General features: G+C 38.7%; 3 protein-coding genes and 2 long non-coding RNA genes across 5 annotated transcripts; 3 read left to right on the plus strand and 2 right to left on the minus strand.

Annotated features, from left to right (window-relative positions):
* Nucleotides 1-25,676: 25,676 nt before the first annotated feature.
* LOC134223957 (zinc finger protein 558-like) lies at nt 25,677-28,718 on the minus strand. Its single transcript, XM_062703178.1, has 4 exons — nt 28,423-28,718; nt 26,573-27,466; nt 25,952-26,097; nt 25,677-25,891 (listed from the first exon to the last, which is right to left on the minus strand). Exons 1-4 carry the CDS (start codon nt 28,552-28,554, stop codon nt 25,702-25,704), a joined length of 1,362 nt encoding a protein of 453 aa, XP_062559162.1. The 5' UTR covers nt 28,555-28,718; the 3' UTR covers nt 25,677-25,701.
* A 4,604-nt stretch (nt 28,719-33,322) lies between these two features.
* Nucleotides 33,323-33,948, minus strand: LOC134219377 (uncharacterized). Its single transcript, XR_009981551.1, has 3 exons — nt 33,714-33,948; nt 33,572-33,645; nt 33,323-33,516 (listed from the first exon to the last, which is right to left on the minus strand). It is a non-coding gene; the product is annotated as an uncharacterized LOC134219377 (long non-coding RNA).
* Nucleotides 33,949-56,955: 23,007 nt separating this feature from the next.
* LOC134223967 (lysine-specific demethylase 4A-like) lies at nt 56,956-105,657 on the plus strand. Its single transcript, XM_062703185.1, is given in 10 exon segments — nt 56,956-57,126; nt 72,197-72,525; nt 87,913-88,094; nt 88,162-88,285; nt 88,357-89,794; nt 103,207-103,661; nt 103,726-103,927; nt 104,005-104,189; nt 105,284-105,497; nt 105,500-105,657. Coding segments are annotated over 9 exon segments (3,057 nt in total). The 5' UTR covers nt 56,956-57,126; nt 72,197-72,411; the 3' UTR covers nt 105,643-105,657.
* Nucleotides 98,058-102,726, plus strand: LOC134223968 (uncharacterized). The gene is made up of 2 exons (XR_009982795.1): nt 98,058-101,304; nt 102,242-102,726. It is a non-coding gene; the product is annotated as an uncharacterized LOC134223968 (long non-coding RNA).
* A 20,120-nt stretch (nt 105,658-125,777) lies between the features above and the next one.
* LOC134219391 (neuropeptide FF receptor 2-like) lies at nt 125,778-139,361 on the plus strand. The gene is made up of 6 exons (XM_062698115.1): nt 125,778-126,003; nt 137,442-137,540; nt 137,615-137,918; nt 137,981-138,480; nt 138,758-139,014; nt 139,143-139,361. The coding sequence occupies exons 2-6, from the start codon at nt 137,454-137,456 to the stop codon at nt 139,279-139,281; spliced, it is 1,287 nt and encodes a 428-aa protein (XP_062554099.1). The 5' UTR covers nt 125,778-126,003; nt 137,442-137,453; the 3' UTR covers nt 139,282-139,361.
* The last annotated feature ends 4,818 nt before the right edge of the window (nt 139,362-144,179 follow it).

Genomic DNA, 144,179 nt, shown 5'->3' on the forward strand with positions numbered 1-144,179 from the left:
AACTTACGGAGGAATCCCTGGTGGAGCTTCCGCTGCAATCCCGGGGAAAACTTTCGGGAAAAGGAGTTCTGCAGGATCTTCCAAATGAATTCCTAAATTATTCCTAATTAGAGAAAGAATACCAGGACGATTTTTTGAAGAAATTCATAGAGGAATTCGCAGAGAAAACACTGGAAGAATGTTCAAAGATATTTCTAGAAGAATAATCAAAGGAATTAAAGGAAGAACTTAACGAAAGTGTGTAACAAGTTTCCTCTGAATTTCTTTTAGGGAGATTTTCCTGCAGAAATTTACCTTGAAAATTATGAGAAATATTTATTTAACAACAGCACAATTTCAATTTCTTATCGACATTCGTAAGAATTTTCTATGAAAATTAATTGAGACAATTTTCTTGTGAAAATTAAAAAGATTTATTGTGGGACTTGTGGAAATCAAGATGAATTTTCCGTTTAAATTTTGGAGGATTTCGTTTATAACTTTTTTACGGAAATTATTAAATGTAAATTTTATACTGAATTTCCAATTTCAATTCTCTTAAATAAAGACAAGAAATTCCTCATAATTTTTATCGGAAATTCTTCTTATTTTACACGAACAATTCTTTGAAATTTTCACAGAAAATTCTTTTAAAAATTCACGGAAAATTCAAAGAGTTTTCCGTCGGATATTTAGAGGAAAGTCACATGGAAATACCGAAACAATCAAATGAATTCAGAAGGAAGAGACAAAGACTATTATAACCTTTGTATTTTTTTTTTTGTATAATTTACATAATATAGAAGTCGCAGAATTATAAGTAAGGGTCTGTCTCAATTGGATAATTAAACTGAAATTAAACTTAAAAGTGTTATTTCAATAATTATCGAATAACCCTGCTCGCAGAGCAAGATTATTTTTGACAGATATCGAATCATTTTCCATCGATGTCCTATTGGAATTGTTGGGTTGCACCAGCCATTCTTATAACGGGGTAATTTTTTAATTTTCGAACTGTCACTTTTAAGTTTAATTCTCCAAATGAGACAGACCCTAAGAAATAGAATTATATTTTCTCTCGCTGGCTTATTGATTGTCTTCAAGTATGTTTCTACAAATAAGTAGATAAGTCTTCAAATATTTTGAAAAGTCTTCAAAATGTCTTCACGAAATAAATGTCTTCACAGAGATTCTAATGTCTTCAAATTGAAGACATGTCTTCAAATCTGGCATCTCTGGCTGCATCTGACAGCTCGTGACAGCAGTTGACTGGCAGCATGTGAACAGAGTGTATGTAATTAAGAGTGGCGACATGTGCCGCATTTGACAGGTCTCCTGCTCGTTTGGAATACGATTTTGTATGGGAATGACAGATGAATTTTGTTCCAATTCTGACAGTGTCGCCACTCTTAATTACATACACTCTGCATGTGAAGTTACATTTTTTCCTCTTCCCACACAGAAAAAATAAAGAACCTAAAAAAAAGTTTAAAGAACTCAACTTTGAGTACGAAGTTCTCAACTCAATATTAAGTAGTTTTCTCACTCCCTTTCATGAATGATATTATAAACAAAGAGAGCTGAATCGACCAGAGGACCGACATCCAATTTTTTTACTATAGATTTTGACAGGTTAGCCTGTTCGTTCTTTTTTGGGGGATAAATTTATCCCCCAGTGTCAAATTACCCCTATACCTATTTATTTTACATTAGTATGTGCGCGAATTTTGAATGTTTTTGTTTTTACAGGAGAATATGATGCAAAACGCCCATACCACTTAATAATCCAACATGATACAATCATGAGAAAATAGAGAAAAAATTAACGAACTATAAATTAAAACTATTTTACCCTCGATTCCATGTTTTAAACATAAGAATGTTCAACTTATTTGCTAAATTCTTCAGAATACTACTTGCACAAGGTACTGTCTATGCCTTTGTTCGTTTTATATCATTTTCACCCTCGGAATTGTTTATGTTGCATTCGCAGTGCACTCGTATTGGTGACTCAGAAAAGATGTGACAAAGATGGCGTAGCTTGTCATCCCCGTGGAATCGACCCAACGTGTGCTGTTCCGTGGAAGAAGCCAAATTTGAGTTGTTTTCGCCATAGTCTCGAGTGAGTGAAAATAACATAAATTTGAGTTGGTGAAACTTCATAGTGGGTGAAAATTAAACACGGGAGTAAAGGCAAAGAACTCACTGGATTTTTTAGCATTTTACGTATTTTTGGCTTCTTCCACGCAAGGGCGGATTTGAGTGAAAGGAACCGTCAAGTGAGTTGTTTCGCGGTTCCGTGCAGGTTCCGACCAAGCCACTGCACTGTAGAGTTGGATTTTTATTCATCCAAGTAGGTCTAATGGCAATTCCGAAGATCAATCAATCCTCTCCAAAGTAGGGGTTTTCTTGATTCGACAACGTCCGGTAGCAATTCGACCAACGACCGACAAATTTCAGATTTCAAATTTATTTATTGTTGGGGCGTAGAACCACTGCGTCCATTGAGTTGAACGTTTGTGCTACATATACCCCTGATTAATATTAAATACACAACCTAAGATGTGTCTTTTCCCAGTCCGGCAAAATTGAAATAAAAACCCATATCAATCCACCTAGCGTTGGTGGTGCCTTTCTCGTGCATTGAAAATATATCAAAACCGTATAAGAGATGTCGAAATAGCACTTTAGGGGGATAAAGGAGGACTCTTGGCAAATACAATGTTTTTTGAATAAGTCTGGAACGCAATGACCGATCGGGCCAATTTTCAATAGGAAACACTTAGACCGCATAATGCTAAATAACAAAAAAGTGTGGCTCACATTTTGATACACATACACACACTAACAGACATCACCTCAATTCATCGAGCTGAGTCGATTGGTATATACAGTCGCCTCTCCACATCTCGATATTGAAGGGACCATCGAGATAAAGAGAGATCAAGGAATGGAAGGAAAATTGAAATGGGTACTAGATTGAAAAAAGCTCGTTGCTATGAAAAACGCCAACAAAACAAATGTTATCTCCTGTTGTTCATGTGTTTGTTATTTTCCAAAAATGGTCTAGTAGCCTAGAAATATGAATATATCGACATAGGGAGAGAGAATCAAGAACAAAGTATGCCCAGAACATATCGAGATAAAGGGATATCGAGATAGGGAGGTTATCGAGATGTAGAATGCCCAAATGTATGTAGCTTGAAGCGTCCGAGAAAACCATCGAGATAGGGAGAGATATCGAGATATAGAACATCGAGATGTGGAGAGTCGACTGTAACACTATGGGTTTCCGAGCCTTCTATCAAAAGTTAGGTTTTCTCAGAGTGATCCTATAGGCTTTACGTATACTTTTTATACGAGAAAGGCAAAAACCACTACCTTTCAGGATTTTCGAAATTTCTCCTGGTTGCATGACGCCATTATTTAGAAGATCAAATCTACACTTGTACAATGCCTCACAACTGCAAAGCAGATGTTCCGGTGTTTCACGTACTATGGTTACAGAAACGACAGATATCATTCTGAACCAGGCCAATATTGGTCAAATGATATATACTCGGGCAGTGTCCGGTAAATACCAGTAAAGATGCCAAGAGCTGTTTTATTGAGCTCCAAGAGCTTTTCGGTTACTGAAACATTGGGAATTTATTTTCAACAATTTCTTTAAAAATTTTGAAGATTTTCCATCGATAATTCTAAAGAATTTGCAATAGAACTCCCGAAGAAACTTCCGTGAAATTTACGAAGAATTTCCCATGGACATTTCGAAGAATTTCGCTTATATGTCCAAGGAATTCTTTGCGAAAATTCCAAAGAATTTCCAAAATTAAGTAAAATTTCCCGGAGACTTCCCAGAAAATCTCCAGTGGAAATTATTAAGGGTTTCTCGCGAGAATTTCGGAGAATTCCCCTTACAAGTTCCAAAAACTGTCCTCTGGAAATTCCAAAGACTTTTTCTTTGATATTCCAGAATGCTTCCTTTGTAAATATTAAAGAATTTTCCGTTGGAGTACGACATAACTTCCCGTGAAAATTCTAAGGAATCACTTGTAATTTCCAAAGAAGTTCCTGCCAAAAATCCAAAAATATTCTAGTAGAATCTGCAATCAAATCCAAGTGGAAATTTTGAGAAATTTTTGACAGTTCTTATAGAATATTTTGAGGAATTTTCCTGCTCAACACAGAAGAATTTTCTGTTGAAATCCATTTTAAGCCGTAGTTCAGACTATTTCTCCGGTGAAATTCATTAGTTTTTTCTGGAAAAATTCAGAAGATTCCTCGGTAAAGCCTTGCCAAAAAAAATCAGAAAAAAAATTGATTTTAAACACTTTTTGGGACAAAACGATTTTTTGGGAAGTGAGTGAAATAATCCGTTTTAGCATGAAAAACTCCGACGTAATGCATTCCTTTAAACTCGCAAACGAGTTAGTTCGCGCGGGAGAGCTCAATGATTGAGTTTTATGAATGATTTTACCAACACTGCGGTGGGATAGTGACACGTACAATAGCAGTACTGAATACAGAATATCTCATTGCGTTACGTCTTTTCTTCAGAGATATAGCATGTGGCATGCAAAACTACCGTCATAATATTGACTTCTTCAGAAGCCTAACTTATGTTGACTCATTTATCTTTTCAATGTCGTGAATGAGACTCCTTCCGTTGACCCTGATCTCGCCTCAGCATGTCAAAAAGTCTGTATAGGGTTACGACATGTATTTTCTGCAGAAGTCCAATTTCGGGCATAGGTTTGATAACTAATGATAGCGATCGTTTGACCATAACATCACCGTAGCCCTTTGAGATAACTCGAGAATTCACGGTGCATCTCACTTTTACGGCGAGGTTGCCTTTTTAGAGGTGTATGCCAATGCGCAATATGTAATCACTTCAAAGAAAGTGCAGTCGGAAATAAAAATATGTGCTGAACAAGTACACAACATTATATTTTTAAGTCTTCAGTAAGCCTTGTGAGCAAAGGCGTAGGTGCCAATCCGGAGGTGACGAGTTCGATTGTCGGACCAATCTAGGACTATTTCGGGTGGAAAACATTCTCGACTCCCTGGACATAGAATATCAATGCCACACAAGACACATATTCATGTAATGACTGGTATAGGAAAGCTTCCAAATAATAAATAAATATTAATGAAATTCAAAATTAAAAAGCAGGCCAAGTTCCATTTGGAATGTTGAGCCATTAAAGAAGAAGAACAATACTTAACACCTCTGAAAAAATAAACGTTAAATTGTTTGCGCTTCATAAAGAGCCTGATTTGCGTATTGACAATTCAAGGTGTCGAATTATTGCCGTACTGCATTACCATCAGCTTATCTGAGTTTTTTTTTTTTTTGCTCACAAAGCGCAGCACTATGCTTGTTTCCCAACATGAATATCTCTCTATATAGGCAGGGAAGGAGGAAGGTCAAAGCCATTGCAAAATTAGCCATCAATCCATCAGCGAAAAGCGTGCGTGATATGGGTGCGCTTGTTTGTTCGCTTCCGGCCACCCACATAGGTTAGCGGTTTGTGCGGCTTTGCCAAATAAATCACTCGCAGAACGAATACTGCCGCTAACCGCAAGTCGGGCACATCTGTATATGGAGGCCCATATACAGATGTGCTCGACTTGCGGTTAGCGGCAGAATAGTCTGTGCTTGATAAATATTGGAGATTTATTTAGTTATTCTCAATTCAAAAAACCCAACTTAATTCTCCGAGTAGTGATACTGCCTTTCTCGTATTTAGTCAAGACACCAATATTATATGGCGCTTATATGGCTCGGTTTGATGTACCATTTTCTTTATAACTTTGAAACGCAACGGTCAATCGTCATCAAATTGATTTTTTTAACTAATTTTATTTGCTAATCATCTTATACATGCATTGTACCCTTGGACAAAAATATAGCCCTACTCAAGCGTTATGATTACATCTAAAATTATGAAGTAAATTTGGCTTTTGAAAAAAGTTATGAACAAATAGTATAGTCAAATGACATGCAGAAAACAAAACTTTGTCTTAAGAACAAACTTTTGATTTACAAACAATTTTTTAAACCTGCCATGTTGTATGCTGTACCAATATGGACTAGTTGCTGCAATACCAGAAAGAAGGCACTCCAGAGGATTCAAAATAAAATTTTGAAAATGATTCTGAAGTTTCCTCCGTGGTATAGTACCAACGAACTTCATAGAATTTCTAATATTGAGACATTACAACAAATGTTCAACAAAATAGTTTCCAATTTTAGACAAAAATCGTTGCAATCTTCTATTGCAACGATTAGCTCCTTGTACCTTTCCTTAGTATAAATTAGGTTAAGTTTAGTTTACAGGGTGTTCAATAAGTTCGAATACACTTTCAAAAAATGTTTAAAAATTGAGATTAAATTATTTCTTTTCCCGGTTCCATTTCATTTAAAGTATTGTTTATAAGGAACGTTTGTAACAATTCTTTTGGAATGGCCTCTATTTTGTACTTCTTCACGAGCTTCAAACCTTTCTAAAACCCATCGCAAGCGGCACGCACGGTCTGCATGGGCATTTCGTTCCAGATTTTGAGAATTACGTCTTGAACTGGTCCAAGTTACTGACCTCGTATTCGTACAGCTTTAACATAACAAAGGACCAAACAAGAAAGTTAAGAGAGTTCAAATCCGGGAAGCTGGGAGGTCGCAAAGTTTTGTCCGAAAAGTCGATGAAATTGTCCCCATATAAGGCTTAAATCGCATTTTTCGGGTATAAAAGGTTATCGTCCTATTGGAACACGTAGGCCTGATCTCCGTCTTATCACCGGGACACTGGGAGTATTAATCAAAAGATATTTTAGTTACCAGATAAAGATTGTTGCTGTCGTCACTGTCCGGAACATCTTTTGCTGGCGAGGATAGGGGATCTAAATGTCAATGAAGGAAAAATACATACGATTTGACAGTTAGGTACCACACATGTTCCGGACAGCAGAACAAAGGGAACCGAAGCGACAATCTTTATCTGGTAACTAAAATATCTTTTCATTAACCTCAGTTTTGTAGTACGCCGCAATGATTTCGACCTTCAAAAACGGCTATTTACGATGCCCCAATCTATTTTCAACGCGCGTAATAAACAAACAACAAGAGACAGAATGTCAACACCACACACATTTGTTAGCGTATATATACCGCTAACGCTGACGCCAATACTAATAAGGTACACTGGGGGAAGTGGAAAAAGGGGGTAAGTGTAAAAATCGACTCGAAAAATTGGAATTGTACATACTTTACAGTTTTTACCACATCATAACATTCTGCAAGAATATACTTTGATGCTCACACTAATACTATGTTGAAATTTGTATAATTCATACACTAATAACGCTTGAACTGTTATTTTAAGTTTCGCGAAAAGTTGATTTTTGGATTCAAAAAATCAATTCTTATTTGCACCAATTGTTCTTTTTTCAAGTGAATTTACATCACAGGTGACCATTCTAATACAATTAAACTAATCCCATTAAATTGGTAGTGGTTTGTGCCAAGAAAGCAAATAATTCAAAGATTTTACACTTACCCCTAATATCAAACACTGCGGGGGAAGTGGATAATGTTCTAATTACGCAATTTTTTTCTTCCCTCCAGGGTTTATTTCGATAGCTGTAAATCTTAATATGTTCCTTCTTTGTTATCATTGTGATTTCAGTAGTGGTTGGACTCATATAAATGAGAAAATGCCTGATAAATCCACCTATCGGTATTGATGCCTTTCACATGTTTTACATATGAAAAAAAATGTATAAGAAAGGTAAAAATAGCACTTATAGGTAAACATATTGTATAATTCACATTAATTTTTTTTCATAACAAGTTTCGCCGTTGAATTCATTTTTTTGCGAACAAATTGGTTAAGGACAAGTGCTTAAGAATAGCTGATAATTTTGTATGTGCTTTGCGCACACACATACATACAAATACGCACATACAGACATCTTCTCAATTCGTTAAACCAAGTTGATTAGTTTATAACCCTGTAAGGCCCATTTTTTCTTTTAAAAGTTCATCTTTGGGGCGAACATATAGACTTTACGTACATTAAGTGTTCGAGAAGGCAAAACCAGCCCTCCCCTAGCTATTACGAGAATTCCTTAAGGATCTATGCCGTTAAGGTAATGAAATTATTCCACAAAAGATACTCAGTGCAATTATCGTATTGAGTTTAGTTATATGTAACTACTCATCACTATTGAAGGTCAAGGTAACATGGGTTTTCCACTTACCCCATCCCACTAGGGTAAGTGGAAAAACAACTCCTAATTTTAAAAACTATTTCCATAAATTTCAAGTGACCAAAATGGTATGAATTACCGCACAGTTGGTGCAAAATTGACTGTTTTTGATAGTCCATTTTGATTGAACGCATTTAGATCATTTAAACGGGTTTTACACTAATTCAAACATGCACTATCGATTTTTCCTTTTCCACTTCCCCCAGTGTACCTTACAGAATATATACATTGGGCTTACAAACACAATGATCAAACATTTGTATTCGAACTTATTGAACACCCTGTAGTTGAAGGCATTGCACTGATAAAAATATACACGTTCGATTCATGTTTTTCGGAATATGGATGATTTCAATCGGCTTACACCATCAACTCTAGTGGATTTCACATCGCTGAGATGTTCTTCTCACACGCAACTCAAATGTCAATGTTTATGCCGTATTCCATACTTGTTTCACCACGATTTGATGTGCATAACAACGGATACTCATAACAAATACAAATTTGACCCATGTGTTTCAAAATGTACAAATTTCAATCAGCTTACACCATAGAATCTAATGCATTTCATATCACTGAGATGTTCTTCACAAACTCAGTTCAAATGACAATGTTTATAGCAAATTCCATACTTGATACACCGCGATCTCATATATTTATCTAACTTTTGTATCTAACCTTTGATTCCATCTGGTGGATATTTCGGTGAGCAGAAAACACGTCTAACTCAGGGCTAGATTGATACGAAACTGACTGATCAGAGATCACTTTATTTCCGATTATAACAATTGTTATACAAATTTATCATTCTAAGCCACAGTATATTTACAGTACGAACTCACTAGAGCGTACACTACAGCTCTTCCCCCTTATGTTAATTAACTATCGAATTTAGTTATTAATCATTGTCAAACTTTAATTCGAACTGACTTTCATTCAAAGAATACATTTCTAATTCAATATATAATATTCGATATCAGATCAACTGAAGAAATACAAAAGAAAATTTCACGACCATAACTTAATCATAAATATACTCATTGTTTCGATTTTGCTTCCGAACTCGTTTCGATCTACGCAGTTGTTCATCCGCTAGGCCTGCTACCTGAGCACCACGTTTCTTTCGTCTGCTATTTCGATGGATTTCTACAGGGAGTTCCCCGTGTACTACCTCCTCACGCAGTTCACCCATTGGCAATCCGTTCGTATATTGTGGCGAGATGAACACATTGGAGCGCTTTGGCGAGGATGATCCTTTAACTGGTTTCAGCTGGTCGCGGTGTGCCATGATTCGAGCGTTTCCAATCATAATCTGCAACATCACCACCGTCGTCCTCCTCACTATCCGAGTCACGCGTCCTCATACGGTTCATCATTTCGTTTAAATGTCTATCAGCGCTAGGGCCTGGTTTGTAGGATTCCACAAGATTCACCGCATCACGCCTGAGGTTCTTGAGCCTAAAGCACTTTCTTTTTATATGCCCCTTGGCACCACAAAAGTCACAGGTAAATCCGGAATAATCTGGGCGCTTTCTAAATTGGTTTCCCTTGAATTCTGCTATTCGAGAGTTTTCTCCCCACCTGTTACCCGAATGGTTATAAGTAGCTTGACCAGTTTCGGCCTTGTCATATGGCTTTCGTCCCAATCTACTTTTTACGGGTCCCCTTAATGATGCTATCTGCTCTGCATTTTGATTAGCTACCGCGTATGTATTGATTAGTCTATTTAAAACAATTCCTGGAGTTGGTGTGCTACTAGTAGCCACACCTAAACTTCTAGCATTCGCACCCGCCATTTCCCAAGTGGTTATGATCTTTTCTGTAGTCGACAAGGTCAAGTTTTGTTCATTGAGTAGCCTTTGTTGTAAGGCTACTTCCCTGACTCCCGCCACTATACGGTCCCTAATTGCCATTTCTTTAAAATTACCAAAAGAGCAGAATTCTGCCTGCAGCTTAATGGATAAAACAAAATCTTCCAGTGATTCATCTGGTTGCTGCACACGATTATTAAACTTGAAGCGCTGAATTAAATCAGATTCCGTTTTATCTAGTCTAGTTTTTAACCTGGCAATTAGATCCGCATAGGAAATCTCGGTTACATTTGTGTTGGGGTATAACAGCTTTATTTCCTTGTATACTACTGGCCCTCCGAGTGTAATGAAGTGTGGTTTCTTTAAATTATCAGCAATACCGTTTGCTTCAAAAAAATATTCCAAGCGGTCAACCCAATCCGCAAAAGAAGCTCCTTTACGGAATGGTTCTATTACGGTAGCCATGCCTGATTGGGCCATTGTAAAAGAAAAATCAATGTCAAGACAATAAGGTGACTGGACAATAATCCGTGCTCAATAAAAGAATAGCGATGTATAATGTACAAAAGAGAAACAATGTAAGACTCACCCAATCTCCTAATTCGACCCTGGCCGACTTGGGATAATCAACCAGACAACTCCGGGCAATGCTTTCGTGGAAATTTCACACCAATGGCCTCTTGGATAACCCGACGCCGGAATTCCAATGCGATTCCTGCCAAGCGATATACACGTGGATGACACTGCCAAGCTCAGAGCACAATCCTGCTATCGGCAGATACCGCAGTGATCCAGAACGGCGCGTGAATTTCCCGATGAATGAAAAAAACTGAATTTCAAAAGAAAAGAAAAGAAATCACTTAGCACTTGTATAGAATATCAATTCTTGTCTTCAAGTTAGTCGTTTTAGTTTATTTAATAATCTTATGTAATAAATTTGCTCCCATTATTGCACGCTTTTGAATTCGAGGAACAAAGGCAACACGTGTTCCACTGCAATTGCGGGAATATGAAAGCACTAAGTAGCAACGCAATATACTGTCTATCGAAGCAGCTAACTTATTGTCTACAATAACTTTTTCAACAGCCAAATGTTCGTTTTCACTTTTTCAACAGTCAAATCACTTTTTTTTTCTCGTCGCCAACTTTTGTATCTAACCTTTGATACTATCTGGTGGATATTTCGGTGAGCAGAAAACACGTCTAACTCAGGGCTAGGTTGATACGAAACTGACTGATCAGAGATCACTTTATTTCCGATTATAACAATTGTTATACAAATTTATCATTCTAAGCCACAGTATATTTACAGTACGAACTCACTAGAGCGTACACTACACTAACAAATGTTATGAATTGATTCAAACAAACTTGAGTAGGCATTCGAGCACATCTAATTGTGTCACTCTTCCGAAAAGAAAGCACATGTTTCGTACAAACTAACTTTTTTCAGCTAATATTTTGCAGTAATTTATTTTTTTTTCAAAAAATCTGATTAAAAACAAGAAAACTAATTGAATTAATTCGAGACACTGCAGTAGACAACATGTAGATAACGAAATACACAGGTGATTGAATTTGATAGCACTAAATTATGTTATGACAATAAGTAAAGCCATTTAACTAAAAAGCTCCAAATTACTTTCTTATGAAGAAAAATCTATTTGAATATTCATTCTTATATTTAGCATTTGTCTATCTTAGTCGAGATCTTAGTCCATAGAGAGAAACATCGGATTAGAAAATGTGTTCATGTTGACAGAGGTAAGCTGATTTTTTAAAAATATTATATATTTTATAATAAAATAAATTTTAAAAATATCTAAAAATATTATATATTTTTAGATATTTTTAAAAACGTGCTCATGAAAAATATTCTCCTTTTCGTATAAACAGCCGGAGTTTGGCATAGTCGAGTACACCAATATCACAGAAAGAGTATTTCTTAGGAACCCTTGTGGCAGCAGTTCCCTAAGTTCTTGGAACATCGAACCATTCAATCAGATTCCATCAGAAGCTAACCAATACAATAAACATAATAAATACCAGGTAAGTTTTTCAGGAAACATGACTTTACAAAATGCCATACTCTATTATGTCAATAACATAAATATTTTCCTTCCCTTTAACATTCGTGTAACAGAATGCCTCATCAAAACGTTTAATTCCTTCGAAGAGACATGCATACCGACAAGCTGGAATCAACACGTCATGGCCAGCAGATACTTCTTGGCATTGTGGATGACAATTAAAGACTGCTTTTTGAATCGGTCGTAGGACAGAAGTGAAGGTTGTTTGATCCACTGACGATGGAGACAGCCAGAGTCTATTATATATAGAGTTACGCAAAGAGTGAAGCCAAATCTACCTATTGAACTGTCAAACCGTCTACCTATCGAGCAAAGTAAACAAATGATTGTTGGTAAGGCGGAAGTATTGTTATCGCCTGATGATTATTATGGCGAATTAAAACTCATGAATTGAAATGTATTAGATTTGTTCTAGAAACAGCTTCAAAAAACTTCAATACACCCCCCCAATAAAGTTGCAACAAGAAACTCACGTGTTTGCACTCTGTAGGTGACTTTGGTTATCGAATTAAAAAGCTTTAGAAGTGATCACTCCCGTGAAGTCACTTGAAGGGTTGAACAAAAATGAAAGTTTTCAACATAATAACAAGAGCATCATTCAGAATAAGAGTAAGAAGATCCTCTTTGCGCAACTCTATATAATAGACTCTGGAGACAGCAAGGATCGGTTCGAGTGTCCGTTGTAAATATTCCAACGACAATGACACCTGCGAAGACATTTTACACATTTGTACAAAATTTGTTTTTATTTCATTTCATCCGTCCGGAATTCGATTTACGTTAGAGAATTGAAAACCAATGAAAGATTGTTTTTTATACACCTCCACCATTGATTCGTTGGAAGTTTTAGCAAAACAAGGCTTTTTAAATTTGGTTTCGATCCGGTGACGGAAATCGGACTCCGGGCGGAAATTGCATTCTTGTAGCTTGTATCATTGTAAATATATGAAATATATGTAATATATGAAAGAAAACAAGAAAATTATTAATTAGCAAATCAAATTCAACACGATTATACATCAAAGTCATTAAGAAAACAAGCGAACATGCCAAGCCATTCAATCGAAATCGATTTGTTTTACACGTTAATACCGTGTGGATGTTTCATGAACGGATGATGAGTTCCGATTGAGCGAAGTCGTAAGTTTTACACATGACATTGATTTGCTTTGACAATTTGCGCAAATGTATGTGTAAAACACACGGTCCTCTTGTGTATTTTTTTATAGTGTGTAATTCCTACATGGTTCAATTCAACCAGAGAAAAAATCCTAACTGCCAGAGGCAATTTAAATGTATTAATAATAACTAAAAATGTAACATAGCAAATAAGGATGATAGTGTTAAGAAAACAAGGAACACCTAGTTTAAGAGATGAATGCATGTATTAGATCACCATCACCATCACCAATTCGATTAATTTGTACTTTGATCAAAATTCACCTCGAGTTGTAGCAGAGCTGCGTGCACTGATGGTAGTCAATCGGTAGGACTTTGGACAAGAAAATTTAATCTGAGCGCTTCTGATGCTGACGACGCACGACCCACACCATCGTACGATGGGTAGCTAGAACAAATGGCCGGCCAAAACCCCATTTTTGATTTTCGAGCTTTTGCATGGAATAACATTTTTAGAATATTCTCTAATATATTCTTGATTATGTGTCTTTGAAATTTTCACGTTTATTGCTTATTAGTATTAATGACATCCTATCAAAAATTATGTGAATTTAATCTTTTTTGGCGTGCCGTAAGACTTAGAGCAGTTACGACTGCTGCCAGATCTAAACAACACAAATAATGCTAGATTTACAGTACATAAAATATTATTTATGCACCATGCTTTGACCTCTATAAGTTGAAATGGATGAAACTTAACATTAAGTTATTTTTTCATAAACATAAACGACATGGAGATTTTAACATTTTTTGACAAACTTCATTAATTAAAAAGTAGAAGTACTCCCTCGTATTCCGCTACGAGATTGAATACACATAAAAATATAGGCTTTCATCTTTCTATTGCAGGCTAAAGATCATCCACACTCGTCCGCAAACAAATTTGCGAGTAATTTCAAAATATGTTGTTTTCATACTTTCCGCCATTGTTTTGAACTGTATAGGCCAGATGTACCAGTTGTGGCTATAGCACCAGTTGTCGCACTAGTGCTTTATATGCCAAATGTCCAATCAAATCACCGTAAACCAAGTTCAAATCGATAAAGCATATTCATATGACACGATAACACCGTTGTTTTCGTCCAAAACAAGCAAAGCATAATTGTAAAAATTGATTTTGCTTAAGTTTTGACGTCCTTTGCACCAGTTGTCGCACTAGTGGTCCCAATTTGGCCAGTCCCATAAGAAAACAATGGGATTTGCCAAATAAGGAACCAAAATTAAGAATAGTGCCACAACTGGTGCATGCGTTCCTATTATGGATTAATTAATTTTGAGGATAATAACAAATTTTATTGTGGTTTTCACTGCTGTTCTAAGGAGCAGGAAGTAAAACCTTTCGCTTGATATATAAAGTCCACCCACATGCCTTTTACTTATTATTTTAAAAATAGTTGTTCTTATATATGGCGACAATTGGTACACCCACCCATAGGCTGAAAATTTTAACAGATATCTTTTTTAGTTTCTCTAGGCATGTGTAACATATACGGGACTAAATAAGCTAGAATTTTATGTGAATAAGACTATTTTTTGCCAAATACACGCTTTATTCGCTTCCGATGTTTGTTGGGTTGTGACTGAATCCGGTCACTTCAAGTTACAGTAACCTATGTGGAACATGTGTGCTGCTAGGGACCGGACCGAGAATCAAACTCGTCATATTTGGATTGGCAGTCTTACGCCTTTGTACGCAAGGCTAACCAAAACTTAAACATATTATAGTTCATATTATATAGACACAGATATAATAGGGGGTAGAGGATTAAATGGACATGTGCCATATTCAGCTAAATAGTAACAATTCCAATAAGCATTTTATTTGATCTTAAGTAAATTTACCACATTAAGCAATCTTGTAATCTAAATATCAGGGCCGAAACAGGAAATTTTCTGAATTGTGAACGCCTTGATCCCACAGAAAGGAACTTTTTCTCTTCATTTTTTGGCAGAAATTGTAAACAGTGAAGGTGTTATGGCTTTTGTTTATTACGTTTATTATTACAAAATTTTACGCTTATTACATTATATAATGTTCACACTCAGTTTAAGCAAAATAAAAAACTGATATTTCAGCAAAAATGGCGTTTGTTAGCTGATTTTCAGCAAAATATTTGCTGTTTCTCAGCAATTTTGACAGAAATCTCGGCAAAAAACATGTTTGCTGGGGCACGGCTGTGCGAATCTCGGTAAAAGTTCAACATTTTGCTGAGATCCCGGTAAAAAAAATTAAGTGTATACGATTTTCAAACATCTCTGTAACACATTTATTCAAATCAATTGTAGATTTGGGATGAGGCATAATTTTCTAAAATCATACCAAGCGCCATTGGTCAAAGTAAAAAAACGAGCTTCTTGGTTACATCCAAACTTCATATTTTTGAGTTACAAACACTGATTATGTCCAACACTACTTCCAACACAGCCTTCCGTATCGGTACACCTGGAGATCACCACGGCAGACAGAATCACAAATCGACCACGTTCTGATTGATGGACGGCACTTCTCCGACATTATCGACGTCAAGACTCTGACCAGCGGAGAACAACGTCGGATATGTGGGACGAAGTCGACGGAACAATTGGTTCGACGAAGAGTGCAGACAAATTCTTGAGGAGAAGGACGCAACGCGGGTGGTCGCGCTGCAGTAAGGTACCCGGCAGAACGTGGAACGTTATAGACTGAAGCGCAGACAGTAGACCCGCCTTTTTCATGAGAAGAAACGCCGCCTGGAAGAAGCGGAGTGCGAGGAGATGGAACAACTGTGCCGTTCTCAAGAAGCACGCAAGTTCTATCAGAAGCTCAACGCATCCCGCAAAGGCTTCGTGCCGCGAGCCGAAATGAGCAGGGATAAGGATGGGAGCATCTTGACGGACGGACGGATGTGGTGATCGAAAGTTGGAAGCAGCACTACGACGAACAATTAAATGGCGCTGAGAGTACAGGCAGTGAAAGTCAAGGCAACGGAAGTTCAGGGCTGATAGCGGACAATGCCGCTCAAAATAGTGACTTTAGTGACCAACACTGGTGAAAAAAGGGACCAAATAGTGACTTTCAGTTGCAGAAATAGTGACTTTTAATTTCATTTGCAGTGACAAAAACTTTTATATGAAGTTAATAAGGCCGATACAAATGGTTTTCAAAAATGATGTCTCCCTCTAATATCTTTTGGCCGAAAATTTCAAATTGAAGGAGCAATAATTTCCACAAAAATAATTGATTGCCAAAACATTATTCAACAAAACCGATGAAAAGATTGTGTTCTTATATAGTGGAATGTCTTCACTTGTCCTGAATTATTTAATTCCATTACTTTGCAATCTTTACAAGTATACGTACTTCGACCTCAACAGTAATGACGGTAATGACGTCTTTAGTCTTTTAAGTCGAGTCAATTATGAGACACTAATCAAAGTTTACAAAGTGATGGAATTAAATGGAATAGTTCGTCTTATAACAATTGTGACTTAAGTGAAATCTGATGAGTTGGTTTTATTTCATTCTTTGTAATATTTATGTTTGTATTTTCCGCTTCAGGCAAGCCATACAAAATAAGGTACAATAATGTTTAATATGGGTTCGAACTTACTCGGAAAATTCGGAAGTGTGAAAATGGCACTTTTTATGACAGAAATTCATTTAAATAATTTTTCGACATAGATTCAATTTGGCTCATAAAGTTTATAAATCTGAAACCCAAGATTTCGAAACCTGAAAAAATTGTTAAGGATTTCAAAAAGCTTAAACAAGCCGAAAGTCTTGTTAATAATGACAATAATTAAAGTTTGAGCAAACAATCGGTTAGTCAGTCAAACTCAAAATAATAAAAATCTTTATAAATTAACGATTTTTCTTGATGCAATATCCAAAGTTTATGCAGTTTCGGATGTCTTAATTGTCTGGAAATGTATCTAAAATTGTGTAGGATTCAGATGAAAATATCAGATATTTATTGAAAAGATGCATCTGAGTACTCAACAGTTCAATTGATAAGGTGTAGAGTTTAATAGTTTTTCAAAAAGGTTTTAAAATAAGCAGGATCTGCTATTAGCCTTGTGAATATTTATAGATTCTCCATCATAAGCTGTGACACAAAACCCCTTCAATCAAACGCTGTTAGATTTACAATAAGGGAACATCCATAAATTACGTAACGCTTAGAGGGGGGGTGAGTGAAGTGTGATGACCGATACAAAATTTTGAGAAGCTTCATACAAAAAGTGTGACATAGGCACATTGGCAATTCGTACACCGTTTTTCGACAAGACCGCTCGCCTAACAATAGCAGGAAACAATCTGGTGGGCCCTCCTTAGCCGTGCGGTAAGACGCGCGGCTACAAAGCAAGACCATGCTGAGGGTGGCTGTGTTCGATTCCCGGTGCCGGTCTAGACAATTTTCGAATTGGAAATAGTCTCGACTTCCCTGGGCATAAAAGTATCATCGTGTTAGCCTCATGATATACGAATGCAAAAATGGTAACCTGGCTTAGAAACCTCGCAGTTAATAACTGTGGAAGTGCTTAATGAACACTAAGCTGCGAGGCGGCTCTGTTCCAGTGTAGGGATGTAATGCCAAGAAGAAGAAGAAGAAGAATCTGGTGGCGGCGTTCTCTTAGCTGCGCGATCCCAATACAAGGCGCATTTTCTTTCTCCACCTAACTGTTCTGGCGTTGAGCAATTGTGGATTTCACTTGCCTTCCGCAATTACAAGCTTTTCATCTGTGTCATATACATTCCGCCCGACCGCCTGAACGATGCATCCCTCTTCGATCAACACATCGACTCACTTGACTGGATAATATCGCAAATGGCGCTTTGTGACAAGATTCTGATAATCGGGGACTTCAACTTCAACGGCATCAACTGGATTCCTAGCAACGCATCATTTCTATTTGCTGATCCATCACATTCATCGTTAAGTTTTTCAATCACGCGGTTGCTGGACTGTTATAGTACTGCTGGTTTAGTCCAAATGTGTGGTATAAAAAATGAAAATAACCGTATGTTAGATCTCTGCTTTATCAGCGAAGATATAGCGGAACGCAGTCTTGTTATTCGTGCTCCTGCTCCTCTTGTTAAGATAAGTCGTCATCAACCAGCGCTTAATGTTCTGCTCAGCGAATGTCAACCATATGTTTACGAAAAAATCACTGAAAACCTAACCTACATATATTGGAAGATTGATTTCGATGGAATGAATCATTTCTTATCTCATGTTAAATGGAGCGAAATACACTGGATTTTGTTTTTACACAATTTACATTTTCTCAATTTTCCACTCATTCTAAATGTTTAACGTATATTAATTATCATGTGATTTTTCTTTGATTTATTCTGGATTTTTTGAAACATGTTGCTAAGAGTTTGGTGGCAAATCGAAGTCACACGATCAAAAATACGAGCGAAAAAAATCGTGTAAAAACAAAATCCTGTGTACTCGACGATTCGGATGCCAATGCTGCCGCAATGACTGTGTCAAATGTGTTGGTTTATGCCATTGATCAGTTCACTCCCAAAAGAGTACATCGTGCCCCGACTTTCCCTCCATGGTCTACGCGACACCTCAAACGTCTAAAAGCTGCGAAACGATCTGCTCTGAAGAAGTACTCGAAGTACCGAACAAATCTGCTAAAATCCCATTACATCTCTCTAAATAATCGCTACAAACAGCTGAACGAATCGCTTTTTAGTTCTTATCGGCATCGCATCCATCGCAGTCTTAAAAACAACCCAAAACAGTTCTGGAATTACGTTAACGAGCAAAACCGCGAATCTGGTTTGCCCTCGTCTATGTCGCTCGGTGATGCTGAGGCTTCTTCTACGAAGGACATCTGTGAACTTTTCCGCAGGCAGTTCAGCAGTGTTTTTACTAACGAGATTCTTGATGAACAACAAGTATCTGCTGCAGCACTACTTTTGGATCTCACCCTTTCATTGATGCCGAGACTGTTATGAATGCTTGTACGAAACTGAAACGCTCGACAAATCCTGGACCAGACGGAGTGCCTTCGCTGATCATTAAGAAGTGCTCAACTGCCCTATCTTCACCATTGGCTGCCATTTTCAACACATCTCTACGCTCTGGAGTTTTTCCAGATGTTTGGAAAACATCCTACATCTTTCCAGTCTATAAAAAAGGAGATAAACGCGAAGTTTTACCGTGGGATCGCTTCTCTCTGCGCAATAGCGAAACTGCTCGAGGTTATTGTTCTAGCATTTTTAACACACAGCTGCAGTAATTATATTACTGAATCTCAACATGGATTCATCCCTAAGAGGTCCACATCCACAAACCTCGTATCGTACGTATCGTTTATAGCTCGCTCGCTACAGATTCGTCGTCAGGTTGACGCAGTATACACTGATCTATCAGCTGCCTTTGATAAAATTAATCATCGGATTGCGGTGTTCAAACTGCAGCGACTTGGTTTTCAGGGAAAAATCTTAGATTGGCTCAGTTCCTATCTAGTTGGTCGTAAAATGTCTGTCAAAATCGGAAATAATATATCAACATCTTTCAACGTTACATCAGGCGTACCCCAAGGAAGCCATCTCGGACCATACCTTTTCTTATTATATCTAAACGATGTAAACTTCTCCATCGACTGCTTCAAAGTTTCGTATGCAGATGATTTCAAACTCTATTGTGTAATTCGTACCGTAACCGATGCTTTATACCTGCAATCTCAGTTGAACGCATTCGCCGAATGGTATGTTGCCAACCGGATGGTTTTGAATGCCTCTAAATGTTCTGTTATAAGTTTTGCTCGCAAGCATTCAATCATAAATTTTGACTACACAATCTTTGACATAACTTTAAGGAAGGATACAACCGTGAAAGACTTAGGGGTTATGCTTGACTGTAAGCTCTCATTCAAGGACCACATAGCGTACATTTCTTCAAAAGCGTCGAAAAGTCTTGGATTTCTATTTCGAGTTTCAAAAAATTTCACAAGTGTGTACTGTCTAAAAGCGCTATACTGCTCCTTAGTTAGACCAATATTGGAATACGCAGCTGTAGTGTGGTCCCCGTATTACCAAAATGGCACCCAACGCATTGAGTCTATCCAGCGCAAGTTTGTGCGTTTTGCGCTTCGTCTCTTGCCTTGGAACGATCCTCAAAATCCCCCAAGATACGAGGATCGTTGCCAACTCATTGGACTTGAACCGCTGTATTTACGACGTGATGTCGCTAAAGCTTCATTTATATCTGACCTTCTGCTCTCAAACATTGTGGTTGTTTAGTTCGTCTTATAGATATTGATATTCGTCGTCGTCATAGGCGTACCTAGAGTCTCGGTCTAGGGGGGGCCATGGCACCAGCTGGTGGGATGTAATTTTCAAAGGCGATTTAAAGCACTGTGCGCATGGATTGCAATAAAAATTGTTTGACTAAGTTTATCGCTCATTCGTCCTAGGACTAACATAAAAAAAATCGCGAATAATAGGACACTGCACGGAACCATCTCTTTCTCTTTCGTTCCTCATAAATTTTGACGTTTACTGGCCTTGTTGTTTTCTAATTTCTTTGCAGCGAGAAAGAGACAAAGCAGCCCGTGCAGTGCCCTATACAATTGATTTCCAATGATGCTGTGATTGCTTCAAAACGCTGTGTCTGTGTCAACTTGTCTTCTCCATGTTACTGGATAAGTGTGGATAAGTGTGTAATCTAAGATTCAAGAATCTTCTTCGAATTATCTATAAATGAAATTCGATATGAGTATATTTCTGAAAGTTTTCAAGCATTTCCATTATTACTTAAGGCATAAAGATCTCGATTTTTTTGAAACTTGAAATTTTTGAAACTCTTTAGATGTGGAATAAATTCCACGAAATTTTGTCATAATCAATATAAGTATTCATGCAATTCCAAAATGTATGCTATGTGCTGAAATAGTTAAGTACCGATGAACACCAATTTGGAATCCTAAAGTGTTTTTTATGAGTCATAAATTCCATGAGTCAAAATTATGAATCATAAATCAAATTCCAGAATAACATAGTGTTTTTGTAGTTACTGACGTTAGGAAGAGGCTTTATTATGGTTTTCTGAATAGGTGAGAGATTTCTCTGCAAAAATCAAAGAGACTTGAGAAGCAACCAAATCGATCTGAATTGTGCTGCAAAAGAAATGTTTTCTGATACGAACTGGTTTCTTAATATAATTTTTTTTATCCTAAAAAACAAATTCTAACTAAAGCAGGCACAAAAGAGTTTTCCGATGATCCTTATGAAATCGCCAAAAAATTAAATGGAACAAGATCTTTTGAGGATTATAAAAATATTTCTTTAATGCAATCTCTATTGTGAGTGCGAAGTTGCCTAAGTTTTGTCCTAATACTTTCAATGGAATGCGTTGTTGATTTTTCTGTCATTGTAACAAAGATTCTTAAGTTTTATAATTTTATATCTTTCTGTGCCAGAATTATATAGCGAGAGCAAACAGCTCCATAGGAATTTGATCAACTGTTTTGCGGCATACCTACCTTGCGACTCAAAGATTTTCGGAAGAATGGTCGTTCGAAATTTCATTGACCGGATTTGTGTACATGTGCTCATTTTGATGTAGTTGCTTCAGTCTTTTTTGAAGCGGATGGTAGTTTAATAGAACAGAAATATTTATATCTTAATACAATTATGTTTTTATGTTTCTGCAACCAGGATACTAGTCAAACACATGCAGAACAAATTTATTATTTTAAGCTAGCAATGAATTAGAAGCGGCATTGATTTTAGCTTAAAAATCGAGAAAATGTTCCCGGGGGTCCAACTTAAATATTCCGATGCTTTGCTGAACAAATGGTCATAGATGTTGTTCTGGCAGCGCTGACGATGACGATTTGCAGAATCCAAATGTGTTAGAGGATGAACGTAGCCACTATATCCAACACGCTGAAACGTTGAAACGCTGAGAAGAGAACGATATATATTACCTATGCTTTAGTTACGCGAACAGGTTCTATTGTATACAGATTACCCAGACAATGAGTCTCTTTCTATTTGTTAAAAATGAATTACAAATTTAATATTTTTCTACACCGGTAAGAATTTGATAGCAACAATTAGCTAAATTGAATTAGTAAACTATTGTAATTGTTTTACTGAACGACAGGTGAAAGGACGTTCTACCCGTACCCGATTCTTGGTCGGCGAAATTTGTGGCTGATATTATAATGCGGTTGGGTACAGTTTCTTAGTTTGTCTCTCGAAGATTAGTTCCAATAATCCATTTTGTTCCAACATGCAGATAAAAGCGACAGAAGTGATCTCTGGCGTCTTTGAGTAGGGCTTTGAATCGGTAGGCGAAACTAATTGTACGATAGAAGAATACCTTTCCTTGTTCTTAACTAGAATTTAATAAAAATGTCCATTTTAGCTTTGAGCTGCCCATACCATAAGCTGCTGTAAGACGTTTTTTCTACTGCCCAACAGATGTGATAACGCAACAAAAAATATATTTATAGAATTCATAATCAAAATTAAGAAATATGTAAATGAAATAAAAACTGACTAAGTTGGAAATACTTTTCAAAATTTTCTGGGGAGGGGGGGCACAAGTAGGTCTGGAGGGGGCCAGGCCCTCCCTTATTTACGCCAATGGTCGTCGTGATCTTCGTTCCCACAATTTTATTCGTCTTCCTATGTCCCGTACAAATTATGGCCCAAATGAACCGATTAGTAGTATGTGTAGAATTTTTAATCAATGTTATAATGTATTCGATTTTTATTTGTCGCGTTCTGCATTGAAAAAAAAAATATCGTTATTTGTCAAACACTATGTAAGTCAAGTTTTTTGTTATGTTAGTCGTAGTGAAAATGTTCCAATATTGTATCGTTAAAGTTAAGTTAGTTTAAAAAAAACACCAAGTATGTATCATTTGGTTTGTAAACTGTTGATATGAAAAAACAAGAGGTTTTATGCCTACGGGAGAAGGAGTGAAATTCATTCTTAACTCCACACCCTCTCAATAAAAGATAAAAGATAAAAGACATAGAAGGAGGGGGTTTTGAAAAGTTTCAATTTATGCGTTACGTAATTAATGGATCATCCCTCAGAACACCGTTATTCGTATCAAATTTGCAATCACTAAGAAGTTGCGAACAGATTTTAAGCCAAAAAGTACTACCTAAGTGGTATATTTTTCTAAATCCGTCATTTCATATCTGTCATGAATAAAGTATCTTCCGACGGATAAAACATAAAATTTTTAATTTTTTTTTTATTTCGCGGAGATGCTCTTAACGAAACCTAGTCAATAGTTTCAAAATAGTTGAAAATAGTGACTTTTTCCGAGAAAAAGTGACTTTAGTGACTTGAGGTCGAAAAAAGAGACTTTTTAGTGACTGACTCGAAAAAAGTGACCAAGTCACTAAAAAGTGACCCGCTACCAGGCCTGAGAGATGACTACGTCAGTTCAGCGGACGATGGAAGCCAACCGCCACCTTGAGAAAAGTTAAGAATGTCTAAAGACCAATAAAGCAGCTGGTAAGAATGGTATCGGAGCTGAGCTCATCAAGATGGGCCCGGAAAAGCTGGCTACTTGCCTGCACAAACTGATAGTCATCAGTCAATAGATAGAATCTGAGAAACTGAGCACCTACCGGAGGAGTGGAAGGAAGGGGTTATATGCCCCATATACAAGAAAGGCGACAAGCTGGAGTGTGAGAACTTTCGAGCGATCACCATCCTTAATGCCGCCTACAAAGTGATATCTCAGATCATCTTCCGTCGTCTGTCACCATTAACGAATGAGCTCGTGGGAAGTTATCAAGCCGGTTTCGTTGACGGCCGCTCGATAACGGACGAGATATTTACCGTGCGGCAAATCCTTAAAAAATGCCGTGAATACCAGGTCCCAACGCACCATCTGTTCGTTGATTTCAAGGCGGCATACTACAGTATAGACCAAGATGAATACACCACTAGGTGTTCCAATCTGCCAAATTCACTATTCAGCCATCTTGGATTTTAGTATGGGAGAGCCAGCCGGTTTGTTTTCGTTTTGCACTGAAAATAAATTTTTCACCCCGCCCTCTTCTCTTCCACAAACTTAAAAGATTGGAGCACCTAGTACTGTATTCATCTTGGTATAGACCGCGTAAAGCTATGGGAAATTATGGACGAGAACAGTGTGTGGCCTCAAATGACCGGAGCAAATTGTTATGACAGCAGCTCTCCATAGCTTGCTGCGCACTGATCGACACGCTGAGGTGTTAATGTATAATCGCACGCTGATTGTAACTTACTCAAACCCCACACCTGGGAAGCTTACCAGATTGATCAAAGCAACGGTGGATGGTGTGCAAAACTGTGTGAAGATTTCGGCGAACATTCCCGTTCGTTCGAATCGCACTGAGGACTAAGACGAGGTGATGGAATCTCGTGCCTGTTGTTCAACATTGCGCTTGAAGGTGTCATACGGAGAGCCGGGTGTAACAGCCGGGATACGATTTTCAACAGATCCAGTCAATTTATTTGTTTCGCGGATGACATGGACATTGTCGGCCGAACATTTGCAAAGGTGGCAGAACTGTACACCCGCCTGAAACGTGAAGCAACAAAAGTTGACTGGTGGTGAGTGCATCGAAGACAAAGTACATGCTTGTGGGCGGAACCGAGCGCGACAGGGCCCACCTGGGAAGCAGTGTTACGATAGACGGGGATACCTTTGAGGTGGTCGAGGAAATCGTCTACCTTGGTTCCTTGCTAACGGCTGATAACAATGTCAGTCGTGAAATACGAAGGCGCATCATCTGTGGAAGTCGGGCCTACTACGGGCTCCAGAAGAAACTGCGGTCAAAAAAGATTCACCACCGCACCAAATGTGTCATTTACAAGACGCTTATAAGACCGGTTGTCCTCTACGGACATGAAACATGGACAATGCGAGGAGGACTTGCAAGCACTCAGAGTATTCGAGAGACGGGTGCTTAGGACCATCTTTGGCGGTGTGCAAGAAGACGGTGTGTGGCGGCGAAGAATTAACCATGAGCTCGCCCAACTCTACGGCGAACCCAGTATCCAGAAGGTAGCTAAAGCAGGAAGGGTACGATGGGCAGGACATGTTGCAAGAATGCCGGACAGCAACCCTGCAAAGATGGTGTTCGCTTCCGATCCGGCAGGTACGAGACGGCGTGGAGCGCAGCAAGCGAGATGGGCTGACCAGATGCAAAACGACTTGGCGAGCGTGGGGCGTATTCGAGGATGGAGAGATGCGGCTTCGAACCGTGTATTGTGGCGTCAAATAGTTGATTCAGTGTTATCTGTTTAGATGTAGACTAAATAAATGAAATTAAAATGAGACAGGATTGTGAGATTATCACAGACAAAAAAAAGTTACACTGTTTATACCGTTGCTATAACAGTTTTTTACTGCTTAGCATTTTTTGGAGGCGAAGCAGATTTTTTATCCTTTTTTAATTTGCTCGAACCACGATTGCAACGAGTATTTCTCTTGTGATAAAGTAAATTTCCCGCACTGGTAAACGCTTTCGAACAATTAGAACACGGATATGGACGCTCTCCGGTGTGTGTACGAATGTGCTTTTTCAAGCCAGAGCTGAAGGTAAAATTTCATTTTTATTAGAAAACAATCAATGGGGACTAATTCCTAGCATACCTTGTCACAAAAGCCATATCACAATAAGTGCAAGCGTGCCTTCGCTCGTTCCGGTGGCTGAGCATATGAGTTTGGAGGGAATGTTTGTATTTTAATGTTTTCTTGCACAAATCGCATTCATACTTCAGTACATCTGAATGTTTTATCTGTAATTATAAATATGTACAGCGTTATACGTTATTCATTCAACGATATGTATATTACAGGGTCCGGCAATAGAAGTGCTACATTATTGATCAAAACAAAAATATTTTATTTAAATTTTCTTTAATTTCACAAGAAAACACATCACTTTTTGAAAGTTGAATGGTCAAGTTAATCTTTTTCGGCTTTGAGCTTAACCACTCGTCGTAGACGATCGAGGAACGCATCGTATTTTTACTCACTTAATTTCTTAGATCGGACCGGGAAACGAACCCGACTACCTTCAACATGGTCTTGATTCGTAATCGTATGGCTGAGGAAGACCCCAGGGAAGGCACACAATTACGTCCCAGAAACATGGCCAACATAATAATACATTTCTAAAAAATCAAAAAGCCAAGGTTCGGTTGCAATGGGTCAAAGAAAACAAAAGTTGAAAAAAAAGACTGCTCAAATGATTCTTTCCTCGTCACTTACCTTGTGCATTTTGAGTCCAGTAGGATCACCGAATGCTTCATCGCATTGATCACATTTATGTGGCTTCTCCTTGGTGTGGATATTGAGATGGCACGTTAAGTTGCCTTTCTGGGAGAATGCTTTACTACAGACCGGACAGATATATTTTTTGGCACCAGTATGAACATGCATGTGCTGATTCATATTACGTTGTAGTACTCCACAGATGGGACACGGTTTTTGATATTTCTTGAGACCTCGTGTTTTAGTTACGGTAGATGATTTTATCTTAGAGGCAATGGGCTTATCACTATTACAACTTTTAATAGTTGGATCAGATTCTGTCATCGATTTGACCGTTGAAGCTTCTGCAAGTTTTTCAACATTTGGAGTGATAACTACATCAGGTTCTGTTTCTGATTTGTCCGTTGAAACTTCTGTAAGTTTTTCAATAGTGAGCGTAACGTTCGGAGGGATAACTGCATCAGATTCTGTTCTTGATTTATCCGTTGAAACCTCTGCAACTTTTTCAACAGTGAGTGTAACGTTAGGGGTGATGCCAGCATCCGTAACTAGATTTTCATTGCTAACAGAAGCAATTTCATGTGCTTGCTTCAAAATGAGTTGCGATTCCTGGTTTGTGGAATCGATTATTTCAAAATATATAACTTGCCCATTAGTATCTACCTCCTCTGCCACTTCCGTTCCAACCAGTTCATATTCTTCACAAGCAATAATTTCGATTTCATTTGTCTCATTACATTTCTCATGGTTTTGGAGATCGAAGTATTTTTTGTAAATTTCACGAACTTTTCCGTCTGTTTTCTGGCATTGTTTTATAAATTGTGAGCAAATGACCAGTTTTGATTTACAGATTTCGCATATACTGGATGGTACTCCTTCAACTTCATCAATCTGAAATATTGGATAAGATTGATTTCTTTTGACCTGACTACTATAAAGTGTACACATCTCGGGCTTGGAATCATTAACGCGTAACTGCATTGATCGATAATCAATAATCATTATTCTCCATAGATTTTATATTTCGGTAATTACTCAACTGTTTCAACAGCTACCACCGCGATTGTTGCTATTGATGCGAGATGTAATCGGCCTTTATCATACCAAATCATTCATTCACAGGCAAACAACCACAATTCGTTACATTGATAAAAAGAAAACATCGGCGAAGAGAAATCGATCAATGCAATTAAGCCTCTATGATTCTAAGTATAAAAAATGTAACAAACAGGGCATCGTATACAAGTAAAGCACAATAATTACTTTGTACTTGACTTAAAAATCACAAATCATCAAAAGCTACAAAAAAAGTAATTGTGTGTAATTGTTACGTGAGAATTGTGCTATAACAATAATTGTAATTATTACAATAAATACTAAATTATTAGAATTGAAATCATGAAAAACAGGGTCATTGGCGAATAAAGGTATGCACGAAAAAATATATTTTTGACAAAAAATGCACAGGGAAGCTTACGGATAGTTTTTAAAACACTAAACATAAAAACAGTTAGCAGTTAGGGTTGGACTTTTCATAAATTGTATAAAAAAAAAACATCATTTCGAATTTCAAATTTATTTTAATATTGCACTCTATACACAGTATAGGAAAAGTCCAGCCTGTACTGCTAATCGTTTTTAAACACATAACATATAAAAATTTTAAGAATTGATTTAAAAAATTCTCCGTATGCTTTCCTGTGCATTGTTTTTAAATATCTTTCGGCTTCTTCTTCATCATGCAACCTTTATTCGCCAATATAGAATAAACCGTTTATTCCTTCCATTTTTTTCCTGTGGTATTTAGGTATTAACTTGATATTCTTGGTTTCAGTGATTATATTTACCTTCAAAGCGGTACATTGAAGTATCTGATCATGTAGATTGGATCCATCTGCAAAAATGGGACAAGAAACGCTTTCATCCGAAAGGCACAATCGGCACAATTCGTTTTCTAACTGTCCACTTTGACTATTCATGGTACCACGGATTCTAACAATTGTGTTTTACTTACTGATGAACAACAAATGTAAAAATAAACTTCAGTTCATTTTTAAATTAAAATTAAATTGATTTCTTTTAAAAACTGCATTGTTTCGTCAGAGAAATTTATTTACGTTTTGTTTTTTTTATCAAAACATCGCAAGCATGACAACTATGGGATCAATATTTCTTACATGTAGAGGTTTGCTTAATTTTGTTGCTTTTATGTGCTTGGAGCTCAAAAAGTGTATACTTACCTGATCTTCTTTTACTGAGGGAGAAAAGGCCTTTTCACGAGACGTTTTAAGCTGGGTGTTGCGGATAGAGCCGCTTTTTTACTCTCAAACCAGGGTACAGTCAAACAAAATACTGAAAACCAGTCAGCAATTTTATTTCCGCTGTCATTCACTTGAATTTACTGAAAACCAGCAATCAATATATATGCATACCAAAAATCAGTAAAATGATTTACTGAAACCAAACCAGCATTTAGATCATTACTGGAAACCAGCACTCCGATCATCCTGTCAAACTGAATTCAAAACGATTTTATTAGTAACCCTAAGGTGTTTTTTTTTCTCGTGATTAGTTGCTTGAAATTGAGCTGGACACCTCGCAGAACGAAGAGCATCTTAAACAAAACACATTTTACATCGGCTGTGCTTGAAGTTATGGTAAATTGAGGTGTGTTTTAAAATTTAAAAGTTTGAGTAAAATTTTATACATAGTGTTCGACTATTTTGATACAGTGTTGACCCGATTTTGTCACTCCCCGATTTTATCACGTCTCGATTTTGTCACGTTTTCGACCCGATTTTGTCACCCCAAAAACTTGTGTCATTTATTTTATTTTCGTAAATAATACCAAAAACAGCATTGATTTTCATGAAATAACTTTCACCGTCTGTAGTTTATTACGAAAGACTTCTGAGTACCTGGGAAATATAATGTAAGCAATTTCAACCAGAAATAACGGGTACCGTTCACGCATTTGGCCTTTCCAATGCATAAAATGATAAAATGATAATTGTGGAATGAATTAAAAAAAATGAAAATATTTTTTTTCCAATTTTGTCACATACCCTGTTTTATCACCCCAAAATTCACCAGGAGGGTGATAAAATCGGGATATTACTGTATTTTTTTTTCTATCATTCCCAGGTGGTGTTTCAAAACCAAATTCGCTGGAATGGGGCCAAAGGATAAATTTCCTGTATATCAAAGGAAGTTATGGCCATATTTGCAAAAAAAAACTCTGGCTGTGCCATATAAAAACCTGTCCTGTCCTAAATGTGAAGTAAAAAGCATAATGTCGGATAAAGTGTCTCGAAATAAAATAAAAATGCCAACATTTTTGTAATAGCAAGTTCTGTATATTGATAGAAAAAAAATATTTTGAATACTGGAATAATGGAAAATATGAACTGCTGGTGTGGTATAAATCGGGTGGCCCAAACGGCCGAGTTTTGCGAGTGTTGGTGAGTGTTTTGCCGTTGTAACGGAAAAAATCATCGAAAATTTGCCATAAAAAAACCGAATCAGCTGTTCTTTACTTTTTTGAAGTAACAAATTTGAGCAAAATGTTGAAAATTTTCAATGAAGGGATGTGTTGTCAGCATAAATACGACGGAATCTTAGTACTGCATGAGAAAAATCTTGCGCAATACTTAAATTTCGACGGACATTTTTTCTTTGTTTTGGTTAGTTGCCATAAGGAAACCGAAAAGTTCACTGGATGAGTACAAAATTCACCAAGCTCGGATTACCAACACAACTACACATCTTCCCACCCGTAATGTAGAGCCCTGCTCTCAAGCGAGTAGAGGGATATTTTGAAATCAATCCCATAAGCAAAATTATTTTGCAGTTGCTTGGCTGTCAAAAATTTACCGCTCTTAGAATTTCTCTTTCCACCCGCATAATAAAAAACAACATGTTATATGGTCAGAATCATTATTACGATGTAAGATATAGCTTCACAGTTTACGTTGCGGTTATCGAATACTTTTCGATCGATTCAACCATAACTGCTCGACATCATCACTAAATGTCAACATATAACATGCTGTCTCTAAAATGTTCTTTATTTCCTGCATTATATGTCAACATTTTATCATACTGTTGAGCGAAAATTTTGCACGCGAAAACAGACGATTTTTTATGGTGACATAACTTAACAACCCATTCAACATATTGTTATTTGTCAAATAACCGTACCACAAACTGTTAAAACTTTATATGAGATTGTTCATTTACAGTTGTCAACAGTAAAGGATACTGTTGTCGACCGCACGGGAAAATATCCATGTACAGTTTGTAATTTTGCGGGCATGCTGCATGAGGGCGCAAAATGCGCGAGACTCTACATGACTTGGTTTACATACATTCCTGCTCCAATCAGCTGTTGTATCTCGTGAAATTTCGTAATGAGTGCTTTTTAATTGCATTCCAACTAATTTTCCACTCGAAATATAATGTGAAAATATTTGTTACAAAGAATACAAAACTCAATCTAAGTTTATTTTTATTTTTTCCCAAATAATAACAATAATTCTCAATATAGGATCTGAAACGAACATAACCACAATCTTCAATGTTTGGCTCCGGCACAATGGAGAAGTTTGGCTTCAGTTTGACATCCAAATCGATTCTATTCGCACCACCCAGGTTTTAAGAAAGCCTCACACCTCGGGAATTGACCTTTCCCGTTAAAAAATTTTATTCGCTTAATCGATTTTTTGGCTTATTAAGGCTGTGAACCATTCCACCGATTCGTTTAACTTTTAGTTAAAATATGACACTTCGATGGTTATTTTCCCATCGTGGTTAAAATTTTACTCCGGAGCCAACCCATTTGAGTTTTGATAGATTGATAGTTATTCGGAACGAAATGGATTTGGCGCCAATTTTCTCGCGAACAAAGTTTAACCATCGAACTGTCAAATCTAACCATGCTCCGGAGCAGGGTTATTTTTAACCACGGCGAAATAACCATCGAACTGTCAAATTTTAACTAAAAGTTAAACGAATCGGTGGAATGGTTCACAGCCTAAATTAATGCATACCCGAGGGGCGATCAACTGTATAAATCAGTTGAATTGTAAATACTTGCATCTAAAAATACATTAAAAAATACTTTAAAAATACAAAAATTCTTTTTAATACTTCAATTCGGAATAATACATTAATACGCCGATATTCCTTCAATACATCTCAAAATTCAATTTTAATACTCGATTAATACACCAACTCACCAAAAATACGTTAATACCTGTCAATACCAATCAGTTATTTTATTTTGACAGCTATAGAATTATTGTTTTGAAAACAAAAATCCGGGAGCAAATAACTCGTGGAATCATGTTATTTCAATTTTAATGTTATCTCCTCGATTATATCGGTATCTGTACCAAGAAGAATGAACATAACCGAGCTAAATATATCGATTGTTCGTTTTCAAATATTGTGGAGGAAGCTCGTGTGAAACATCTATTTCTATTTTAAAAAATATGAGAGGGATTAACTCGCTTCAACGCATCAATCATAATTTCCGAAGAATTTATTGTAGAGCTGGAAACATTTGTACATAGTATAAATATATTATTATATTAATAAGGCGTCTCAACAATTAACAATGCTTAAAAAACCATCCAAAAACTTTTACATCTTTCATCGCAATTTACAAGATTTTCGGATTGTCTCAGTACACTGGAACCTATTGCGTGAGCGGTCAAAATTAAGATACGAGATAATAAGCAAAAAAGAATAAAAATATGTACTGTTTTTTATAGTTATTTATGTTGCTAAATAACCACACAGTTTCAGCACAAGATGGCCCGAGATGGCCGAACCTCTCTGAAGGTGGCTCTTCAACAAATTCATACTTTGAAGCCGATGAAAAATGAAACTGGAAAGAAAGCCACGAGCACTGCCGGGGATGAATCAAGCATGGTGAAAATATAAAATTAACAATGCAATTCTACTCCTCATCTCTATTGAAAATTCTAATTTGTAATAATTTTAGTAAAATATGGCCACCTTTTCCTCCTCTCTGTTTTTTACCCCATTGAAGAGCTGTCATTGGTTGTATGAAAATTTTTGCTTCGGCTTCGCGATTAGTCGAAATGGATAACAAAATTTCCCTCAATAATACGCGAAAAATACAATTCATGGTGAAAAATACACTGAAAATACAATTTATGATGAATTTAATACACTACAATACAAAAATACACAGAAATACTTCAATACGCCAAAAAATACAGAAATACAAAATAATTCCTCAATACGCCTTCTCAATTCAGGCAGATGAATCGTAAATACGTGAGTTGACAGCCCCTCGTGCATACCCGCATAACTACGAACCATTAATAAACTGCATATCATAATATTTCGAACCATCTTGTGTTGTATCATAACCGTTTCACATAAATTTCCATAACTGTAAGCCGACAGTCTCATGAATAGTTTTGACCATGTGGAAAATGGTTATTGGTCATTTAACCTTATGGCGAAAGGGTTGTTAAGTTAGGTCACCATTAAAAAACGGCCGTTTTCTCAAACAAAATTTTCTGGGGATTCTACATCATATGGTCGATATACATTCGATATCTGCAATACAGAACATTATAATTTAAGGTTGAGTTGTAATTGGAAGGTACTAAATAAGTATGGAATCACTCCAATCTGTAATGTTGAGATATGATTGCATTTTATTGAATTCAAATACGTTTTTTTTTCGGAAGAAAACAACAAAAATTAAAATTGATTTTTTTTTCTGGTTTATTCAATGAACATAAAACATGCATTCATAATTCCACTTATCCTATCAATTAAGTTTTAACACGGAATACCAAACCAATGCTAATGCATGCCATAATGTAGCTTCTTCTACAATTCGTCCACCTGAGCCGTTTATCGCCCCAAAAGTGCTGCTGCATCGTCTCCTTGTGAATGGCCTAAGAGAACGGAATGTTATATTTACAATTTTAATCACAATTATCAATAGCTTACCACTTTTTTAAACATTTTGCCCAATTAGTGTGCAGTTCAGTAGAGTTTATTGGCTGGCCGGGAAACTCTCGAACCTAGAATGAACAGTTTTCATAAGGCGCTAGAAAAAAAAATCATTCGGAACTTCGGGAAAAACACTCACCAGCTCACCACAGTATTCGCCAAAAACGCCCAAAGCTGAGGAGCACCATAAACTTTTTCGTACCACCGCAACTTGCGAAGCAGACAATTTTATTATTACAATCTATATTAAGTTGTAGCTGAAAGACCTTCCAGAAAAAACTCAACCAATGAAGTAAATAAACATGGCCTCTTCGAAGTTAAATTAAATTGATCCGGAATAACATACACATATTCGGCATAACAATAACACTTAAAATCCATTTAGAATTAAAAAATAAGACTTATCAACGTGTTTGTGACATCTGCGGTTTATGTTGAACTCGAGGTTGAACTTTGATTGAAACATATAATGTAATGTCACTAAGGCTCTGTCTCATTTGGAGAATTAAACTGAAATTAAACTTAAAAGTGACATTTCAATAATTATCGAATAACCCTGCTCGCAGAGCATGATTACTTTTGACAGATATCGAATCATTTTGTATCGATATCTTATTGGAATTGCTGGGTAGCACCAGCCATTCTTATAACCGGGTTATTTGTTAATTTTAGAACTGTCACTTTTAAGTTTAATTCTCCAAATGAGACAGACCCTAAATGTGATTGAATCCATCTAAGTGTTTTTAAAGTCTGTACTCATTATGAAGTAAATGTGAAGTATAAGTCATTATTAAATGACATCATGACAAAGAGTCACATCAAGAGATGGTGTAGATTCACAATGACTTAAAATTCGTTGATGGAAAATAATTAATGTGCAACTGTTCAATAACTTTATCACGAACGGTGAATATATTTCATAAATCATTTTTGAAGTTGTGACAATATTGTATGCTGTTTTTGATTATGCGGGTATGCATACATTTCAAAACTTATACTTTTCATTAATTTATGCTAATAACTAATGCTGGCGAGGATAGGTCACTAAACGTCAACGAAGGAAAAATCAGTACATTTTGTCAGATAGGTACCCAACATGTTTGAGAACGATAACAAAGGGAACCGCTATACTGCCGTAATCTGAAAAAGTGACGTATTCGCCATTTTCCAAAAATGGTGTTAACTACACGTAAAAAAATTTAATGTTATATATTATTAAGATTTCTAATACTTTTTTACCGAAGCAGGCGCTTAATGATATGTATAAGAAAAAACTTATACATCGCATTAGTCACATACAATCCGAAACTTATACTTTTCATTAACTTAAGAATGTTATTAGCTTTTTGATATGGGATCATTCATAAGGTGGCATAATGAAGAGTATAAGGGTATAAGTATTTTCGAATGGTTTTTTGCCATAACATATAAGGTTATTTTTTTACGTGTAGTACTACTCATCGAGCTCTTTAACAGAAAAATGGAAAACATGCATGTTGTAAAATGCGTGATACGTCACTTTTCCAGATTACGGCAGTATAGTCAAATTTTATGTGTGCCACACATAATGGATATGATTGGATTTTTGTTAGTGTATAAAGCCCCAAGCACAATGTCAGTGGAACGGCAACAGAAACGGCAAATTTGACAGTTAGCCCATAATATTTTTTGTCAAATTTGCCGTTTTCTTAAGCTTAAGCTTAAGCTTAAGTATTTTCGAATGGTTTTATGCCATATAAAGTTATTTTTTACGTAAAGATTTTTTTATCCAGGTTTTTACGCTATGTTGCCATAATGCTATAAATAACCCCTTTTGACACTAGGCGCGTCCACTATAATTTTTTATGTTTAAAACATATTTACTATACTGGAACATTACCATTATAAATTATTTTACCACCGCGGGTGATAGGGTCCAGTGGGATGGCAGGGTCCAATAAGAGTACCACGATAAAGCGCGTAGAAAGGTATCTGGTGGTATGCTACACACCAGGATGTCGATTAATTCGACGGCAATTTCACGACGATATTGATGCCCGTAACAGGGCGTCGAATCACACGATGCTGGGGGTATGTTACTGAGGGTGCGAACTAAGCTAATCAAAGAGAACTGAGTTACTGTTCAATTGCGTTCGGGGCTTTATTCGGTGATTATTGACCTGCCCCCTTTCAAATTTAATCCCGGTAATGAGACGCAGTCCAATTTACTTCTCATTAAACTACCCATCTTATCAGATGCTCTTTGTCGATTCTACCAACATGAATCTGACGGGAATACCGGAAATAACCCTACATATATGTTTTATTTAAAAACGTATTATCCAAGCCGCACCGAAATTTCGTTGACATTCTCTACTCTCCCAATTCACCGTTATATTACGGATCCCTGCAAGCGACATATGTACAATGTACCAGTAAAAAACCTGGTAGAAATCACATAGCTATCGTCCGATAGATTTTCCGTTGTTCTTCATAGAACCTACACTAATAAAAATCCACACATTTTTATTGGCGAAAATCTAAAGAAATTTACAAATAAATTTTATGTGTGCGTTAATAACCACCCGCTATGGGAAAATCCACATAAAGGTTATTAGTTAATAACGGTTATGTGTGTTTCCACATATATGCTATGCGAATTCACATAGCCGTTATGTGGGAAATGCTATAGTCGAAATTTATGTGTGCCACACATAAAGGATATGATTGGATTTTTGTCAGTGTAGAATTTAGAATTAATTATTTAAGTAATTTATCGCTGTTGAAAACATGAAAATTTTTGACACGTAGAAAAACAAATTCATGTTTCAAGGCTACTTTGATGTTTATGTGAATTAAGTTCACAGCACCTGTCATTGTTGAATCACCCCTTATCGGGTTTATGGCTTTAGCGTAAAAAGCTGGATTTTTTTGTAAGCCTCGCGTTTTATTTGCGTTACGTAATAGTTAAACAGACCCTTTTAGGTTCAGCTTTGTTAACACTAACCAATCTGTCAGAGGCGTTTCTTTCAATGCGATGTTTCGATGAAAATCAGTGAGTGCGGTTTTGTGCTGAATTTGAGGTGGTGTTTATTTTTAATTTCCTGTAAATTAATAAAAAAAAAGAAATAGCTTTTAAAAATATGGTAAATATTTAAAATTTTTAGCTTGGTTCATCGTTTAATTATGTGCCAATAAGTAGTGGTATATTACTAATAAATTAAAGAAACAAAGTGTATTCACGTTTTTTACAAGGATTGAACGTAGGTACATTACTATACATAATTTTAATGATACTAGTCACTGTATTCTGTATTCAATGCAACTTCGACTATCTAGTGCTGAAGACAACAACCTCTACAAACACGAAAGTTTAAAAAGAGTTGAAAAGCATTTCCACAAGTTAAATATGTCAGCCTAGAGATTCTCGTACGGGTAAAGAATGCATAGAAAATTGCGCGTTGCAACTTACCAAAGTACAATGTACATAGGGGCAGGAGGGGCAATATGAACCACCCTAAATTTGATCTTATTGACAAGTTTTATCAAAAGATATTTTTCGCGTGATTTTTGAAAACGTCGAGAAGTCCAAAAGAGAGGCTCTCTTCTTACGATTATTACGAAGCCATACTAATATTTACATCAAGGTGAACCCTGAACCCTGATTTACATCGGATGTTGGTAATTGGTGCTTTATTAAAAACAGAGATCTAACACCTTAAAGAAGACTAAAAAACATATCTGAAGAAAATGGCTTTGTCTAGCCTGCCGTAATCTGGAAAAGTGACGTAACAGCCATTTTACAACATGCATGTTTTCCATTTTTCTGTTAATGAGCTCGTCACTTTTTCAGATTACGGCAGTAGCGAGGTCTAGCGTGCTGAGGTGAAAATATTGAAATAAATGCAAAACTAGCAAACTAACAAACAAACTGCAAAACTTTTTTTTTCGATATTAGTGAAATAGAGCGTAATGAAAGAGAGTCTCTCATTTGAACATCGACGTTTTCAAAACATCATGCTAGATATTAGTTTTTGAAACACTAAACTATACTCCTACTTTTATTTCACAGTCTATTTGAAATTTGAAAATGAACAGTTCATGTGATGAATGTACGCCTAAGAAAGATTTGCCAAAGTTGCAGCAAAAATATAAGATCTAAATAGTACAGAACAGTAGAGGAAAAAGTCCATACTTCCCCTTTGACAACAGAATACTGTTAGATCGAACAGGCTGTTAGTGCTATTAGACTATCAATGTGAGAAGATAGTGAAAGCATTAGACATATGAACATTCCATAGATAAAATGGATAATGACTCATCAATAAATCATATTATTTAAAAAACCCCTTGTATCTATTGTATTTAATAACTCAATGGCTTTCAAATATTTTGCATGGTCACATTGTCAGCTACAGACAAATCCTGATCCAACGAATACCTTCCCCAATATCCAACTCCGTGGTACATATGAGGGTGTCGCTGAGTCGGGGGCCTCTCATTAAATAAGTACTACATCAACACTTTCTTCCCCTTCCAAGCTACGGTGAAGATGGGCGTGGTGGGGAGTAAAAATCCGTATGCTTTTGTGATTTTTGTCCTAGATTGAAATTAAGGACCACGCCTGCCTTGATTTGTGATAGCAATGTGAATAGCGATTTCAAAAGAAAAAAAATGAGCTATGCTATGCTATCATCAACGCCACGTGTTTTTAACAATAGTTCTGGGCAATTTTCCAGACTGTTAATTGACGTCTTTCCTGTAACCGGTGCTCAAAATCGTAATAATACATTAAGAGGATAACCGTCCATCTCTGTAACCGCGAGGTCGCACAGTGGCCGAAATCCGGACAAAATCTGGATTTTTTGTCGTTTTTAGAAGATTATTGGACATTTATCCTGTCTTGAGGAAATGAAAGGAAAATCTAAGGCTAAGCCGAGAAGAAATTGTGCTTCTGCTTTGTCTATTCTATCAAAAGTTATATTGAAATTTCTTGAATTAATTGATTGATTGTCTTATTGCAGCCCTACGCTGCAAGAACTCCCTAGTCCTCACACTAATAAAATAAACCTCAAAATTAGTTAATTTTCTTGTTTAGATCCGCTGTTATGATATTTCAGTACCATTTCCTCCAACCGGGAAAACACCGGGAATCTGAAAATCGATTTAGAATTGACACCCTGGGTTAGCAAACCGGGAGAACCGGGAAAAAGGCGGGAATTTAAATTGAAATATTCGGGAATTTGAATGAGCACCGGGAAAATATTGCATTAATAGGACATTCAGAAATATTCATATTCAGGACTTTTTCCCTATTTTTTTTGAATTTGAAGTCGGAGATTCGTTAAAGATTTCCTTTGAGAAAACTTTCAGAAATTTCTTTGAAAATTCTTTTAGGATTTTAATTGCCAACTATTTCATTTTTAAAAGAATCCGGATAAATTCTACCAACAAAATTTTCTGAAGAATTCCTGCTGGAGCTCCTGAACTCCTGAGCTCCTGAAGAAATTTTGCATGCATGTATTGAAGAAGAAGAAATTCCTGAGGGGATATCCTAGACTTTCTTCCAAGAATTTTTAGGGCTGGAGAAAATAGCAAAAGCATTTCCGGAGAATTTTCCGATGAAATCCCTGAAGGAATGGAAAATCAATATGTCAAAAGTATTTCTAGAAGTTTTTGTGGAGAAATACGAAAAAAAAATTCGAAAGAGATTCCGAAAGAAAAGAATTTATGTGAGCATTATTAAAGGATGCGATAGAATTTCCAAAAATGCCTTGATTTCTCCAGGTATATCTTCGGGAATTACTTAAGTATCTCTTCCATGAATTTCTTCAAAAAATCTTACAAGAATTCTTCGGGAAGCTTATCCGGCAGTCATGAAAATCGTCATAAAATGATTATAACATAATGTGTTATATTTATTTTAACCGAAAAAAAAAATGTTTACATTTTCGGTAGATAGGAGTTGGAAAAAAACGAAGGTACCACCTTCAGTATAACTAGAACCCACATTCAAAGTAGAACCAGCTGGACAAAGTAAATTTTCAACATTAAGAATAATCATAGTCTTTTCCATAACATATGTACTTTGTTATAGTGTAAGCTGTTTTCACCTAGGATAGGATGTGCCAATTAGTCATTAAAAATCGTACCGATTTTACGTCAAAATCGTACCGGTTTCTGATTGGTTGAAAATGATAACAGCCAACGTAGGCGATGCTTCAACAGGGTATTTTGTTATTATGATGACCGGGTTGCCATGTATTACTATTTCACGAAGATTCATTTGTTTTTTTCACGCTCTTAGCGACAGAGTGTCAAAGAAAATTCAAAAGTCGTATGGTCGTACTATCGTCGGCAGCGTTCTAATTCGTGTTGAGCAATTGTGAATCGTGTATCAATGAAGTGTAAAGCGTTAGGTTGTGGACGGAGTAGTGTAAGGAATCCAGGACTGCATTTCTTTCGTTTCCCGAAGGATAGAAACATCCGTTTGGAATGGGCGAAAATGTGTGTCCACAATGAATCGGAAATCCCGCACCTCAAAATCAATTCCTAGGTTTTCACCACTTTTTATGTTACACGGAGAAACACGTTTACTCATTAATGGGTACTTTTTCTTTGCTATCTCTTTCCCTCTGCTGAAAAATTTACCCATTTTGAGAGAATAAGTGGATCTACTCATTTAAATGAGTAAATCCACTTATTCTCCCAAAATGGGTAAATTTTTCAGCAGAGAGAAAGAGATAGTAGACAAAAAGTACCCATTAATGAGTAAACGATTTTTACCGGGTACACATCGAGCTAGATTTTTGTTCAATTAATAACATATTTAGTAATGGTGGGAAATGCTTATCTAATCTTACGGTCAATGTCACCATATAGTGCATATCAAGCATAATTTTTCATAACGACGTATGTAACAATTATGAGGATTCGAGAAATCCTTTGCTGAAAGTTGGCAAAACTTTTTCTAAAACTGTTTTAAAACTAAATCTTTTTTCAATACTTTTTTCCGCTGGCATGCATCATTACAAGACACGTAATAAGCGTGCTTCACAGTAAAGTTCAGTTCATTCAAATTCATTGCGAAAAACGATAAAATTATACATACACCGGTATGCTACACGTACGTCGGTGTACATTGGTCGGTTTTCCATAGTGCACGATTGACGCAACTGCAGTTTTGTTTTGTTTTGATTTTTTTGTTACATAGTTCGCTCTTAGTTCCCATATGTTAAAGCGACGTATGTAACAGTGAGACTTCAAAAATAGAAATTTTTACATACGTCGATTCGCAAAAAGATTAAATTAAAGAATTTTAAGATCTGAAATCAGTAAAATCGATGCGTATTATATAAAGCCGCGTGTGATTGTCACGTTGTATTAAAAACCCCGTTTTGTTTACTTTTGTTACATACGTCGTTATGAAAAATTATGCTTGATATATTCTTGTACGATTGTGATGCATCACCAGTGCTACGATGTGCACGTATTACCTGGCAATCTAACTGCATTGATTGTCTGCATTTTCTGAATTCCCAATAAGATTCCGTTGAAATATCACAAATGATGGTAATTGTTTGTGGAAAGGAAAAGAAAAGTGCAGTGGGTACCGGCCAAGTTCCCCCTGGCGGTGCTAAAATGATAAGCAACAAACTTAACTTAATTCCATTTAAATCTTTTAGTATCAGTAGTGATTAGCACACGTTATTATTTTATGTGGGGGGAACGCATGGAACATATTTTTCAACGCGGGTGTCAGGCGGCTGACCCATGCTCGACCAAAATAGTAAAATTTAGCTAGAATATTTTAATTTTGTTTGATTGTTTTTATTTTATTGTTATTTTTTGCCATCAAATGATTAGGAGCTTTTCAGCATCACATAACGCAAGAGAAGGTAAAACTCTGCGTTGCATAGAACAGTTTAGGAGGTCCCCGATTCGGTGCATTGTTGCACTGTCGTGTGGAGCATGGTTGTCCCGTGTCGTTTATGGCGATGTCATTCTCGCATCTATGACGCCTTTGCTTGAACAAATCATTTTATATAATGGCTGGACATGTTAATAATTCATTCTAGTTCTCAAATCTTGTGGTAGATACTTCTGGAGGCTGTCAAGGCGGTGGGAGGGACATTGCCTATGAGTGGCAGAGACGGCTGTGCTCGGGGCGGCAGTATGGTGAAAGCAGTTTCGGGACAGTAAGGATTCAGTTTTCATACTTAAAAGAATATCTAGAATAATATTATATTTTGATGAGCAATAATAATGCCAACCTCCATTTTTTAATCTTGAGCTTTATTTATTTTATTTTTTCTTCCTAAGCAATGGAGGGGGAATCTGCTCAACAGACATCCTGGGTTGTCCAGGAAGTGCGGGGTTAGGGACCACCTCCAACAGCAAACGAGAGAGGCAGGACTACATCCCCGACCCGCTAAACCGTTTCCATTGCCGCCAAGCCCATAGTCCCTTGTGGCAAGCATGTGGTCAAGCATTGCGCGAAAACGTGGGCACACGAACAACACGTGTTCCGCCGTTTCCTCTGAACCTCCGCACACCAAACTCTCGGGCGAGGCCGAAACAAATCAAACAATTTGGAGGGTTCGTGCAGCATTGTGCCTTATGTCCCTCCAATCCGCAGCGTCGACAGAGCTTGCTTCTGTCAGGGCCTTTGCAGTCCCATTGCTTGTGCCCCGGTTCCAGGCACTTGAAGCCAACTTCGGGTTGCTCGTATATGCCCACAGGGCACACCGACCATCCCACCTTGACGCTCCCTAACTTGACTACCTTGGAGGAATCCGCTTCAGAAAGCCGAACCAATGCTACCTGTGTCCCTGCCGGACATTTCCGTAGCCGATCGGCTACGGTGGGCGTCTCCACTTTACACTGTCGCCGCAGTGCCGTGACGAGCTCTTCGATTTCGGTGATCTCGTCCAGGTCTTCAACCCTTAGATTCACCTCCGTCGTGAGTGCCCTCACCTTGACCATCTTGCCTAGGACTTTCTCCGCCAACTTCTTGTAGGCGGCGCCCTTTTGCGAGACGCCCCGCTCCAGCTCGAGGATCATCTCGCCCATCCGGGTACGTCTTATTCGACGTACGTCGGCGCCGAGCTCACCGAGCTTGACGTCACTCCTCATCGCCTTCAAGACGTCCGAGTACTTAGCCTCGTCCGTCTTGATGACTAGGGCATCGCCCCTGGAGCGATTGGAGCCTACCCTAGACTTCTTGCTACCCTCGTTCGCCAGGGCCTTCTTTTCGGCCCTTGACGTCTTCGGGGCCCTCCTTAGCCGTGCGGTAAGACACGCGGCAACAAAGCAAAGACCATGCTGAGGGTGGCTGGGTTCGATTCCCGGTGCCGGTCTAGAGAATTTTCGGATTGGAAATTCTTTCGACTTCCCTGGGCATAAAAGTATCATCGTGTTAGCCTCATGATATACGAATGCAAAAATGGTAATTTGGCTTAGAAACCACGCAGTTAATAACTGTGGAAGTGCTTAATGAACACTAAGCTGCGAGGCGGCTCTGTCCCAGTGTGGGGATGCAATGCCAATAAGAAGAAGAACGTCTTCGGTTTCCTCTTGTTCTTGACCAGGGTCCAGGAGGCGTCTCCCCCTCTATTTCCCTGGTCTGGGGCAGCTGAGAGTTCTCAGCCTGCCGTAACCCCTTACCACCGTCTTTCCTGGGTGGACGGACCTTTCCAGGTCCTTCCTCCCCCGGTTTGGGAGGTACCTGGCCGGGGTTCAGTTTCCCAGCCCCACTACTTTTATTCGGGGTAGTAACCCTCCGCGTTTTGGAGCGGCCCCCAGGGAGCTCATCCCCTGGAGACTGTCTCCCCCGTTTTTGTGTCTGGTCCGCTGAAGCAGTGACCCCCGACGTGCCCGCCAGCTCAAGTCTGGGTAGACTTTGACACAACCGTCTTCGCTGGCACGCCTTCGGTCGATTAGACCTTGCCCGAGTCCGCGAATCCTTGGGCCTCAGTCTGGGTAGACCTCGACTCCACGGATTTCACGGGTTTACACTTGGCCGTCCCGACCGCCCTCTCCAGCTTGGCGTTCAACATCGACTTTCAAAGTTTCAGCAAGTTCCTCTTGAGGTCCTTACTGACATTATGCCTCGATGACGCAAAGTCGATGATGGCGTCCGTCGCCACCTCGAAGGCCGAAAGCCCATCGCGTTTGCGGTTCATCGCCGCCACAAGCCATGGGCCGTCAATAACCTCAACCGGCGTTTCTTTAGCCGAGATGAAGGTTAAGTGACCCACGCTGGCGCTGCGCACTGAGCTGCCGACTATTGCCTCTGGCCTCCTAGACGGAGTCCTGAACAACCCACCTCTTGCGAAGGGGTTGTCGCCTACACTACTACCACTAATTGAAGAATTGGCTTGTTTTCCATTTTGGTCCCACGAGTTGCTCGGGAAAAGAGGTCCACCACGCCAGAGCCCAGCATGACGCGGTAAGGGACAATTACAGGAAAAGCTCATTATTTCACCCCCCTGGCCATGCATCCCCTCGGCACGGGTCGCCTAACGCCTTGGGATTAGGAGTTAGGGACGATAGTCCCTTTGGTCGCACCCCCTTACCATTTCGCAGCCCCGAGCTTTATTAGTAGCATAGGTTATCAGTATATCCTAATATACCTAATTCGGTGGGCACGCTTGGAACACATTTTTAACTCAAGTTTGATCAAAATTGTAAAATTTAATTAATTTATTTTAATTCAGTTTAATTATTTTAATCTTTCTGCGTCAAATGGTTAGGTATTTGTTCCCTCACCCCTCCTGCTCCCTCCTTTTCTATTTTATGTTTCCAAACTTAAACCAACGTGATCATACTAATCCCAAACTGCACGTACCTCTATCCTATTATATCAATCTACATAGCTTCTTCGACAATCACCAGAAAACGGATTTCAATCATTTCCCTTCTACTTTAAGTATAAATCATCTAAGTTATAATAAACTCTATCGTAGCGATCCCGAACTGTCTAAACATCTATCATGAACATAAACACAACCGTTTTTATCTCTACAAACATTTCTCTAATAAATAGGTTCCATAGCAGTCGCTAGAGCCGGAAGCGGTCAACAAGCCGCTCCAAACTCTTCTCCTCTATCTTCTATTCTCTCACAAGTTTACTACCCTAAAACTGAACTGTTTCGGACCCCTTATGGGTCTGAAGCAGAGGACGGGACGCTCGAGCCTACCAGTCAGTGGATGGAAAGGTCCGTTGTGATAAAGGGTCTATCACAAGCCTCGGATAACCTGGAATAAGTTGTCCACGAGTCGAGTTCACATAGATTTCATGAGTTCTATATATTTTAATCATCACGTTGAAAATGCTGCATGTATCCGCAAGTAGGCCCCACCAAAGCGACCGTGTGCCGCTCAAAGTGCACAAGCCCAAGTCCTGGTGTTAGGTGGGACGCTAAACAGCCCTGACACGACGGCCCTCCGACGAGACAGGAGGTTTGCGCAGGCCCAATAAGCCGCCTAGAAAACCAATCATTACGAACAATATAAGAGATAATGCGACTCGATATAATCGGCAAAGACCTAGGCGACGAATACAGGATCACGATTGGAAGCTTGGAACATGGAATTGCAAGTCGCTAGGTTTTGCAGGTTGCGACAGGATGATCTACGATGAATTACATCCCCGCAACTTCGACGTCGTGGCGCTGCAGGAGATTTGCTGGACAGGACAGAAAGTGTGGAAAAGCGGGCATCGAGCGGCTACCTTCTACCAAAGCTGTGGCACCACCAACGAGCTGGGAACCGGCTTCATAGTGCTGGGTAAGATGCGCCAACGCGTGATTGGGTGGCAGCCAATCAACGCAAGGATGTGCAAGCTGAGGATTAAAGGCCGTTTCTTCAACTATAGCATCATCAACGTGCACTGCCCACACGAAGGGAGACCCGACGACGAGAAAGAAGCGTTCTACGCACAGCTGGAGCAGACATACGATGGATGCCCACTGCGGGACGTTAAAATCGTCATCGGTGACATGAATGCACAAGTAGGAAGGGAGGAAATGTATAGACCGGTCATCGGACCGGATAGTCTGCACACCGTATCGAATGACAACGGCCAACGATGCATAAACTTCGCAGCCTCCCGCGGAATGGTAGTCCGAAGCACCTTCTTTCCCCGCAAAAATATCCACAAGGCCACATGGAGATCACCTAACCAAGAAACGGAAAACCAAATCGACCACGTTTTAATCGACGGTAAATTCTTCTCCGACATCACGAACGTCCGCACTTACCGCAGTGCGAATATTGAATCCGACCACTACCTCGTTGCAGTATGCCTGCGCTCAAAACTCTCGACGGTGTACAACACGCGTCGAAGTCGGACGCCGCAGCTTAACATTGGGCGGCTACAAGACGGTAGACTAGCCCAAGAATACGCGCAGCAGCTGGAAGTGGCACTTCCAACGGAAAAGCAGCTAGGCGCAGCGTCTCTTGAAGATGGCTGGAGAGATATTCGATCCGCCATTGGTAGCACCGCAACCGCTGCACTAGGCACGGTGCCCCCGGATCAGAGAAACGACTGGTATGACGGCGAATGTGAGCAGTTAGTGGAAGAGAAGAATGCAGCATGGGCGAGATTGCTGCAACACCACACGAGGGCGAACGAGGCACGATATAAACAGGCGCGGAACAGACAAAACTCGATTTTCCGCAGGAAAAAGCGCCAGCAGGAAGATCGAGACCGTGAAGAGACGGAGCAACTGTACCGCGCTAATAACACACGAAAGTTCTATGAGAAGATAAACCGTTCACGTAAGGGCCACGTACCACAGCCTGATATGTGTAAGGACATAAACGGGAACCTTCTTACGAACGAGCGTAAGGTGATCCAGAGGTGGCGGCAGCACAACGAAGAACACCTGAATGGCGATGTGGCAGACGAAGATGGCGGTATGGTGATGGACCTGGGAGAACGCGCGCAGGACATAATTCTACCGGCTCCGGATCTCCAGGAAATCCAGGAGGAGATTGGCCGGCTCAAGAACAACAAAGCCTCTGGGGTTGACCAACTACCAGGAGAGCTATTTAAACACGGTGGTGAGGCACTGGCTAGAGCGCTGCACTGGGTCATTACCAAGATTTGAGAGGAGGAAGTTTTGCCGCAGGAGTGGATGGAAGGTGTCGTGTGTCCCATCTACAAAAAGGGCGATAAGCTGGATTGTAGCAACTACCGCGCAATCACATTGCTGAACGCCGCCTACAAGGTACTCTCCCAAATTTTATGCCGTCGACTAGCACCAACTGCAAGGGAGTTCGTGGGGCAGTACCAGGCGGGTTTTATGGGCGAACGCTCCACCACGGACCAGGTGTTTGCCATTCGCCAAGTACTGCAGAAAGGGCGCGAATACAACGTGCCCACACATCATCTATTCATCGACTTCAAAGCCGCATATGATACAATCGATCGGTACCAGCTATGGCAGCTAATGCACGAACACGGTTTTCCGGATAAACTGACACGGTCGATCAAAGCGACGATGGATCGGGTGATGTGCGTAGTTCGAGTTTCAGGGGCATTCTCGAGTCCCTTCGAAACCCGCAGAGGGTTACGGCAAGGGTATGGTCTTTCGTGTTTGCTATTCAACATCGCTTTGGAAGGTGTAATACGAAGAGCAGGGATTAACACGAGTGGTACAATTTTCAATAAGTCCGTCCAGCTATTTGGTTTCGCCGACGACATAGATATTATGGCATGTAACTTTGAGAAGATGGAGGAAGCCTACATCAGACTGAAGAGGGAAGCTAAGCGGATCGGACTAGTCATCAACACGTCGAAGACGAAGTACATGATAGGAAGAGGTTCAAGGGAAGACAATGTGAGCCACCCACCGCGAGTTTGCATCGGTGGTGACGAAATCGATGTGGTAGAAGAGTTTGTGTACTTGGGCTCAAGGATGTTATCGATCGTTTAGTAATCTGCCTTCGATCATTTAGTAGTTTGTCAATAACTCATTCCAGAGGCCTTATTTCAAAATGTGTTGTATGGTGGACTTTTAGTGCGAATGTTTTTCTACAACTCTCCTTTACAGGTCGATGTTCGAATTCCACTATTAAAGGAGTTACGGTGCTAGTTGCTATACTTATACTAAATGATAACAAAATATGCAATCATTTAGTCTAAGTTACTGCTACTAGCGCTATAGCTTCGTTATTAGTGAAATTCAAACAACGAACTGTTTGGCAGAGTTGTAGATAAATCTTTGCACTAGAAGTCCACCATACAACACATTTTGAAATTTAGCCTCTGGAATGAGTTATTGATAAACTACTAAATGATCGAAGGTAGATTACTAAATGATCGATAACATCCTTGCTTGGGCTCACTGGTGACTGCCGAAAATGACACCAGCAGAGAAATTCGGAGACGCATAGTGGCTGGAAATCGTACGTACTTTGGACTCCGCAAGACGCTCCGATCGAATAGAGTTCGCCGCCGTACCAAACTGACAATCTACAAAACGCTAATTAGACCGGTAGTCCTCTACGGACACGAGACCTGGACGATGCTCATGGAGGACCAACGCGCACTTGGAGTTTTCGAAAGGAAAGTGCTGCGTACCATCTATGCTGGGGTGCAGATGGCGGACGGTACGTGGAGGAGGCGAATGAACCACGAATTGCATCAGCTGTTGGGAGAACCATCCATCGTTCAAACTGCGAAAATCGGACGACTGCGATGGGCCGGGCACGTAGCCAGAATGTCGGACAGTAACCCGGTGAAAATGGTTCTCGACAACGATCCGACGGGCACAAGAAGGCGAGGTGCGCAGCGGGCAAGATGGATCGATCAGGTGGAAGATGACTTGCGGACCCTCCGTAGACTGCGTGGTTGGCGACGTGTAGCCATGGACCGAGCCGAATAGAGAAGACTCTTATATACCGCACAGGCCACTTCGGCCTTAGTCTGAATAAATAAATAAATAATGGTAAACAACCGCTGTTATAAAAAACTGCTGTAACAGAATAACAGGTTCTGATATAAATATGTTACTATCTACTGGTCGGGAATATTCCATGTGTGAACAATAAATTGCGACTTGATTGATTTTTAACGCCTTTTAAGGACAATCCTCAGGGAATCAAAAAACAAAACGGAAGCCACGTACAACTGAAATAACAAAAATAACGGTTGTGCGTTGCTTCTATATTGAGTGTTGTACTTTTAGTTTTGGATTCCATGAGGATTATCCTTAAATGAAAAAGACTTTTTGATAAATGAGTAAAATTATAGGATTTTGTATGGAAGATTTAATCGCGTTGCTTTCCTGCTGTATCGCAAACGAGTTTACTCATTACTGGAACTTGACCTGCTTTTCAACTTAGTGTGGTATTAGCTTTTCATCAGTTATTAATTGATAGCTTTTCTATGCCTGCCATTGCATGAGTATTGAAACGAACGGCTAGATAAGGGCATCCTTTCTCAAGGTCGGTTTTCGCTTTTTCAGGAGAACTCACGACCAAATATTCAAAAATGGACTTTCATACAATATTATAAAGATAATCTTGCCAGAATAAATTCAACCTGAAGGAGTATGCAATTTCACTTAAAACTATTTAGCTATACAATACCAAGTGTACAGAGGGGGGGGGGGGGCGATTAATCTGAGGATCACGTTTTCGCCCACTTTCGTCCAAACCGCAGATAACATTGGAAGTGTGCTTTGTTCGTGTTTCGTAATTTAATTTGCTAGTTAGGAAGCAACGTGGTTAAACATTGATTATTGTTGACTATGTCTGAAAGGACGATAGAGGGCCTTCGTAGCTTAGTAGGAAAAGCACCTGTCTAGCGTACTGGTATCGTGGGATCAAACCCTACCGAAGGGGGTGGTTTCCCTCCAATACCTTTTTCCGAACTAAATCTATCACATGTTGTGCATATGCATAATCGAGTTTCAGACATAATAATTAATTTTCACTCCGGGTGGCTTAATACCCGGAATATAGGCAGTTAAGTTTGAATGTATTGATTATTGTATTTAGTTAAATTCTCCTCGTTTAGTTCAAGTAGTGCAAGTAAGTATAGGGTGCGTCGTAGGCTAGAATTGTGCGTCTAAAATCAGTCTAGGCCAGGTAATGTGAATTGTGCTATCGTGAAATCTGTGCAGTGTGGTAATTGTCTTGAATAGCCGGCGGCTATATATCTATTCCAAGCGCCAGGTCAGCGAATACCCCGGTAACCGTCATTATGTTCGGTGGGAAGCGAACCGTCTTCATATCACTTCAGCTGGAAGTTGTGGTCGTCCATTGCCACCATCGACCAAGCCGCCATTCATTGGTTCACCTGACGATCATCATACCGTCACCAGCGGTAACACAGCACCGCAGAATACAGCAGGAGTAAAACCATCGGGTGAGTCCAATCCAATTGTTCTTTACTTGAAGTGTGGCGTCCACTGAGGACGCCACGGAGACATATTTTTTGTGTCGACCGTAGGTCGAAGAGCGTGAATCGCTAAACATTCGAACGTTTCGATGAATTGACGTTAGGTGTCGGCGAGATACAAATCGTGCGCACGTATCGTAATTTATGGCCGCTCACCCAAACCATTCACTTTAGACACCCGGGAGCACTTACCGTGGGTTTTGAGATTGATTTGATGTTATGCTGAGCTGATGCGTCGATAGGGGTTTATACCTGTTCCATTTTGGGTCGATCTCATTCTCGTTGAAGATAATACTTGGATTCGCCTTGATTGAGTCTTATCCGGGCAAACGAACTTGGTGTGCGTTCTCCTTCATTGGAGTGGCGCTTAAGCCGCACGTTTTAATAAGATCGCCAGTGTCGGCTACAAATTCCCGAAAATTCTCGCAAAAAGTAAGTGAAGCACAAAAATGATGAAACGAAAAAAGAATTTCATCAAGTAGGCACGATTTTCGTTTACCTACCAGGTTCGTTCTATAGAAAAGAGGTGTAAGGGAAAAATACTTTTCACTACAAACTACGAAAAAAGATTCTCCTTCGACGCGAAAATCGTTTAATTTCGTCACATCGAAACGACAAATAGGTACGAACCCTACATTTTCACACATTTTTCTTCCAAAGTTATTCTTGTCATCACGGAACCAGGATCGACTTTTGCTTCTCCCACGCGATAGTTTGTTCGTTCTCACCACGTGCGTACTAAGGGGCAAGCCAGAGTAAACGCGACGTGCGATGCGACGCGACAGTGCAATTTGACAGCCTGTTGATAATAATTGTTATTCTTTTACGTTAGTCGCGTCGCGTCGCATCGCTCGTCGCGTTTACTCTGGCTTGCCCCTAAGGCTACTTTCGTGCACTTTGATGTCCTTTTCTGCCAACTCTCATGTCAACGCCTTTTCCATCGCTTTAGTAAATGTGTACGCAGACCATCGAGAATCCCGGAACCAAATTTATCGCGCAATGCTTCTTGTAGAAAAATACCGTTCTCACACTTTCAACTAATGCTCTTCAGAATGGCGTACGTTGGGCCGATGCCCACGTAGCGTTTTTTCAACGCTGTGTGCACGTGGCTTTGAAAAAGTGCAGATGTGCATCGGTGCGGCGACGCTGCGTTATCGCTTTTTCCCGATGCACACATGCGTCCTTTTAATGCCGCGTGCACGCAGCGTTGAAAAAACGCTACGTGGGCATCGGCCCTACGTACGCCATTCTGAAGGGCATCGGGCCGTATACGTACACTGGATTTTGTTTTTACACGATTTACACTTTCTTAATTTTTCACCCATCCTAAATGCTTAACGCATATTAATTACCATGTGATTTTTCTTTGAATTATTTAGGATTTTTTGAAGCATGTTGCAAAGATTTTGGTGGCAAATTGAAGTCACACGAACAAAAATACGAGCGAAAAAAAATCGTGTAAAAACAAAATCCTGTGTACTGTTCTCAAATGAGTAAGCAAAAAAAGCTACTTTTCTTGCTTCTGGAACATTTTGCCATGCGTTCTTCGTATCTTTCGAAATCTTCACCCGCGACGTAATCTTCAAACATGCCGAAATTCATCGATTTTGACTCTACAATCGTACTCCTGGATGCTTATTCCTCCTTAGCCTTGGCTATCCTTACTTCAAACGAATAACGTGCGCACTCGTGTCGGACACGATCGTTCTTTTACGCTGCTATTACTTTCGCCGCTGCTCATTGAATAGCATTACTATCTACTGGTTATCGGCGTTTAGATATTTGTGAACTAGGCTACAGGCCATCTGCGAGTTGTGGTGCCTGGCTAGGATGTGGTGGGGTTTGACAGTGGACTCTGTTAAACTTCTATAGAAAGCTGCATGTATCCGCAAGCAGGCTCCGCCAAAGCGACCGTGTGCCGCTCAAAAGGCATAAAGCCTAAATCTTGTTTGTTAGGTGGGACGATAAACAATGTCAAGGAGACTAGCGGCTTGGTGAGAGGTCATCGACGCCTCCCGTAACACTTCTACTGGAATGCAACAACACTACAGTGATGAGCAGCGGAGGATTCTCATTCTCAGAAGTGAGCTTCCAATTTTCCGGAATTATTTGTGGATTTTCCGAAAACTTGGTGTTACTGAATGTGAACGTACAAAGCGACTAGTGCTGTGGTTCAAGGCGAAGATTTTCGGTATTCTTGGCATGCCCGGACCGAAGCGACTCTAGTGCTTGCATAACGAGATGGAATGGAATGTTCTGCCAACCAAAATGTCGGATGATGAGTAGCGAAAATTCCACTAGCAGAATCCAGCGCTGAGTGGAGTACGTCGCTAAATGGTCGCCTTAGTGTGACCATCTACCATTGGAGTTAAGGAGCGGTTTCGATGCAAGTGGTGGTCTCAAAACGAGAGGCACCGCTTGGGATGACATCGAAACTCTGAGGAGCAATATAGGCACAATATATCTAATGAAAACTGGTAGTGGACGCGGAGGATGGATGGAGTCACTCTAGTGGTCAAACTGAGGATCTCACCCTGCTTGATGAAGCGGCCGGTAGCTTGAATGAGCTTGTTACCAATGCAGGAGAGGAGTTAGGAGAATTAGAGTTAGTCAGTAGATTCCGTCCAGTGCATCTTTATTTTCAGAAGTTTCCCGGCAACCTAACGCTGAGGGTGTCTTAGTTGAAGGAAAAAAACAGCTAATGCGAAGATTAGTTAGTTAAAAACGGGCAATGCAACAGAGAAGCAGACGTCACACTCTGCACATGTTCCATCGTTCATCTTTTTAACGGTGGATTTAATTTTTTGTAGGTGGTCGAACGGCCACCGATGGCGCTTCCATCGGTTTTGCTTGTGTTTGACGCCACCTGGCCACCTGGTTGCCGCTTGTTCATCTACAGTTCATTTAGCATTGGGTGGTAATGTTTCCGTGACTATGATTTTGATTGGATTTTGTTCTAAGCGAGACGTCTGTTTCTCTGTGTTTTTATCATAACCGCGCGTAGACGTAGGACTTGTATAAACGTAACGTACCTATTTACATTTAACTTCCAACTTTTGAATCCATGGAGTTTTATTATAGGTATTGATATTGAAAACGACAACTTCCATGCTGTGTAGAATTATAAGCAATTTGTTTATTCAAAACTTCTGGAAATAAAATTCATAAGTAAATACATGATAAGAATTGCTTTATTTCTAACTATTAGGCCCTTATTTACTCGAGCCAATGTAGGGCATTTAAAGATTTGTTATTGATGATAGTATTTGAAGTTTAAAAATTCTATTTATAAAATTTTCAGACTTGGGCAAAATGTGTTATTTTAGGGGAACTGCTCCGTTTTCCAAAGAAAGAAATACAGCACCAATTTCGTTGCCTCTTTTTGCTAACATGCGTGCTTACTGCTGAAAAAATCACAACAATAAGAAACAAGTCAAGGAGCAGTAACCATACTAAAATAGAGGAGGTACTGCTAATACGTCAACGAAAAATTATTTAATGTTTTAATTCCAAACTACGAGTCTACGTCAAGTTTAATTATATAATTTCAATTTCTTAGAAAATGAAAATAAAGAATAAGATAAAGTTTATTTAAATATTTTTCTGGAAATTATTTTTTGCGGACTTTTTCAATCAACTATTTTTTTTTGCTGGGGACTCAGAACTGTTTTAGTATAACCATGTTTTAATGTACGTGTCGTTTAGTACCAAGCACAACTAAACATATGGTCAGTCATATGACACACTCGTACCCATCCCGGCATCATGTGGATTATGAAACCAATCACTTTTCGATGATGTGCAGACCAAATCTCTCCAATTTGATTCTTCTTCATCTACCACCGCTGCCCTCGTTGCCTCAACCATCGTCGGCTTCTAGCCGTGAACTCCGAGCGATGCGATGGGCGATTGCATCCATCGCAACCGACACCACTGCATCCGACCATCATCAAGCACAGAATGACAAAAAAATGCGCCCACTTCATTCATGCGTATTCGGAGACTCACCGGCAGTTCTACCGATGGCGATTGCATGCTGTGTAGGTTAGCACAGCGAACGAACGAACGAAACGAAAAATGCGCGAGCAAAAAGCACGTCAGTACGCGTTGCTGTCACCAATTATAATGACTCGCACACGGCAGGCACTGCTTCTTTTATACACAAAGAAAATCTTGTGATAGACCCGAAAGCCCGTGATATACCGCATTCTGATGCCCGTGTTAGGAATGCACGGGATTGGTTACATATGAAATTTTTGCTGGCTTTGACAAGAGTTGAAATTTTAAATAGTTTATCGTTAATAATCTTATGTTTCAATGAAATAGGCAAAATGCTGGAGAGTGTCCGAGACGATTAATATATAAATTTTGAAAATCCATCGAAAGCTAAAGGTGCTAGTAAAGTTCAAAATCTTCCCTTCCAGCGTAACGCTTTCGATTTCCAAAAATCTAAATGATACTCAGTATAGTAAAGAAAGTACGTTAAAACAAACCGTCGTCGGGTGCAATTCGGGGCAAGCCTTCGTTCCGAATATTGTTCAATGTTTAGTGTTAAGTTAATTAGTCATAAATGTAGAGTCTAAATAAAAGTAGTGTCGTTGAAATCAATACTTAATGAACCGTTGAATGTTAAATAAAGTATAATGTATTGAATTGGAAAACTACTAGTGTTTGTGTGCAATTTTGGATGACTGAAACCCAATGACGGATTAGTGTCTTGGGACAAAAGTTCGCTGATGCTGTTGTTTGCGGAAAACATAGTTCTCACTCGGGAAGCATCTCGACGGTTAGAGTTTCACTTTTTGAAGTATTTGCATTGAATCTCTGGTCCGTTCTTGCGCCTCCATCAACGAAGCCGACATGATAACTTATTCACTACGGATCAGACGAGGATTCAAGATGATCATGGGTATCACTTTGTAGACGGTATGGTCGCTCGCATGTTCTCACACTTCAACTGGTAACCTTCCTTGTAGATGTGATGCGTTGAGTTTCCCATATTCTGATGTGTTCTGGCTATCAGTATGTGCAGAAAGATGTCCAGGTTTTCCGGGCCAAATGTCTGAAATGCATGCAACGTCGAGATGTGGTGTTATATCTTAAACATTTTTTTTGAAAGACATTTGGCATAAAAAGATCGATCTTGAAAAAAGTTCCCAGAAATTTTCAAAATCCCAAAAACACAATTTATCTTTGAAAAAATGTTTTTGCCTTTCTCGTACAACTCAGGCTATCATTTCACTCCGCAAACGAACTTTTTATAGAACCCTCTGAGACCCATAGTATTATATATCAATCGACTCAGCTCGACGAGCTGAGAACATGCCTGTCTGTCCGTGTGTATGTATGTGTGCGTATGTGTGTGCACAAAAGCTAAACATTAGCCAATTTTTCGTATAGTAATCCTTAGCCGATTTTCTCGCAACAAGTTTTATTCGACACCATTGAATTTTATCATCTTCTTCTTCTTCTTCTTCTTATTGGCATTACATCCCCACACTGGGACAGAGCCGCCTCGCAGCTTAGTGTTCATTAAGCACTTCCACAGTTATTAACTGCGAGGTTTCTTAGCCAGGTTACCATTTTTGCATTCGTATATCATGAGGCTAACACGATGATAATTTTATGCCCAGGGAAGTCGAGACAATTTCCAATCCGAAAATTGCCTAGACCGGCACCGGGAATCGAACCCAGCCACCCTCAGCATGGTCTTGCTTTGCAGCCGCGCGTCTTATCACTATTGAATTTTATAACGATCGGTCATTGCGTTTAAAAGTTATGAAGAAAATGGTACATCGGATCACATAATCCCCATATAAGGTTGGTGTCTTAACTAAATGCGAGAAAGGCACCACCAACGCTAGGTTGATTAATCTGGTTTTTCGAGATAACACCAGATCTCGACGTTTTATGCAATTCTAAGTCATTTGGCATCAAAAATAAAAATTCGATTCCGAACCTCCTTGAGAAATTTTTGTGTTTCCAAAAAAATCAAAGCGATCAATTTGAAGTTGATTTTATGATCGATTTGTATCAAAAATCAAAATCTGCCAGAAGCCGTCTGCGTTATTACTCAGCAGTGATTTTCCCAATGTTGTCTTCCAAAACTGTTCTTGTGGAAGGACGTACCTAATTGTACATCGGAAAAGAGTTGCACTCAGTTGTTCATGTAGATTTACAATAAAAGCCTTGAATTCCCTGAGAGACCGAGAGAACATAGAGTTTATGGATGTGAGCACAGTATCTACTCATACAAACGAACATCACATACAGCAGTTCAAGAGATTGGTATCTGTACAATGTGTTTAGTATAAGTATATCTAACAATTCAGCAAATAATAGTTTATATTTTTCTTGTAGGTATAAGAGATGCTTACAATAATTACAGTTAATATTTTTGGGCAAATAAAATATTTTGGAGTAAATATAATTGCACAAAGTTTTTTGACTCCAATTATTGTAAAGAAGAATGTGATGACGAATGTACTAGTACAGTATTATTTAAAATTCAAATCATTATCTAGCCATATGGTATTCGTACGTCGTATGCGGTGATATTTTATTCATAATTTTATAATAATCCATTATTTAGGGCTTGTAATGTTTATAAACAAAAACAAAATACAGCCACATGCGGTATATTATCTAATTGGATTGGGAAAACGAGAAACAGTGTGTTCAGTACAGCCCAGTTGGAAATATAATTTCCAACATGCTTTCAAACTCATCGCATTCAAGCCATACATATTGTCTAGATAAGTTCTCTGTGTTGACGTTTCCAGGTCCATGCTCAGGTGCTGTCGCCGCAGTCAACGATGCTGAATGCAACGCCGCAGTTCGATGTTTTCTACAGCTCTGTTCCACCGCAGCATTTCGGCCGAGTGCCGTCTTACTCACACACCAGCGAGAGAGTGGACAGCCGTATCGCCGAACTCGAACATCAGCTCAGATCGGAGGAAAAATCTCTCGCGTACGGTTGTAGGTACGGAGACCTTTCGTTTTTTCGTCATGTTGTGCTGAGCGAAAGTTTCTGTGCAGTGAAACGTTTAGGAAAACTATTTGTGAATGTTAGAATAAGCATCGTATCGTGTTAAAATATGTCACAAATCATGGATTAAAGTGTGGAGTTTGAGACTTGCATGTTAAAAAATTGAAGAAGGTGCGTCTTTATCGAATAAATCATTTTTCTAAACCAACCTATGCTTGGGTTCATCGAATAGTGAGTTTCGTGTAGGAGCTCCTCCATTTTGTGCGTGTGTTGTTCCTCTAGCAGCGACCAGTGTCTACCAGCTTGGGTATATTTCTGTAATATTTCCTTTGGAAATCAGTAGCATTGTATGATTTTTAAACATTATTGTGAAATTTGAATATCGATCGATTGTATTTTTTTTATCGAAATGAGTGTAAATCAGAGATGAACGGCATTTGATGTTGCGGGTGGAGGGCCCAATTTTGGGAGTGGACAATGGCGAGGAAGAAGACAGTGAAAAGTGCCTTTAGAGCGACTTTCAGCCTGCGATTTGGTCACGTAGGCCACCATTAGCTTTGACTGACATATAGTGCTTTTGTGCAGCAGGGCGAACGAAAAATGTAACTTCGATTAGTGCTGATGGTGCTCATTTTATTTGTGATTTTTTTCTAGCTGTGGTAATTAGAATTGAAGTTTTTCCAATAAAATAAGTTGTTTTTTGGCTTCAAATAAATCGATAATGATGAATTCCGTTGAAATAATTTGGCATTTCAATATTAGATTGAATTTTTGATATTTAAAATTGTGTAATTAAAAATAAAGCTATTTAGGTATTTCGATAATCGAACTAGTTTGTGCAACGAAACATGTAAATATTATAAATGTCTATCAGACAATTCAAATGAAGTATCCAGTCAGATTTATCATGTTCCATCATGCATAATTCGGGATGATAATACCTGGCGAAAATGGCGTTTACATAAATTGATCGATTTATGCTACATACGGGAGCTATGAGATGATGAGTACTACCATAGATTTATTTTTCATGATTGGCAAAATTATATCATTTACTAAACGATAAGGTTTTTATTCTATACCTCACTGTCGAATTGCATTGCAAAGTATTTCGTCATTGGTCGCATTATAGTATTTTCCACTATTGAGCAGTGTGAGAAGGAGTGCCGAAATTGACACCTTAAGTGTATCATGTACCGCAATGTGTGATCTGGTTTGAACGGCACTCCCGGTTATGGACTTGGATTGAAAATGTTAATAAAATATTGTCTACGCATTGAATACTTTTACAATTTTTTGGAAGAACAAACCATCTGTTATGCCAATTTTAGATTTGTTATTGCTAATTATATTCTATGTATCATAGAACGGTATATCATGGTATCATTTAAATGATCAGAAGGGTATGAACAAGACACGACCGTATGTAAGATATTGGACAAAGTGCCCTTCCGTATGTCTAATACTGGGAGGTTAGCCAATTAACTCTGATTTAAAATTTCCCTTCCAAACGCTGCTGCTTTTGACGGCAATGTTTATGATGTTCAATAAATAATTGCCTACATTGTGGCTTCAGAACCGAAAATTTCCACTGGTCTTGATAGTTTCAAATGAATCTGAAAATTGCTGGATAGCTTCCGATTTAGTCTACACGAAAACCTTGAAAATGCAGCGTAGAGTGCAAGCGTTTTTAACGTTCAAAATCTTGCATGATTTAGTGATGCTTTGAAGAATTATAAATTTTAATTTGACAGTATATGAAAAAGTCTCTAGAAAGCACGAATCGAATACAAATATAGGTACTAGAGTGGGGCGTCATAATCATTTTTTCAAATCAATGGTTTTTCGAAGCCATTCTGGGTCCTGAACAACTGCAAAATTTGGGACCGATTGGTTGCTTCCTCGCTTTCCGCATCGCGTTTGAAGTTTGTATGGAAATTAGTATGGGAGAACGTATATTTTTGCATTTCTACTACTAGAGTTTCAGTTCATCGTAAACCAAGTGGCACATTGCGTTAAAGTATAACCCAAAGGATGCCGAAAAACTTTGCTGAAGAAGGCACGTTGCTGGAACGTCCACGAAAAAAGTTATAACGCTTCGAAGATTGAGTGTTCAAACCATATGCAAAAAATCGTTTATTCTGCCAGCACTGCCGAACTACGTAGACCAATAATTGAACTGAGTGTTATTTCAAAATAATTGATCTTATAGGGCTTTAGAGCTAATATGAGCTATTCGGAATCATTTCACAAAGAAAAAAATCCGACAAGAAGGAAGATGGGTTTTGCCTTTTGATATCTATAGGTCGTCCGGTAGTGCTGGCAGAAACATTGATTTTTTGCATATGGTTTGAACAATCAATTTCTAAACGTAATAACATTTTTTGTAGACCTTCCAGCTACGTACTTTCTTCGGCAAAATCTTTCGGCATCTTCCAGACTATATGCTAACGTATTGAGTTACGTGATTTATGATAAAATGAAGCTGCTAATAGCAACAATGTTAAAAAGTACGTTTTCCCATACTAATCTCCATGTAAATTTGAAACGCGATGCGGCATGCGAGGTCGCATCCAATCGAGCCCATATTTTGCACAATTGATTGGGGTCCCAAAACGATTCAGAAAAACCTTGATCTCACTTGATCGGACGAAGTTTGCGTTTTTCCATACAACTGCGCCCCACTCTAATAGGTATACAAGGGCTTCTATTTTTTATGTGCTCAACTGTATTGCATTGAAAACAACGAAAAATTTGATAAAATTACGAACAAAATAAACACCTCCTGAATCTAAATCCCTCCACTGTGGACGCGTTTCGAATCATAGGATCATAATTCCTACAACTATTTGCTAATTAAGTATTTAACTGATTGATAGGACTGATTGATAGGACTACTGCTTTAAAAAGTTAAATACGCACCTTGAGAAGCAATCCCTTTGATTTTTATGCTGCTGATGTGCAATTTAAATACAGTCACTTTTGCTACAATTATGTCCAACACACGAACAAATGGCACCTGAAACTTCGCTTTTGCTGGCAGGTGATTTGTTTTTTAACCCTTTATAAGGCAGACGAATCTAAACAAAAAAATTAACAAAAACAACAATAGGACACAATGTTGACATGGTATTATTGTACATTAAACAGTTAAAAAACATTGAAAAATAGGTGGCAATATAGTTGCCACTGACCGTCAAACGGGACAACATTGGTGGCAATATAGTTGCCACTGCCCGGCAAGCGAGAAAACAGGCAACAACAAAAATAAATTAAACATTTTTAAAAATTGGGTTTTACGTAAAACCAGTCAAATCAAAGCACGTAACATTTTTTGGTGAAGAGTCCTAGTCGAAAACGCATTACACCCAATATTTTTTTTACACGGTTGGTATTCTTTAATTTCCCGGTTAACCTGATTTTTCACAGCTTTTTAAATACCACCTGAATTTGCTTTGATTTTTTGTGAATTTTTTCATGGGGTTAACTCATAGTTTCATCAAAGCTGAAGGTCGTAATCAACTAAAACCCACCCGTGTAAAAAAAAGAACCGGGTGTATAAGTTAAAATTTTTTTTTTTGCGCTTTCGTTCCCTTGGGAAATTTCGTCACAAATCCAAAACCCAAATATACAGAAAGGCAAAGTTTTTTTCACGCTAATCACGTAATAATCTAACACAGGAGATTCAAAATAATTAATACCAAGGGGAAAAAATATATCTTTGTCGTTTTTTTAACGAATTATAACTGTAAATCCTTCTTTCACTCGAAATTTACGATCTGTGCGTAAAAAAACTGTTCTCAAATTGACATTTAATTTTTTTTATGGCTCAAATTCATCTGGGGTGTTAAAGGTACCTTACACCCAGGTATGGGAAAAATAGAATCGAAATTCGCTCAACAACATTCATCTGCAGATATAACTCACTCTTATATTCATTACATTTTTCTCGCTATGCTAAGCTGATTCGAATTCATCTCACTCTAACAAATGGTTCATTCCTGAGTTGAACGGTAAACAAATAGCTTATGTTTCTTTCATTCTCTCTCAGAATGCAAAGAGTGAATGAACTTTTACATCTCTCCCGATGATTCCTTTTGTGATTCAATCCTCACGATTGCAAATTTGTTTTCATTCCTCGTAAAGATGAAAGAATAAATTGTTGTTGATGTTTGTTTGGGCGCAGGTGCCACCGCTAGCAGCGTGAAGATGACATGGTGGAAAAACGACATTGGACAACAATTGTTACTATTTATGCTTAGCAAGGCAGTTTGTTACTAAGTATGTGGATTACAATGTGGATTAGCACAATTTCATTTTGAAATGTTTAAACATTTATGAAAGTTGGGCGTTTCAAAAGCCATTTGGAAAGCTTATACAGAAATGAGGAGTTTTTTTTCGGGCAGCACCTTCTGTCCCCATCACCGTAGGTACTCTTTTACGCAGTCGCATCTTAACCAAGAGACATAATTGTATATATATCACTTGGAATTTATGTAGGTGCCTACTGCAAACCAAGTAAGTATGTATTTCAGCAAGGAATGCAGTCGCCGGGGAACGTTGTAAGCGGGAATAGCGGTGGTTCTTGAAATATTTTTTTTCTGTTAGATACGTTTCCAGTAGGGTCACAAGTAAGTAGGCAGTTGTCATAGCTGGACTACTATACATAATTTTTGTATTTTAAAGCAATTGTTCATTTTCTTATAATTTATATGACAATCACTGAACGTCAAAATGAATTATCATTTGTTTTTGCTACTCGGGTCCCGGGGATGGATTTCGGACCGTGAATATTATAGACCGTTATTCTATAGATATATCATTGTATCGTTATAAGCTTTTTAAATACATTGTTTCTTCAATCTTAATTACAGTGGAGGTCAAAACCATTATAATGCAAATAATATTATTTGTGAATTTATCTGCTTGTAGTTCTCCTTCCTTTTTGCCTTTCTCGCATACTAAGTATAGGACCACTCCAAACCGAGCCCTTGGAAATGTGTGAGAAAGCCACTATTAATAAAAGACTATTAATAAAAGAAAAGAGACTATTAATAAAAGACACAATAGCAGCAAAATAAAATTTCCATAAAAAATAAGAAATTTTCCATAAAACCACCTCTTCCCCTATCTCTAAGAGTTAAAAAACGATTAATTTCTCAGCCTATTTCCGCACAGCTCTCGAAAGAATTACCCAATTCTAACAAAAAATTTCAAAAGGTGAAATTTGAACAGGAAATTTTAGAATTTTCGAAATTTTAGAATTCCCAACAGGAATTTCCAGAAGAACTAATATAGGAATAACTAGAAGAATCTTGCCTTGCGAGCAAAGGCGTAGGATTGCCAACCCGGAGATGGCGAGTCGGTCTTGAGTGTTTTCGAGTTGGGAGCTTTCTCGACACTCTGGGCATAGTAAATATATCCATTGTACCAGCCACACAAGATATGTACATACTCATGCAATGGCGGGCATAGAAAAGCTTTCAAATAATAACTGAGGAAATGCTAATGAATAAGTTGAAAAAAGTTGAAAAAAAGAAGAAGAAGCTATTTCCAAACAATTTTCCTATGGGAAGGATTTTCGGAAGATTTTACCTACGAATTTCCGAAAGATATGACATAACATAATGGTTTTAACTGCTTTGACAAATTTGAAGTAGACGGCAATTTGATGAATCTTGCTGATTCGAAAATATCTAATCGAACGGGTAATGTCATATATGCTAGATTTGCCATACGAATGAAATTGAAAATAATATTGTCTGCAATCGAACGGTTTCGACCTGTTAGACAAACTTTTGAAAATGTACAATTTTCTAAATTTTCAAAATATCATACCAAACGGTTTCCCATATATACTAGCACCGCCAAGCAGATGAAATCCAAAATAAAAATGAGTACAACATTGAATCGATTTGTGAATGACAACTTTCTTATAAACCAATCAGGTGTTCCAAAAGGTAGTTCATATTTCAAAAATGTTCGGAAATTCTAACCTTCATGTATCTATTTGTAACTATTTGAATATTTAATAGTTAATTGGGTGAAGATTAAGGGGTGGCGCAAAGGCAACTTATGTTCATATAGAATCATAGGCGTAACTAGAGTCTCGGTCATGGGGGGGGGGCATGGCCCCCGCTGGCAGGATGTATTTTTCTAAGGCGATTTAAAGCACTGCTTGCAATGGTTTGCTATAGAAATTGTTAGACTAAGTTGCTCATTCGTTCTGGAACTAATATTACAAAATTCGGGAGTAAAACAACTGATTTCCAAGATGCTGTGATTGCTTCAAAACGCTGTGTCTGTGTCAGCTTGTTTTCTCTATATTACTAAATGTAGATAGGTGTGTGAGATTGAAGAGTATTTCTTCAAATTTCTTCTTAAAATTTTCAAGCATTTCCATGAATAGAACAGAAATGTTAGTATCTTTAAACAAATATGCTTTTGAGCTTAATGCATATGGTTTTGGAATTCAGCCTGAAAATTTTTGAAACTCTTTAAATGTAAAATAAAATCCATCAAAATCGTCATAATCAATATAAGTATCCTCGCATTTCCAAAATGTTTGGGTATTCTTAAAATAACAATTGAAAATATTTTGAGATACTTAAGTTACGATAAACAAAAATAAGGAATCCCTACGTGTTTTTATGAGTCAACAACAAAAAATCGGCTAAAATTCCGCTTCAAAATGTTTTAAAATAAAATTTCCTATATTTTGAAAATTATGGTTTTCTGAAAAGGTGTGAAATTTCTCTGCAAGCAACCAAATCGATCTGAATTGCGCTGCAAGAGAAATGTTTTCTGATACGAACTGGTTTCATAATCCAAAATAGTTTTTTTTTTACCCAAAAAATATAACTTTCTAATTAAACACCAGACAGGCACAAAAAAGTTCTCTGATGATCCTTATAAAAATGGAACAAGATTTCAATGCAAATTCCGTTGTGAGTGCGAATGTTGGCTAAGTTTTGTCCTAATACTTTCACCAAATTCGAATGCTTTGTAGATTTTTCTGCAATTGTAACAAAGATTTTTTAGTTTTATAATTTCACCTTTCAAGGGAATTTAAAAAAAAACATATTAATAATGAAAATGAATATCTTTCTGTGGCAGAATTATATTGAGTAGGGAAAAAAACTTTATAGGAATTTGATCAACTGTGGCATACTTTGCGATAAACTCGAAGATTTTCGAAAGAATGATCGTTTGAAATTGCATTGGCCAGATTTGTGTACATGTTCTCATTTTGATGTATGTAAAAAATTCTTCAGTATTTTTTGAAGCGGATCGGAGCTGGTAGTCTAATAGAACATAAATGTTATTATCTTTAAACAATTATGTTTTTGAACTTGGTACAATCCTTGGTAACTTCCTGATGCATACCAATAAGGTGAAAGTTTGAGGGTGACAAGCTATGAAAATCGAAAATCTACGCTAAATGTCGATATTGGACCCTTAGAGAAAGTGCTTATGAATAACGGTTTGCATCTAAGGACAAGTTTGAAACAAACGAAAATCGCACTACACCATTAATTTATGAAAAAGTAATTTGAAATAAACATCAGTTGTTTATTAATGTCCCAAAATTGCAACTTTCTGAGAAGCCCTTCAAATGTACACATTTTGGATTCTCCCAATTTAATCGTATTTTTAGGTTCCGCTGGTCGAATGATCCAATGCATAGTCTTATCTTTCCATTGGCATGCATCAATAGGGAGATTCTTACATTTTAAATTCACAATTTCGGCATGAACTATTGTGTATACATGCTCAAATTTTTAACGAACATGTTAACAAAGCACGGTTCGAAGAGGAACTCATTGTAACGTTGCTCTTCTTGAACAAACTGATCCCATTAAAATATCATAAAACAAACGCAAATCATTTTTTTAAGCTGGCGATGGAATTAGCGTAAAAATCGAGAAAAAGTGCCTGGCGACTCAATTTGAAATGATATGGAAATTTGGTTATCCTACTTGGACGTTTTGCAACAATAAATTCGATGCTTTGCTGAACAAATGATTATAGATGTAATATAATTCATCGCACAAAAAATATTTATTATAGAACTCATATTCAAAATTAAGAAATATGTGAATGAAATAAAAATTGACCAATTTGGAATTATTTTTCAAAATTTTCTAGGGGGGGGGTCACAAGTAGGTCTTGGGAGGGCCAGCCCCCCCTTATTTACGCCAATGTATAGGATTTTGTTTGGTAAAAAATATAGCATGTTTGAACACCCTTCTACAGCTATCAAATCGTAATCAACTCAAATGTACAAAATGCAAACTCCGATATAGGTATCTAAATGAACACAACCAACGGATAATTAATTAATTTGAGTTGGTTTACCGAGTTTATTGATAGTGTTGTTCGTTTAAACGGAGATAAAGGTTCTGCATTTAAATTCTTCATTCCTCATCAAAAAAGCGTTAATCCGCAAAAACGCGTAGATAACGACTTTTTCCTCGGTTTTCACGTGTTACCTGACCTTTTTGATGAAAAACGGCGTGAATTTTTTTTCTTAATTCGCAAAATCCCGAAATCGTCGTAAGATGTTGCGTAAGAAGCATCTCGCGCAGAAAACAATACCACTGTACACCAGCGCAACTAAGTGGAAGGGATCCAATATAATATTGCAACATCTAGAAAACGGCAAATTTCTATATCTTACGGATTTCAAGATTCCAATCCGAACAGGTGTTTTCATATACTCCGCCAAGCTGATTGATTCTAAAATAGGGTATCTGTTCTATTATTAATAACATTCGCAAAACAGGCTATTTAGGCTCAATTTGTGTCGTGTTTTGTTGTTATCCGACATGCATACTGCTGAAAAAATCACAAAAATAAGAAATGAAACAATTTGCCAACCAATTCTTTGTTTTCGAATGGTATTGATTTGAGTACATGGTATGAATTCAAGGAGCGGTAACCCTAATTGGTTTCCGAGGATTGCAGAATTTGTGCTCAATTGATAATGAACGACGGTAAACTAGAGGCATGTGCATAAACCTCAATCACAAGCAATGAAAACAAGTTTATTTCAACCTGATATAAGTGTTTTAAAATATAATCTGAAGCCGCCTCCTCGAAAAGCCAAGCTTTGTTCTTGCTTTATTGTCATTGGGGATTTTGATTTTTCGCACAGCTGTGCAAGTTAAAATGCGACTTCAGCGCCGGTTTCCCCCGCAGGCATTGTAAAACATATAATGTATATTCTCCCCCCAACCCGCCCCGCCGCTAACTAGGATGAAATAACAACAACAGCAAGCAACATAGCATACGGGAAAGTTTCTTACTGAATTGATTCGAAGAGTGAAACTTTTTTAAACTCACTCACTATTGTTTCATTCCTGATGATTCGATCATTATTGATTAATCTTTTTCGGTTCATCATTACTACACGTTCATTCGTTGAGCGGAGGGAATGGAAGGATGAATACAATAAAAAATCTTCTCACCCTTTCACGAATGCTTGCTTCATTCTCACACCACTGATTGCTCTATGCCGAACCATGCATGAATTGCAATCAGGTGGATCACGTTGAGTGAACGATTTTTCCCATGGCTGCTTACACCTCGGGAATTTGGTCCGCGGATTTTTTCCCCATGCATTTTTGCATATGCGATGTTTTCGGGATTTGGGCACGGAAAATCAAAATCCCGGCCCCATTTAAAATGCACGGGGTTCAAAATCCGGCGGAAAATTTTCCCGAGGTGTAAAGTAGCCTTTACTAGGAAGCAAATAAAGCCCCTACATGGGAAATAATAAGTAGAAAAACATATAATTTGTTGATGGCAATATAGTTGCCACTGCCTTATAAAGGGTTAATTGTGTTATTTTAATTTCAGAACCTACTTTCCACTCAATGGCAAGAAAGCTTACTGTCACGTACCGTGGACCCCCGATAATTTGAGCGGCACCTCATTTAAATTAACGGGGTTCCTTTTTTATTTAATTTGAACTTCTGGTTACTCTTTGAGCATCAGAAAAACTGGTTTCTGGCTACTCTCTTTGCTGGTTTGTTTTGATTCTGCGTTCCATTCCACAATGTCCTATTTTTTTTCTCGATTCCACGTGCTAAATGACGTTTGAACCATTTTTTAATTTGAAAGATGTTCAAACCAACGGGGTTCAAATTAAAAAGTGTTCAGATTAAAAACGGTCATATTACCGGGGGTCCACGGTATAAGATCAGGATAAGAAAAATGATTTATACATTATTTCCCTCAAACCCTCTTTAATTTATTGATATACACGAATATACATAGTTTCAATAGTTGGTGGTGCCCGTATTATACAAATAACAATATGTTGAATGGGTTGTTAGTTTGAAGTTATGTCACCGTAAAAAATCGACAGGGATGCCAGATACAATTTTTATAAGTCTGTTCAAAAGAGTTCGGCTCGGAGGAGAGGCACAGAAGGAATAATTCCGTTTGGAAACCCAAAGAACGGAACGGACGCCCTTTGGGTTTACAAACGGAGAACTTTTGGTTTTTCGAACTACCGAAGGAAATTTTTTTGGGCTTTCGAACCAATACCTTTTGTGCTTTCGAACAAAACCCTTATGGCTTCCGAACGGAATCTTCTTAGGCTTCCAAAGCCCAGATAGCTCCATTCGAAATTCCAAAAGTATGTCTTTCGAAAATCTAAAAGGACTCCGCTTGAAAGCCCAAAATAGTTTCGCTCGGAAGCCTAACAAGGTTCCGTTAGGAAACCCAAAAGAATTCTGTTTTGGGAGCTCAACATAATTTCGCTCAGAATACTTTCCCAAATCCCAAATAATTTTGTTCGGAAACCCAGAGAGACTTGTTTTGAGTTAACGAAAGCATAATTTTTGGTTTCTGAACGGAGCTCTTTTTGGCTTTCGGAAGGAGCTCTTCCTGAATTTTCGAATTGATCCTTTTGCGCTTCCGAACAAAATCCTTTGAGCGCTTCAGTCCAGAAGAAAAAGATTACGTTCAGAAGCCTAGAAGGCTCCAATAGAAATTCGTTTGGAAGCCCAAAATTGTTCCGTTTGGAATTCTAATATGTTTTTCTTTTTCGGAATCCCAACAGAACTCCGTTTGAAAGTCCAGAAGGAGTTCTTTGGGAAGCTCAGAGTAATTCATTTCGAAAGCCCGAAAGAATTTCGTTCAGAAGCTCGAAGGGATTTCGTTATTAAGCCAAGAAGGATTACATTCGGAAGTTCGCATAAATATGAGCGGGAATTCGTACGAATGGATTTTTCTTTTGGGCTTTCGAATGGATTCATTTTGAGCTTCTGAATGTAATCGTTTTGGGCGTCCTAAAGGAATCAAAAAATCTTTCTGTTTGGAATTATAAAAGGTTTCTGATTGAAACCCAAAAGAAATCCCGTTCAAAGCAAGATTACCGGGCGTGAGTATTAGTCGTTCAGCAGCGCAGTATCATTACTTGACACTTTACCGGTCGCTACTAAACGCGCTACTAAACCAGTAGCGCAACTGACAGGTGACCAAATTTGGTAGCGCGGTAAGAGCGCTCCCATAACGATTGTGTTTGAAAACTCAAAATGGTTCGATTGGAAAGCCCAACAGCATTTTGTATGAAAGCTCAAAGATTTCAAATACAACAAATGTCTGTAAAAGTCTGTAACATCAATCAAAAGTCTGTATAATGTCTGTAATTTGTATGATGTCTGTATACAAGACTAAATGTCTGTATGTCTGGCATCCCTGCTTTTCGATGATTTTGTCTATAGGATATATCCTCCAGCAGTGACATTCACTGACATTAAAGAACAATACGAATGATGATACAATACATCAACTAAACTATTTCTACTTGCGAAGTAAAACAAATTGTTCATTCGATAAAACTTGTTATAAAATTTTTCCCATCACAACAAGGTATTTTATGAGACGTTTCGCGGTATTATTTACTTTTATTGTTTAGTTTTGGTGTGATTTTGCGTGAACATTCTGTTAGGTCCGAACACAAAATAATGTTTGAAACGTTTTACTTTACATTCGTGTTTTCTTCAGCTTTTCATACTTAGAAGTTAGAATGCAATGGTATGAATAATCTAATGACACGTTTTAATAATCATATGAAAAACTTTGTTCTAAAGCCCTGGTAGCCCAAAAATAAAATAGGTAGAATTGATTATGGGACCCATCGGAATGTTATGCCCGAAATAACCAAACAAACGGGCTCCCACTAATGGTCAAAGTGGATAAACACGAGAAAAACAGCTGTTTCGATCTGTCTCATAAAGTGCTTTATCGCAATACCCAGGCTACTGACATCCTATAGACGAATCCAAGTAAAAATAAGAAGAAGACACACGACGGTGTTAACTTTGACAGATCCTACAGCGCAGCATAGGAAGATCATTTTAAAATGCTTATAATAAATTCTAGACAAATTGTAATTAAAATCTGATTGATGTACGATACGGAAAAAGTTCTCAGATACTTATTTGGAAGCTTATCTCATTTTTTTTGTATATTTTCCAAAAATGTATCTATCATAAACTTCGGAACTTTTTCCGTATCATACATCAATCAGATTTTAATTACAATTTGTCTAGAATTTATTATAAGCATTTTAAAATGATCTTCCTATGCTGCGCTGTAGGATCTGTCAAAGTTACTATTATTTTTACTTGATTCGTCTATTGTTTAGTCTAAAGAGGCTGCACTCATAACAAAGAGACGCAGTGTCAAAATTGGAATGGCGCGCTTGCTGTCAAATCAGTTGTTCCAATCGAGCACAAGGTTCTTAAAGATAGGAATATTGCACCACTTGTATAATGCAGGCACTTTAGTTTAGCCCATAGCCAGGATGTTCAGGAACAATTTTTTTTTCATATTGCTTTTCAATACCTCTTGATCTGCAACAATAACGATCGATGCTCATTTGGGTCAGAATTTGACAGTTACCAATGCTCGATTAGCTCAATTGATGGGTCTCTGGGTCTTCTATCAGAAGTTTGGTTTGGCAGCGATCCTATAGCCTTCGGTACAAATTAGTTATATGAGAAAGGCAAGCGTGATTGTTTGCGTATACGACTAAAATTGGAGGATCTTATCACTAATTAATTAGATACCATATTGCATTTTGTATGGAATGTACTGCCGCCGCAAGCACAACTGTCCCATATTGATGCGTATTACATATCAATATAGAGCATATTTGATCATCATGATATTTCGTCCATAGTCGTATGAAACTCATCGCAGTTAGCTTCTAATAATTTTCATCTATTTTAGGGAACTTCGCGATTGGTTGATCAGATGATTTATTAACGCTCATCAGTTGCATCATTCCTGTTCAATGAGGCAACTGGAACTTACTTGAAGTGGCTCCAACTAGCTCGAGCTGTCTTTTTGCCCAGGAAAGACGAGAACATTTCCAACCTAAAAATTCCCTAGACCGGACCGGGAATCTAACCCTGCCATCTTCAGCATGATCTTGCTTTGTAGCTTCATATCTTACCGCACGGCTGAGTAAGGCCTCCGAGGAAAACCACTCAAAGCTCTTGGCCCAATTCCTCATTTTTGAGTAAAATTCCTATTTTAGATGAGGTAGATTGCCATAAGCCGTGTACAAACAATTTACCGTGATCTGCCCTAATTCCGCGCATCACCTAATCTGCCGTAATCTGAAAAAGTGACGTTTTAGCCATTTTCCAAAAATAGTGTTAACGAGTAGTACTCATCGAACTCTTTAACAGAAAAATGAAAAACATGCATGTTGTAAAATGGCGTATACGTCACTTTTTCAGATTACGGCAGTAATACCGTGGTTTTCATAAAAAATCAGAACCTGGCTATCATGGACATCACATTATTTGGTGAAATGTTCAAAATTGAAAATTTTATTTATTGTGCTTAGCCAACCGGGGTTGATCGATGAATTTGGCTTTATTTTTAACAACAATCATAAAAAAATGATTTTGGGTTGATCTATCTGTCCGGTTAATATTTTAGACGTCCTTTAGAATCCGTAGAAATTCCTTTCGGCGGCGTGGTAATTTTGTTCCAGTTCAACCAATTTAATTGCAATTATTGTGACCAATCTCGATGAAACCACCTCATCGAGTGCCGTTTAGTTTGATTAATCACTGGTGCCTATTCTATGCCACACACGCAAAGCAAATATCGATAAACAATGAAGCCATTGCCATTGTATAAGTTTTAGCTAATTTTTTTAGCATTCGATCACATACCGCAGTGGTTTGAGGATTTCATCAACACGAACATCTGAACCTGAACTCAGCTATCATTTTTTGCTTGTATACTACCTGTCGACTCAGTGGAGGCGCATGGTTCATGGACAGCTGAATATCCGCACCGGAGATACCAACGTTTGTATTTGAGCGCAGATGATCATATAATTATTATCAATCGACAGTACTCAAATGAGAGAGCTTATATTTAAAGCCCACATCACCATTTTTGCTAACAAAATAACACCGGTGTTAGTATACATAACTGAGTACCTATCGTGCCGAACTGTTTCTCAATAAAGTTTGATTATTAATACAAAAAGTTTGAGGAGAGAGATAGGGGAGAAAGGGATATTAGAATATTTATTAGAAATAGAAAATGCCGACTGGTGTCCCATGGCTCGGGCTGAAAAGCCAATCGAAAAGACATTATTATGTTTGATCGCCGACGTATTGGGCCGTCCAGAATATGGAAAAAATATCGACACGGTAAACGTCTTAAAAATAGGTCAATAATTGTTTGAGTGTAACAAACTTACATTGTTTCATTACACAGCTGTTTCATTTATATTTTTGATACTTATTGCTTCATACAAAATATTCGGAAAGTTTTGGCATTACTCCAAAACTCATAAATCAGTTCATGTTCACGTGTTTACCACACCACAATATTCTACCGCCAATCATTGTAAACATACCTACGAACTTCGAATAAAATATTTTCCATCTTTTACTTTTCCACCTTTCCCAATCATAGCAACAAGTGGAAACACCAGCTTCGAACAGAATAATTTTGCTACCCTCGTACAACGTCTGTGTCTTCGAATGTGGGTATCCATGTTTTTGCTGTATCCTTCTATTCTTCCTTGTTGCCATTCTTTATTACCTGATGCATGAAGATCATCGTCCACTTCGAAGATCGATAGTCGTTAAAAAACTCAGTTCGGAATCAAATCTCTGCCTGTCTGCTACCGTTACTAATGCCAGAGCTCTAGTTAATGTGGTGCATCTTTTCGTTCCATTTTTTTTTCCAGAAATGATCGTCTATTAGTTCTGAGCAGCAGCCGATAACATCAAGTGAGGTAGATTCGGTTGCAGTTTTGTTGTTGGACAAGCACGTCGGATGTAGCAGTTGAATATAGGGGAAAGAAAATAGTCGCAGAGTGGTCCGATTAGCGCAGTGAATAGTGAATCAAGAACGTACATAAAATAATTGATAATTGTGAAAGTTTAACGATAGTGTATCAAAATGGGTGAAGTGAAAATTCAAGTGTTCCGGCCAACTTGGGAAGAGTTTAAGGATTTCCCGAAGTACATCGAGTACATAGAGTCGCAGGGTGCACACAAGGCTGGATTGGCGAAGGTGAGTGCCTGATGTTTGCAATAAATTGGTAATGATTAACGATGATACCGCTCAAAATTTCTTTTGTTATATTTTTGCGTTTTTTGGATTGCTAAACGACCAAACACGACCATTATATTTATATCGCAGCATATCAGTTTATAGATTATGCTGCCAAGAATTTTTCTCATGACCTTTACTGTTTGTATATTTGTTTGATTTAAATTCGGCTCATTTTCTCTTCCTTTGAATGTAAAAATAAATCAATAATTATAAAACTCTTGCATTATAGAGTTAATCAGTCATAGAATGAGGTTTATTTTTTATTATCAACAATCGATTAGCAATGGTACATCTGATTTTCATAGTTCTCACCTTTTGCGATTTGCTTCAACCTTTATTTCTGTTTGAGGGAATGTTCGTAATTTTATAAAGTTTTGGGAGTGTGTTAAAAAATGGCATTAATAAGCAAATTGTTGTAATATTACGTATAAGCAGTAACATAGATGATCGAGACAAAATGTGCTTTTGTTTATAAGAGGAATTGGGATCTAGATTTGGGTGTCGGATCGTTTAGAGGTCTCATATTTATAAAAATCTGGTGAAGCTGAAAGGGAAGGTATTTGAATAAGGGTCAGTTTTTTTTTTCAAGAAGCATGTTCAGGATGGCAAGTGAGTAGGAAAGTGCGTAAAAAGTAGGGAATTTCTTGAAATTATACAAGAAAAAAAATCTGGAACCAAGTGTATTTTTTTGTGTATTTTTTTTATTTCATTAATTCATGTATAATTATTCTAGTGTAAAACATGAACAAACATTATTTTTTATTTTAAATGCATAGGCTTTTCCACGTAACGTTTGTATCTATTTGAGGAATCATCCGGCTTTGTCAGAAGTATAATGAAACCAGATTTTGTTAATGTCCAGTCAAGAGCTCTTCGGTAGTGATGATGGAAAGCAACATGCCACATACGCTTCGGAAGGTTTCTGAGACCAAGTAAATCTCCGAGAGTCTTAGAAAAATTATTTTAGCATTTCGTTGCAGCTTGTGGATTCCTGAAGAAGATGCTTGTTCGATATTTTCTTGAAAGCGACTCGAGTTTTGTCTGGAGACTTGTCGACCGTAGTCGAGTATATCCAATTATGTTCGATTCCAGGCACACATCTCAACAATCTCTGGTCATTCGTTGTTAACATCTTGATTTTATCACATGGTAATGCTGTACAGGAGAAGTGCTTTAGATTAATGAACAGTATTTGGTCGTAAACCAGCATAAGGATGAAGGAAAGACTGGCATAAACAATAAAGTATGATGCCATAATAAGATCAGGATGTGTAGCAATAGTAGAAATCTCGCTTAACTTTTCAAAAGGACCTAAGTATCATTTTTTTCATGATTTAATTTGAGTATTGCAATCAAAAGCTTTCATGCTGTTCTGTTGATTGCGCTATTCAAATTAATTCATGAAAAAAATGTTACTTAGGTCCTTTTGAAAAGTTGAGCGAGAAATAATCAAATCTATAATAATTCTCTTGTCGAGGTAAAATAATTCTCAAGAACCGGAAATAGATTGAGGAAAAAAATAAAGATAGGTAACAAGCAATGAAAAACATAAAGGTTATTATTATTATTATCTTACTTAAAAGCAATTCGTTTTCCCTAGGCTGGCTTATCTCTGAAAGTGTTGGAGAACATGAAAGTGTTAGAGAAGATGGATGCCAAAATATTGGCAGATGCAAAAATGTTTATTCGCTTAACGGATTCTTCAATTTATGGTTAACTCTAGACCAACATTTGAAAAGGGAGTAACAGCCAAAGTTTATATTTCCCAGTTCCTCGTCTACATACATAGACAAAGAACTGAAACGAATAAATTTGGGTTGTTACACCCTTTTTTAAATATTGGTCTTGAATTATTCTGGGCTGAATTTTGAATTTGAACATCCATTTTCCTAGCAGTTGTTCTAGATTCATTTTTTATAACAGTTGAGTTTCAAAAGCTTAAAACTGTTATACCGCTCAGTTCTATTTTCTGCGGTTTTTAACCACAAATGAAGCACGAGATTCAAATATTTTTTAATTGTTTTGGTGTATGGATGTGTCATTTTATTGATGGATCAAACCACTTTGAAATTTCGGAGCCTTTTTCAGGAGCAACATATTTTTTTCATGAAATCTTGAATTTTTCGAACACGAATAGAATACTGCTGGGGAAACCAGCTAGTTTGTTCTATTTTACTCAAGCTTCGAAAAACTTTTGAAAATTTGTAATGAAACTGAATCATTGCTGATTTTGTTCTTAGAAGCTTAAGAATTGACCTTAAATTAGTCAAAGAACTGACTGAGACAATGAAACCAGATAAAAATTTTGACAGTTAACGTCGAGGAATAGGAGGTTGAGGGTTCGAGGTTCGAGTGGACACGTGGATTCTTTTTCGCAAATTTCAATTAGGCCGTTACAAATATTTAATTAAAATTATGTCCTACTGGTCTCAAGGGGGGGATAATAAAAAATAATTAATAAAATAAAAAAAAAAACAAAAAACTCCTCGGATTTGTTAAAGGATTTTTTGAAAATCCTCAAAATTATCCAAATTTTATTTTGATGCCCCCTCAAAATATTATTTTTGGGCAAAAAAAATCCGAGGCCTACCTCATGGATTATTGAAGGGTCAAACATGGGAGAGGGGGTTCCATAAGCAGAGGCACTCACGCGAATCCACGGGATGAATAGAAAATCTCCTTCCACAAGAAAGTTCGTACATACACTAATACAATCTAGAACTCGTTTTCCAGATTGAACCAATAGATGGGGAGAAGAGCCCGCCCTTTATCCTCGAAATGTTAACAATAGGAAGTTGGCAATTCCACTCTTCCTATCCAAATCGCTTCAATCGGGTGCCTTGGTGTTTTTTTTTTGTTATTTATAATCAGACGGTTTCAATATAATTTTCAATATACAAAATGGAATTTTCTCACCAAATTTCCGCATAATATCCGTCCTTTATCCCGGATGGCAAGATTTTTTCTTCAATAGCAGTGGGTTTGGAATAAACTGTTCTCTTCGGGGATGAAATATTATTATAATATTTGTTCCCGCCTTATTGCCCTCAAATTGGCATTTAAGATAAAACAGCCGAAGAAGATACATAACTTTGAAATAAAATTGTGTCGGTCTCAGTCGGTTACAGAGCTTTGTACTGAAGCGCAATATGCCGATGTATTTTTACTTCATATTACTGATTCATTTAAGGAATGTCCATTAAATACGTAACGTTTAACCTTCTGTCTGTGCTAAAAAAACTTACGTTGTCCGTGCTCTGGGGTCATATTGACCCCAAATTGAAATTGTTTTAACTGTTTTTATTGTTTGGTTAATTTTAGATTTTTTGAACAGTTTCGAAAGATAATTTAATCATCATCATCATCATAGGTGGGCGGGTACCTCGCGAGGAGGGGTTATAGTGAAAAGGGTAGAAAAACAGTGATTTTTAAATGCTTATTTGGCTTATATCTGAAAATTCGACCCTTCAAGAACTGCTTACTTACTTATTTATGGATCCTGTACACCTCCAGTGGTGCAAAGGGCCGACTGAGCGTTGCCCGGCTATCGCTTTAACCTGTTGCCAGGTTAGATTTCGGTCCACTTCTTTTATTTCTTTATTGAGGCTTCGCCGCCATGAGCTTCTAGGTCTGCCTCTGCTGCGATGTCCCGCTGGGTTCCAGTCTAATGCTTGTTTACAGATTTCGTTTCCGCCCCTACGTAGAGTGTGGCCGACCCAGCCCCACTTCCGATCCCGAATTTCTGTTGCTATCGGCCTCTGGTGACAACGACGATGGAGCTCGTTGTTTGAGATCCAGTTGTGAGGCCACCAGGCCCGAATTATATACCGCAGGCATCTGTTAATGAACACCTGCAGCCGTTGAGTGTTCTTCACTGATACACACCATGTTTCGCTAGCGGATAACAGCACAGATTTCACGTTAGAGTTGAAAATTTGTATTTTGGTGCGTTCACTTATCTGCCTGTTTTTCCAGATATTTCTTAAACTCGTAAAGGCAGCACTTGCTTTCTTGATCCGTGCGCCTATGTCGATCTTGGTACCGCCGTCTGACGCCATTTGGCTACCAAGATATTGGAAGCTTTCAACATTCTCCACTGGTTGCCCGGCTACTGTGAAACTGGAAGGAGGCACCGTGTTTACATCCAACGATTTGGTTTTGTTGACGTTGATGACTAAACCTGCCAAAGAGGAGCGCTTCAAGAACTGCACCTTTTCAAAAAGGTCATGCAGGAAGGCGCGTGCATTGACATGAGGCATTGATTAGTTTAGAACTTGACCGCTAGGTGGTGGTATATATGAAATCATTATTTTATACTAAATTACTAACTTATGATATTTCGATATATGGAATTTTCTACATTGTGAATATTCCTATCGCACAAATTTGTAAAAAAATATGTTTAGCAGGGTTCTTATTATTTATCATTTGCATTGCTGGAGCATGTTGAATTTTGTATTGGCCTTTGTAGTTTGTAAAAAAACTTTTAGTATCATTCATGTTTGCCAAAAATTCTACGCATCAAGATACGGCAGATCACACATGGAACAATATATTAAAATATAACTGCTCACTAGCGTTACCTCTTGGAAAAAGTGCACATAACACTGAGTACCGCTTTGTAGTCCTGGACATCCTGAAAGATTTCGCCGAATACAACTTGAGTGTTGGGACGAAGGATCTCATGCTAGTGCAATATTCACACATACAGGAATCTTGCACGCACACTAGCGCCGCCTATTTGTAAAATTCCGTTACATATGGATCCGTTGGACATAGACCCCCCACCTAGAGACAAAATGTGTAGAAAAATTTTTTTTCGAAAAGGTTAAAAAATAAATAAAAAAAACCCTCCCCAGACCAATTTTCTGGCTACGCAACTGATTGATTTCATATATACCACCATCTAGAGGCCAAATTCTAAACTAACCAAAGCCTCATGTCAAAGCACACGCCTTCCTGCATAATCTTTTTGAAAAGATGCAGTTCAAAATGGGTAGGATTTTCATATTTGAGTAAAATAAGCATGAAAAATCACTGTTTCACCCTTAATTTCACTGCATTCACCCTTATTTACAAAAACCTCTCCATGTGATGTACCCGCCCATATATGAACAAGCTATAGGTAACGTCCTGAAAGATGATTAAATTACTTTCAAAACAGCCCAAAAAATCCGAAATTGACCAAACTATAAAATAAAATCCAGTGCAAGTTTTGCGGACAGTAAAGCAGCGTCGCTATATAAATAATGTTGAGCAACTAGACATGGAAAGTTCCATTAAATCCTTAACTTTTGGAATTTTGCTATTACAGTATTGACCCGATTTGGTAACTCACCGAATTTGTCCACCCCTGATTTTATAACGTTTTCGACCCGATTTATTTTTTGCAAATAATGCTTCAAAAAACAATGATTTTCATGAAATAACTTCCACCGCCTGTGGTTTGTTGTGAATCATTTCTAACTAGGGGAACTGATCCGTTTTCCATCTCACTGAATATATATTCATCTCATCGCAAAACAAAGAAATACAGCACCAATCTCGCCGCTTCTTTTTGCTGACACGCGTGCTCATTGGTGAAAAAAATCTCAAAAATAAGAAACAAACCAAATTCCTTTTCAATGCTTTGTTTTTGATAGGATGGAAATAGGAGCTATGGGATGAAGTGCCGAACCGTTCCCCTACCTGTCAAGAATTCTGTAAGCCTTTTCGACAAGAAATAATGGGTTTCATTCACGTATTTTGCTTTCCCAAGGCATAAACTGATTTATATTTTTGAAACAAATTGAAAAATTGAATACAATTTTTTTTCCGATTTTCTCACATTTCCTATTTCATCACCCCAAAATTTACCAGAGGGGTGATCAAAACGAGATATTACTGTATTTCCATTATGTAATACAGAAATACTTCCACATTCGCATAGTATAATGTTACAAATTTTAAAGGTACCAACTGATTTTTAACCTTAGTTATAGTTTGCTAGAAATCAAAAGGAGGCGATATCCTGGGTGCTGCGGATGGAGCCGCTTTTTTGTTCTCAAGCAGTCGCTTAGCTGTCAAACATTTCCCGCTCTATGATTTTTTTTCTCATGCTGCTTTAGGGCCGATGCCCACGTAGCGTTTTTTCAACGCTGCGTGCCCGTGGCGTTGAAAAAACGCAGATGTGTATCGGCGCGGCGACGCTGCGTTGCCGCCTTTTCTCGATGCCCACCTGCGTTGTTTTACCGCCGCGTGCACTCTGCGTCGAAAAGACGCTACGTGGGCATCGGGCCTTAGGGAGCACAAATGTGCGAGTCTCTACATGACTTTACTATGGCTTGCTTACGTTCTCGTTTCAATGAGCTGTTGGATCTCGAAAAATGCTTTTTTTGCTTAATAAAAGGAAAATATTTGCTACAAAAAAAAAACAAATTTAAAACCTAAATTATGTTTATTTCATTTCGAAATAATAACAATACCTTTCAATATAAAAACTGAAGCGAACATAACCACAATCTTCAATGTTCAATATAGATAATCTATCTGATAGGCTATTTTGACTTCAGTTTGACAACCAAATCGTTTTTATTCGCACCTCGCAGAATTGAACTCAAAACTATCCATAGCCGCCTCTGTCTGAAATCAGACGGTAAGTTCGAAGTTATCGGCCAAAAGTTTACATTATCAGCAGTAAGGAACTCAAAATACATTGATGTCACCAATCCATCTTTTTTACGTTTCATTAAAACGTTTAGGATGCATTCGTAGATTTCTTTGCGTACGTATACGTATCGTTTGTACGATTTCTACCCATGCTGGCTAATACAAAACGACTAAAATAAAAACTCCCCCTAAACATTAGAAATTTCCCATAAAAAAATCTTTTTCATGAAAATTTTCTTATTTTTTTATTGCTCTTTATTGATTTGATTTTTTATGGAAACAAATATTTATTTTGTGGAAAATTTGTTTATTGCTAATATTGATTCATTTATGGAAATTTGTTATTTTTTCGTGGAACATTTTGATTTCTTCATGAAAAAATCTTCTTTTATAATTGCTATTTTTGCTTTTAAAAGTGCTTATTTATTTTTGTTTTGTGGAAAATTCTTGATTGTTTATGCAAATTTTGTTTTATTTGTGGAAATTTCATATTTATTGCTCATACCCTGATTTATTTATTGGCAATTTCCTTATTGTTTATGGAACTTTTATTTTGCTGCCAATACAAAACAGTATTTCAGATGTAAAGAGCGATTGCTAAAAAAATCATACACTGAAAATAATATAAACGATCATACCACTGGTTTCACACATGAATCTGCACTTATTGAAAACAATGTAGATGTAAACGTGTATTTCCAGTCGCATATGTCAAAAAATGAAACGCGTGATATCAATGGAAAACAATATGGAATCAAATGCAAAACACGTTAAATTTCGATGGATTGTTCTCGTTAATAAAATGACAATAATATTCAAAAAATCGTAAATATACATGAAGAAAACACATTCATGATATATATTGTAACAAACAATTTATTAGACACATAATGTTCAGCGATAAAAAATCTTAGTTTTATACATACTATTCATATTTTTAACTTAAAATGTTAATCCCGATTATGCAATGATTTGCAACGGAATGGCGAGAGTGGCAAGAATTTGATGGAAATTGTGGGCTAGCTCATCAAAAACACATTTCCGTAGCCGTCTTGCTGCACTTCGATCGAAAATTATTGGATGATTCAACGTTGATTCGATTTCACAGGAGATCCAAATAGGTCTTATATGTTTTTGAGTAGATGCGGACCTGTAAAGAAGACAATTCTTCAACACAATTTTTAAAAATACAAACGGAAGCTTAGCCCTTGAACTTACCTTAAAACAAGCTTTATTCCTTTATTGTAATTCAACATTTAAAATAACATTTTGTATAAACCAGGTACAGTGCCCGTTCGATTATTGCAAGACCGATTATTGCAACGCTTTTTAATTGCAAGTTTGATTATTGCAACGTGTTGCAATTAAAAAGCAGATAACCGTCACTTTCTGATGTCAAAATATCGGTCTGTCATTTTAAGCGGGGGACTTTCCAATGGTACTGCATAAAAAAATTTAAAAGCTAGTTGAAAAAACATCATTTTTTATTACTCTGAAAAATTGCATTAATAATCACAAAAAACATCAAAAATAGATACAAAAATCAACTAATTAAGGATACCAACAGTTTTGTATATCCGGTAATGTTGTAAGCAATAATTGGAGCAATGCAATAACTTCAAGGTAAACTTTTAACACTTTACTTCAATTATTAGCTTATTATTAGATTAGACTTTACTTCAATTATATATGTACAATAATATGTATAAGATATATGCAATGTACATATGTATGTATGTATACCTTTTCCGATACAAACATGACCCCTAAATTAAAGAAATATAGAGACATCCTTGGCCGTGCGGTAAGACGTGCGGCTACAAAGCAAGACCATGCTGAGGGTGGCTGTTAATGGCAGTTAATAAGTGTGGAAGTGCTTAATGAACACTAAGCTGCGAGGCAGCTCTGTCCCAGTGTGGGGATGTAATGCAAATAAGAGGAAGAAGAGACATCTGTTATTTTTTATTAAAAAGCGCATTGCACTTTTTATTGAAACCATTCGATAATATCACAACAACATTTGCTTGGTGAACTGGGGCCGAAGCTGCGCCGTACACATGATTCGAGGCTTTTCCGGATGCCGTGTTCCGAATGAACCAGTGCCGGATGCTTTGTTGTTTGCATCCATTTTCGATTGAGCTGAAAGAGAACCACATCTTATTGTTGCTGATCGTTTACCATTTTTGCTATCTAAGCCTAAGAAATCGTAAATCATTAAGGAATTATGCAATCTATTATTTACATACATGCAATCCGTCGATTCGTTGAAACCACTTTGATGGGTACTGATAAAAATAAACATTGATATGCCCCTTCGCTTTTTTGACATTCGATTTGGTATCTGTCAGTTGTTGCAATTATCGAATGCCTTTGTAAATTGCATTAAATGCAATGTAAATATTTTGCAATAATCGAACGGGCACTGTAGTCGACTTCAGACTTCAGCAGGCGCCATAATGGTAATTTCTAAAATCTAGAACGATATTCAAAACACGTTAAATGTCGTAGAGATAACTAGTGGTGTGGATTTAACTTCATTTCTTAGAAGTATAACGTGTATCGCTAGTGAAAATGTATAGTGCTAAAACACGTTAGACTCACGTTTGAAAGAACGTTAATCGAGCGTGTAGATTATTTTCAGTGTAGTCAGTCAGTACGTCGAATACCGTACTGCCAGATCTAGATATTATCTTTAAAATTTGGTGGTTAGGGCAAATTAAAAGAGCTACATCACAGCTGGAGAGACGAACGATTCGTCAGTTCAAGACAAAATTTTCAAAACGACTTATCTGCTTTTGTAAACAAAGATTCAAACGACGATTTGACGAATCTGAAGCTCTCCCACGCAAACCAACACCACCAATAGGTAGGTAAAGGTTTCCGCTACCTGTTGATGGTGCTGGTTTGCGTGGGAGAGCTATCAGATTCGTCAAATCGTCGTTTGAATCTTTGTTAAAAACTCGTTTTGAAAACTTGAATGTCAGTCAATAAAGCTAAGGCTATAGCACAGAAAAACAGACATAACACTCCTGAAATTTTCATCGTTCACTGATTTGCTGACCAATTTAAATAATCATTATTAGGCCAATCGATCACTCATGGCGCGTGCATCGGATTCGTTCGAGTTTGACGCTTGATCACAAATTACCCCCCTATAGTTCGTCATTTGCCCAACTTAGTGAAAACAACAGGTGTCGTTATAGTTTGTACTTTTGTACTACGATGAATTTGATGAGTGCATGTTCAATGTGTTATGTCTGTTTATCTGTGATTATAAAATGAATTCCAACAGACCAATAATGTTTACTCTTATATGGCCGGGATTCTGCCAATTCGCACCAAGCGCCTACAAAAAATTATCCATTTTTCTGCCCTATCTTTCGATTAGGAGATTTAATTGAACACAAATCGTCTCGGATATACGTGGATCTCATAACTGAGGATATCCTACTACAAATGTTGCCTCTATAATATTCGAATGTAATTCGCAAACTACATAACGATAATGCGTGCTTAAAATAAAAGTTGCAAACAGCTAGCTTTCGTAAGCTCCATAAATTACGTAATGCTAGGATAGTAAGAGACAATAGTGGGGAGGATGAGATGAGAGGGGGTTAGTGGTGTCGTGAAGTGCGATTTTTTTCGGATGGATGGAAGGGGGTTTAAAAGGTATTTTTTGCGTTGCATGATTATTAGATCCTCCCTTTCTGTGTTTTATTACTCCCAGTAGCTAGTTTTTCATTATTGATAATGTTGATAAAATACAAACCCGCTGCTTGTTACTTCCGTTTGAGAGATTCAATCTTCGATATTTTTGTAGCTACTTGATAATTGATAGCATTAATAGCCAGCTCTTACGAGAATAAGGGCGTTAGTAGTAACATAATTTTTTCTTCCATATACTAATCTCTTTTGATTGAAAGTGACAAGCTACGGGTTCACATATTTTAATCACTGAAGTAGTGACATGCAAAAAAAAATTTTTTTGCTCTCCACTCTAATTCAGTGGAGAGAGATCCGATATAGAGAACTCTCTCTTGCAGACTTATGCCCTTGTTTCGTCAAGAGCTTGATTTATTTTATGATGTTCATTACATTATCACGCAAAAGGGATGGAGGTGAGTTGGTAGTCCGCAACAATTTTCTACTAAAAAAATGTGTTTTTTAACAGAAATTTGTTTTTAATTTCAAAACCTCTTTATTTTGATTTTGTTTACAATCTGACAGCATAATGACAGTTTGTATACGTCAATTTAACTGAAAGTTGCGCATTAATGGAAATCGCTTTTACACCAAATGACCATTTCGGGAAAGCAGCAAGAAGCGAGCTATTCACACACACACACACACGAATTCCACCGCGTTGTACATTATTTTCTCTGCTTGCTTTGCTATCGCATTCGTAACAAACTCACACATCTTGCTGAAGCCGGACGCCATCTCGCTTCGGGTGCGGTAACGAAAGTTGCCGACCGAGCACATGGCATATTGCTCGCCGCCGCTTGTTTACAAACCTGTTTTTGTGTTTCCTTGTTTTGTCCAACCCATAATGATTGAACGCACAGCGTGAACGGGAGGGTTCTGCCGATGAAAAACACTATGCGCGCGGAGGTTGTGAGTGAAGTTGATTGCTTGCCCGGTTTGGCCTGCTTTATTCTACGTACGCGTCGCTCTTGCTCGCCGCAATATGGTGCCGTTGGTTAGCTTATAAAGCTATGAGAGCGAGAGAAGCATTCGGAATTGGCGAAGGAGACGTTACTATGTTGATTAGTGCTTATGTGTAATTTATGTTGAGTCATAATTGACGATAATAACCTTATTTAGTGGAAACTCTCGTATAGTGTTAGGGTTTATTCTCCAATTACGTAACTTAAAAATTATCAATCATAAAACTTTTGTATTAACTATCCTAAATATTTGTACGGATCGTAACGCTTTTTCTAGATCGTTACGTAATTTGCGAATGGACGCTTATTATGGGGCAAAAATCCGATATACCCTTAAAGCGCTTGTTAACCATTAAGCAATAAAAAATGGCTTTACATCAATTAATTATAAATATAATAATGAAATTAAACTTTATTTCATTCTCCTTCTTCTCTTATGATCATCATTTACCTCATGTACTGTGCACAGTCTTAGGAAATTTCAATCATTCGAACTCTCGTGCGCGAGTAAACTCGCTTAGTAGATAAGTATCTATCGCTCTAGAGTTTTTCACGGAAAATTGCATCATTCTACTCTAGACTGGCCTAGCCTAGTATGGAAGGTTGTCGAATGCTACGGGGCACTCCACCCCATAATTTTGCGTTAGGATGAGAAAATCATTCTCTGAACTTTTCAGCTTAATCGGTTGTCGCTGGCGCATTTGATTTTATATTTATATAGGGGAACTGTTCCGTTTTCCATCTCACTGAACATTTATTCATCTCATCGCAAAACAAAGATATATAGCACCAATCTCGTCGCTTCTTTTTGTTAACACGCGTGCTCACTGGTGAAAAAAAAATCACAAAAATGAGAAACAAACCAAATTCCTTTTCGAACCGTTCCTCTAGGAGAGAAAGTGTTTTGCTTAGTGCCTAATTTGGCCAACCCTGTAAAATGCATAGTTTCCAAAAACTATCGATTATTTTCCACAGCGTAGAAGCATAAGGAATATATCTCCTGTTACAGCTTTTTTTCGATCAGGTACTCATTTCAATGTTCCTTCCATTCCTTGATCTCCCCTTATCTTGATGGTACCTTCAATATTGAAATAGGGAGAAGCGAATATAATTCATAAAACCCAGATTAATCCACCTAGCGGTGATGGTGCCTTTCTCGTTCGTTCAAAAGGTTTGGAAAAATCTCAAATAACACCAATATGTGGATTGGTCTTATTTTTCATATTTGTTTATATGCATAAAAAAATTCTCGCCAAACGCAATTTGTTGCAAACAAATCGGATGAGCATAAGAGCAAAAAATGGCATTTTATTTAGTAGTTTTAAAATTAGTATTTTCGCCATAACTTTTGACCCAATTGTACGATCCGGCCAAGTTTCTATAGGAAACAATGGGACAAGATTCTGCGTCGAATGCAATCGACCTGAGAAGCACACATATTGCACATCAATCACAGTAACTTATATATGACCGGATTCAGTCACAATATGGTTACTGCAACCAGATTTGTTGAACTTGTGTTGCTTGGGGAATAGATAAAGTCTAAGTGCTAAAAAAGTGAGCTAGACTTTTTTGAACTCTTTTTCACAATAAATAGTAATTTTACCATAACTTCTAAGCCCATAGTCCGATCTGGCCAATTTTCAATAAGAAACAATGAGACATTCTGTGTCGAATGCAATTTAATGCGAGCAAATCGGTTGAGGAAAAGTGCCTAAAAAATGAGTTTAGCGATTTTCCCATAAAAAAATGGTATAATTTTCGATCCCAAAGTCCGATATAGCCAATTTTCAATAGGAAACAACGGGACAGGATTCTACGTCGAATGCAACTTGTTGTGAGCAAATCGATTGAGAATAAGTGCCCGAAAAATGAGTGTCATTTTTTACGCGATTTTTTCGTATGAATTTATATTTTGGCCATAACTTTCGATCCCATAGTCCAATCTGGCCAATTTCAAATAGGAAACAATGGGACAGAATTCTGCGTCGAATGCAACTTGTTGCAAGCAAATCGGTTAAGGATAAGTGCCCGAAAAATGAGTGACATTTTTTGAGTAATTTTGCGCACACACACAAACACACATACACACACACATACAGACATCACCTCAATTCGTCGAACTGGGTCGATTGGTATATAAAACTATGGGTCTCGGGCCTTCTATAAAAGTTTGTTTTTGGAGCGATCATATAGCCTTTACCGTATACTTAGTATACGAGAAAGGCAAAATGGTATAATTTTCGATCCATAGTCCGATATGGCCAATTTTCAATAGGAAACAACAGGACAGGATTCTACGTCGAATGCAACTTGTTGTGAGCAAATCGGTTGAGGATAAGTGCCCGAAAAATGAGTGACATTTATTACGCGATTTTTTTGTATGAATTTGTATTTTGGCCATAACTTTCGATCCCATAGTCCGATCTGGCCAATTTCAAATAGGAAACAATGAGACAGGATTCTACATCGAATGCAACTTGTTGCGAGCAAATCGGTTGAAGATAAGGGCCCGAAAAATGAGTGACATTTTTTACGCGATTTTTTCGTATGAATTTGTATTTTGGCCATAACTTTTGATCCCATAGTTCGATCTGGCCAATTTCAAATAGGAAACAATGGGACAGGATTCTGCGTCGAATGCAATTTTTTGCGAGCAAATCGGTTGAAGATAAGTGCCTGAAAAATGAGTGACATTTTTTACGCGATTTTTTTGTATGAATTTGTATTTTGGCCATAACTATCGATCCCATAGTCCGATCTGGCCAATTTCAAATAGGAAACAATGAGACAGGATTCTACATCGAATGAAACTTGTTGCGAGCAAATCGGTTAAGGATAAGGGCCCGAAAAATGAGTGACATTTTTTACGCGATTTTTTCGTATGAATTTATATTTTGGCCATAACTTTCGATCCCATAGTCCGATCTGGCCAATTTCAAATAGGAAACAATGGGACAGAATTCTGCGTCGAATGCAACTTGTTGCAAGCAAATCGGTTAAGGATAAGTGCCCGAAAAATGAGTGACATTTTTTGAGTAGTTTTGCGCACACACACACACATACACACACACACACACACACAGACATCACCTCAATTCGTCGAACTGAGTCGATTGGTATATAACACTATGGGTCTCCGGGCCTTCTATAAAAAGTTTGTTTTTGGAGCGATCATATAGCCTTTACCGTATACTTAGTATACGAGAAAGGCAAAAATTGTCGGATTAAAGTTTGTTCCATTGAGTTTCACCATATTTAACATGGGAGAAAAGATTCGTACGAATAGATTTTTTGTGTGCACCGTACAAGCCATCCCCCACTGTAACATTGGCGCCTCACAGGTTCGCGTGAAATATTGGCGCCTCATTCTTTTAGTGTTCATGATGCATTTTCCCTGATATTTATTTTGAGGTTTTTACACTCAGTTTTTATTTTTTCAACTAGTCAAAATATGCAACTTCATGTACCTACTAGGCAAATTAGAAAAAATATCCCCAAAAATGACTGCCAAAGCTCATGTGAAATTAATTATTCGTTTTGCAAAAACAATTTTTTTTTTTCGTTGGGCATAAATACGTCAGACATTATGGACGTCTTGGGGCCAACTGCCCCTCCCTTGAATTCATTTGAGAAACGCAAAAGAGTGTAAGAGACAAGGACATACGTTAGAGAAAAATGAGTACAATGTTTTAAAACTTTTTTTTGTTTGTGCGAGTTTGTATACGAGTTGTATAAGAGCTGAAAAAATTACTTATTTTTATTTTTATTGACAATAACGTACAAACAATATCAACATTTTGCCAAAAAGCAATAAAACCAAAGCATTTATTACTGCAGCCAACTTAAATTTGACCAAAATCTGCTTCAACCCCCTCATTTGCTACTTGTGTATTCTAAAATTCACAAAACTTGTATAGACTGGAATGATTCTTACAATTTTACCTTAACTTGTGAAAGATAGAGACGGATTAAAATGTATTTTCTTATTCTAAAAACTGTTATGTCTGTTCTCTCCTTTTCCCACCAGATTATTCCCCCACCAGAATGGAAACCTCGGAAGAAGGGTTACGATCTCGATGGGCTCAATTTGACAATCCCGGCGCCCATTTGCCAGGTCGTTGCCGGAAAGCAAGGCTTGTATCAACAAATCAACATTCAGAAAGGTTCACTAACAGTGAAACAGTTCTCTGAACTGGCGAATACGGAAAGGTAATTGATGCTCAAATGTTATCACCGATACGAATGTTTTAAAAAACGATTAATTTATTTCGTTTAGGTATGCCACGCCAAAGCATTTCGACTTCGAAGACTTAGAACGGAAGTACTGGAAAAATATTACTTACGTTGCACCGATCTACGGCGCTGATGTCTGCGGAAGTGTCACAGATGATGATTGTAATGTAAGTACAGTTTATTCTACTTTCAGTTCATTTAGATTAACTCCTTCTTCCATTCTGCTTTACTTGCTCAGATCTGGAACATCAATCGCCTTGGGACGATTCTGGACTTTGTCAACCAGGATTATGGCATCTCGATCGATGGAGTGAACACCGCTTATCTTTATTTCGGCATGTGGAAAACTACATTTGCATGGCACACGGAAGATATGGATTTGTACTCGATCAACTATCTACACTTCGGTGCCCCAAAAACGTGGTACGCAGTCCCCCCTGAGCACGGCCGAAAGCTAGAGAAATTAGCCAACAGTTGTTTCCCGGCGAGTTTCCAAACGTGTGCGGCGTTCCTGCGTCACAAAATGACCCTCATCAGTCCGCAGATTTTAAAGCAACATAACATCCCATACGATAAAATAACCCAAGAGGAAAATGAAATTATGATAACCTTTCCCTTCGGATATCATGCAGGGTTCAATCATGGGTTTAACTGCGCGGAATCGACCAACTTCGCGTTGCCTCGCTGGATCGAGTACGGAAAGCGAGCAACTCAATGCTACTGCAGTTCAGATATGGTTAAGATCTCAATGGATACGTTCGTGAAGCGCTTTCAGCCGGATAAGTACGAAGCCTGGATGGATGGGACGGACTTTGGTCCGCATCCTGAGGATCCGTCACACATTGTGGGGCCACCGCCGCGAGTTATCGATTGTGATAAAGATGAGGGCATTGAATCGTTCACGGAGGAAGGGGAGCATACTCCGATGAAGAAAGCATGTAACATTGCAACCACAAATATCCGCAAAATGTCATTCAAGGAAAAGAATCCAGACTTGGATTTAAACGATATTCAAAATAATCCTCACATTCCTGACGACGTGAAGATGGTCCTGAGTGGTGCGCTAGTGGCAGATGACATTGATGACGAAGTCGAAGAGGTGCAACCAAGCAAATCCGATGCTGGCTCAGACAGCTTCAAATCTTCGTCCTACGATCCGTTCGGTTCTGAGGATGATGAAGATGAAGAATTCAGCACCAAAAGCAAGAAACGCAAGAAGAAGAAGGCTGGCAGTGACTATGATGACGATTGGTATTCGTCACAGAGTAGATCTAGGCGAACATCATCGCCCAGGAAACGACTGTCCAGAGAGCAACAGGCTACCAAGGCTGAGCGAGAAAAGCAACGTTTAGATCGCCGGGCCACGCTGGAGGACAAACGCAAACGCAGAGAAGAGGAGAAGAAAGTTCGAGATGAGGAACGTGAACGGGAACGCAATGAACGACTGGAAAAGAGGGAACGCGAACGCCAGGAGAAGAAAGAACAGCGTGAAAGAAACTTAACCGATTCGAAAAAGAAAGCAATGAACAGGATAAAAGATCGCATGAGCAATGGAAGCAAATCGCCCAAAAAGCCAGCCAACGGAACATCGCCGGCGATGAAAAAGATCAAGAATCAACTGATGAAAGAGCTCCCGCCGCAGTTGAAAATGTTGGAGCCCCACAAAAAGTTCGAAGGTAAGATTCCGCATCTTAAGAAGACCGGTGTCGTGAATGTCAATGACAACGGTGTTACTAGCAGTGGAAGTACTCAAAACAAAAGTAGTAACGTAACGTCGGTGGGACCTGTTGGAAAGCTATCTCTGCCAAAGTCGACTACAGTGACTGTGATAAATCGTCCGGGTGAATTGTCGAGGCGAGAACCTTCTAACATATTGCAGAAGCCAAAGCCAATTAGTTTGCCTCTGTCTGACAGTAGTTTGGCGAAAAAGATCAGCAGTATTCCAAATCTGGTGGTTAAGCAAATTGACGAGAGCGAGGTGAAAAAGCATCCATCGTTTATCTCACGAAACATAACTCCATCCAAGAAACCGTGTTCAACGGACCATAAGGATGAACGAAATGAAGAAAAGCTCCCGTACAGACCATCGTCGTACATTCCTCCTCCAGTGAAAATTCCTAAACCTCCTACTCCAGTTAAACAGAAGTTTGATTATATGAGCGCCTTCAATGCCTTCCTGAAAAACACTGGTCAAGCCGCGCCACCAACTAGGATTCAAAAACCACCACCAAGTATAAAGGCGACTACCAACAGATCTAACGACGAACTGTCGATGCCACCATTAAGGCCATCTGCAGTCGTTCCACAATATATCCAAATTAAACAGCCAGTAAACTGTCGGACGATCGAAACTTCTGATGGCCAAATAGAGATCGTTGTTCGTCAGCAACCAGAGCCACAAATAGTCGAATTCAAACAAGAGATCGCCCCGGCGCTATCATCATCTGTTATTGCGCCGCAAAGCTTTTTGAATATTCAGCATCAGCCTCCGGATCAGTTGCTTCAGCCACCAGAAGAAGACCTGCCGCTGGTGAAATTTGAAGAGGTGCAACAGTTCCGGTACTTTGACGCGGCAGGCAACGAAATACCTGGTCCCTGTCAGCCGTCTCTGGTCTATGAAGAAACTGTTGTACATAGTTCGCCAATGATCTCGGAAGAATGCGAAACCACCACGACGTTGCTAACTTACATTGACAGTACTCATGAACCGCTGCAGTCCACCGTCATTAACAACAACGGCACCGGCTTCGTTTGGTCTAACAACCAGAACACTTACTTGAATGAACGATTTGTAGAATATAACCATTAGATTAGCTGATCGGTTATGCCATATTTTTGTCAGCGATTATTATTTCGAGTCTACCACTTTCTTTCCCTTTTACCTCTTAAACACTCTCACATACATACTGTAAATGAATGTTTGTTCGATTATTTTTTATTATTTTATAACTGATCATCAGTAGACTGCAAGCTAAAATGGCTTTTGAAGACCATAATTTAATATTACGATTATTACAAACAGTAGCATTAGGTTTTGTCCATTATTTAAATTGTTTCCAATTGGTATGCTTACCTCGTTAAAGATGTATAAAAGTTTGTGGTCTTGGAAGCGTTTAATGCATAGGGAACGTTTCGTCGAAATGTTACATATACCATTGAAAGTCATGAGGAATGTTTCAACATGATCTTGTTTAGTATTAAAACTATGGATACTTTAAGACTTAAAATTTTGTTATTTATTAGTGTAATTTGGAAGAATTCCTTTTTCTTTCCATAGTGAATAACGCATAGTATCACTTCATTTCGGATAATTTGCTCATTCATAAGTCATGAACAACAACTCTGAAGGCGTACCCAACAAAGCCGACGCATTTCTTATTCCACGTGAAATTGATTTGTGTTTTCCTCGTTTTGGTATATCTAAATACTAATATATTAGAGCATTCACCAGAAGTTTTGATTTCTTACGTAGGGAATTTGTTCCATGATCCCGCATCAATAACATTCGCAAAAGAGGCGATTTATGCTTAATCTGTCCCGTTTTAGTTGTTGCTATCATACGTGCTCATTGCTGAAAAAAATTAAATGAAAAAAAAAGAGATACAAAGCAATTTGCACTCCAATGCTTTGTTTTCGGTTATTGATATAGGTACATGTTATGAATTAAGGCTTCATGACATGTCATTCAGAATGGCTGCCTTGCGGCTTACCAACACAGTCAAACAATCACCCACCCCACCCACTCGGATATGCACCGATAATTTTAATTCATATACTGACTACATACCTGACCATCTTCTCACTAAAAAAGTAAATCTGGACTTAGTTCGAAGTTCAATCTACGCGGCAGTATGATGATGTCATCACATAGCGCTAATTTTGGGAAGTTATATAAGCAAGTGAACAAAGTGAAAAAATTCCCCCCAGTAACGCACCATGCCAACGACGTCGCCGGTTTCAACACTCTGCACGTCGTCGGTAGCGTCGTATGCAAGCAATCATTGATCAGCAACAGACAGTGATGTCGATATGAACTATTGTGGAATCTTAGCGGAAACATGTAAAATATCTATAAAATTAATCAATCTTTTCCTAATGCATTATGTATTGATGCAGTAATAATATCTTATTTAATCTGTTTTGAAGTGCATTGTAAAAACTGAAAAATCGGAGCAAAAAATGATCTTGTTATTGGTTGGTTTTGAGCAGCTGGCAACAACGGTTTAAGATGTAAACATAAACAACCAGCATCGTGAAAACAAAATTCATAAATATTCATCTAAACCAAAGAAAAACTGTTGCTTTTCTGACAAATTCCATCAGTTAATCCCATCCTTAGATTGTATTGATTAATACTGCGTCTAAATTGGGCTGAATTCTTCCGAATACGTGCAATGTTTACTATTGTCGGATGTTAACAAAAAATGAATCCCACGTGTATGCTTACTGAATTGGTATTGGAAGTTTCCACAACTACAAATCCATGGTTGATGATTTTTATGACACAATCACATAGAAATTTGAGTGTCACAACGCTTCACCTTAAAGGAGCAGTAACCCTATATCATGCCTTAGAACTGGCGTTTCACAAATTTGGGTTGTTTGCCTAAAAAATGAACAAGAAAAACCATATTACCCTTCTTGATTGGTAAAGGTTTATATTCGTTGAAAAATAAGCAACGAATGGAAGCTCCTGACAGTAGGTAGGACTTCGCCAGATTATTCTTGAGATAAATTTTTATCATCAAAAAGTTAGAAAATTTGAATGCAAGCTTTTTATTCCGAAACGTTTGCAATGATTTCTCGATTAAAATGACTGAATGTCATTAATTGAAGCATGCTCTAAGCTGCATACCAGAAGTGAACTTTATTAGCCCTTCCCTTTCTATGATTTTATTCAAATATTGCAATAGGATGAACTGGGATGAATCACCTTTGATAAAAACTCTAGAATAGAGTTATTTGACATAGCCAAAAACAAAAAAAATCAATTGTAAAACAATAGTTACATAATTTTTTTTTCACAAATTTCATTATTTTGATACACATTTGATTATTATAAGCAGTCTAAAGAAACCAGAAAGATATGGCTGATAACGTTTTTAGTTGTTGAAACAATTCGATTAAAATTGGAAGGTGCAACATTTGATAGTGCTTTACAGCTACCATTGAGAGGGAAGAATTAAATCAATATGAAGGAAGGCATCTACAGTAAACTAAAGGTATTTATTTGTTCGGTACGAGTTATTTACACTATTTTTTGCACTATTTAATAATTAAAGTTCAAAGTGCTTGTCTTTGAACGACTTCGCATAAACGTTCTTGTTGAAAATCAGGTTGATACAGTGATACAGAGTATCGCTCGAAAAACTCCAAAAAAATCTTATAGCGTATTCAGATTACGAAGTTTTTTTTCGTGATAGAATTGGAAATAAGATGAGTGGCATCTAGATACTCTTTATCATGTCATTAAGCTCGAAACTAGGTACTATTTCGGTTTTCACAACTGAAACAGTAGCCACTTCAACGGTTTTCAACGACCAGGTTTCTTTGCCAAATGCAACCAGTGCACTCATAAATCATTAATGAATACCAAATTCTTAAAAACGGCAAAAGGCATACAGAAATAATGGAAGAGGAATCACACTATAGAATCAGATGGTCGGGGTCAGCCAAATCGCACTAAGCGACAACAAAAAATTAACCTTTTTTCTGCTGAAACTTTCGTTTAGCAGATTTATTTGGTCGCAAATCGTTTCCGACATCCCTCAACCCCATAACTGAGGATATCCTATTGCAAATGTACGCTTTAAGTATGTAATATAAAACTATTTTCGTTGTTCTTGTATGAACAAAATAGCACAAGTTAGTCGAAAAGCCGCTTATTGCGGTTTGGCTGAACCCCGACCAGATGTCTGTCCAAAGTGTTCAAACTCATTAGGACAGTTCATATTTTGAAAATGTTTGAAAATTCCAACTACTATATGTTTATTAGCATCATGATTCAACAGTTGTAGGAGGGCTTAACACTTTCTTGTCTACGAGTTTTTCAAAGATTTCAATAGGAAGGAATCAACTTTGAGCAAATTGCTAGAACAAAAGTTATTTGGCATAGTTAAAAATTGGGCTACCCCAAATGGCAATTTGGCATGACGAGTTGAATAGCCAGGGGCCATTTGGCATAAAGACCATTTAGCATAATGACCATTTGGCATAAAAATTAAAAGAATCAAAAAATATCTGTATTATTGCCTTATTCTGGGCATATGCGTGTTTTAAGGAGTGATTTACTTTTTCGCCTTATTCCGAGTAAATTTTGAAAATGTGATTGATTAAGGAGTTTTTATTTCAAATGCGTGTTTCGAAAGGAAGAATGATCTACTCATTAGGGAAGATCCATTAATTACGTAACGCAAAAAACGAACTTTTTCAACCCCCCCTCCCCCCTATGTCACACTTTTTGTATGAAGCATCTGAAAATTTTGTATGGATCGTCACACTTCACTCAACCCCCCCTCCCCCCTCTGAGCGTTACGTAATTTGTGGACGTTCCCTTAGAATTCTTCTAACCAAATGCATGCATTTTTTCTCGTTATAAGGAGAAATCGTGTGCTTTAAAAGATGGAATCATCAGCTCATTTGTCTGATTCCGATCGTATGCGTAGAAAAAAAATCATATACGCTTCGACTTTTGCGTTCTTTTGGAAAATGGGTCATCTAGTCTTCTGCCTTCTTCCGAAAAAGGGTAATTTACTATTTTGCCCTTTTCCGGGCAAATGCGTACTTTTAAGGAAGGGATCATCTACTGTTTTGCCTTATTCCGGGTAAATGCATACTTTTATGTAAGGAGTCATCTACTCTTTTGCCTTATTCCGATCAAATGCATACTTTTAAAGAAGGAGTCATCTACTCTTTGCCTTTGCCTGAAAAAATGCGTACATTCTAAGGAGTCATCTACTCTTTATCCTTTTTTTGGGCGAATGCGTACTTTTGAAGAAGGAGTCATGTACTCTTTTGCATTTTTCCGGTAAAATTCATACTTTTAAAGAAGTAGTTATCTACTCTTTTGTAGGTAGTTATCTACGTTTTCTGGGCAAATGCATACTTTTGAAAGAGTCATCTACTCTTTTACTTCATCCCGGGCAAATGCGTACTTTTATAGAAGAAGTCATCTATTATTTTGCCTTATTCCGGGCAAATGTCAGATATGGCCAGTGCTATCGGCAGGTGCCTTGCTACAATAGATGGTAGTATCATCATCATCATCATCATTATTCCGGGCAAATGTGTACTTTTAAAGGAGTCATCTACTATTTAGCCTTTTTCCTGGAAAATGCATACTTTTAAAGAAGGAGTCATCTACTATATTGGCCTCGAGGTATCCAGCAAAGTGGAAGTGGCCTCGAGGTATCCAACAAATTATGCCAATGGTCGTTATGCCTAAAGGTATTTATGTCAAATGGCCTTTAGACGTTTAAGTCGTCACACAAAATGGCATTATGCCAAATGTCATATGGGCTTTTTCCGTTAAAACAGTGAAAAACGAAAAAAAAATTGATTGTACATAAATCAATAGTTGCTTCATTTTTTCCAATAGTTTTGCTATTTTTATATAAAAATCGATTCCCGGTCCAGTCTAGTTCTAGGTTTGGACATTTTTTCGACTTCCCTGGGCATAAAATGTTTCAACGTGTTAGCCTCATGATATAGGGTAGGATGGGGCAAGATGGGTCACCTTAGGCGAATCCTGAATGTCTCAATACAGAAACATTTTAATTCAATTTTTCAACGTGGTTAAAAAAGGGGCCAGGGGTATGAATCAATGAAAATTCCACTTTTTATTTCATTTAGAGTAAATACAGTAGGAGTCTATTTTCTGTCAATAAAAAAAGTCAACCTTAAAATCCTGCAAATAATACTGTTTTCAATTTCCATTAAATTACACACAGATATATAGCTGTATTGCCAATGATTTTATTGAATAAAATAGGATTCTACAGCTTTGGGCAAAGAAATGGCTCTACATTAAAAAATGTCTGCAATTTCTTATGGAAGCAAGCCGTCCGTTTATTGCTTTCTTACCGACAAAAATCATACATTTTTAATAAACAAATTAACACCATAATGCTCAAAAGTAACCTTAAAATGATTGAATCAGCAATGGAATATGTTTTAATCTAATCTACTCTAATCTCATACATGCGTAGCCAATATTTGAAAGCATCCTGAAAAATGACGGTTTCTGAATTCCGTCATTTTTCTTTTCATATGGGCAGGCAAACTACGCAGTATGTACCGCAGAGTTGACTCCTAGATAGTAAGCGACTTCAGGAATACCTAAAGTCACTCAATAGCTTGGAATCGAGGGGAAAGGAAGAAAGCGTGGACCTCCCGTACCAAACGCTTCCAATAATATAGATATCTGTTGGTGTGTATATGAGTGAGTATGTGTGTTTATATGTCTACACTGATAGACAAAAGTATTCGTCATGTTTTAATAGAGCTACTATGAAAACATGACGAATACCCATGTCCATCAGTATATGTATGTATTTGTGTATATGTATGTGTGTATAATGTGAATGTGTGTGTGCGTTTGTGTGAGTGCGTGCGTGGTCAATTTACGGATTATCAAAACCTTACTTCTCCTCAATAAATCTGACGCTGAACATGTTTGAGCATTTGCATAGGCTTGATCGCAATATTAACAAGAGCATTGCCCTTGATAACAATCGATCAGCCCTTGCAAGCAAAAACATGCGCACGTCTTCCGGATCTGCAGCACTTTTTTATACACTACAAATTTGTTTCGACCGCGGTCACTGCACTGGTTCTATTCTGAATCAGCAATGGAATATGTTTTGAATACAAACTATGCCTTTCGGTATGTGCTCACCCATCTTTCCCCATTTGCAAGTTCTTGTTAGATTGTTTATTTCAACGCAATCAGTACAACATCAGCTATAAAACTTATGATACTTTCACTATATTACTATAAATGTTTAAATTTTACATTGCTCGTCAGATTACACGTTTTATAGAAAGTGTGTTTCGTAAAAAAAAACAATGCTGAAAAATATTTTACCTTGACATACTCTACCAAAATGAAATGTTATCATCAAATCCAGTGACAAAAAAGTAGAAACAAATTGTTCCCCCTACAAAGTCATAAACTCCACATTAAAATGTATACGACGGCTCAAAAACCCATCTTACCCCGTGACCCATCTTGCCCCGCCTACGAATGCAAAAATGATTACTTGGCTTTGAAATTTCGTGGTTAATAACAATGTCCCAGTGTGGGATGTAATGCCAATAAAAAGAAGAATTTTAGTTAAACCATAAACTGCTTTTTCTTGATTGATGACTTGTGAGGGAAGTCAGATTTTTTCTTTTTTTGGAAAAGATGTTTAATTTTGATACACATAGTTAAGTTTGCCATCTTAGGGTGTTTTTAAGAGATATTGCGAAAAAAGATTCGGCTGCCGGTGGGACTTGAACCCACACTATTCCATTTAGTACACGGACGTATTGCCAATTATACAACGGCTGCCCTTGCGAGTTGTTCCATAACCAGCTAATAACGATGGGATATCAGTCGATTCCCCGTATCCATCAGATCTGCTTTTGCAACATTTCACCCTGTTCTCTCTACCCAACTATGTGTATCAGAATTGAACAACAGTCAGTTTGCGTTTGAATCCACAAACATGTGCTTCTATTTGTCGTATTGAGGCAGGTTTGCTTCTGCAACGACAATAGAGGCTCGCTTGCCACCGAGCGTCCGACCAGCAGCGGTGTGTGATACTGCAGGGTATCATCGTTTCTCTTTTTCTTGATTGATGACTTTCTTTTGTCATCAATCAAGAAAAAGAAACGAACGTGATACATAGTTGGTAGAACAAAAGCTAAAAATAAAACATCACTATTATCCGCATATTTGTCCAATGTTTGCTGGGATTTCCTATGTACATGGGACAGTTAGCATAGCATTTTTTGGCATTCCACATCAAACCAGTTTTTCCGTTGGTTTCCTTGTGTGGTACTAAGTACCTCTGTGGCTGTTGAATTGACCACCTCGTGGACTTGTTGCCACCATATTTTCAAATTTTCTCCAGTTGGGTGTCCTTCGCTGTATGTTCAGCCGCATGGCTCTCTCACGCCTATAACCGGTGATACTGGACAGCCTTCTCTTACGAATCTTTCAGCGAATCTTACCTTAGCGAATCCTACATATCACCAGATAGTGGTCAGAGTCGATATTTGGGCCTCGGAAGGTCCTCACATCTATGACATCTGAGAAATGCCGACCGTCCACCAAAACATGATCGATTTGAGAACACGTATCGCCATTTGGGTGTCTCCAGGTGTGCTTTCGAATATTCTTGCGTGCAAAATAGGTGCTACAGATAGCCATTCCTCTGGCTGCGGCAAAATTGACTAGCCTCAGGCCGTTGTCATTGGTAGTTGCGTAGAGGCCATACTTTCCACTGAGCGAAAGGACTCTTCCCTGTGCCGACCTGTGCGTTTGCGTCATAAATTCCATATCGTGTTCTAGGCATTCCGTAGGTCGAGACGCTCATAGAACTCGTTATTCGCATTATCGGGTTTGTTGGTGCAAATAACATTATCGGCAAGCTGTAGTTGAAGAATTTGCCCTTAATACTCAGCATGCAGATGCGATCACTTACCGGCCTTCATCTAATGAATCGACGCTGCTGCTTATCTAGCAACACTACGAAACCAACTCCAAGCTCCGCCTTCTTGCTCCCACTGTAGTAGATGTAATACTTAAATGATGTATGTACTCACAATTGGGTCAACTGCGCGGAATTCCCGTGCTGCAACCTTCACCTTCACCTTTTGCAGCTCTCGAACAAGGAGGGCAACTCGTGCAGGTTCCAACCGGGTCCTAACGTTCCAAGTATCGAGTTTCCAATCAGTTTCCGTTAAACATTGCCGTGTCCTTCGCCGATTGTTCAATCTTGTATTTTCTATTACATTTTTTGGGATTGATTGTTGGTTTTTCGGTATGCTGCCTTAACAGGGCTAGGATTGGATTCTAACGGAATTCACCAAGCAATTCCGATATCTAATCGAATCCGACTTCTTCGCACAATGCTTTACAAATAGCCTAAGCAATAAGCATGTTTTGCTCTGCCAAGTTACATGCTCTTAGACAGAAATTGCTGTCAAAGTTTTTCATATTAGGATCTTCAGGACGTAATGAAACTCTTAAACCTCAGATGTTTATGCTGGAAAGCCAACATCCCGACGAACAATTTTGTAAAAGAAACTGCACATCTAACTCTCTCCTTTAATTTTATGTGTTCAATTTAAAGTGATTGGAGCATACATGATCCATCGGAACTGAAGGGTTTGAAGAACTAAACAATACTAGCCCCTGATTTCAGAAACCGTTATTTATCCAAAAGGAAAACTGTTTGTTCGTTTATTTTTTCTTCAAATTATTATAAAACCCATATTTATTCACCTAGTAAAGACACTGCAATTTTCGCATTTATCCAAGACACCAACCTTTTGATTTGATACACAATTTTTCACACAACTATTAAACGCGATAGCTAATTGCTATTAATTGAATAGTTACCATCAAGGCTATCTATCAAATGCAACTTTATTGCGAGAAAATCGGTTCAGAATTATACATCAGAGAAATAGAAATCCGTGTCAAGCAAAACATATAACAAACTTGCTAGTTGGACTAGGATTTATAGCAGCTAATTGCATAACACGAACCTCTGTGATTAAAATCACTGTTTTCGTCATAGCTTCTAAATGAAATTGTAAATAATCTTAAAACGATAATAGTGTCAAACTAAGAAAGATTTTTCGCGTTGCATTCAAATTGGTTGAGTCTAACTGTATAGAAAGTTGTACCGAGGGGCTATCACTCAAAAAACGACTATTTTAAAGATGAAGTCCCACAGTGTAGTAATATACTGTCCGTCCGGGCCTTCCAGTCAATAACTAACCCAAGCAACCAGAAGTTCAGATTTTACTTAAATTTACTCTTAACCGAACTAATTGGTTCACTATGGTGCACATCAAGTTCCAAGCATCCTTAACGAAACTTTAAAGTTCACTTTTACGCTCCCACCATACGAAAAATTACTTAAAATGAGAGCTGATTAAGCCAAAATAGCCCTTCTTATCCGAACTTCTGGTTGCTTGGGAAGAAGCTTTTCCAGAATGCAAATATTTAGTTCCGTTTATTTAAGCTCATTAGGACTTAAATTCGCCTACTATGGTCCATGGTCCATGGGGTCACAGGGGCGTTTCCTCCATCAATGCACCTAGATAAAACTCGATGGTATAGGAAATGAGAATGCCTCTACAATGTTGTAAAATTTGTTGAAGTGAAGCACTGAAGTCATTTAAAAATTTAAAGGAATAAAGGGAAAAAAAAGAAAAAACGGTTAATTTTATATTTAAACAATTTTTGGTCTGTGGGGTTCTAAATTCAACATTCTTAAGGATTTGCTGCTTTTTCAAAATGAAATATGAATATCGAGATAATATAGGTACCTATCTATATACATAAAAATGAATTTCTGTCTGTCTGAACCTTATAGACTCCGAAACTAATGAACCGATCGGCGTGAAAATTAGTATGCAGAGGTTTTTGGGGCCGGTGGAAGTTTCTTAAGATGGTTCGAGACCCCTCCTTCCTTTGAAATGCGGGGCTCTCATACAAATGAAACATATATTTCTGCATAACTCGAGAACTAAGCGGAGAATAAATCCATTTTAGGCGATACGAAGTTCGTCGGGTCTGCTAGTTTTGCATAAATGCATAATTTTATAATTCGAAACCCTATGTAACTAATTTGTGTGATTTTAAAATTCTAAATCAAATCCAGATTTTTTTTGGAAATAATCTCCTATTTAAATAAAGACAATAATCATCCGCGTGAAAGCCGACTTCAACTGTATCTACCGCTTTTCTATAGGAATTGAAACTCTATAAATAAATCAAAATAATAGACCTGTGCAGTGAACCGAACCTCTATTGTTTTTATCTCAATAAAAAATATTGAGCGTCTTTCACTTTCACGAGGAGCTGGTTTCCTCAATTTCAACCAAAAATAATCTAATTTAATAAGGAATCGTAAAGTATACGATATAAATTTGTTTTCGGTGATCATGACGAGCATAGCAAAAGGTAGGTTTTCCATTTCGATAGAAAATATGCCATACAGGCCTCGCTTACAACAGAGAGTGTTCAATGTGATGAACGGTCAGATGTATCAATAGATGCTATACTTTGAGCTGAATTACAGCGGCACGTACGAAGTTTAAGTGAAATTTTGATGAAATGGGCTATCTGCTCTGAACTTTTTTTTTTTAATTTTATAACTATCTTAACGTCTATCTATCCATGAAAACAAAATTTTCCCATGTTTCTTGTATTAGTCATTTCACACAAAACAGTTATGTTATAACTGTTAAGTATGCATTTTTAAACAGCTTGGCCCTTTTATAGTTATGCTAACGTTAATGAAACTTCAAAGAATTTGAAACAAACAGTTGCTCCTAGCGATAGCTATTCCAACAAGAAAAATAGCATAAAAGTTATTTGAATCTATATTTAGTTGAAAGTTCGAAAAATCTTGAAACGAAATTTCCAATACCTTTTATTACACAAAAGCCTTTATTTTAATTATTATAACTCCCGAGTTTTGTTCAAAACTATTTAGTTTAATCAAGCTTCTTATCATTTCCGTTGCACTTTCCTTCATTACACAAAACACATTTCCCTCCCAATCTTTCATTATCATTCAGTAGCATGACCTGTTGTGTGTGTATCATTTGTCTTTCTTTCGTAATATATTCTGGCCTTAGGGGCCGTACACATATTACGTAAGCGCTTATGGGGGGAGGGGGGGTCGGTCAATATCTTACGCTCCATATAAATAAAAAATCATATGTATGAAAAAAATCTTACATGGGGGGAGGGGGGGTCGAAAAACCCAGAAAAAATGCTTACGTAATAAGTGTACGACCCCTTACAAGTTATCGGACAGATCTTAACCCCATTGCTGATGCATACTTCTATGGACGGTACCCCGGTACCGTACCGTACGGATCTCTAATTGTAGATGTCTGGCGAGCACGAGGCCGGCGCCACCCTGGTTTGCGTACCTGGGCTACTTTGAAAGTAATTTGGAAGCGAAATACCGTGCGGAAGAAGTGAAGTTGATTGAATGAAGAGGCTAGTCAAGTGTTAATTTGTTTTTGGGTAAAGGTGATCGTTTTCCGGACCTTGCCCAAACGAAAAGCTAACCATCGCAAAGGATTTCTTTATTTTTTATTGGTGTGCACTACGCAAAGGTAACGACATACAAATTATGAACTTTGTTTTTGGACTCATTGAAATCCAAAATTTTATTCGTGAGCATTTTTCAAGGATATATATAATAGCACCTGTGTTATTCATTATTTTAATACGTTTATCTGTTAGCATTATTTATTTAGTATTCCAAATGTAATATATTCAATTTTAACCTAATCCGGCGATAGATAGTGTTCGAGTAGAAGAAATCATTATCTATAAGTGATTCGTATAAATAAAGCAACTAGTGTACTCGGTTGTATAAGTTGGATTGAATATCACATTCAAATGAAAACGTTAAATTTCAGAAACCCACGAGACGAGCCAGCCTCGGGCTGAAAGTCTCGATAATAAAGACAAAAAAAAAAAAAAAAAAAAAAAAAAAAAAATTTCAGAAACTCAAAACTTTGTTCTGTCAGGTTAGTTAAAATATATTGTAAGTGTGATAATTCCAATGTTATCCACTTCGTTCTACTTAGATATCCTTCAAATTATTTACTTCAAAATGGAAACAAGTCTATTTTTAGCAGCATTCTTCAAGAATATTCAAGAAATTCTTCTCTTGGGATCCAAACGAGCATGGAAAGTTGAATACCGTGTAAGTTTCGTTAAGACTGTGCAAAACTTACGTATTCTTACTTTTTAAGTTGTTATGTTATTATAAAAGATGTTTTCATATATTATCGTTCATTCATTATTCAAAACAGTTCACTAATGACTCATTGTTTTTAGAATCGGATGGCATTAAACAGGAAGTCGTATCAGGCGACGAGAATCAACCCATCAAACAGGAAATCAAAACAGAACCTGTGGATCCAGAACCTGTGAATTCAGAACCTGTAAACTCCGAATCTGTAAATTCAGAACCTGTGAATCCAGATCCTGTGAATTCGGAACCTGTGGAGAATGGTGTGGCAATCAAGCCCGAGCCAATGGATACCAACGAGGAAATTAAAACGGAAGAAAATGTGCAATTGCCAACAGAGATCAAGGCAGAACAAAAAGACGTTAAACCGGTGTTAACTATGGAGCAACTAATGGCACAGCGTGCTCGGTTCCGCAGAAAGCGAACTCCTTACAATCGCCATCAGTTAGTGGAGCTGGAAAAGGAGTTCGCAATGCGTCAGTTCGTCAACTTCAAAGAACGGGCTAAAATAGCAGAAGGCCTCCAACTGACTGAAAGACAGGTAGAGTAAAAAAAAACTTGGTTTTATATGCCTCTTGTCTAAAATTTTATTCTTTTTTATGAAGGTTAAAGTATGGTTCCAAAACAGAAGAGCAAAGGGAAAAAGGATAGATGCTGGGCTAACCTCACCATGGACTCAAACGCGATGGAGCACTGGTAGTGATGTGCCCGTTGGCGCTTTACCCCGTAAGCCACCGAAGAAACAGTTAAATACAAATACGCCAGTTGCTCCGATTGGAGGACCCGAAATAAAAAAAGAAGAAGGAGGTAAGAATCGGCCATGATTTCATAAAAAAAAAAAACAAAATAACAATAAGACTTATTAACATCAAATTTCGATCCAGATGGAGATGTAACCATCGTTGGTGTTATCCACGTCAAAGGGGAAAGCGCCAAATACCGCCAAAAACGTACCAACTTTTCAGTGGAGCAACTGGAGGTATTAGAAAAGGAATTCACTGAAAAAAAGTACCTCAACTTCATCGAAAGATGTCACTTGGCGACAGAGCTGAAGCTTACTGAACAACAGGTTAGTACCCATTGATAAGTGTCTTGGGCATATGTTTTAAAAAATCTTCTTCTTCTTCAATGGCTCTACATTCCAATTGAAACTTGGCCTGATCTTCACAACTTAGGGGTTGTCCATATACCACGTGGACAAGTTTTAGTCAGTTTTAGATACCCCTCCCGTGGACGTGGACAAGTGCTCATATAAATTTTCAAAAATTTGTATGAACCGTGGACATTCGCCATACATCCCCTTCCCGTTAAACTGTCCACGTGGTATATCCATAGTTATCCATAGTTATTAATTGAAAGCTTTTCTATGCCCGCCAATTGCATGAATATTGATCTTGTGTGGCAAGTACATTGGATACACTATGCCCACGGGAGCCAAGAATGTTTCCCACCCGAAAATATCCTAGGCCGTTCCAAGAATCGAAGTCGCCATCTCCGGATTGGCAATCCTACGCCTTTGTTCACAAGACTAACTGCTAACTGGAAACCACAGAAAGCTTTGAAAAAGTCCATAATTTGAATTTATTATTATTACAATTAAAAATTCCATAATATCAAATTCGCTCTTGAAAAAATTATCTGCTAAAAAAATCAACTAAGTAAATTTTCATAGATACTTTGCTTCACTTTTACTTTACTAAGTCATTTGAAGTAAAGATTGGAGGTTCTTTAATTTATAAAAAAACAGTAAGATTAATGCATTTATTTAAAAAAAAATTAGTTCCAATCTCATAGCCACAGAAGTTTTTCAAATTCTCATAGCTATTCATGGATTTGGGGCTCTCAAAAGTTGGTGTCCTTGGCGGGCGACAATTCAGCCAATCACACGCCATAGAATGTATCTTTTAAAAAATAAGCTGTTCTTTCTAATTCGTTCAAAATGTGTCTTTCTAATCTTAAATCACCACAAGCATGCTGGTCTATGTCCTTCTAATTGTTTTCATTAAGTTGCAAATGAATGTAATATGAAACAACAATAACAGCAAACTGTAAGACACTAAGCCTTAACATCGTATATGAAATCTAATTCCAAATTGAAGATAATTTTTTGAGCAATCGAAGAAATAAAAACAATTTTTCCTCAACATTCCTTTATTTTTACAGGTCCAAGTATGGTTCCAAAATCGTCGTTCCAGATGGAAGAAGCTCATGCCTGACCCTGAAAACCCTGATAGTAATAAGTACGTCAGTCTGCGTGGATCATACGTCGATTTGCCCTTGAAAATCAAGAGTGAACCCGACTGGAATGAAGACGAACCGTTGGATTTCTCTGGTTTACAACCGATTGGAAACAACTCGCCGACACATCATCAAATAAAACTGGGCCGGACCACGTCATACATCAGGCGATGATGCAGAGATCAGATCTCGAAATGATAAGCGATGCTTTCCGGGTATTGTCCGGAACAGACGAAGATATGCATCGAGGTGGTAATGTGTACAATAATGCCGTTCCATGCTAGGAGCTGTAAAGCAAGAACCAACTTCTCCAGAGGATGATTCACTTGAATATCCCCATATCCCCCATTTTACCCAATGCTGAACCGAACGTAGATCCTGATATAATGGATCTATCAATTTCCCTAAGGACGGTAACATCACATAGGGAAATACCACCCGTAGCTCACCCTAGTGGTGTTCTTAGTGAACTGCAAGCCGTTGAAATCAAAGTCGAAAATGATTCAACTGATAAGGAAATTGTAGAGAAGGCAGGCGCCGTTGTAACACCTGAATCTGGTTCGAATTCACCCGTAGAGACAACGGACGATGGAATACTAAACCTCGATACATCACAAACTACTGCGAAGAAATCGGAAAAGGATTCATCAGCTACTGTCGAAGAAACGTCCTCACACACATCGGAAATGGTTTGTACTGATGAACCTGAATTGAAAACTCAATCAGAAGAGCCTATGGATACTGGAACAGATGTGCGAAATCCAATAGAATGTGTTGATAATTTGCCGTCAACTACATCAACTGTTAAGCCTACAATTTCTAGTGAGGATAGTGAGGAAAATCAGAATGAAAGTGATAATGTTAAAATAGAATCTAGTAATGCTGTGGAATCTGATGAAAATACATCGAATGTTTTAAGCACAGACTCGTCATCCACAAAGACAAGTGTGGAAGTATCGAACGTGAAATCCACCATCACGAACGAACTACCTGAGGTTGAGAAAGTTACTGAAGCAGAAGTAACGCCATCTGACGAATCCGCAACTACGATTAATGGTTGCGAAAATTCAGAAAGCAACACCGCTAATAGTTCCTCCAGCAGGCAGGCGCAGATAACACTGAACCAGTGTCATGTCCTGAGAAAATGGATGATTCCAATGAAGAATCAACTGCTTGGATCATTGACGAAACTATCACTACTACATCGAGTGATCAGAAGTCATCGATGATGTTTCGAACAATGATCCCGTACCTACAGATGAAACACTCGAAACTCTAAGGAAGAATCACAGATCCGCTGAAGAGTAGCCACACCGCCAGAAAATAAAAACGTCGAGGCAGAACCTGCGATGAACGACTCAAAAAGCGAGTCAATTGACGAAGCAGCGCCAAAACAACAGAGGAATCAAAGATCGAGGAAGGCAAAACAGGAAGCTGACTGAGCCATGGGGAATTATAAACGTGGGTAATAAACTTGGAGAGAGGAAGAAGATAAGATTATGTGATTAGATTTTTTATTTTTTAGGTTACTGCAGTATTTTAATGAAAACAAGTTTCCTTATATTTTTGGAAATCGTGTCTACGAAAACATTTATTTGTTCACCTAAATAAGTTCAATGCTTGGGATGCTCAAGCACTCGTTTACGATTAAGGTATTGAATTGCACTGATAACAGCGCGCGTACTTTCGTGTGCAATGTCTCACTCTGTATTATAGGTTTCATAAATTGAACATGGAGGATTCTCAAAACTGATTATTGGGAATTATGTTAGTGGTTTTAAATCTTTCTTTAGTACAATATTGTAATCGAATTTAAAGTCGGGAAATATAATTCACCTGTGCGTTTATTTCTGTCCTTAGAACCAGTATGAATTAAAGGTATATGTTCAACTTAGATTTGAAAGCAACTTAATATATATAAACATCACCACATTAGACATGTTTGTAGATATAAGCTTGGATGTTCATCGGAACTGACACATCACGATTTACGAAATAAAAGAAACCACGCGATTGTAAAAACAATAAGTATTTATCTTTGTTCTTAGTGATTATCACCAGTTTTGACCATTTAGTACTTCAAACTTTTGTTATTGAATGTATCGGTTGTAGGTCAATTTCCAGAAGACCAATCCTCAGAATCAGTTCCCCAGAATAGTATTTCCCAAATTCCATTTCCCATAACGACCAATTCTCCAAAATGATATTCTTCAGAATGCAGCGTTTCCCTGAAAAAAAAAATCCTCAGAATGACCCATTCCCCAGAAAAAAGTCAGTCGAAAAATCTATGTTTCATTTTACAATTTTCGCTGTTATTTCTATAAATTAAAAATAAGTACTAAAATCTATACCTAATTTCTATGAATAAAAATACTTCTTTTGAAGCACGCATTTACCCGGAATAAAGCAAAAGAGCATATCACTTTTTCAGATTACGGCAGATGTGGTCCCTTCTTAAGCATGCTTCTTCTTCTTCTTATTGGCATTACATCCCCCAATGGGACATTTCCGCCTCTCCACGGCAAACACGATGATACTTCTATACCGAGAGATTTCGAAAAAAAATCCCACCCGAAAATTTCCTAGCCTGGAACGTGGAACCTTTAGCATGGTATTGCTTTGAATCAGAGATCTTACCGCACGGCTAAAGAAGGCCCCTCTTAAGCATGCATTTGCCCGAAATAAGGCAAAATATAGTCCCTTTTTTAAAACATGCTCTCGCCCGGAATAAGGCAAAACGATATATGCTACCTTCTTTTAATGCACGCATTTTTCCGGAATAAAGCTAAAGAGCATAATACTTGATACTTGATGGGCTACAGGTCTTCGATGAACCTATGCCGAATGGAGTATCACTTCTCCAACATTGAGCGCTCTAAGGTCCTCTTCAACTGCAAAAAGCCATCGTGTTTTGGCCTTCAACGAAACCTGTGGCCTCTTCCGGGTTCTCTACTAAATATTATCTTCGCTTGACGTTCTTCCGGCATACGAACAACGCGTCCAGCTCACCGTAGTCTGCCGTGTTGTATAAGCTTAATAATATCCAGCCCTTTATACACCTGGTACATCTCGTGATTCATGCAACGCCGCCAGATACCGTTCTCCTGTTTACCGCCGAATATTGTTCGCAGCAGCTTACGCTCAAACACTCTGAAATCTCTCCGATCAGCCTCTTTTAACGGCCATGTTTCATGGCCGTATAAAGCCACTGGAAGAATCAGAGTAGTATACAGCGCGAATTTTGTCTTCGTTTGCAGACTACGGGACTTAAGCTGGTTACGAAGTCCGTAATAAGCCCTATTTGCAGTTGCAATACGCCTTTTCAACGCGGGTAACATCATTGTTGCATGTCACTAATGTTCCAAGATACACAAATTCTACTACCACTTCAAATTTTTCACCATCCAGCACCATTTCACTACCATCACCACTAATGAACCCACGTTGATTTCCAGCGACCATGTACTTGGTGTTGCTGGTATTGATCGTGAGCCCAATCCTCGCTGTCTCCCTCATAAAAGGCGTAAAAGCCTCTTCCACGGCACGGCGATCAATCCCGATAATATCGATGTCGTCCACAAATTCTAGGAGCATATGCGATCTTGTGATAATGGTACCGTTTCTTTGCACACTAGCTCTCCTAATCGCTCCCTCAAGCGCTATATTAAACAGTAGATTCGAGAGTGCATCTGCTTCTTCTTATTATTGGCATTACATCCCCACACTGGGACAGAGCCGCCTCGCAGCTTAGTGTTCATTAAGCAATTCCGCAGTTATTAACTGCGAGTCAAGTTTACCATTTTTGCATTCGTATATCATTAGGCTAACACGATGATACTTTTATGCCCAAGAAAGTCGAGACAATTTCCTATCCGAAAATTGCCTAGACCGGCACCGGGAATCGAACCCAGCCACCCTCCGCATGGTCTTGCTTTGTAGCCGCGCGTTTTACCGCACCTTACCTGATTCAATCCATCTAAGGTAACAAAACATGTCGATATTTCATCCGCAACCCTTACACTTGATTTCGATCCGTCCAACGTTATACAAATCAGCCGTATCAGTTACGCCGAAAATCCATGTTCTAGCATAGTTTGCCATAATTCATTCCGTTTCGCTGAAATCAATAAATAGATGATGTGTCTGCAAAGTTGTACTCCTGGAATTTATCAAGGATTTGTCTCAGGGTAAACATTTGATCCGTCGTTGATCAGCCCTCACGAAAACCTGCCTTGTATTCACCGACGAAGGACTTTTCAAGCGGTCTCAATCTGTTGAACAGAATACGGAACATGATTTTGTACGCCGAATTAAGGAGGGTTATTCCTTGATAATTGGCGCACTCCAGTCTGTGACTGGGGCAAATGAGGGCAAATGAGGCCGTCCAACCAGCTAGCAAGCAATTCCTCGTCTTCCCATATTTTCAACATGATATGGTGCAGAACTTCATAAAGCTGCTCACTGCCATGTTTGAGAAGTTCAGCCAGGAGTTGGTCCTTCCCCGCAGCCTTATTGTTTTCAGCTCTTTAATAGCTTTTCTAACCTCATCTAGTGTAGGCGACTCCACAGCTTGTCCATCGTCGCTAATATTTATTCTGTTCACCGTCACTTCCACTGTTCAACAAAGTATCGAAGTGTTGCTTCCATCTGGCAGCCACTTCGGTTTTATCTGTCAGCAAATTCCCTTCTTGGTCGCTGCACATGACGGGAGATGGCGCTGTCTTTCTCCGCACAGTCTCATAAAATCTCCGCATATCATTCTGCTCCATTTTTTTCCTGCCGCTAATCACTTGTTCGTCATACTCTTTTTTCTTCCTCCGTTGGGTTCGTTTTTCGGCTGCTCTGCTTCCTTGTTCCGATCTCTATTCGATCGGGTACCCGACACCAACATCCGGCTTCTGCGACGTTCTTCTCGTCTGTCACTCTTTGACACTCCACATCGAACTAACCTGTCGTGCTGTTGTGCTCACCGCTCCATAGATCAACTCCCATAGATCGTTGATGTTGTCGCTACCGTTGATTGCACTTATCCGTTCGTCGAGCTTCTGGCGGTACTTAGCCGATACTCCTTCCGCCGACAATCGCTGGATATTGTTTCGCATCGTTCGTTATGATCTTTCGTTCGATACAGTTGACAACCGTGATCGAATTGTACTGACAACGAGGTATTGATCAGAGTCAATTAGTGATGGGCAAAACGGTTCATTCTGATGAGCGGCTCTGAACCAAGCGTTCACTTAAATGAGCCGACTCATTTGAACGGCTCGTTAGTTCATTCAAAAGAACTATGAAGTCCCGGTGGTTTGAGCGATACATCATTCAAATTATGTATTGGAGTTCATTTTTTATTTGAACTTCTAGTAACTTCTTGATATATAACTCATCTCTAGTGGACTTTTTTGCTGTTTTGATTAATTTCGTGCTCCGTGCTCCATTTTAATTTTAACGAATTACAGATTAACGAAGTTCAAATTAAAAGTATTCAGCCTAGCCTAGTTTTATATCTTGCGTATTCAACTATATTCAATATCATTAACAAGAAACCAATGTAAAGAAATCCAAAATATCAAGTAGGTGTATTAAAACAACAATGAAATAGCCGTTAATTCTTCGATTTCATTTCAAATCTTTACAATCTTCTCAATGTGAATTTTTGCATACGTAGCCGGCTGCGAGGCTCACTACAAATGTGTCCCGTTTTTGAAAAAAATCCTCACGCATGACATTGGAGTACCCGTAATACAAAGTCTTTACAAGACCAACTGATATTACCTCGGATAATTTTTTTTTCTGCTCCCACCAGAACAAGGGATCGCTAACATTCGGCAGGTAAGGTTTAGTGGTGTACTTAGCGCCTTCGATTATGGCAGAAACTGATGGATCATAATATGATCTCGAAGCTTACTGATCTGTTCGTCAAAGTCCTCCCATAAAGACAACTGAGCTTCGACAGAACCTGTTTTTGAATTGCCCTTTCCCGTTAAAAAAATCTCGCTCAATCGGATCTTTATTTTTTAAGGGTCCATTTTCCCGATGAACCTATACAAAAAAGTGCTGGTATTTGGGCTTGGCCTAATATGCGCCCGATTTTAAACCAACATGAGGTCAATTCTTCAGGCCGGTTCACACGTGCAGCAGTTTTTTCATATTTTGTTTTCGATTTTTATGGGTTTGTTGGGAAAGTTGAGCCTAGAAGAGCCAAGAATTGACTGCGTTAATAAAACAAAATACAATTTTTGACGGGGAAGGTCAATTATCGATTGATATGCTTGCAGTTATTTGCTGTCATCTCCAAATCTCTGTTTTTAAAATTGAGAATCCAGAAATAGCTCGTTCATTTCAATGCCAGAAAAGGAGAATGAAAGTAAGGAGTGGGATAATATATGCTGGCTCCTGAACAAACAAACAGTAAATGTCAAAATAAAGCGGCTGATCAAGTGACACGGTGTTTATTTGAGCCACGGTTCATTTGTGAGCCGCGGTTCAAATTTAGAGCAAGACGAATACAGTAGTAGGTGCTCCAACCTGCCAAGTTTGTGGAAGAGAAGACGGCGGGGGTGAAAAATTCATTTTCAGTGCAAAACGAAAACAAACCGGCTGGCTCTCCCAAGTCTCCCATACTAAAATCCAAGATGGCTGAATCGTGAATTTGGCAGATTGGAACACCTAGTGGTGTATTCATCTTGATTTAGAGAGCCGTGGTTTGAACGCTTTTTCTTACGAACCGGTTCAAATGAACGGCTCGTGAGCGTTCGCCCATCTTTAGAGTCAATGTTCGGACCTCTGAATGTCAGCATCAGGGCTGACAAGCGTCATCGTCATAGCACGAAATGCCACAGTAGCGACGAGTTGCATTGTCTTCATTGCTACTCCACACATCGTCAATGACGCGCACGACGTTAGCTTTCGTCGTGTAACCAAATCGTCCTGACGACATCGAAGAACGAAGACTTCATACCGTTATTCTTCAAGCGGCAGCTGCCATGCGAAGATTTTTACTAATTCTTCGTAATAATGAATTTGAAGCAACGTATGAAAGCGTTATGAATGTTATCGATACATTTATGTTACCAAATTTCCTACTATTTGTTTATTTGAGACGCTATTATGTTTTTAACCAGTCCGTCTATAATGACGTGCAATCAATTGTGTGAAGAAGTGACGACGAAAATCGTCATAACTTTTGGCTGCGCGACTATCGTCGTGGTACGCATGCGGCGCGAAGAAAACGAATAGGTGTTGCGTCGTGCAATGTTATGACGAAGACTAAATTTTTTTCGCTTTCTTCATACGACGAGAATGACTATTGTCAGCCCTGGTCAGCATATCGATAACATCCGAGAAATGGCGCCCATCCACCAGAACATGGTCTATCTGGTTGCAAGTTTCACCATTTGGATGTTCTTCAAAAGTAACGTTCTCTTTTTCTTCTATCTCCATTTTCGTAGTATTTGAGAGGCTTCAGTAAGCTACCTTACAGGGGTCGCGTTACCTACATCGCGCTGATGGGTCTGCCACTTTAGGTATAGCTGACGCGATGCAGCATTTCGTTAACCAGCCACTAGGTACTAGGCAGACGCTGTTTGAGCTGCACCTCCTGATGAACAGACGCTCGAGACGTACCTTCTCACTCTGTCAGAAGGACAACAGTGCCCATGCTGGTAGTGCTAAGTAGACAACCCTTAGCTGGCGGTCTTTTGCCCTCGGACGACCCATGGAAGCGTGAGATAGGAACTTGTGAGGACCAGAGTTATGCTGGGCCTTGATGTCAACCAACCATTTTGCAAATATTAATGCAGACAAGAGAATGCTCGGAAAAACAGCCGACAGGGTGCCTTTCAATACTAGCTATGTATGTGCTAAGACAAGAAAAAACATCTTGGATCCAACAATTTGATCGAATGCGTCATTTTGTGCTCGTCGCTGAATTTTGTGGCAACAACGATATGGTGATTTGCTGACAGCAGATTTTTTTTTTGCTGCCGAGACATACGGCTGGTGATGAATGTGGATGAAAGCCCTAAGTGACCCCTGGTGAACCGACTACAAGGATCGAAGTTTCAACTTTCAAAGATGATGTTTCGCCCGGGCACTCCGTTTGATCATGTCAGCAGAGGGACTTGGCGTCATTACGACCGAAACGACAAAGAAAATTGAGCCTAATTACAAGCAAAACTGGAATCGCGATTAATACTGGAGACCTTTTAATACCTTTGGACAAATACGGAAGCTACGTCACGAATTTGAAGCTTGTTAAACATTACTAAGACTAGAGAACTGACACGTGTTGAAGGTGAAGATACCCGCCATGACCCTTACTAATTTTCTCTGGGGCAGTAAAAATTCTGTAATGCTAAATCACCCCCTCCCACCTGTCTTGGAATATGAGGAACTGGTCAAGCTTTTGGAACTGTAATAGTGGAACAAGCGCTTGAGAGAAGATTCGATGAAGTTTCAGCATTTTAAGAAGACTTGGTGATAGCACAGCTGAACGGAAAAGGGTACTACGTTTCCGGAAGTCAGGATTCAAGATTTTTTACCTTCGAACGACTTCGGATATCTGGTTCCTCAATCAAGATATTGGTTCATAATGAAATATACCCTCAGGATATTCATCGAAAGGAAATTTGGTGAGCTAATTCCAATATATCTTTTAAACAATTTATACTTGATATTGATTATGAAACCATCAGGGCACCCGATTGAAGCGATTTGGATAGGAAGAGTGGAATCGCCAACTTCCTATTGTTAACATCTCGTGGATAAAGGGCAAGCTCTTCTCCCCATCTATTGGGTCAATCTGAAAAACGAGGGCTAGATTGTATTAGACATGGGACAAATATGCGTATGTTTATGTTTATTGTATAGATTCATCTGACAGTTAGTGGTCTTAATGAATATAGTAAATTTTAAACAAGTATACATTAAACGATTACAATCTTCTTAAAAAGGTGGTCAATGGTAAGTTAAAATAAAATAGCCTATGAATGCTGTTAAAAGCAGACGCAGCAGCACGGAAGGGTTCATTCATGCCATACATTCGATTACGTGGAGAAAGGTGCAGGAAATCTCGTTGACGCAGTGTTCGTTCCGGAGCATAAATATTTAATCTTATGAGAAGTTCCGGAAAGTCAATTTCACTAGTCGCGATTTTGGCCACGAATCGACATCGATCCTCATATGCGGGAAGATGAGCGGGATCCCTCCATGGTAGGTGCCGAAGTGCATAACGCACGAATCTACGCTGCACGGTTTCTTTTTTTTTTTTTTTTTTTTTTTTTTTTTTAACTAATTTTATTTGCTAATTATCTAATACATGCATTCATCTCTTAGACTAGGTGTTCCGTGTTTTCTTAACACTATCATCCTTATTTGCTATGTTACGCTTTTAGTTATTATTAATACATTTCAATTGCCTCTGGCAGTTAGAATTTTTTCCTCTGGTTGAATTGAACCATGTAGGAATTACAATGTTTTCAACTTAAACTAAACTTAACCTATTTTATACTAAGGGTACAAGGAGTTAATCGTTGCAATAGAAGATTGCAACGATTTTTGTCTAAAATTGGAAATTATTTTGTTGGACATTTGTTGCAATGTCTCAATATTAGAAATTCTATGAAGTTCATTGGTACTATACCACGGAGGCAACTTCAGAATCATTTTCAAAATCTTATTTTGAATCCTCTGGAGTGCCTTCTTTCTGGTATTGCAGCAGCTAGCCCATATTGGCACAGCATACAACATGGCAGGTCTAAAAATTTGTTTGTAAATCAAAAGTTTGTTCTTAAGACAAAGTTTTGATTTTCTGTTTATAAGTGGATATAGGCACTTAATATATTTGTTACATTTGGCTTGAAGGCCTTCAATGTGATTTTTAAAAGTTAATTTTTGATCTAGCAGAAGTCCTAAATATTTAGCTTCGCTAGACCAATTAATTGGAACCCCATTCATAGTGACAATATGTCTGCTAGAAGGTTTCAAATAAGAAGCTCTCGGCTTATGTGGGAGAATTATAAGCTGAGTTTTGGAAGCATTCGGGGAAATTTTCCATTTTTGCAAGTAAGTGGAGAAAATATCCAATCTTTTTTGCAATCTACTACAAATGACACGAAGGCTTCGCCCTTTGGCTGAAAGGCCCGTGTCATCTGCAAACAAAGATTTTTGATACCCTGGTGGTAAATCAGGTAAGTCAGAAGTAAAATGTTATACAATATGGGCCCCAGTATGCTGCCTTGGGGACACCAGTTCTTACAGGTAATCTATCAGATTTAGTATTCTGATAGTTTACCTGCAGTGAGCGATCTGATAAATAATTTTGGATCAGTTTAATGATGTACAGAGGAAAATTAAAATTCATCAATTTTACAATCAAACCTTCATGCCAAACACTGTCAAATGCTTTCTCTATATCAAGAAGAGCAACTCCAGTCGAATATCCTTCAGATTTGTTGAGCCGAATTAAGTTCGTAACTCTTAATAACTGATGAGTGGTTGAATGCCCATGGCGAAAACCAAATTGCTCATCAGCAAAAAATAGAATTGTCATTAATATGAACCATCATTCTATTTAAAATAATCTTTTCAAACAGTTTGCTTATTGAAGAAAGCAAACTGATTGGGCGATAACTAGAAGCCTCAGCTGGATTTTTGTCCGGCTTCAAAATTGGAACAACTTTGGCGTTTTTCCATTTATCTGGAAAGTATGCCAATTGAAAACATTTGTTAAATAAATTAACCAAAAAGGATAAAGAGCTCTCAGGAAGTTTTTGATAAGTATGTAGAAAATACCATCATCACCCGGGGCTTTCATATTTTTAAATTTTCTAGTAATAGATCTCACTTCATCCAAATTGGTTCCCAACGAAGGGTCAAAAACATTCTCTTGATTGAGAATGTCTTCGAAGCTCCGTGTGACCTGATCCTCAATTGGACTAGTGAGACCTAGACTAAAATTATGGGCACTCTCGAACTGCTGAGCAAGTTTTTGAGCCTTTTCGCCATTTGTTAATAAAATTTTATTTCCCTCTTTAAGCGCTGGAATTGGCTTTTGAGGTTTTTTAAGAATTTTTGTTAATTTCCAAAAGGGTTTCGAACTGGGATCCAACTTCGAGACATTATTCTCAAAGTTGGTATTTCTCAGAATAGCGAAACGTTTTTTAATTTCATTTTGCAAATCTCGCCAAATAACTTTCAACGCGGGATCGCGAGTTCTTTGGTATTGCCTTCTTCTCACATTTTTAAGACGGATCAGTAGCTGAAGATCGTCGTCAATAATAATGGAGTTGAATTTAACTTCACATTTCGGAATTGCAATGCCTCTGGCTTCGACAATTAAATTTGTCAAAGATACGAGAGCATTATCAATATCACTTTTGGTATCGAGAGGAATATCAACATCAAAATTCCTATCGATATACGTTTTATATAAATCCCAATCAGCTCTATGATAATTAAAAGTAGAGCTGATTGGATTATAAATGGCTTCTTGTGAGATTTCAAATGTCACAGGAAGGTGATCAGAGTCAAAGTCAGCATGAGTTACCAATTGGCCACACAGCTGATTGGAACCCGTTAAAACTAAATCAATTGTAGAAGGATTTCGACTGGAAGGAAAACAAGTTGGTCCATTGGGATATTGAATAGTATAATATCCCGCAGAACAATCTTCAAATAAAATTTTACCATTGGAATTGCTTTGAGCATTATTCCATGAACGGTGTTTGGCATTGAAGTCACCAATTACGAAGAATTTTGATTTGTTGCGAGTCAGAATTTGAAGATCAGCTTTCAACAAATTCTTTTTGCTGCCCATTGCATTGAAAAGGCAAGTAGGCTGCAATGAAGGAAAATTGTCCAAAATTTGTTTCAACAGAAACTCCCAAGGTTTCAAAAACTTTGGTTTCAAACGAAGAAAATAATTTATGTTTGATACGTCTATTAATGACAATGGCGACCCCACCACAGGCGCTGTCAAGACGATCATTTCTGTAGATAAAATAGTTTGGATCTCTTTTAATGGAGAGTCCTGGTTTTAAATACGTTTCAGTTATAATGGCAATATGCACATTATGAACTGAAAGGAAGTTGAATAATTCATCTTCCTTACCCTTTAGAGAGCGGGCATTCCAATTTAGAACTTTCACATAATTATTTGGATCCATTGAAACGGAGTCCGATAACAATTTTCTGTGTGTACTTTATACCAACCTGAACAGCTTCAGGAATGGTATTTGCTTTGAACATTGCATCAATCATGTGATGCAATTGTTCAGTTAAAAAATCAAAATCGGAAGCAGTCATGCTACCTGAATCGGCAACATGACCGTTATTTTCCGTTGGGACATGGGTATAAACCTCATTTTGAGAAGAGAAATTTTGTCTACCAGCAGCGATGTTTGCATACGTAGGTACATTGGAAAAATTGGAATTTACTGAAGTGCTTGCTACCCGTTGCACGATTTCTAGCCTTGAGATCCAGACGCTATGATAAGGGCTCCAAACTACAGCACAAAATTCAAGGATAGAACGAACTAGAGAGCAGTACAGAGATTTTAGGCAATGAGGGTCCCGGAAGTCTTCAGATATTTTGAAAATGAATCCGAGTTGCCGATTAGCTTTTGCGATGATGTCGTTATAGTGCGGCTTGAATGTCATGTCTTGATCCAGTGTGACTCCTAAATCCTTAATCTTATTCACTCTCTCAAGGGTAGTACCAGAGATACAATAATCAAAAACTATCGGCTTGTGTTTCCGGTAAAAGGAAATAGTATTACATTTTTGAATACTGAGCGCCAGGAGATTAGCAGAGCACCAGTTCTCCATTCTATCCACACGCGATTGCAGTTCTTCACAATCCTCGATGCTGTTGATAATCATCAACATTTTAACATCATCTGCATAAAACAAACGACAACCAGGAGGTAGTAGTCGGGAGAGTTCGTTGATAAACAGCGTGAACAAGTGAGGCCCCAGATTACTTCCTTGTGGTACACCAGAAGTATTGGAGAAGTATTCCGACTGTGAAGAACTGATTTTCACAGAAAGCAAACGGTTAGACAGATATGATTTGAACCAACACACTAGATTACGACTAACTCCAAGTTGTTCTAACTTTGCAAGAAATATTCCTTGGTCGACGCGGTCGAACGCTGCTTTTAAATCCGTATAAACTGCATCAACTTGACCACCGGAGTCCATGGTACGAACACAAAGCGAAACAAACTCTATTAAATTCGTTTCTACAGAGCGCTTTGGATAGAAGCCGTGCTGTGCAGTAGAAATGTACGCTTTACTGGCACTGAATAAAACGTCATTCATGATTATCTCGAATACCTTGGAGCAAGAACATAAGGATGTGATGCCTCGGTAATTTTGTACATTCCTTTTGTCGCCTTTTTTGTAAACGGGAAACATGTGCGACATCTTCCATTCATCAGGAAACTTTCCCTCCTGAAGCGACAGTGTGAAAATCCTGGCTAAGTGGGTAGCCAGCGAGTTCGAACAATTCTTGAGCACAGAAGACGGAATACCATTCGGGCCGGCAGTGTACGAGCTTTTCAATTTTCTGATCCAAATCCAAAACAATTCTAGGCGTAAACTGATTTGCAACAGCTATTTGATCGGCGGTGGCCCTGGTGGCATTGAAGGTACTCAGGAAATGTCGAACGAACAAGTTACACTTTTACAGCTCTGAACTGGCGGTTTCTTCTCTCAGATGCAAGCACGAAGGCAGACCTACTTCCTTTCGTTTGGAGTTAACAAACGACCAAAAACTTTTGGGATTTCTACGGAGTGATGTTTGCGTTCGAAGCACGTAACGACGATAAAGGAATCGATTGTATATACGATATGCAGTACTGGAACGGTTGAACTCCTGCTTCGTAATCAGCGTGCGATTCTTGCAATACTGTCGCAATGCCTTTGCCCTACTTCGCCCAGGGAGGCTTAGGCTTCGGACGACACAGGGGCACGTGCTCCGCAATTATACGACGAATTTGACGAGTAAAATAATTAACAGCATCATCTACACAGAGGTTAAGCTCGATGGGTGACCAGTCAATACATGAGATAGCATCACAAATACTATCATAATCAGCTCGGCGGTAGTCGTACATTTGGTGAACGTCAGAAGCATCGTCAAACGTAAACAGGCCCGGAAGGTTGACGACTATGTCCAGAGCAGGATGGTCAGCATCCAGGGAGATGAGGGGTTCGATGGCTTCGGAAACGGTGCTAGTAGATTTAGCTGCATCGTTGGCAAGGACGAGATCCAGGAACCGACCATCACTGTTAGGAACTCCATTGAGTTGAGTCAAGCCATTAAACGAAAAACCATCGACCAATGCGGAGCTAGTGGTGGACAAAAAGATTGGGTGTTGACATGCATAAACCCATCTTTCGATACATTCCAAGTTCGGTTGATTATAGTCTCCCAGTTGCAAAACGAAGTCATTGAAGTCAAGGTTGAAACTAATAGAGCTTAAAGAGTTCATGTGATCCCGAATGCAATTTATATCGCTACGCCGGTCTGGAGGTAGATGCTAACCAATCGATCTGTCGTACAAATTCTAATCCATAACTGCTCCAATGTTATGCTTGTCAATGTAGAGTCAACGTAGCTATTCTAGCGTGTTGAGACTTCTATCAAGACTCCTCCGCGAGACTTAGTGCTGGTAGCTGAATTACGATCTGTACGGTAAACAGCAAACTTAGAACCGAATAGCTGTAAGCCGAGGATTTGTTCGTCTAGCCAAGTTTCCGTCAAAACAATTACGTCGTAGTCACATTCACTAGCAGCCAGAAAGAAAGAGTCCATCTTAGTACGGAGCCCGCGCACATTCTGGTAGTAGATGCGCAAGGGATGAGCAGGTAATTCAATATTCAATGACGGCAGTACAGGAGTTTGATGAAATACATACAATAGTATAATCTTGATCATGATCGTTTGTCAGGTATGGCCAGTGCTATCGGCAGGTGCCTTGCTACAATAGATGGTAGTATCATCATCATCATCATCATCACAACGATATGGTGATTTGCTTATCGCTCTTTTCCATCAGCCTGTACCGGGTAGATCTGTTCACCATTTTCAAAAGTATTTCAGATTATAAGTGCCACTCTTCTATTTCAATGAGTATCTTAAATGGAGTCTCCTGACCAGTTTTCAGCCAATCCACGGAGATTAAGAAGTGCATCAAACGAGATTTGTGATTTTTCATACTTTTTCATAGAAATGCCGTCTGAATGCATCAATTTTACTCCAAATATTAGAAGCATTAGTCGTGAATAGCTTATTTAGACTGTTATCTACCACTTTGTCATTGATACTAGGATGTTTAGAGGGCTTATTCTATGACTTTTTAGTAGATTTAGCTGAAAAAAATCCTAAAAACCAGAAAAATAATTTTTGGTGCTTCTGGGGGTAGAATAAATATTCAATATGTGCCCAATTCAATTATTCCGTTTATTTCCTTCGAGTGTTGCGGAAGCTTCGTCCATACATCACTTTATTCTGAAAAATAATCTTCGGTACGTAATAGGGGGAAAGACCGCTTTGGCAGGTTTTGTTCTATTATTGGCAGGGGGTTTTTGTCGACCAAATTTTATGAAATTTGGCCACAATATTCTTTGATATGCAAAGAATGCTTAGGCCAAATTTGAGCCTAGTCAGTCATAAAAAAACCCCTGCCAATAATAGAACAAAACCTGCCAAAGCCGTCATTCCCCCTAATACAGTTTTCATGAAATACTTTACATTTGAATAGGGTAGTCAAGCAAAACCATTGCCCCCATGCTAAAACAAAGTTGACCATGATTTATGAGCAATGTCATCCAGTATGCTCGACCAACTGGTATGGATCTAGAGTGAGCTATGTGGTAGTGTCAGGGCCTGCAGATCAAGAGGTCCACGGTTCGAGGCGCCTAGCAGTTGAAGATATTTTATTTATCAAGCCAGGTGGTTAATTCCATGCGGTCGATAACCTGTCGCGGTCGAAAACTTACTTACTTTGAGCGTGATAAAATTTGTTTTAATAAAGTATAAAAAAACATCTTAATTTATTGATTATCCTCTCATTAGTTATTGTATCACACTCATGGCACAAACAGAACCGGATCGATCCTTCCCATTAACAAACCATTACTTCACAATTGGTGACTGCAATGATAGACATGAACTTATTATAATCTCAATAATTGAAGGTTGTTCGAAATTAGTCAGTGGCATGAGTTATGCGGGAGGGTAGAATAGAATCAATCACATTCAAGTGTAGTTAACAACCCCGAAAGGTAATTGAAAACATGGCATTTTCCATAAGACTTGACAAAAAAATCACAAATCTCGTTTGATGCACCTCTAAATCTCCATGGTTTTGGCTGAAAATTGGTCAGGAGACTCCATTTAAGATACTCATTGAAATAGCGGGGTGGCACTTTGAATCTGGAATACTTTTTAAAATGGTGAACAGGTCTACACCCGTCGTCATGTGGTTTTGATTTTGATCGGTACACATATGACAACTGGACGAGCCTCGGTGGACATATTCACGAACAGGATACTATCGATACTATAGTCACTTTATTAGATTTAAGGTTCGCCGACCTATGCGACTGTCGCTATCGTTGGGAGACTGCCGTTGTCTGTCGCATTGAAATGGCTGATAATATTGAAAATTTTATTTTATTTAATATTATGGGTTTATTTTCAAAAAAAAAAATATCTTTAAAAGTGTTGCACAGAACTCCACCGTGTTCAATTCTGATGCACCATGCTTTAAATGCTTAACATTAGTCATGTGATCATTAGTCATTTCGAATCATTTTTATCCCAAATTTCAGCTAGAAGTATGTCTTGGAGACTGGTCATCTGCTTTTTGTATCGAAAGGGTATATATTCAATCCAAAATCAGTTATAAGTTAGAAAGTAAGTGCTGCATTCAAACCTATAGCATGAAGTTGTACATACGGTACAAGCATAACCTGAAGAAAGTCATTTTTTTTATAACTATCGATATTTTTTATTCATTTAGCCTACATCTAAACAGGTACCTAGCACTAAATCAACAATTTGATTGAATAATATACGGTTCGAGGCCACATTTCTCCATCCTTGATTGCGCCGCACGCTCGCCAAGTCGTTCTGCACCTGATTCCCACCTTGCTCGCTGCGCTCGACGCCTGCCGGATTGGAAGCGACCATCATCTGGGTTGCTGTTCGGCATTGTACCCTTTCGGCTTTAGCTATCTTCTGGATACTGGGTTCACCGGAGAGCTGGGCGAGCTCTTGGTTCATCCTTTCATCAAGAAAGTCAACAGTGGTTAAATTTGGCGAAACTCGTAGGTATATTCACAATGTTCTGAAAACTCAAATGTGAATATGTACATTATGTGAAAGATTATGATTTGAAATATGTATTGAAGGTAATCACAATTTAATAGACAATTAACTTTGATTGAACTGAAAGTCGAAAGTCGTCTGCCGGTATAGAGGAACTGTTCAGTCTTCCATCACAATGAACATATATTCATCTCATCGTGAAACGAAGGAATACAGCACCAATTTCGTCGCTTCTTCTTGCTAACAGGAGTGCTCACAGCTGATTTTTTTAAAATGAGAAACAAATAAAATTCCTTTTCATTGTTTGGATTTTTATGGGATGAACACAGGAGTTATGAGAGTCGAGGAGCTGTAATCTTATGTGCACTCCTGGTATGACGGCGAATGTGAGCAGTTAGTAGAAGAGAAGAATGCAGCATGGGCGAGATTGCTGCAACACCGCACGAGGGCTAACGAGGCGCGGAACAGACAAAACTCGATTTTCCGGAGGAAAAAACGTCAGCAGGAAGATCGAGACCGTGAAGAGACGGAGCAACTGTACTGCGCTAATAACACACGAAAGTTCTACAAGAAGTTGAACCGTTCACGTAAGGGCCACGTGTCACAGCCTGATATGTGTAAGGACATAAACGGGAACCTTCTTACGAACGAGCGTGAGATGATCCAAAGGTGGCGACAGCACTACGAAGAGCACCTGAATGGCGATGTGGCAGACGAAGATGGCGGTATGGTGATGGACCTGGGGGAACGCGCGCAGGACATAATTCTACCGACTTCGGATCTCCAGGAAATCCAGGAGGAGATTGGCCGGCTGAAGAACAACAAAGCCCCTGGGGTTGACCAACTATCAGGAGAGCTATTTAAACACGGTGGTGAGGCACTGGCTAGAGCGCTGCACTGGGTCATTACCAAGGTTTGGGAGGAGGAAGTTTTGCCGCAGGAGTGGATGGAAGGTGTCGTGTGTCCCATCTACAAAAAGGGCGATAAGCTGGATTGTAGCAACTACCGCGCAATCACATTGCTGAACGCCGCCTACAAGGTACTCCTCCAAATTTTATGCCGTCGACTAGCACCAATTGCAATTGTGGGGCAGTTTTATGGACGAACGCTCCACCACGGACCAGGTGTTCGCCATTCGCCAAGTACTGCAGAAATGCCGCGAATACAACGTGCCCACACATCATCTATTCATCGACTTCAAAGCCACATATGATACAATCGATCGGGACCAGCTATGGCAGCTAATGCACGAAAACGGATTTCCGGATACTGACACGGTTGATCAAAGCGACGATGGATCGGGTGATGTGCGTAGTTCGAGTTTCAGGGGCATTCTCGAGTCCCTTCGAAACCCGCAGAGGGTTACGGCAAGGTGACGGTTTTTCGTGTCTGCTATTCAACATCGCTTTGGAAGGGGTAATACGAAGAGCAGGGATTAACACGAGTGGTACAATTTTCAATAAGTCCGTCCAGCTATTTGGCTTCTCCGACGACATAGATATTATGGCACGTAACTTTGAGAAGAAGAAGCCTACATCAGACTGAAGAGGGAAGCCAAGCGGATTGGACTAGTCATCAACACGTCGAAGACGAAGTACATGATAGGAAGAGGTTCAAGAGAAGACAATGTGAGCCACCCACCGCGAGTTGGCATCGGTGGTGACGAAATCGAGGTGGTAGAAGAATTTGTGTACTTGGGCTCACTGGTGACTGCTGAAAATGATACTAGCAGAGAAATTTGGAGACGCATAGTGGCTGGAAATCGTACATCCTTTGGACTCCGCAAGACGCTCCGATCGAATAGAGTTCGCCGCCGTACCAAACTGACAATCTACAAAACGCTCATTAGACCGGTAGTCCTCTACAGACACGAGACCTGGACGATGCTCGTGGAGGACCAACGCGCACTCGGAGTTTTCGAAAGGAAAGTGCTGCGTATCATCTATGGTGGGGTGCAGATGGCGGACGGTACGTGGAGGAGGCGAATGAACCACGAGTTGCATCAGCTGTTGGGAGAACCATCCATCGTTCACACCGCGAAAATCGGACGACTGCGGTGGGCGTGTAGCCATGGACCGAGCCGAATGGAGAAGACTCTTATATACCGCACAGGCCACTTCGGCCTTAGTCTGAATAAATAAATACTCAAATTAGAGATGGTCAGGTCAAAAAGTTTTAATAATTAATAAATAACAGATATGAATCTTGTTTTAATCCTTAAAGGCTGCGTAGCCGTTGTAAGTTGAAATAACAACAAACAGTCGATCCTTCGAAAGTACATAAATAATTATTCTTCACTTGATTGTTCCAATTATATAATAGCTCGCCGAATTAAGGGTGATGTGTGTTTGTAAGTAAAAATACTCCCATAATTTACCACTGGTACTCAACTTATTTACCTAGTTGTTTTTACAAAGTCGCATTCAACAAAGAATCTTGCACCATTATTTTCTATTGAAAATTGTTCAACACATTTGAGTTTTGTCTTCAAAAATATTTGACATGTGTTCAAGCGAGAAGACAACATTCCACTAAATGGATTAATCTGTTTTGTATTTTCTATCGTCGAATAATGCGTTACCGTTATTGCCATTTCTTAGGACGAAGATAAAACTCATGCTGAATCATATTGGAAGGTGATCGCCTAAAATGCACTAGTGGGACAAAATAGTTTAAAATCTCAAATGTATACAAATCTCTTGAACAAATGGCGATAGGATTAAAATGAAACTGGGTTGGTACGTAACAAGATCAAACTTGTTCTTCGTTTAATTAGCGTTGTTCTAAACAACACATGACTGTTCCCGTTTATTTCTTATTTAAGAGCGCAATTCTTGTGCTTGTATGTATTGTAATCAAAATTTGAATGCATATAGAAGCCGCAAACGCCTAGTTGTATACTAAATAGTACTAGTACTATACTAGTAATATGCTATATGTACATCAAATTGTTTTGATATGTAAGGATTTAGTGCGCAAAACACCGACATGGTCAAAGGTGTGCATTTTGGCCATTCTTCCCTATTGTCCTAAGTTTGGAGCAATCGCAAATGGTTGAAACAGGAACTGAAGCCAGAGAAGTAAATCCGGCGATATGGAAGAAAAACAGACTCTGGCGTGGTATACCTACTATTTTATTATTCGGAAAATGTTCTATAAATAAAAGTATCTGTACTCTCCGAGTAACTGGAATTTATATGCTCTTTGCGTTGGATTAAGCAGATGATTGGATTTTTCGCCAGTCTTTTGTCAGAATCTCGATTGGAAAGTAGTGATTACTGTGTAGTGAGGTACAAAACAATTTTGGGTAAGTTTGGCGAGCAACGTAAAACAACCATGTGATGAGTGTTGTGTAGTAATCACTATGCGACAAAAATATCAAGCTGTACAAAGTTATGAAGATGTCGAGATTGTCAATTTTAAATATGAGGTGCATGCAGTTAATTACTTTTTGCCAGATCTATGAATTTTTGTTTTTTTTTTATTTTCGAGGTGAGCGCCTCTGATTCTCAGAATTTATGTTTCCATCTGAGTGTTCAATACCTAAGTGTTACTGAGATAAAACAAATATGTTGCTGTAAATTCGTTCTTGCAATTTGTGAGTTACATCAGGCCTGATTCTGTTGAACTTGGAAATGAAACACTTGGTGTGTATATTTTATTGATAGACTGAATTATAATTTTTAGCTGAAATATTAAATTCTATTCTTCTTTTTTTTAACTGGATCTTGACCTGCTTTTGAATTTTATTAGGATTTCCACAGTTATTAATTTAAAGCATTTATATGCCCGCTAATTGCATAAATATGTGTCTTGTGTGGTAAAGTACAATGGATACGCTATGCCCAGGATGCCGAGAATGTTTCTCGACCGAAAACATCCTAGAACAGATCGAACTCGCCATTTGCCGTCTCCAGATTGGCAATCCTATGCCTTTGCTTGCAAGGCTAACTGAAGACCCGCTTCAATTCTATATGTACTACCTATGATGGTCGTACACTCCGTGTTGTCCGGAGCAAAACCGAATGTAATGTCTTCTTCTATATGTACTATCGTCGCCAAAAATACACCTCGAGCTCAAAATTGACAAATTGGCATCTTCAGAATTTAGTAAATGGTTAACCTCGATACTTAAGATACTTAACAAAACTGACGAATAAACTTAATCGATTTTTATTAGTGGATCATAGATTTTGAACTGTCATTTGAGGTCTTAATCTTAACAATACATAAAGTCATGTAGTGATGAAGCATTAAACCACAGAGAACAGACATGAAGGCTTGAACTAATGTTGTTAAACACATTTGTAGAGATCGCACCTCAACGCCACCATCGAATACAAACCAATATCCAAATTAATCCAACCTAGCGATGACATTTGTATACATAACATAACCGGCGGTAATCTTTTTCTATATATAAAAATGAGTTTACATTCCCTTTGAAGGAATACAACTCACCAACGGATGGACCGATTTGCTAGAATTCCTCACGTCTTATGATCAGCTGTGTTTGTATATATGAAAAGATAAAACATTGCGCAAGGAAAGTTGAGTAAATGTTAAAATATTACGATTACGCGAGTTTAGAAGAAAACCATCAAGCTCGAACTGAAATCGATCTAGAGTGCGACGCGATTGACAGTTAAGTCGAGAAAAAAACTTGAGCAAGATCTAAATGACTCTCGTTGATATCTCCAGGAACAAGTATATGAATCATGTACAACAATATAACTTCGACGTACACATTTTGTCACAAATTTCTATACTTTTATCACCAGAATACACCTAGAGCTTAAAAATTGATAAATTGGCATCTTCGCAACTTTAATTTTGTAAATCGTTGGTAAATCGTATCTTCACAAAACTAATGAGTAAAATTATTCAATTTTCTATTAGTGATTCAAAGATTATACGTTAGCAACGCACAACTTACATAATTTATTATTTGACCCATGCTGCCGCGCAGCAAATCTGAAATATTCGAAATGACCAGCATGATTCATGAATACAATTTCACACTACGGTTCATACTAAAATAAACTTCTGCTCTTTTGCATACCTACTGTTTTTTTCTATGTGAAAACACAAATTAAGGACAAGCCTCCCGGAATCCAAAACTATTTTCACTCGCGTTTACGAGGGCACCCCATTCAATACGGAAGCTACGTACAACTATCATGTGTGGAATAACAAAAAATTACAGTCGTGCATTGCCTCCGTATCGAGTGAGGTGCTCTCCAGAACGCGAGTGAAATTAGTTTTGGATTCCGGGAGGCTTGTCCTTAAGTAAAACTGCAACATGAGCTGGAGGAATGGGATCAGTCAATCATTCTCACTGTGTTTCACAAACAAATAAACATCTTGAGATGTAGGATAGGGTCTTCAGTTAGCTAGACGGATGTAATTGATAGCTACAGACATACATTGTGTATTATGTAGACACAGCATTAGAACAGATAAATAAATAATGTAAATTTTCATTACGTTAAGTAATTAAGTAGTTATGCTTGGGGAAAAATATTTATCAAAGGGTTATAACCAATCTTTTCATATTCACAGAATAACAATAGGGTAAATCACTACTTGGGCCTATGGACCCGATTCCCGGCTCACTGCACAGAAAACTAATGATTTATGATTGATAATTTTTAAAAAGTCTCCCATTTATCTTTCACAATACTCAATATATTTCAACCACTTGTTTTACTCCTAATTGATCCAATTGTAGAAAATAGAAATGTAGATTTCAAAACTTCGCTCTCCGTTGCCACACCACTGAGCCGGAGTGATTCTTTCCACTTTTACAAAACGGTATCATCAAATAAACACCTACCTGAAAATCGTCACAGAGCTCGATACAACCATTGCTTTAAGTTGTTAATCACTACCCAACAAACAACGACAAGCTACAAATAAGCATCTAAGTCGAATTATTGTTTATTTGTAATCTTCATAGCTGAATGAAATGGATGCTGAATAATTCGCTAGACAGATTTCATCTCAGCATTTGGTCCAACTAATATTCGACTTGGCCTATTTATTTGTTTACCACCTTTATTTTACTAACGCTTTAGTTTTATCACATTTCAGCACATTGGGGAAGTTCATCAATGTGCTGAACTAATGATTTTCAAAATTCTCTGTTCGACTATGATGAGATGCTCTAAAAGGGTGGTAGAATTGTGTTTGAATAGTAGATTAATAAGCAAGCATTAGACGTCTTTCTTAACCGTTGTCCTTTTTTTTTTACCAGTTCATTTATTTGGTAGGCTCAGTCGTGTGTGACACTTTGCGGAGCCACAATTCCAACCGTTGTCCTTCTTAACCATTGGATTTCACCTTTACCGGATTTATCGCACAGTGGGAGAAAACATAATAATAGTTTATGCTTTTTCCGTTTGAAAAAAAATAGGATAGGAAAATAATAATTTATTTTCAAGACATTGTTGGATTAATTGACAAGAACACTCAGACTTTTTATATTCGTGGGGCAATGCATAATTCAGTACATTCAAAGTTAATTGCCTATATGCCGGGTATTAAGCCACCCGGAGTGGAAATTAATTACTATGTCTGAAACTTGATTATGCATATTTACAACATGTGATAGATTTAGTTCGGAAAAGGTATTGGAGGGTAACCGCCCCTTCGGTGGGGTTTGATCCCACGACCCCAGTTCGCATGACAGGTGCTTTCCCTACTAAGCTACGAAGGACCTCCGTCGTCCACCGCAGCTTAGCGGGTACTGATGAAACCAAATTCCCAGCACCAGGTACCAGCCGATCTCTCGCAATACATTTTCAGAACTAACTCTCTCAAATGTATTTTTGTACACAATGTCAACCAAGTAGGATGAGTATTTAGTATTGTCCGGCTCCTACACACTTGCTTCATCAGCAACGGCGCTCAATGAAGTAGGGTTGTGTGAGGTTGTGCCAGTTTGGTCGTCAGATCCCAACACGACCACACAAGCGAAGAGAGATCGCCACTCGAGATCAGTACATTCAAAGTTAATTGCCTATATGCCGGGTATTAAGCCACCCGGGTGGACAACGGAGGTCCTTCGTAGCTTAGTAGGGAAAGCACCTGTCATGCGAACTGGGGTCAGGATCAAACCCACCGAAGGGCGGTTACCCTCCAATACCTTTTCCGAACTAAATCTATCACATGTTGTACATATGCATAATCAAGTTTCAGACATAGTAATGCATAATTGTTTCGTGATACATAATTAATTCCTGATCTAGGATAAAGCTGTTGGAGATTATAACGAACAAAATTGCTGGTGCAATGAAGAAAATTCATGCAGTTTTTGTAAAGTCGACCATATTGCATGTCTGTTACAGATTTCCTATATACTAGTTGTTGTTTATATGTAAATAAATGTCGATATGTGTAGTTATTTACTCGCTGCATGTGTGGTATTGATGGCAGAATAATATCGCGACCGGTTATTCAGAGTATCCGAGAAAGGTCGAACATAAATTCATTAAATTTTCATAAACCCCATCATTGGAGACGAATTTTATTTTATCGTTTTGACATTATTTTCTTATATTTTTTCCCAGTGTTGAATGGTTATGACTGACTGAACAATGGTTGAAATAAAAATCTTGTACAGTTATTAACAAACTATAGTTTGACAGATTGACTCGTTGATTAAGAGTCCAATTATGATTCATATTCAGCCATACGATTATTTATGTTTTGCATTGAGTAAGCCATAACTTACAAATCAAGGATGGCGCGGATGGCAACGTTACCGGCGGATGATCAAATGTCAGCAGTTCGAGACCCGATTTAGGAAAATTTTAAATATGATTATATGAAAATAGCAATTGCAATACTTAATGGAGATCTTGATCATGGTACTCTCAATGCGTTATTATTTTCGAAGAATTTACATGTAGCTGAATTAAGGCTAAGTAAAATGCTTAATAAAGGTTTAACGAATCAGGTAATAAAGTTGTTTTTCAAAATGAGATGTTGTAGCTGTATAACTTCTCCAAAATTGTGTGAACAAAGCCTGAACAGAAGTTGCGATAAGAAATAGTACAGACATACAGGGGATGTCCAAAATAACTGGGATAGGCAAATTTTGGACATAATTAGATGCGTTGTAACTGTGTCAATTATTATCCGATTTGGACAATTCAGGGATGCCTGAACTAGAAATTTAATGTAGTTTCACCATATGTCCATGGAACCGACCATGGTGATCGGATACCGGAGATATTCCGGGTTTTTCTAAGGTAGGTTCAGAACCGTGATTTTGTGGTGGGTATTAGGATAAGTTATGGTTAAAAACAGAATAATATTATTAACCATAAATAAAGTAGGGCTCTTTCTGATTGGAACCATAAGTTGAAATTCGAAATTCGAATTCGATGTTACAACATGGGCCCTCCTTAGCCGTGCGGTAAGACGCGCGGCTACAAAGCAAGACCATGCTGAGGGTGGCTGGGTTCGATTCCCGGTGCCGGTCTAGGCAATTTTCGGATTGGAAATTGTCTCGACTTTCCTGGGCATAAAAGTATCATCATGCTAGCCTCATGTTATACGAATGCAAAAATGGTAACTTGGCTTAGAAACCTCGCAGTTAATAACTGTGGAAGTGCTTAATGAACACTAAGCTGCGAGGCGGCTCTGTCCCAGTGTGGGGATGTCATGCCAATAAGAAGAAGAAGAAGAAGAAGAATATTATTCTGTTTTTAACCACAACTTATCCTAATACCCACCACAAATTCACGGTTCTGAACCTACCTTCGAAAAACCCGGAATATCTCCGGTATCCGATGACCATGGTCGGTTCCATGGACATATGATAAAACTACATTAAATTTCTAGTTCAGGCATCCCTGAATTGTCAAAATCGGATAATAATTGACACAGTTACAACACATCTAATTATGCCCAAAATTTGCCTATCCCAGTTATTTTGGACATCCCCTGTAATTCAACACAGTGCTGAACTGAATCATCACACTGATGTTAGTTAAACTAGTGAATGTTTGTTGGGACACCATAATTCTAAACACACGCACTTCAATTCTTCCTATTAGTTCGTTTCACTAGAACTTATTTAAACATATTAGAATACATTTTAAAATGTATTCTCAAACCGAACAAAAAATCACCTCGGCCCAAGAACTTCTAGCCGCACCGTGCTGCCAAAAGGCCAGGAGTATGAAAATGATCCTTCATCGTTAACAGGAAAACTGACTAATACGTTGACGCTATCATGTTATTTATAATTCTCTCGATTTCAAAAGGTGAAAAGAATATTGTTTTTAAGCGTTTGAAAGAAATTTGGATGAGTAAATATATCTTTTCAACCAAATAAAAATGATTATGAATAATACCATCTGGCATCTTGTTGTCGTGGAATGTGCATATTTTTGTTTACGTCTCATTTTCTACCGTCCCGAGAGAGAATAAGAGTAAAATGTTGAGAGATCGAGTAAAATTTTGTTTTGGGCCGGGAACTGGTTTTACGTGTGCCGGAATGGCAAATCGCTATGACTGAAATGAGTGCTGCACTTAGTTATTTTAAATCAAATAAAAGCCTTTTTGAACGATATTAAGCACGAATAGCTATTTTTTAAGCAGAACTGAACCCCAGTGCAGTATTATACAGCCCACAAAATTCAGGAAAAGCTGCTTCCTGTCATAAATATCAATTAAATGAACCGGTGCCAGCGAAAGTGGTACATGTTACATTGAGCAAATTTTTCAGGAGACGCATTTTTCCAAAAACATCGAATAATAAATTCATATTTGCAATTTTTTGCAACTAAACTGTACCAACATGTTACGACTGATGTGCCTAAAGATAGTAGTGAAAAATAAGCGAATTTTATGACAAACGTCAAGTTTATCAGAACAAATTGCACATGTACCACTATTAATGGGAACAAAAGGAAACAGAAACCGAAAAACGTTGACAGTTAAAGTGGTACATGTACATTTTAAAATCATTCTAAACGGCAGTAAACTATCTTGAAATGCAGAATAGGATGAAAATCTGTTGTGAAAACAGTCATGTTGCTGAATTTTCATTTAAATAAGCTGATTTTAGTGGGTGGAACTGTACATGTACCACTTTTTCTGGCAACGAAATGGCCATTGTGATATATACCAGAAAATAAAATGTGCATATTTCCAGATTTAGTTGCCAAAAATCACTTTTTCGTTATTCCCTTACTAGATCTTTGCAAATAGAAGCCGTTGGTGTAAAAAACCCAAAATTGACAACCACTTTTGCTGGCACCGGTTCAAATAATGCAGTCGTACGCATGTTAGGCCGGGAATGGGGTAGGAAACCCTAATTATGTTTAGATGATTATTCTTGATTGTAACTCAATTTGGAGAGTCTAGCACGACATGCATACTTTTGATGCCGGTAACTGTTCCCATTCCCATCTTATTGAACATATATTGATCTCATCACCAGTTCCTCCTTCTACGAGGACTACCGAAGTTCGCCTGGAGGGAAGTAGTGAATCCCAAAAAGACGAAGAAGGAGCGAAAACCAGTAGAGGAGGCGAAGGCGCCATTGACCAAGAAGGGAAATGCCCGTAGAGGAAAGGGCACATCTTCCAATGGTCATGACAGGAAGGACCGAGGCGAAGCAATTATCGTCAAGTCTCATGGTAAGAGCTATGCTGACGTTCTGAAGGGGCGATGAAAAGCTCAGTGGCCTAGGGGATGATGTCAACTGCATCCGCAGAACGCAGAAGAGCGAGATGATCCTCGTCCTGAAGCGGGATGCTGCGCGGAAGAGTTCCGCGTATAAAAAGTTGGCAGAATAGGTGCTGCGTGATGCGGTTCAGGTGAGAGCCCTATGCCCAGTAGAGGTAATCCAATTCCGAGACTTGGACGGAATTCCAGGATACCGCGATTCGGTTGCGGAAAGGTTATGCTGGATAAGGCCAAGCTGAAGGTGGGTTGGTCGGTATGCTCGGTGAGCGCAAACCATCAACCTCAGGCCTGCTTCAAGTGCTTCGATTACGGACATAAGTCACATGACTGCAAAGGTCCTGATCGGAGTCAGCTTTGCCGGATGTGTGGAGCTGAAGGTCACAAGGCTCAAACCTGCCAGGCCGCACCGAGGTCTTTGATCTGTGCTCCTGGCGCAGACAATAAACACCGATGGTGGGCAGGCCTGTCCGGCCTCCAGACGGGCTCGATCATGAAAGTAGCTCAGCTAAATCTCAACCACTGCGAGGCAGTGCAAGCACTGCTACAACACTCGGTACACGAGAATAAGAGTGATGTTGCCTTGCTGTCCGACCCGTACCGCATCCCTGCTAAACATAGCAGTTGGGTTGCGGGTAAGTCCAGAATAGTGACCATCTGGACTTGCGGGAGGTACCCCATCCATTACTTTTGTAGCTGCTACTGTCCTCCTACATGGAGCATAGAGTAGTATACTAGGGTGTTAGATAATCTTGTAGCGAGACTAACTGGTCTTAAACCATTAGTTGTAGCAGGTGACTTCAACGCGTGGGCAGTGGATTGGGCCTCTCGGTTCACTAACGCTAGAGGTCATATCCTGCTAGAGTCTCTAGCGGTACTGAACGTAGTCCTGCTGAACGAGGGCCAAGCGTCAACGTTCAGAGGACCGAATGGCGAGTCATGCATCGATGTGGCCTTCTGCAGCGCGGGATGGACGGTGGAGCCTGAATGGAGGGTTCACGAAGGGTATACTGCTAGTGACCATCAGGAAATACGTTTTATGGTCAGCTGGACCCCCCAACAGAACCACAAGGTGGATCAGTAAAGCTGATCTAGGATGGCGTACCTCGCAGTTCGACCCAGAACTGCTGGAAGAATCACTACGGTGGGAAAATCGGACTCTAGGCCTTAGTGGTGATGAGTTATCCGATGTCCTAACACGAGCATGTGACGTGACAATGCCCAGGAGGACTATGCCAACCGGCAACCGCAAACCGATGCTCTAGTGAACGAGCTCGGAAGCTGATATTCGCAGAACCTGTCTCAGAGCTGAAAGAATGGTTGCGACGTGCTAAAACCGAAGCGGACAGTCAAGAAAGACACCATGTGTTCCAAACAGCAAGCAGAACTCTGAACTATGATATCAAATGTAGTAAGAGAGCCTGCTTTGAAGAGCTGGGTAGGATGGCCAACGATACTCCATGGGGGGATGCATAAAGCATAGTGATGGCTAGGACCAACATCACACCTCCTGAGAAATCCCCGGAAATGTTAGCCAGGATCGTTGAAGGTTTGTTCCCGAAGCATGACTCATTGGACTGGCCCGCTACACCGTACGAGTCAGTGAACGTGGTACCGCTAGTGACTAACGATGAGCTTATCGCCGTTGCAAGAAAATTCAAGCTAAACAAGGCACCAGGGCCGAATTTTATTCCTAACCTGGTTCTTAAGCACGCGATTCTTGCCGCTACAGATATGTTCAGGAGCTGCCTCCAACGTTGCCTGGACGAAGCAAACTTCTCAGATCATTGGAAACGGCAGAAGTTGGTGCTATTGCCTAAGCCTGGGAAATCCTCGGGAGAGCCTTCGGCATACAGACCAATTTGCCTACTCGACACAACTGGTAAGTTGTTAGAGAGGGTGATCCTGAATAGATTGACGGACTATACGGAGTGTGCTGGTGGCTTATCAAGCAACCAGTATGGGTTCCGTAAAGGCCGTTCTACCATCGAAGCAATTCGGTCGGTAACGGAAACGGCTAAGATAGCGCGTGGTTTGAATAGGAGAGGTATTAGGTACTGTGCATTGATTACACTAGATGTAAAGAATGCATTTAATAACGCTAGCTGGGCAGCTATAGCTGATTCCCTGCATCGCTTGAGAGTCCCGGATTATCTGTGCAGGATTCTGAAAAGCTATTTTCAGAACAGGATATTGTTAGTCGACACCGACGCTGGTCAGCAGTCGATTGAAGTGTCAGGGATCGATCCTCGGACCGGTTCTGTGGAATATCATGTATGACGGAGTATTACGCTTAAATCTCCCAGCTGGTGTGAAAAGAGAAGGCTTTGCGCATGATGTAATGCTTGAGGTCACAGGCAACACTCTTGAAAACTTCAAACGCGATTAGCAGAGTCGAAGAATGGCTCATCTCAAGGAGGTTGGCGTTATCACATCACAAGACTGAGGTTGTTGTGGTGCATATCTTATGAGGCGGTGTGCGTCATTGCTGGGGTGATGCCGATAGACTTACTTCTGGAGGAAGATGTAGATTGCTTCAACGATTGGGACTCGGTGCAAGTGCGACGTGTCAAGAGAGTAGCTTAGTTGCTCTAATGGCAAAGAGCATGGGACACTGCAGTCAAAGGTCGTTGGACCCACAGACTGATTCCGGAGGTATCGAATTGGATTAGTAGGAAGCATGGTCAGGTCAACTTCCACCTATCACAGGTCTTGTCTGAACATGGCTGCTTTAAAAAGTTCCTGCATAGGTTCGGGTTCACCGATTCTGCGGAGTGCCCGGAATGTGTAGGTGTGCTAGAATCGGCAGAGCATGTGATGTTTGCATGCCCGCGATTCGATGTTGAACGCAATCCCATGCTGCTTGTAAGCGGCATGGATACTACTCTAGATTATGTCGAAACTACAGCGCTGGTGGCGTCTTCAACAAAACCAGCAGCTGCAGTAGAGAGTACTGTGATGCAGTGAACACCATGCTCATCCCAACAACAAAAACGTCGCGGGTAGGCCGCGCGGACCTCCGTATGTAGATATAGAGGTCATTGCGGTTCACGCATGGTGTTTGTTGTTTATTAATAAATCCAACGAACTTTTGTTCCGAAGCTTCGGTCCGGATTTAGAACGTCCATATTAAATATTGAGTACACATATTAATTAAGTTTTACATTCGCTGTCTCGCAATGAGAGTTAAATAGTGCTTCTTTGATCGAAAAATACGGAAGCCTACAAGCTAAATTGAGATGGGTAAATCACAATAGAATTGGTTTTCCATGTTATTCACTGCGAGCATCTTCAACGTTGTCTTGTTTTTATATTATTACTTAAAAGATCTTTCTATTCTACATAACACAGGTATCAAAACCATCCACATATACACTCTCTGCTCTGGATATATAATTTGATTCTGTTTTCTGCAGCAACTCTCCAAATTCTTATGGTTTTTTTTAGAAATTATTTTAAATATGAGCTCGAGGCATAAATGAGCACATTTTTATTATTAATAATGTTATGTCAGATTTTGAAATACAATTTTACCTGGGTTAATTTTTAAACTTCCCAAAATACTGGTCCTCGAGAGAAGTGGTTCCTTTAAACTATTTCTCAATTCAAGCTTGTAACATTAAAATTTCATTATTTTGAGAAGCAGGCTAATTCGTTTGCTAATCGTATCATCCAAAATACCGATATTCCAGTGTATGAGAACCACTATTTCGGGATCAGGTGATCAGATGAATTGAATATCTTCAAATACTTCAACTATCTTAAACTACTATATGCCATTGCTCAGGTATGCTTCCATCTAAGGTACGAAGTAGCCAATAGCGGGTTGATTCACCACTTCTTGCCATATAAAATGCACATTTTCGGCTTAAAAGCCAGAGGTATTGGCCATATGTTATGAATCCATCCACAGAATGGCGAATAAAGACTGATTTATGCCGAACGTATCACAGCTTACCGCTATATTCTCTTGATTTGCTTTGGCAATCGCATATAAATAGTATCGTTTGCATTCAAAACAAAGATTTCTCATTCTGACCACAGGACCTAGTAGCGATGAAAACCGGCTTCAGTTTACAACCAGAAGATGCATCCCTTCAAAGAGTCCCCGCCCCAAGATTTTTCTGGGCCATGCCAGTTGCGGTACGTCATCATCGACTAGACATGATACACTTGATCGTTATGAGTTTTAAATAATTACCTTTTCTCCCCCACAGATCAACACATCGCAATACTCCTACCCGTTGGAAGTGTGGGATCAAATACCCGATAAAGATATTATTTTGAAGCTATCGATTTTGATACCGATTGTGCTGTTTGGTATTCTTGGCAACGTGTCCCTACTGGAGATTATTTTCACCAACCGATCACTGCGCACGCCGACGCATCTGCTGATCGCTAATCTTGCTCTCATTGATCTGGTTACTTTATTGGTTTGTCCTCCAGTGTTCATATTGCATGATATTCATCAAAGTTATGTTCTGGGACCTATCGGGTGCAAACTTGAAGGTTTTATTGAAGGTAATCCGATTAATACAATTATTTGACGATGTAATGTAGTTTATTTGTATGGAATTTGTCAGGTGGACTACTCATCACCTCGGTGCTAGCATTATGTGTCGTCAGCTACGATCGTTTGGCAGCCATTGTACTGTCCAGGAAGGCAAGATTTAAAATGACTAGCGTTAGCATAGCTTCGGCAATTTGCTGGATTCTGGGATTCGTCGCTGCATTGCCTTTATCAATCTATCGAAACTACAAAGAACGTAACTGGAGTAATTTTCGAGAAACATTTTGCTCAGAAGATAAACATGTGATGCCGCTATATTGGGACTACATCGTAGTTTTGTTGGTTTGGCTCCCGCTGTGTGTAATGCTGATTACTTACACTACTATTCTATATAAGCTAGATCGCTATGAAAGAAAAGCAATGAATCGAGAGCATCCGATGGTGGTGCGGTATAAAAGCCGAGTGGCGAAGACCCTATTTATAGTTCTGATAACCTTCGTGGTGGTGAGGATACCTTTTACCGTTATGCTTCTGATTTACTACAAAGATGTGGATGACGGTAATAGGTTTGAGGTAAGTAATTGAGTATAATTTAATAATTATTAAGGTATTTATAAAGCAAGTTTGAATACAGAAGCAATAAGAAGATGCACCATAATCTGAGGACAATTTTATCGTCAGGGTGAAATGCATCACTAAAGCCTCCTCTATATGATCAGAGATTTTGTGGATGTTAGGTGATTTGGTCACGCCAAATAAATTATAGTTAGATTACAAAAGAAAAGAACGGTTACTTCATTAAAATATTGACATGGTACCTATGGATATCTTTGTTGAACATATTTTACAGATAAGTGAAAGTTTCATCATGCTGTGGTGGATCGCCAAAGTGGCGTTTATATTTCTGTACTCTGCAATGAATCCGGTCATTTATGGTCTCACCAATAGGACGTTCAGAAAAGCATTCAAAGATTCGGTCATTTTGGGAACGCTTCTACGCTTCACTGACGATGAAGAAGGCACAGAAAAACTTAGAAATCACAGGATTCTCTCATTCTCCAAGAAAACACGTACTGATGGATCAATGTTATACAGAGAAGCAAAAAGGTAAACTACACAGAACACATTATTCGTAAAGTGATGAGCTTAAGCACCAAATAAATAATCACTCCAATAAAGTTAAAAAAGATTCTTCGTATCTCAGAAAAAATGATTAGAATATTATTTTCTTTCAGGCGACCTATTGCAAATTGGTTGAACTCTACAATCAGATGGAAAGATAAGCGTGCTAGTGAAAGGATCCCAGAAACCAAAACCCCAGAAGCTGACGGCACACAATCTTCGGAAACAGCACAAAATGTTCCGAAGCGATAAATAAACAATCGTATCATTCTTGTACATATATTTATCACCAATCGTAAAAGCAATAAAGAAGCATCAATTGTCTTTTGTTACCAACGTAATAAATTCTCAGTGTTTGCAATACTTATCAAACGTAATTAATATCCTTTATGCTTGTCTCCGATTGGAATGGATTTGCTTCTGCCTCCATAATCGATATGGCGGGTTCAAATCAAAGATATGAGGGTCATGTCACCGCTTATCAGACTATTAGCGTGCACATGGGATCATCATTGTTTTCCGCATAACAGGCCAACTAGAAGATTAGAACCGCCTGGGAGAGTGCTTCGTAATCCCCATAGCGTCATTGTAGTGCTGTTTTCCGTGGCAGAGACAGGTTGACAAAAAATGGGTACGTCGTTGAAGAGATTTAGAGTGAAGTGAGGGCAGATGCAGTGTATAAAATAGTGCTTGAGTTGTTGTGGAACTAGTTGATAGAATGAAAACCGTCTGTGACATACGGGAGTTTAACTGACAAATATGGTAGGATAAAACTGTTATCTCTTGCGCACTTTATAATTATTGATTAGTTTGCGATGGTTATTGCTCATTGCTTCAGTCTAGCTTTTTTAGTTGCAGTTGAGAAGTTGCATTTTGCAGTTCGTGATCTAGTCGTGGGTCTAAAAAAAAAAGTTTTGTACTGAATTTTCATGTGCCTAAAGTTTTTGAAAGTTATTCCATTTGCTCGTGATACAAGAAAAAAGTGTCATGCTGAGATTAATATAATGTAAAGACGTAAAGAAATTGTTGGATTAGAGAAAGTTGATTTTTTTTCTGATCTGATCACATTTCTATGATGAATCATTTCATATCTCGGATGAAAGTGCTTCCATCTCGTCATATTGTCCCAGGCGATCTCGATTTGAGATTTTCTTTTTTTTCTTCGTATTGACATTATATCCCCATTGGGACATTGTCGCCTCGCAGCTTAGTATTCATTAAGCACTTCCACATTTGTTAACTGCGAGGTTTCTAAGCCAAGCTCCCATTTTTGTATTCCTATATTATGAGGCTAACACGAGAATACTTTTATGCCCAGGGAAGTCAAGAAAATTTTCTACCCGTTAGTTTCCTAGACCGGATCGGGAATCGAATCCAGCAACCTTCAGCATGGTCTTGCTTTGTAGCTGCGCATCTTACTGCACGTCTAAGAAAATATTTGAGATTTAATTTTTTTCGACTAACATTATTTGCCATGCATCATATGGTGTCTTTTTGAGTAGCAGCATTCATATTCAAGAGAATTTCTCTTGCAAGAGAGTTTCCCAAGAACGGTCAGCAGAATTCCTCGTGGAAGTACAAAGGAAGTTTCTATGGAAATTCGACAGAATTTTCCGTGGAGATGTAGTGGATATTTTTATGGAAATATAAGAGAATTTTCCGTTGATGGGTATTTGAATTTCCCGAAGAGATGGGAATTCGAGAAAATTCTGGAACATTTCCGGTGGGAACTCGGACAAATTCTACATGGAGAATCGATCATCAAGAGGGGCCCATCGAATTCATCCTCGTAGACGTATGCGGTGGCGGAGTCTGTTTGCTTCAGTCGCTCTATAGAGGTCATACCGAGACGGCCGTCGGTACCGAACGTTGTTGTTGGCGGATAGTTTTGGGCGAAGTTTAACCATCACCAGATAGTGGTCAGAGTCGATGTTAGCGCCACGATGTGTCTTGAGTCCTGACGTCGATAATGTCGAAGAAGTGCCGTCCACCAATCAGAACGTGATCGATTTTCAGCTTAATCGATTGTTCCATACGCTGGCGCATTTGATTTCAAGTTAATATGGGGTCTCCAGCCCAAATATATAAGAAAATACACACACTTTCACACTTTCGTTCTGGAAGTTGGTTCGTGAGGGGTTTGACTAAGTTGCCATCAGCGTGTGTTTATATATTAACACCTCAGCATTTCAATCGGTGAGCAGCAAGCCATGACTCGGCCTCTCCTTGTCCGATCTTCGTGGCGTGTACACGCATCCCCATGGAGAGTTGCTGTCATCGCATTTCGCTCCGGGCATTTGGGGCCACACATTTTGGCGATCCTCCCTGGTTATGTTTTGGATCCTGCCCTGACGCTGATTTCAAAAGGTGAGTTGAATTCAAATGATTAAATAATGTACAAAGAATAAATTATATGATTTTTAAAAAAATCACAAGACAAGGTGGTTTGTATTGCTGCAAAACGCGTCTGGACGACCGCTGGGAAATGGATCGTGGTGTGGAAAATCACAAAGCGTATCTGGACAAGCGCTGGAGAATGGATTGTGGTTTGGAAAATCACAAAGCGGGGCTGGAAGACCGATGGAAAATGGATTGTGGTTTGAAAAATCACAGAGCGCGTCTGGAAGACCGCTGAAAACTGGTTGTGCTTGGAAAACCATAAGTCTGAAAACTGATGTAAACATCACAAAGCGTGTCTGGACGAGCGCTGGAGAATGGATTGTGGTTTGGAAAATCACAAAGCGCGGCTGGAAGACCGATGGAAAATGGATTGTGGTTTGAAAAATCACAGAGCGCGTCTGGAAGACCGCTGAAAGCTGGTTGTGATTTGGAAAATCATAAGGCGCGTCTGAAAACTGATGTAAAAATCACAAAGCGCGTCTGGACGAGTGCTAGAAAATGGATTGTGGTTTTGAAAATCACAAAGCACGTCTGGAAGACCGCTAGAAAATTGGTTGGGAAAATCCCAAACCGCTTCTGGAAAACCACAGGAAACTGGTTTACAGTGTGGAAAATCACAAAGCGCGTCTGCACGACCACTCGAAAATGGATTGTGGTTTGGTAAATCACAAAGTACGTCTGGACGACCGCAGGAAAATGGTTTGTGGTGTGGAAAATCACAAAGCGCGTCTGGAAAACCGTTGAAAAATTGGTTGTGGTTTGGAAAAACACAAGGTGCGTTAGGAAGACCGCTGAAAAATGGATTGTGGTTTGGAAAATCACAAAGCACGTCTGGAAAACCGCTGGAAAATGGATTGTGGTTTGGAAAATCACAAAGCGCGTCTACGCGATGGAAAATGGATCGTGATTTGGAAAATCATAACGTGCGTCTGGAAGACCGCAGTAAAATGGTTTGTGGTGTGGAAGCACTTTGTGAAGCGCGTCTGGACGACCACCAGAAAATGGATTGTGGTTTGGAAAATCACAAAGCAAAGCGTTTGGACGACCGCAGGAAAATGGTAGTGGTTTGGAAAATCACAAAGCGCGTCTGGACGAGCGCTGGAAAATTAATTGTGGTTTGGAAAATTATAAAGCGCATCTGGACGAGCGCTGGAAAATTAATTGTGGTTTGGAAAATCTTAACGCGCGTCTGGAAGACCGCAGTAAAATGGTTTGTGGTGTGGAAGCACTTTGTGAAGCGCGTCTGGACGAGCGCTGGAAAATTGATCGTGGTTTGGAAAATCACAAAGCACGTCTGGAAGACCGCTAGAAAATTGGTTGGGAAAATCCCTAAGCACGTCTGGAAGACCGCTAGAAAATTGGTAGAGAAAATCACAAAGCATCACTGAGCGAGCGCTGGAAAATGAATCGTGGTTAGGAAAATCCCAAAGCGCGTCTGGAAGACTGCTAGAAAATTGGTTGAGAAAATCCCAAAGCGCATCTGGAAGACCGCAGGGAAATAGTTTGTGGTTTGTAAAATCTCAAAGCGCGTCTGCACGACCACAATCCACAAAATGGATTGTGTTTTGGTAAATCACAAAGCACGTCTGGACGACCGCATGAAATGGTTTGTGATGTGGAAAATCACGAAGCGCGTCTGTAAAACCCTTTAAAAATTGGTTGTGGTTTGGAAAATCACAAGGCGCGTTCGGAAGACCGCTGAAAAATTGATTGTGGTTTGGAAAATCACAAAGCACGTCTGGACGACCGCAAGAAAATGGATTGTGGTTTGGAAAATCACTGGACGAGCGCTGGAAAAGATTGTAGTTGGAAAATAATAAAGCGCGCTCGGGAGAGCACTGGAAAATTGATTATGCTTTGGAAAATTATAAAGCGCGTCTGGACGAGCGCTGGAAAATGGATTGTGATTTGGAAAATCATAAAGCACGTCTGGAAGACCGCAGTAAAATAGTTTGTGGTGTGGAAGCACTTTGTGAAGCGCGTCTGGACGACCACTAGAAAATGGATTGTGGTTTGGTAAATCACAAAGCACGTCTAGAAGACGTGAAGCTCGTCTGGATGACCACTAGAAAATGGATTGTGGTTTGGTAAATCACAAAGCACGTCTAGAAGACCGCTAGAGAATTGGTAGGGAAAATCACAAAGCGCGTCTGGAAGACCGCTAGAAAATTGGTAGAGAAAATCACAAAGCGCGTCTGGACGAGCGCTGGAAAATGGATTGTGGTTTGGAAAATCACAAAGTACGTCTGGACGACCGCAGGAAAATGGATTGTGGTTTGGAAAATCACAAAGCACGTCTGGACGATCGCAGGAAAATGGTTTGTGGTGTGGAAAATCACAAAGCACGTCTGGAAAACCGCTGGAAAATGGATTGTGCTTTGGAAAATCACAAAGCACGTCTGGACGATCGCAGGAAAATGGTTTGTGGTGTGGAAAATCACAAAGCGCGTGTGGAAGACCGCTGAAAAATGAATTGTGGTTTGGAAAATCACAACGCGCATCTGGAAGACCGCAGTAAAATGGCGTCTGGAAGACCGCTGAAATTAGATTGTGGTTTGGAAAATAACAAAGCGCGTCTGGACGAGCACTGGAAAATGGAATGGAAAATGGTTTTGGTAAATCACAATGCACGTCTGGAAGACCGCTAGAGAATTGGTTGGGAAAATCACAAAGCGCATCTGCAAAACCGGTTTGTGGTTTTGAATATCACAAGGTGCGTCTGGGAGCCTTTTGAGGAACAGGTTGACGTT

Source organism: Armigeres subalbatus, chromosome 3 (genome assembly GCF_024139115.2).
Source record: "Armigeres subalbatus isolate Guangzhou_Male chromosome 3, GZ_Asu_2, whole genome shotgun sequence".
In the NCBI taxonomy this organism is placed as follows: domain Eukaryota; kingdom Metazoa; phylum Arthropoda; class Insecta; order Diptera; family Culicidae; genus Armigeres; species Armigeres subalbatus.

Coding starts and splice junctions, on each gene's coding strand:
- LOC134223957 (XM_062703178.1), bottom strand. CDS start 28,554: ATGAATAGTCAAAGTGGACAGTTAGAAAACGAATTGTGCCGATTGTGC. Junction 27,467..28,422: donor TTCAATGTACCGCTTTGAAG/GTAAATATAATC, acceptor CCAATATTTCAG/ATTGATGAAGTTGAAGGAGT. Junction 26,098..26,572: donor CTGGACTCAAAATGCACAAG/GTAAGTGACGAG, acceptor TTATAATTACAG/ATAAAACATTCAGATGTACT.
- LOC134219391 (XM_062698115.1), top strand. CDS start 137,454: ATGAAAACCGGCTTCAGTTTACAACCAGAAGATGCATCCCTTCAAAGA. Junction 137,919..137,980: donor ACTTGAAGGTTTTATTGAAG/GTAATCCGATTA, acceptor GGAATTTGTCAG/GTGGACTACTCATCACCTCG. Junction 138,481..138,757: donor ATGACGGTAATAGGTTTGAG/GTAAGTAATTGA, acceptor CATATTTTACAG/ATAAGTGAAAGTTTCATCAT.